The sequence below is a fragment of the Cupressus sempervirens genome, chromosome 3, assembly GCF_028749045.1.
Source record: "Cupressus sempervirens isolate cs-2001-9-10 chromosome 3, ASM2874904v1, whole genome shotgun sequence".
Classification (NCBI taxonomy): domain Eukaryota; kingdom Viridiplantae; phylum Streptophyta; class Pinopsida; order Cupressales; family Cupressaceae; genus Cupressus; species Cupressus sempervirens.
This window is the reverse complement of record NC_143120.1, coordinates 683,535,570-683,679,748: the sequence shown is the minus strand read 5'-3', so window position 1 is coordinate 683,679,748 and position 144,179 is coordinate 683,535,570. Positions and strand designations below refer to the sequence as shown.

At 36.3% G+C, this 144,179-nt stretch overlaps 1 protein-coding gene across 1 annotated transcript; it reads left to right on the top strand.

Moving 5' to 3' along the window:
- The first annotated feature begins 43,471 nt into the window (after positions 1 to 43,471).
- Positions 43,472 to 109,644, top strand: LOC149568574 (Leucine-rich repeat (LRR) family protein). Its single transcript, XM_089821471.1, has 6 exons — positions 43,472 to 44,033; positions 107,672 to 107,902; positions 108,314 to 108,460; positions 108,641 to 108,783; positions 108,876 to 108,990; positions 109,269 to 109,644. The coding sequence occupies exons 1-6, from the start codon at positions 43,719 to 43,721 to the stop codon at positions 109,344 to 109,346; spliced, it is 1,029 nt and encodes a 342-aa protein (XP_089677597.1). The 5' UTR covers positions 43,472 to 43,718; the 3' UTR covers positions 109,347 to 109,644.
- The last annotated feature ends 34,535 nt before the right edge of the window (positions 109,645 to 144,179 follow it).

Sequence of the window (144,179 nt, the reverse complement as noted above, 5' to 3'; positions counted from 1 at the left end):
AATGACAAATCACAATACTAGATCAAGAACAAAAGTGTGGTGACCAATGGTGCTATTGACATGAAGCATGTCCACATAGTGGGCATTGCACAAAATCCACTAATTGCTTGTTAACAACAATTATCCCAACAACCATCATCATATCAACAAAAAAAATCCTATAAAAAACAATAGGCACATCAACATTTCCTCAACATGAACCCTTAAATCAAACGAATTCCATATCTGTCATAGCTAGACAAAAGCCACACATCTAGAATGACCCAAAATGAGTTTGCACTCCCCTTAGTGAGCCTTTAGATTTTATCTTTGACAATATAGTAAAAAAAACACATGGTCTTCCCACAAACACAATCACTTGATAAAATTCAACCTAGATGCATGTGGTACAAAGATAATGAGTTACATGCCTATCATTGAATCAAGGCACATGCCACAATCAAGTGTCTAAAGCTATGTGGAGGCTCTTATAGATCATAAGGAAATTATAGTGGGGGAAGAAATACACAAATTTATCCAAATATATGATTACTAATCTATCAAAATGCATTCCCGCCGAATAAGAACAACTCAAGCAAGCCACTCACCCAAAATACTAATAACTCTAACAACAAAAATAGTATGATCGATAGAAATAACAATAATAAATATAGGAAAGGTAACTTCCATGAAAAAATGATTACATTGCATCCTACATCAACTATGATAATTTAATCGGATGTATATACCAATATGAGTCCTTTGTCAATGTTATACATGTCAAGGGTGTTAAGCATCAATGTGTTGGTACAACATGAAAAACCTAGATATATGATATATGTCATAGTTCCACCTGTGACTACTTCCTCAGAGCACAATACAACATTTTGGATTACCTTGGAAATACACCAGCTCACATCTCCATCTTAGTTCTCCTCCACACTAGCCCACTCCATCAAGAGATCCTGAAAAAACTTCTCATGAATCTCATGTCCCCACATATATCAATGCAACTAAATTTACAAACATTGTAGGACACATATCTACATCATGTACGCTATCATTAAAACCCTATGGCATCCCTAAAGTTAAATTGGATCACAGTTTTCCCCTATACATTGCTATCATGGTCACTAACTTTGTTGTCAAATGTGTCATGATAAATAATAGGTTAGCCATGGAATTATGTACATTGAGGTAAATATCATGGATGAAGTTATCATAATAAAGGAATATGATAACCTAGAAATAATATCAAAAGGAACTATCTTGTTGCCTATCAAAGTCGGTCCAACCTCTTAAGGGACAATATCCCATGTGATTGATCTTAACCTCCCATGCAAAATTCTCCTCCTCTTACCTTGGATTCACTTGATGAAGTTCATTCCATCCACATATCATCAATACATTTAATTTTTGCTCCTAAACCCTTCACATACTACCATTTTTTGGAAGCATGATACCTCTACAATAATCATTGCCTTGGGATTGAGATTGACAGTTTCATCACCAACTCTTCTGGCAAGTGTCATGATCCACATACCATTCTTACCTCCACATTGTCCACTATTAAGATCAACCACCAAGGTTGTGGTAAGTATAGCCTATCAGACACATTTGCAATTGTTTTCTTGCCCCTTGACCCACATACACAAGGACAACCATCACATGAAGGCCAAAAGAAAGACACCACACCATAGCTTAAGTAGATCAAACCATATGTATTTGTCTCCAAAGGAATCTTGAATTGAAAAGAGAATGCCCCAAACATTTGCACCTGGTTGTACAAATATCCACCTCCCAAGGATGAAGCATTTCTTGAATATTTCAAAGAAAAATATCCTAACTCACACTAACTTGCTACAGAACAATGGGATTATCAAAGAGGCATATTAGGTTGAGAAGAATAGGAACCATAAACCCTATAGAGGCATATATTAAAAGCTAACACAAAGGCCTTGGTTTTGGACTCCCTACAACTTGGGGCACTAATGAGAATCAGCACAGCTTCCCAAACATCCAAAAAAAACTCGTAGAGATGAAAGATATCCCTAAAGAACTTGAAAAGAGAGCCTACGATGATGTTTCCAATTATTATATCTTCCTTGGAACCTCTATGTTATTTTATCTGTCCATAAACCTCTTTGATCTCCCCCTTGTCCATCCTAAACTCATTGATTGGGGCCAACCAAGCATACTTCACATTGACAAGTTTCCTAGCGAGGATGCACTGCTAAGATATATGGGAGCTGAAGTACAACACAAGAAAGAAAAACTACCTTCTACCTATATCTAAAAGTTGGACCTGAAGGGTTATTTCAAGGAGGAATAAGTCTTTAGCTGTAAAATTAAAAGTAAAAATAAAAATAAATATCAAAAAAAAAACGCAAAAAGGTGTCCTGGTGAAAACCCCTCTAGGGCACCATCATACCAAATCAAAAAATAAAATAAAATAAAGGATGTATGTGATAGAAAAAACCACTTTGAGGCACCTGAGGATGGATATTTATTCCTTCTACTAAAGGATCATATACCATAGGTATCATCCGTATTGATTAAAGAAACAAAGTTGGTCAACATTTGCATAGTAGAGATTCCCAGAATCAATTACATCCCCACATCCTTACCAAAGCCACAAGAGGATGCTCTTATTGAGGTCCTCTAAGAGAACATTGGTATATTTGCATGGTCGTATCATGACACACCAAGACTAGACCTATAACTGGTTGTACATCATATGGTAGTGGATCCAAATGAAAAACTAGTCAAACAAATATCGAGAAAGATGCACCCCAAGGTAGCCTTACTAGTCAAAGAAAAATTGTATAAAATTCTCCAAGTAAAAGTCATCAAACTCATTGACTATTCAGAGTGGATCTTGAACATGGTACTAGTCATCAAGCTATCTGGTGATATCATGATTTGTACAGATTTTAGATACCTCAAAAAAGATTTTCGTAAGGACAACTTTCCATTACCGAATATAGATGTGATTGTGGACCTCAAAATCAAACATGAGATGTTACCTCTCATGGTAGGATTTTTAAGGATAATAAAATCTGTATAGAAGAAGGTCAACATAAGACAACATTCACAACCCCATAGGGGACCTTCTGCTACAACATGATGCCCTTTATAATAAGGAATGTTAGGGCAACATACCATAGAACCATGAATGCTATCTTCCATGACCTAATCGAAAAAACTCTTAAGCATTATGTAGATGATATCTTGGCAAAGTTAGTTGATAGTTTGGATTATCTATGAGACTTGAAGGAGATCTTCAACCATCTTGAAAAATACCACCTCATGTACTTAAACCCAAAGATGGTGTCACATCATGTAAGCTTCTAGGATTCATCATATCATGACGAGGTATAGAGATCAATCCCAAAAAGGTCAAAGCTATCATGGACATGCCTCCTTCAAGAATATCAAGATATAAGTTTTGTAGTATCTAGGGAAACAATTAGACAAGATTCATTTCACAACTTACAAACAAGTTTCAACCATTCACACATATATTAAAGAAGGTTTAGAGCTTTAAATGGGATTCTATATGTCAGTGCAGCTTCAAAAAGATCAACAAGTACCTAGAAAATCTACCTATTCTAGTGCCACCAGATGTAGGAAGACCCTTAATTTCATACACATCAACTACTTCAATGATACTAGGGATGCTTTTAGCTCAACTAGACGATGATAAGAAAGAAAGAGCAATATACTACACAAGTCATGCCCTTATCGGCTGTGAGATCAACTATACCCCAATGGGAAAAGTATGCTTGGTAGTAGTTTTTCCACTCAAAAAAATTTCCATTAAATGCTTAGTCACATTGTAAAGATCCTCTAAAAAATTTACCCATTGAAATACATGCTCTCGTGAACAACTCTCACATACTTCCTAGAAAAATGGGTCATGTTTCTCAGCAAGTTTGATATCTAGTATGTATATCGAAAAGAAGTTAAAGGGCTATTCATTGCATATCAACTAGTTGATGCACCTTTAGAGAATTCCTACTGATTGGTCATGAAATTACTTGATGAATATCATGATATAAAATCAACCTCCATGGAAACTTTAGTTTGATGGACCCTACACATCTCATGGATCTAAAACATCGATATTATTGGTTACCCCTCAAGGTGATTATATCCCTAAATCATTCAAGTTAAGATTGCAGTACACCAACAATATATTAGAGTGCAAAGCTCTCATCACAAGACTCAAAACAATAATAGAATGGAATATCACATAGCTACAAGTCTTCAATGATTCACAACTAATCATCAAGCGGGTCCTCAATGAGTATCAAACAAAAGATGACAAGCTGCTACCATATATGGATATGGTGGATAAAATAAAGGTGCACTTCATCAAGATTTAATTCACATAAGTTCTACGACTTCAAAACAAAGTCATAGATGGAATGGTTGCTATTGGATCACTCCTATAAATTCCTTGGGAAGCCCCACAATTTAGTTGAGCAATTACATATGCCTACATAAAAAAATAATGAATCAATGATGGTGTATTTTTTGGTTGGCCTCCAATCTCCATGGTGCTATGAGATTCATACTTATCTAAAAGATGGTATCATATCCCCTCACCTTACCTAAAACCAATGCTAGAACCTTATTTGATGCTCTTCCTACTAACTATTGTAGCCAACACCCTATATTGTCAAGGTTATCATGATGCCTTTTCTAGATTTTTAGACTTAAATGAGGCCACAACGACTCTAAGGGAGGTACACATCAGACTTTGTGGTTCCCGCACAAGTGGTATGGTCTTAATTAGGCATATCTTAAAAGTTGGGTATTATTGGCCCACATTAGAGTGTGATGCCTATGATTTTGTGAAGAGATGTTTACTATGTCAACAACATGCAAATAATTTGATACATTCTCTAGCACAAGATCTACATCTCATTGCACCACTATGGCCATTTGTATGCTATGGTTTTGACCTTGTTGGGGTGATCACATCCTCATCTTTTGATGGACACAAATGTATCATCATAGTGACAAATGATTTTACCTAGTGGATTGAAGTAGTTATGCTTATCAATGCCATGAGAGTTCAAGTTTCCAAACTTATCCTCTACCTCATTATTTATCACTTCAGTATCCCTACCACCATCTTCACAGATCACAAAGGAAATTTGAAGAACCTTAATATGGAAGAATTGTGCTCCTACATTCACATCCACTGTCACTTTTCCAAACCATACCTCACACAAGATAATGACCAAGATGATGCAACCAAAAAAGCCCTCCCCAAAATCCTCAAAAAGGTTGTTAATGATTTCATTCACAATTTCCATTTATAAATCAATCCCTCCCTTTGGGAAATTTCACCTCATTTTGCACATCCACAGGCACAACCCCACACTCACTAGTTTATGGTGTTGAAGTTGTCCTACCAATAGAGATTGAATTCCCTTCTTTGTGTATCTCTTTGTAAGGTGAAATATATGATTATGATTACCAAGTTGTGAAACTCATCCATCTTGACTTACTTGATAAAAGAAGGAAATATGAATATGACTACGTAGTGGTATATCACAATCGACTCAAGCAAAATTTCAACAAGGTTCATCCCCACCACTTTTAGGTGGGAGACATGGTACTACAAGAGAACATGAAGGTTTGACCAGATTGAGAAAAAATAGGGTAAATTTGAGCCTACCTGGCTAGGCCCCTATATTTTCACAATGTCCTTTAGCTTAAGAGTGTATCCATTATCCTCTTGAAAAGGAAAACTTCTAAATGATCCTGCCAATATTTTCACCTCAAGAAGTTCTATACCCGAGTCACTCATTGTCCTTGCTAGTCCCAAAAAAAGTACAAAACATCACAAAATTTTCTAAAAAGAATCGTTATAATGGTGAAAACCTAAAAATTCAAGCACTTGGTGATACTGAAAAAATTAAATAATGAAAAAAGAAAAGATAAAAATAGAATAGAGAAAAGAAAAAAAAATAAGCATCCAATGGTGAAACTTGCTAATTCAAGCACCTTCAATAGGTATCTTGGTGAAAACCTAGCAATAGGTGCCAGGTGTACTAGGACCTACCCATTATCTACTAAATCTTATCCCCAATCCCCACAACATTCAATCATCCACTTACCCATATTCCCATGGTATTCCAACATCACACAATAGAAACACTTGTACTAATAACTGAGTTTGAAAAGAAAATCCAAACAGTGTCTATATTGTGGAAAATTTTCACCATGTACCATAAACAGTTTCAGATATACTATATTTAGTGTATTATACCAATTATTTCACTATCACCCTATCTTGAGCTTTTTTGTTGCACTATAACAATCAATCCCACTATCTTTTCATTCTAAACTTTTGTATGATCACCCCTATAAATATCTTAGTCTATCCATTATACATATCCCCTTCCAAGTTAGTCTTCAATTTGGTCCCATTATAATTATCCTACCTTTCGTGTCAGTGTGTGTGTGATCAAAATATTTTGTTCTCTCAATTGTGCATTTGAGAAAGTCCTTATGAGATATAATTTTTCCTCAAAAGTGTTGTCCTAAAGGTTTCAGTTTGTTATTCAATCAAATTTCTAGATGACACTAAAAAGTCCTTGCACAATGCATCCTTCCTCATGTCAGACCTTGGTCCATTAGTATAAGCTTATTTTTCATAGACTTACTCTTTCTTTCAATATTGGATTTTAATTTGGTTTTTGATTGTCTCATTCTTTCCTTAAGGTTGCTAAGATATTTCATGTTATTGTGTGTTTTGAATGAGGTCATCTGAGAGAAAGTTTTGGATTAGTCTTGCATTGTTTCTTTTTCTACTTGAATCAGTCGAATGTAACCCTTGCATATCCACACATGTGATCACTTGGGTTATCCAACATTAGTTCCATTCTAAATCCTTTCTAGATTCATGTGTGATCTTGGGACAATCCTTGCGTATTTGTTTTGAGATGATCCTATGCAATGATGTTGACAAGGCCTTGATGTTCTTGGTAACCTTGGAAGGTCCCTAAAATTTATATATATTAAATTAAGTGCTCAACTACATGGTGGTACTCCTTCCCAAAGTACCCTATGCTCAAACTTCAAAAGGATTCTATTTCATCCCCCATTCAAAAAGAAACACACAAAAAAGAGCAATTATTTTGCCTGAATTCCAAAAGATCCCAAAGAATCTATTGATCCCAATCATCCTATCAAAGCATCCTATTAGCATCAGTCCTACAACTGTGATCCTACTGAATCCTACAGTCCTAGAAAATCCAAAGTTTCTAATTCCCATTCACCCTACACTCACTACTAATGGTTCAATTTAAAATACACTCTTGATTTCTTAATCTATGTTTAAAGGTTGTGCAAGTGATTCCTCCCACACCCTTGAGGCACAGTCAGTCAATGATATATTGCATTTTTTCATTTTTCCAATCATTACATTCGGCGTTCACTTTACATAACTCACCTTGATATGCATTTAGTCACAATTTTTTGCATGTTACTTACATTACATCATTTAGTTGGTTGCATCTTAATTACATTCCTCATTCTTTTAGTAGCATCTTAATAGCATTTAGTCACATTTTGCTTCATCTTCATTTCATTAAATCATCTGTTTAATTTTATCTTTAATTAATTCATCATTCATTTCATTGCATCATCCATTTACTTGAATCTTAAATTCATTCATCATTCATTTTAGTTACATAATTCATTTATTTGCCTCTTAATTTTGTTGCATCATTCATTTACTTGCCTCTTAATTTCACTACATTATTCATTTAGTTGCATCTTAATTTCATTTCATCATTCATTTTGTTGCAGCTTAATTTCATTATATCATTCATTTAGTTTCATCTTAATTTCAATACATCATTCCTTTAGTTGCATCTTAATTTCAATCATCATTCATTTAGTTACATTTAATTGCATTACAACAAACATTTTAGTTACACCTCATTACATTCATCCTTCATTTTAGTTTCACATTTTCTTACATTACTTATTTACCTTAAGGTACATTTCATTTTTAAATGTCCATTTCATCTTCACATCGATAAAGTTGCATCGGGTTTTCCCACTTAATTGTACTTAGGTTTAATTACATTATTCCCATGCAAGTTCATTATATTTACCTTGCATACATTAATTTCATTTGATAAATGTTTAGTTGCATCACTACTATTAGTCCAAATCATTTTCATTGGTTTTCATTAATTATATCTCATTATCATCATTACACACTACATTTTGAGCTCATTAGATTCATTTTTGAACTTATCATTTGAAATACGTTAAAATATATCTTACAACTTACATCAGCATCATCATCATAAGCATACAAGATCTCATAATCCTATAGAATAAAACATGTGCATACAATCTCATATCAATTAACATCATCATAAACATTGTATTTGCATCATGTAAAGTACATCATAAATAGGATCACATAATACACATCACATATATGTGTATATGCACCACACACACAACTACATAAATCACATAGGTCATCAATGCATTGCATCCTACAAGAACATGGTAGACACATAATATATCTCATAAAACTATTGGTTAACAATTTGTCTTCCTTGATATTTTGGTTTATACCATGACTCTTTGGCTACCCTATGGCTTATGGAAAACAAATAAATTAACAAAAAAATGGTTCAGTATAGTAATCTATCAAAGACCACTAAATTCGAAGGTATAACTCCCTTATGAATGCAAGATATGCAATGAATTTTTTCTTTCTAGTTTTGGGGGTATGCTCTTAACCAGAGAGCAGAAGAGGCAAAAACCAAGTTGCTCAACACTTTAAACAACCTAGGAAAATGAAGGGGGATTAATTCACATAATGCAATCTATTCAGACTTATAATACAATGAATGGAAAAATACATAACCAGCTACAACAATAGGAAGAAAGGAAGAGATGGTGAAATAAGTAATTCTCAGATCACATAGTTAGCTAATGTTTGGACAATACCTAGATTGTCTATCTCTCAGCTACTCCACACACCATTTTTTGACTTCCTTATGCAACTAACTACTCTAAACACACAAACTATGACAAATAGCAGAGTGGAAAAAAGACATGCTTATGCTGAAGAGAGTAAGACATACAATCTATTGAATGAAGGAAAAAAAAAAAACCAAGTTTAGTCACCTTAATTCAACTTTCAACATTAACACATTCATTCCATTTACTCAATTTTAAAATAAATGAACAAAAAAACTTAAAATGAACTCAAAGTCACACACAGTAGTCCCAGCTATAAGGGTTTTCCCAAAGTAAGTTTTCCTGTTCTTATTAACTTCATCAAATATTACATTTATAGGCCTTCTCAAAATGGCCTATTACATGGATGATTTCTTTGTAGAGAATCTCTAAACAAAAAGACTAAGAATAGGATAAGCTTGAATCATTGTCCATTATAGAGACTGACAAAATTCAAAGAATGACTAAAATTAGGAAATAGAAGAAGGAGAATGGAAGATGTCTAGAAAAGCATCAGAATCATCATGTCTTTTTAGAAGTAACTAATTTAGCTCTATAAGCTTTCATGGCTTTAGTTACTTTATCTGACTATCTAACATTTAGAATGATGATATTGTCGGCTCAAACCATCTAGTAATCATGCATCTCTGTCAGCTCATCTATTTTGGCCACTCTCGATTGTAATTTCTCCATTTTTCTCCTTATGATTACATCCACTACTGAGAGTTCCCAGATCTTGGACACTTGGAAGTTGAGTGGGTCAACGACATCATTGACAAATGCCAAGAATTTTGATTTCATTCTCTCAATATCCACAAGCTTGCAATTAGTGGACACGAAGGACTCTGTATACAAGATCTTCAAATATTGGAACAACTTTTCAATGACCTTTTGCACTAGGTCACGTACATCATTGAGTTCATTTGCATATCTCATGGAGCTTTCTATAAAAAACTCCAAGGATTGCTTCCAATGAAATAGTGACTCCTTGCCAATCTTCAAAATCCTGTGAGTAATGGCCACATTTGTCTTCATGTCTATCACTTCTTGTAGAAGGGCTAATTGCTCTGTCAACTTATCTGTTGCCTTCTGTATGGTTTTTTGATGATTTGAAGCTACTTCCCTAAGCTTGTGAGCACCCAATACTAGGCTTCCCAAATTTTCAACCAATAGGGGACCTTGAGCCTTCATCTGATCCACCCATGCTCGACCCACCTACCCAAATTGCCTTTCTTGTTGTAGTTTTAGGAGTAAGTTCTTATTCTCCTTTGCATTTGGGTCAAATTGACTCAAAGACGTGCTTCCAATTGCAGACCTTATGTATTCCACTAGCTCTTTGTTCAAGGCCTTCAATATCTCTTTCTTTACTCTAAGCTCTTCTAGCTTATCCTCGATTTTTTCATTAGTTGACTTCCAGATATTTAACATGGAGTCATGAACTAGGATGAAAAGATCAACTATCTTGATCTAGAAATCATCCTTTGAGAGCTCATGAAAACTTCCTTCTTTCTATGGCTTAGTGGTCTCAAATAGCATATGGTCAGTTATTGAATCTATTGCCAGTGTAGCAATTGTCTTTTGTTTCTTTGTCTTCTTGGATGGCTGAGAGGGCATGACTTGTGTGATCAAGTCCTTTGATGGGGTTGCATCCTCATATATCCTCTTCTTTCTATCAATGGTCTATTCAAGCCATGACTCTATAGAGAGCACATTGATAATGGATTGTAGTGTAGTGAGGTCAAACAACTTCCTTAGGATTTGGGAAGCAATAGGGAAGGCAACTACCTTAGTTACCGAAAGGGATAAAGTATCCCCTTGCTGAGATGCTTCCTATTCCTAGCCATCTATGGGGTTAGTATCACCATCCAAATTGATGACTTAAATAGGGGAAGATGACGTGCCACTAATTTTTCTTGTTGCTTCCCCTTATGCTTGTCATCCTCCTTCTCCCCAACTTTTTTGGTGTTCGAAAGAGAGCCATCTTCATAGGTAGGAAATTAAGTGGCACATTATTTTCTGGAGGTTGGTCTCCACCTTGGCCAATGGAATGTAATGGCCCCACATATGTTGATGGAGTGGTTGTCATTGCAGTTGACTGGGCAGCTCCAGTTGATACTCCACTTGTAGAACTAGTACTTTCAGTCCACTTTTTCCTTTCTCATGTTCACTCCAACCATTTGTTTGTTCTCTTGATTATCCCCTACATGAGAACCTCCATTGTGTCAATCACTTGATCAGGTGGGATGGACAAAATTGGAGAGCCTTTGATCTTCTCGTAAGATGTGGGCTGCATATAGGCTCCATCATCTGCAAGGTCAGAAACATCAACATAATCGTTATACAATTTTATCTCATCAATGGTTAGCTGCGACCAAAATCTCTCTTGAGTTTGGTACTCATTAAGACACCTAAACCATAAATCTTCAATGTCCAAGACATACCCGTAGGAATATCCTAGCTTCAAATGATCCCTTACAAAATTAACTGAGTCATATTGAGGCCTGAGCACCTCATAGTCTAACAACTTAATTTTGCTATCAAATTCTTTACCAAATTTTGAGAATCTAATCTAGAGGCACATGAATACAGGCCAACCACTATAGCAAATGGAATCATGACAATCTTCTTCACATTAGAACATAGGTTGTTCACTTCAAGGATCTATTGACATAGCTCGACTAGAACCACCTTGTCATCTGAATATCTAGGTAACCTGTTAGGAAATCTATCATAAGCTCCAATTCACAAGTAGGAGAAGCTTGAAAACTAGATGAATGAGCATTTGAATTGGCTTATGGCCAAAATTGCCTCTGGTGAGAATCTCCTTTTAGGGCATCCTTCCAATTCTCGACATAGCCTCATTGTGAAGGCATCATTTATAGCTATGTACTCCTCATAGCTTCTTTGCAGCTACAGATGTGGATAAAATTCATAGACTTTGGTTTTCTCATCCTAATTTGGGATGCTAGGGAGGCCAGACCACAAGTGGTGTGTTGCCAAAGCATACATCAAATAAGAGGACATGTAAAATTGCTTAAATCTTTTGGCTGAATTCAACCATGAGGTGAGCTCATCAGAGCTGATTTTTTCCCAATTGATCTGCATATCCTCAACACATATTTCTTGTACTAGGAAGAAATGGTGCTTGATGAACTCCAAAATCTCCTCTTTTCCTTTCAGTTTGAGGAGGAGTGTGAGGATATCCACAATCTCTTGCTTTAGATTTATGCCAAAAAGGGTCTTTGGCATTTTTCTCTTCTTTGAGTGAGTAGTCTAGAACCATGTCCTTGTTAGATTGTGGTGACTGATTAGGAAAGTACTGTACATACTTCATAATTAGTGGGGTTCGAGGCATCGCTCTAATTTTTTTTTTGGGCCGTGGCTGATGTTGTAGCCAACATATTATGGCTGACATAGGGCTGACATGTTGTAACCCTAAAATGGATAAAATACTTGTATAAAAGGGTTTAGGGTTAGGTATTTTTATTATGTTGTGATGAAAAATTGCTTCTTGCGGCGGTATTAAGCTATAAGGGATTACATATTGTAATCAGTTTGTAGTCACTGGATTGTAATAAGATTGGACTTGCTATTTGGTGGACGTAGCCCAGGGATTGGGTGAACCACATTAAATCTTGGTGCCTTGTGTTCATTTATGTGATCTATTATTTTCTATTATTGGTTATATTTGCATGTAGTTTTTATTTTTGTCTGTGGTTTATCCTAACAAGTGGTATCAGACCAAGGTTGTCTTTTAGTTATCCTTTGCAGGAAAGTCTCATGGTTAAGTGGGAGTCTCACGGTTGAGTGGGAGCGATGGCAGATGAGGGTAAGCTGAGGGTTGACAGGTTTAATGGGCAGAACTTCTAGTTATGGAAGATGCAAATGGAAGACTATCTGTATCAGAAGGATTTATGGAAGCCATTGGAAGGCAAAGCCAAGAATCAAGGAACTATGTCAGATGTTGAATGGGATCTTTTGGACAGAAAGGCACTTGGAAGCATTCGATTATGCTTGGCACCATCGGTGTCATTTAATATTACAAAAGCAAAGATGACAGAAGATTTGATGAAAACCCTAGCGACACTGTATGAAAAGCCCTCCGCTTCAAACAAGGTATTTCTCATGAAGCATTTATTTAATATGAAAATGGCAGAAGGTGGATCTATTGTAGATCATTTTAATGAGTTTAATACTATTACTAGTCATTTATCTTTTGTGGGTATCAATTTTGATGAAGAAATTAGGGCTCTCTTGATTTTGTGTTCTTTGCCTAAAAGTTGGAATGGCTTGGTAATGGCGGTGAGTAATTATGTTCCTGGATCTAGTACCCTAAAATATGATGATGTGATTGGTGTTGTTTTGAGTGAGGAAACTCGTAGGAAATCCTCAGGTGGATCTAAATTAGGAAGTGCTTTGAATGCACAAAGCAGGGGCAGAACGACTGAGAGAGGAAGTAACTCTGGAAATTGTGGGAAATCAAGAGGAAAGTCAAAGGGGAGGAGGTCTCAATCGAGAGGACCAAACGACTACTGGTACTGTGGGAAACCAGGGCACAAAAAGAAAGATTGTTGGAATCGAAAGAAAAATGAAGGAGATAAATTAGATGGAGACAAGTAGGCAAATGTGGTAAGTAACAAATCCAAAGAGGATGCTTTGCTTCTATCTTTAGAAAGTGTTGATGATTCATGGGTTTTAGATTCTGGTGCTTCATTTCATGCTACACCTCATAGAGGTTATTTCATTGATTATGTCCAAGGGGATTTTGGGCTTGTTTATTTGGGGGATAATGAACCCTGTCAAATTGTTGGAAAGGGAAAAATTAAGATTAAGTTGCATAATGGGAATCATTGGCTACTACATGAGGTAAGACATGTTCCAAGGCTGAGTAGGAATTTAATTTCAGCGGGGCAACTCTGTGATGAGGGTTGTGTAGTTACTTTTAATGATAAAAATTGGAAGGTTTCAAAAGGTTCTCTTGTAGTAGCAAAAGGTGTGAAAGTAGGCACCTTATATCTTTGTAAAGGTCATATTGTTCCTTCTACTTTGATTGTTTCAGAGAAAAATGAATGTTCAGGAACAATTGTTGCAGTTGAGTAGGGAGAACAAATAGCTACTATAGATTCTGATACAGCGTTATGGCACAACAAACTTGGGCACATGAGTGAGAAAGGTATGAAAGTACTTCATTCAAAGAAAGTTTTACCAGGTCTAAAATGTGTTAATATGGATTTCTGTGAAAGTTGTGTGTATGGAAAACAAAAGAGAGTGAGTTTTGTAAAGACTGGGAAGGCAAACAAAAAGGAGAAATTAGAGCTTGGGCATATAGATGTATGGGGACCAGCTCAGGTATCTTCCCTTGGTGGCTCTCATTATTATGTTACATTTATTGATGACGTAACTAGAAAAGTATGGGTTTATTTTCTTAGACAGAAATCTGATGTATTTCAGACTTTTAAGAAATGGAAATGCTTGGTTGAAAATGAGACTGGTAAGAAATTAAAATGTCTCAGATCTGATAATGGTGGTGAGTATTGTAGTCATGAATTTGAAGATTATTGCTCCACTAATGGTATTCGTAGATAGAAAACTGTTCCAAGGACTCCACAGGAAAATGGAGTGGTTGAACGCATGAACAGGATTATAATGGAGTGCGCAAGGAGCATGAGGTTGCATGTTGGGTGTCCCTTACACATGTGGGCAGAGGTTGTCAATACTATAGTATATTTGATTAATAGAGGTCCCTCTACTCCTTTGTGTTGTGGTATTCAAGAGGAGGCATGGACTGGTAAGAAGGTGAGTTATTCTTTTCTCAAGACCTTCGGTTGTGAAGCTTTTGCTAATATAGACTCTGAAAATAGAACCAAGCTAGAAGCTAAATCAAAGAAATGTGTCTTTGTTGGATATGGCATTAATGAATTTGGTTATAGGCTTTGGGATTTAGAAAATCATAAAATTGTAAGAAGTCGGGATGTCATATTCAATGAGAAAGTGTTGTACAAAGATCTGTTGCAGCAACATGAGAAGAAAGAAGATGATTATGTAGTGTTGGATGATACTCCAAAAGCTGATGTTCCAGCCATTCCTCATGATGTGCAACAACCGTAACAACAAATACCACACATACTAGTGAATGTTAGATGATCAACAAGGAAAATTAGACCTCCACAAAGATTTTCTCCCTCTTTGTATTCTATTTTACTTACTGATGCTGGTGAAAGTTATGATGAAGTTGTGCAAGTGGATACTAAGATTCAGTGGGAGTCTGCAATGAAAGATGAAATGGACTCTTTGCTGAAGAATAAGACATGGGATCTATGCAAGTTGCCTGCAGGTAAAAATGCTTTATAGAATAAGTGGGTTTACAGGTTGAAAGAAGAGGAAGGAGGTAAGAAAAGATTTAAGGCCAGGTTAGTTGTAAAAGGATTTGCACAGAAAAAGGGAATTGATTTTGATGAGATATTTTCTCCTATTATTAAAATGACTTCTATCCGTACTATTTTAAGTCTTGTGGCTACTGAAGATTTGCATTTAGAGTAGTTGGATGTTAAAACAACCTTTCTTCATGGTGATTTGGATGAAGAAATATATATGGCTCAGCCACGGGGATTTGAGGTCAAAGGTAAGGAGAACTTAGTGTGCAAATTGAAGAAAAGTTTATATGGCTTGAAGCAAGCACCTCGACAATGGTATATGAAATTTGATAGGTTTATGCATGAACATGGCTATAACAGGTTTCATTCAGATTATTGTGTTTATTTTAAGAGGTTGGATGATGATAGCTACATTATTTTATGTTTATATGTTGATGATATGCTTGTAGCTGGCTCTAACATGGATCATATTAAGGGGCTAAAATGCCAGTTAGCACATGCATTTGCTATGAAGGATTTGGGGGCAGCAAAACAAATCCTTGGTATGAAGATTTGTAGAGATAGGAAGAATAGAACATTAACGCTATCTCAGGCTGATTATGTTGAGAAGGTGTTGCAACGATTCTCTATGGAGAATGCTAAAGTTGTCAGCACACCTTTACCTGGTCATTTGAAGTTGACTAAGGAGATGTGTCCTAAGACACAGGAAGAGGATGATAAGATGTCCAAGGTACCCTATGCTTCAGCTATAGGAAGCTTGATGTATGCTATGGTATGCACTAGGCCAAATATTGCCCATGCAGTGGGAGTCGTTAGCAGGTGTATGAGTCATCTAGGATTTGAGCATTGGAATGCTGTCAAGTGGATTCTCAGATATTTGAGAGGAACATCCAATAAGTGTTTACACTTTGGGGGTTTTACTGCTAATTTGCAGGGCTATGTTGACTCAGATTTGGCAGGGGATATTGATACCAGGCAGAGTACTACAGGTTATGTCTTTACTATTGGTGGGGCAGCCGTGAGATGGGTTTCTAGGTTACAAAAGATTAATGCTCTATCCACTACAAAGGTAGAGTATGTTGCTACTACAGAGGCAGCCAAAGAGATGATATGGCTTTAGTTCTTCTTGGAAGAATTGGGACATCCTTACAAGGATAATTATTTGTTCACAGATAGTCAGAGTGCCATTCATCTTGCCAAGAATTCAGCTCTGCATTCTAAGACCAAACACATACAGTTGCGATACCATTTCATTCGGTCAGTTTTGGAGGATGGACAATTAAAGCTAGAGAAGATCCATACAAATGACAATCCAGCAGATATGTTGACAAAGGTTGTAACAAGGGAGAAGTTGAACTCCTCTTCTGCTTCAGTTGGTATTTTAGACTGAACATAAATAAAAGAATAGCAGAGTCCAAGTTGGTTTAATCTAGTGGGAGCCCCATGTGGTAGTAGTAGTATTACTACAGGATCAGTCTCCAAGTGGGAGATTGTTGTTTAGTGTGAAGCCTAATCAATCCCCAAGTGGGAGATTGTTAGATTGTGGTGACTGATCAAGAAAGTAATGTACATACTTCATAATTAGTGGGGTTCGGGGCATCACCCGAATTTTTTTTTTGGGTTGTGGTTGACGTTGTAGCCGACATATGGCCAACATGTTGTCACCCTAAAATAGATAAAATACTTGTATAAAAGGGTGTTGGGTTAGGTATTTTCATTATGTTGTGATGCGAAATTGCTTCTTGTGGCGGTATTGAGCTGTAAGGGATTACAGATTGTAATCAGGTTGTAGTCACTGGATTGTAATAAGATTGGACTTGTTGTTTGGTGGACATAGCCCAAGGATTGGGTGAACCACGTAAAATCTTGGTGCCTTGTGTTCATTTATGTATGATCTATTATTTTCTGTTATTGGTTAGATTTGCATGTAGTTTTTATTTCTGTCTGTGGTTTATCCTAATAGTCCTTTGTATGTCTTCCCACATAAGGGTCTTCTTCTCGTCGAACATGGACATAGAAGACCTAAAATTGACATCACAATATTGCTCCTTCATGGGGATGCCAAATGCGAACTAAAGCAATGCCTTGTTAATTGACATGAGAATGGACTGGTCAGGAAACAAAATATGCTTTGTTTCCAAGTTGTATCTCTCTATGCATTCCTTAACTAACTCAGGTGCATGAACTATCATTGGTAAATTGGTTTCTTTTACCAGTTTGCTCTCTTTAAGTTTCTGAGTGATTGGGTGAATGGGTTGAGAATTAAGTCTTCTGTGAAGATCACCCAGATCATAGAATTTTAAGGATGTATCTATAAGATCTTCTAACTCACTTCAAAGCCAATTAACTTATTGTAAGCAATAACTTTTATTGCCATTCACTCTGATTGTACAGGATGCAGTTCTTGATAAATAGTCATTTAAATATACTTGAAGAAACCAATTGCATGCAATTCCAATGAAATAGCTTTAGGAATTAGAAAGTTGGCACCACATGAATGAAATTAAGTTTGGCCAATGATTATAATGGAAGGATTTGTATTTAATTCCATGAGTAATGGTTATTTAAACTTATCATTCATTTGTACATAAAATACTAAGTTCCCGAAAGCACTCTTACTTTACTTAAAGTGAAGTGATATGACTAAGAATCAATGAATGACACAAATGCTTTAGCTTTACAAGAAGTGCCTTACTTTGCTTCAAAATTTGGAATATAGATATACTTAATAATAGTAACACATGTGAGAGAAAGAGGCACACACTTAGCTTTTCTGCAAACCCATTTTCCTTTTATTCAGAATTGCGGCACGGGGAGTTATCTTCAAATGGCTTGTGCACCTCATTTTTTCACTTTCCACTTAAGGCTCGTCTCCAAAGGATATTTTTACTTTAGGGTAACTTGACTTTCTATTCTCAAAGCCCTTAGAGAAGTAGCCCTTTTCATTGCCTTGGAGCAGAAAACTCCTTCCTCAGCAACATTTCCCAAACTAAAGTATTGCAAACAACACTTCATTCCTTCATCTCAATCTGATAACCTTGAAGCTAGATCTTGAACATGCCTTACTGATTATAAGCCCAAAAATGGTTCATTCAACCTCATGCTCACACTACTTGATCATTGTGATTGAGATTTGGCTCTAGTTTATATAGCATCAGAGGTAGAGTAAAACTGCTTTGCTTCCATGAATATGCAACAGATACTCCATAGAATCGTGTTTACTTGATCTTACCTCCATGAATCTAAATGAGATTCATCCTGGCTTCAATTCATAGCTTCATAGGCCTTTGGGGATGAGATAATAATTTTTACATCCTATTAATCATTGTCATGGCTTCAAGCTTCGGATACACACTTGATAGAGTTCACTCAAAAGAAAAAACAACTTAGAAATTGTGGGATATGGAATGTAGGGAAAGATAGTAGAGAATGAAATGTGGAACACTTCTCATCATGAGGATGCTAGAACACACCCCAACCATGCCTAGATCACCTAAATCCCATGCACATTGGAAAAATAGAAAACTCGCTTAGAAAGATCACGTAAAGTTAATGCAAGGGGAGACCTAGAAAATAAAGAAAGAGGATCACTTAGGAAAGATGAGAAGTAAGTGACCTAAAACATACTTAGACACATCTCTCTTCAAAACACTCTCACCTCCAAATGGATTAGTGTAGATGGAGGAGGCACATAGATGAGGGATTGGTGGTGGAGGAGAAGATGATTCACATGGAGGAGGGGATGTGGCTGGAGGATCCAGGGGATACAATGTGTAGATGATGATGCAACAACCTCCAGGTCCACCATAGGTTGCCTTGATAGTGGACTTGTTCATAGATCTAGAAAACCATTCTATAGGAGAGGAGACAGATGAATAGTGATATACTACATTTTGTGGACTTTTTACTATATATACAATGCACTTTACATGATGTATTTTTATATTTTTGATGGCATAGAAAATGATGTATTATATAATTGACATAATGGACAGTTTATGGACTTTATATTCTTTCAGCAGTGGGATATACTCTTTGATTCATTGCAAGATGAGATGTATATAATGTGATATTATTGGGAGGGATATATGTGTGTTTTTGGGTCATGTGCTCTTTTGTTATTTTTATGAGATGTGCATGATGCTCTATGTGATGCATATATGATGCTTTATGTAATTCTTATATGTTGGGGTACTGACTTGTGTGACTGTAGGATATGAGGATTTTGATATGTTTTTGTTGCCAAGTTTTAATCTTACCCTTTAAAAGATTGATGTCATTGGTAGCTCTAGCATGCCCTTTGTGCACCCCTAACCCCAAAATTGCTAGTACTCGTAGCCTATATCCTTGCCATTGTGTTGATTGTACCAAATCGAGTGGATCAACAATAATGCTCTATTTGACCCACTATCTCTAGAAGATCCAGTACATCCCACTACAACTCCTAGATCTCATCAATATCCTCCTATGTGCTCCCTCCTCCCATGGTTTTCTGAGCTCTCAATATAGCCACCTCAACTAGTAGCCTATCTCTCTCCACTTGTAGCTTGTCCCTAACCAACTACAATTGATCTAGTGCCCCCTATAACCTATCCTTCTTAGTACATAACTAATCTCAATCTACCTAAGTATCTTGTAGAAGATGACTAGTATCATCATGTTTTTCTATAAGAAGGCTATTCGTGTCACCCAATTGTAAACCACAGGTTGATCTTCTTATCTATCTAGTCAACTAACTAGCCTAAGCACTATAATGTGCTCCCAAGCCCACACTTGTAACAATGATTCAAAGCCTATGTTCTATCCTTGCGCATCATGATCATGGTATATGATTTGATACAGATTGTAATACAAATATGCTAACATCAATGATCCCCACAATGATGGAACTCTGATGTCCATGATTTGCACAATCATTGGGATCAAATCGAATGCAACACTCATCCCTTTTGTATTTGGGGAAAGGTACCCAAATACCAACCCATACACATAAAAATATACACACCTTTGTGGCCCCACATCCATATGTTGATCAAGAGAAAACTGACCCTGCTAGATCCTGAATGGTACACATGGCCCCACTAGTTGTTGCACCGCTTTCTCTACCATAACATATCTAGTCACCAATACCTCTATACCTCATGCAGATAATTTGATTATCTTGTGCACATCCTCTAATGTCACTATCATCTCCCCTGTTGGGAGATAAAATGTCAATATCTCAGAGTGCCATCACTCGCAAATTGATGTCACTATCACCATATAAGTGTTCCTATGAGGCATCCTTGCTAGGTAACTTAACCTAATGACATCAATTCATTCCCATTTTGTTGCTCTAAAATGCTCCACAACTCTCAATATAGTTGAATATCTCTCCTATGACATAAATGTATCAATAGACCACTGTATCCACAAAATTAACAATTTCTAGTCCTTTTTTACAACAAAATATCACCTTACTGACTCTCTTGAACCCTTCAATTTACCAATTTTTCCACTCCCCATACCAACCCTATTTGTTTGGAACCCTTTCCTAACTTATAACTTTGACACTTTACCCTACTCTTGTGTTCCTACCAACTAAGCACTGCGATCCTGCAAGCCCCAAAATTCCTCACATTCCCACCTTCACGGGAATACACCCCTTTACACCCATGAGGCCTAGTCAAACCCACTTTGTTTTCATGTTGCCTCGATCCCTAACGTAGTCTATATTGTGAGATTACATTCTCGCAAGTTAGATTACACTTCTACTATAAATCCATGTCTAAACTATGACCTCACATAAACATTATGTAGGATTGTATTCCCGCCAAGTATTCCACATACCCCCATTTTACCCCTATTCCTTAAAGTTTTTGTGGGACCGCGATCCTATTGATCCCCCCAGACCCAAGTCTGCAAGAATGCACTTTTGCAAACTCAAGAATGTGAAAATATACAATTAAAAAAAATTTTAAAAAGAGTTTGAAGCCTACTAATCAATCTACTGTCCCACTCACTCGCACACATGCCACCACATCAACATGATGCTCTGGTCATCCCTAACCATCCATCTCCCAATTGTAATCTAGAGCTTAAAAAAGAAAAAACCTTACATAGGACACCTTATGCACCCTTTTTCTATGTTCTCCCTCCCAAGTGCCCACTTTCACCCCTCACTACTTTATTTTACATCATGATCATAAACCTAACCCTTTATCAACCTTTCTGTGTCCTACTTCTTGCCCATGATTTTTGTACTTTTTGAGATGTTGTCAAACCTCATATTATGTCCCTGCCACCTTCTTGATGGGGCATCACACAATAAATTCTCTCTCCTTTCTTTTTGAAACTAAGACAACTTTATTGCTTCATACAAAAACTTCCTCGAGTTGTCTATCTTCAAAACTTCTTCAAAATAGTCTTGTCCCAACATTATGTTAAAGATGGACAAAATGTAGACACCTAAATCTGATCACATAATTAAGTAATCTTATTTAGTCATCACCTAAGGCATTTTTAGAGTAATAAAGTATTTCATTATTAATTAAATCATGTTGATTTAATTATTAAGTCACTTGTTATCTCTAGTTTACTTGACCTAGACCTTGGACATATAACAATTAATTCTTTTATTAATTATTATCATGCAACCTAGGTTAGATTCCTTTTAGGATTTTTATCTCCTTTTATAAGGATTGGTCTCTCTTTGTAAGATTGATTCACTTTTGATAATAACAATTTCTCTTTTTGCTCATTAAGAATGTTTCATCTATGGATTTCAAAATTTTAGTCTCCATAGCTTTTGCTTCTCCCTTTCTGTGACATGTGTTTACATGCAGGCGATTCTTTAGAGCTCTAGGGTTGAGCTTTCATCAACTTCAACATGGTATGAGAGCTCTAATTCTTTATGCCCTTGTTCTATTTGTCAGATATTTGGCATCAATTTTTAGATCTGTGGCTTTAGAGGATTTTGTATTAGGTCTAGGGGACCTATTTTTTGGTCCACTTTGAGCCCAAATGGACATCACTGTTGAGCTCAGAGTGCTTGAAAACCCTTATTTCCATATAAAATATGTCTAGTTTGGACGTTGTTGAAATGTGAGGCAGATTTTTTTTGCACCTAGGTTGTACAACCTGGGCATGCAAATTGAGAGCGATGATATTTTATTTATTTATTTTTAATCAAAATTTTTTTGTGAAAATTCTAAGTGATGAGCGCTTGGGCATGTTTCTTTTATTTAAAAAAGACAATTTTATGTAGAACATTGAAGGTACCAGCCACAAGTGACCCACTCCATTCCCCGAGCCCACCTTGATCAATGTGTTATAGGCTCACCTCAGGCCTACTTGGCCCAATAAGTAGGTTATAGGTTTAACGCACGGTGTCAACGCACACAAATTTTGGGGTTTTGTTAATGCATTTTTTTGGCCTACACTATGCCCACGTCAGCAATGGAGGTGAACCATTTTCTAGTTTTTTACCACGCCTTTGTGATAGAGTTCTCACCATTTTCTACATGAGAAAATGTCAACTTTTATGTCCCTTGCACAAGTCATGGCACCAGGCCCATGCCACGCAGCTTCCTTGGCCTGCGGATGGTGGCCCTCTTTTTTCGGACCCTGCTATTCCTTCAAACGACCGATCTTGTGATGGGATAGATTTGAATTTTGTTGCAAAATTTTTAGAGAATTCTATTGGGACTATTAGCCCCTTCCTATGTTATTGACTATGTTTTCTATGACATATGTGCAACTTTTCATGCAGATTTGTGGGGATTTTTCACTAAGGGTGGTTTACCATCTTTTTGCTTGGTGACCATTTTTTTTGCTTTCAATAGTGGTTTGGAAATATTTTTGGTAATTTCCCATCAATGTTGGTGGTTTCAAACTTTATGGGGTTGACATACTTTCCAAGGCATTTTTTCCCACATATTTATTGGCTACCAAAATTTTTTGGCACCAACCCTTTATTTTTCGACATATTGTTTCTAGTAACTAGAATTTTTTTCTGGTAGAGGTCATTTTCAGGCTTTTTTTTGCCTCTATGACCATTTGACCATCAAATTTATGCCTGTGACTTACTAACATCAATATTGCATCATCAACATGTTTTCCCTCTTTGATTCTATTTGGACCAACCTTTAGTTTTTCACTCATATCTTGGGCATATTGACTCTCTTTTCTGCAAACAAGATATTGTCAAAAAGCTAGTTCTGATCCTATTAGAGTGGTACACATAATTTTTTGTTGTGATGCTTCTTTGATGGCCTATTTTTGCTGTCAAAGTCAAGATTTCTATTTTGCACTCTAGGAGACATATCTTGAGAATTCGATCTCTGATTTGGGAATTCTTTATATCATTGGAAAGGTCTTTTGGAGCTCTTTCCAGTGATGCTAGTTGTTTTTCCAAATTCCTCTCCATGCACACTTTATTCAGTATTTTGTATTTTTGCATTTAGGTGGATATCTTGGTTGTTTCAGGTCTAGGGATCAATTTTTTTCCCTTTAAATGGAGTTGTACTATCTATTGTATTAGCTTTATATCTCTTTTGGTCTTTGTAGACATCATTTGTATGCATTTTGCAAACATATTGATATAAAATGCCATATTGCATCTGTATTTTTTGTTTTAGTTGTTTTACCTTCTGATTCGAGTAGTGTCATCTGAGGGTACTCATACAAATTATTGTATTATTGGCATTCAACATATCTTGTGCCTTATTGTACATGCACTACTCTGATTCAAGTGCCATGGGGTTGATGTTTTGTCTTTGTTTGTCATCTTCCTTTATCCAATGAGTTTCCCTTCTGTGACATTAGCTTCATGACATGTCTAAGATTGATCACCTCACTACAAACATATTTATTCTTTTGTGCATCTTGATTGTGGTTCATTTTCATGCAGTTCTATTGGCCCACTTTTCTGGTTTCTTGTCACCTCACTCTTGTTTACATTTGGGGGGTTCTTCTATTGTTTCTCACGCTTCCTTGATTTGATGGAGTGAGCTATGTATTCAGTATTTGTTCCTATGTACTAGGCAGATGTAGTGGATCAGCACCTATGCATTTCAGTGAGATGGACCATTTACCATATAGACACTTTTATTTTTGTTCCTACTTGCAACCTTCCATGTTCAATTGATCAAATCTTCAAGCTTTGGTTTTTCATGTCATTTGTATCTTTGAGTTCATTTGTTTTCTTTTGTGTGCCTCCTGATTTGAGTAGTGCCTTTTAAGAGCACTCACTTGATTAGATTCTATTTCAGTGGAGGTTCTTAATATCAATAGTTACTTTTGACAGAGATTTGCAACTTCTACATGCTTTAGTGATGTTCTTCATTATCATCTTTTGTTCCTACCTTCTGGGATATTCTCTAGTGAGGCTTCTTCAATCCTTCAGTAGTTCTTTCAACATTCTTTCCATCTCTTTTTGGAGTTGGTTTTTTCCTGTGTGGTTTTCTTTATTTCATCTCTTTTTGGAGATTTGGTTGTGCTTGGGTACCTCATCAAGCCTTTGTCATTGGGACCCAAATCTTCTTTTAGCAGTAGTTTCTAGGTTTTTAGCTACTCCCTAAGTTTATCTTGAGGGGGTGTTATAGTATATAAAGTATTTCCTTATTAATTAAATCATGTTGACTTAATTATTAAGTCACTTATTATCTCTAGTTTACTAAGCTAAATTTTGGGCATATAATAATTAATTTTTCTATTAATTATTATCATGCAACCTAGGTTAGATTCCTTTTAGGGTTTTGATCTCCTTTTATAAGGATTGATCTCTCTTTGTAAGATTGATTCACTTTTGATAATAACAATTTCTCTTTTTTCTCATCAAGAATGTCTCGTCTATATTGGTTCTCAGAATTCCAACCTCCATATCTTTTGCTTCTCTCTTTCTATGATATGTGTTTGCATGTGGGTGATTTTTAAGAGTTGTGGGGTTGAGCTTTCATCAACTTCAACATCATTATTAATTAAATGATTAATATGTGACTAATTTATGTTATCCCCTAGATAATTAGTTTTATTAATAAAGTATAGTCCAATTAATAATCAAATGACAACCAATAGTCTCATTTATTAATGAAATCCCTATTCATCTATTAAATTAAATAATTACACAATCTATTTAAGTCCAAATCCCCCTCATCTAATTAATTAATACCTCAAACCTTAACTAACCCTCAACCCATTGGTTTAGAATATATCCAACCCATGCACCACTAATAAGCCTATTTAATTAAATAATTGAATTTATTTAATTAATCCCTCCACTTGTAGTCTTCTAACATATCCACTTTTCAGCCACATCACCCCCTTATCTAAGCCACATTACCCTCTTTTCTTAACCACATCACCCCATTCATCTAAGACTAATCACCTCCCCTAAACCACTTATACAATTGTAGGTACAAATTAAGACTTTTTGACTCAAGCCTAAGTCCACTCTCATGCTTCTATTGGAAATGTAATGACAAGCAAGTAATTTGGGGGTGGGGGGGGAGGGTGGCGTGAATCAGGAACCACTTTAACTTTTCACACTTAGAGTACTTCTACTTCATTTAGATTATCTAATATTCTTTCATGCATGAACATAAAGCAATAAAGAAATGAACACCATTACACTTTGACACAAGATTTGGTAACCCAGAAACCCTCCAAGGAGAAGGTAAAATTGAGGTGGGGATGAAACCCATAATGCTTCGCTACCTATAGTAATAAAGTTGGCCTGTTAAGGCTTACAATTGATCACTTATGATGATCTACTCTATTAGGAGAAGGAAGGACCATTAGGTCCACCTTGTGAAAGGATTTCATAATACAATGAAGTATGTACTTTGTTAAGAGATTCAACAAAGGACTGTTAGGTCCACCTAGTTAGAGGATTTGACTAATGCACCTATTAGGATGAATCAACAAGTTCATCTTTTCTTTGCAACTCTATTTTTTGATGTAGATCCTTTAAACAATATGATCACCTGACTATAATAGATAGTCTCTGCTTTTCCTTTTATATTACTTTGTAGCCTATTTACTCGATATGCTCCATATTCACTGCTTGACTTCAAATATTCATATATATCACATATTATTTCTTATTACACCTTAGACAAATGAATTTTCCTTCCTTATATACCCATAAATCAATAACTTCATACCAAGTCATCTCACAAATATATATCTTAACAATAATCAAATTATACCTTCAAGTTGACCAAATGTTGATGCTCAAGAAACACTATGCATTTTGATGTTCCATTGATGCTCAGGAAAAATAGTGAGCTTAGGTGATACTATGGCACTCGGGTAGCATTGGTGCTCGGGCAACACTTTAGAACTCAAGAGATATTAGAGAATTCTAACTTGAACTACTTAGCTCGGTTCATACTGAGAACTCGAATAAGACTATGAACTTGGTTTCCAATGATAACTCAGATAACTAATTTACACTGTGAGCTCGGTTAACTCAATATACCTTCATATGCTCGAGCCACACTGAAATTTGCTTACTGATGGAAATCTCAATTGTAGTATTAACCGACCTTGTTGGATACCTTAAGTGGTTTGTCACTAATTAAAAATATGTCTTACTATAGGGTCAATAATCTCCCCCTTTGACATTAGTGACAAAAACACTTACCTTGAGTAGTTCTATTAGCAATCAAAATCTATAATTTTATTTTTTTATCAAAGCTCCCCCTTTCCATAAGCTTGGTTTGCAACTCTGTTTGAACTGAAAACTCCTTGGCTCAGTCACAACTGATCTAAATTTGGGTTTTTCAAAATTATTTTTGTTTATCTAAATATATGCTTCATATACATATTTTCCTCTATACATTTCCTCTACACTATACAATTATCCTTGTACATATTTTCCCCTTGTTTACATATTATATTTTCACCTTTGTATATTTTCTACTATATTTTACCCTTTGTTTTTGTTACAAATGCCATAAACACATATTTACAAGGTAATACCAAAACGTGTGAGGAAATCATTATACACTTTTAAAATTAAAGGCATAGTTTTATCCCAATTTTCTTGTAGTAACTTCAAGATGTGTAGTTCAATTTGAAGTTCACTTGATAACTCCATCATGAGATCTACAACTGAGAAGTTTGTGCCATGAACTAATATCTCTCATGTACTAGATGTTTTTGCATCACATCCATGTGAGGATGTATCATACTATGTATGTTTGATACCATTGCCCTTATTCTAGCTTCCTTCGTCAATAATTCTACTTGCAAATCTTGTCAAAATTCTAACCTTTACAAAATAATTGGAGCTGGAACTCGGGTCAAATGCTAACTGACTAGCACTTTTCTTCAATTCTTCATCGATCTTGGTCAATTTAACCTTTATTTCCTTTGTGAAAATTGAAGTATCACATAATTTTTTAAATAAGGAAACTACATTATTTACAACTCCTTCTAGAGTTCCAATGAGAGTGGATAGCTCCACTTGATCAATAGCAATTTTCTTTGCTACATTCTTGAAAACTTTATTTTCAAATTTTCTTAACACTATTTGTAAAAAAATTTCCTAGTCATCTATATCCTTATTGAAATTATATACAATATCAACTAATTTCTCAATAATAGGAGCCTTATTATTTACCTCAATTTGTATGACATCCAAGAATATGTCCTTGATATCTTCAAGAACCTTACTTCTGTCACTTTCTGCTCTCAATTTTCTTTGTTGTGCTCTTTTCCTCCATAGATCACTTATAATTTCTATTTGATCAATAGTGAGATTTGATTGATCCCAATTTGGAATCACAATCTCAGTATCAAGGTCAATCTCATTAGAGATCTTTTCCTTCTCTTTTCCTTTTGCACTTGGAGAAACTATGATTTCTTTGCCTTTATCTTCATCCATCTTTTCTTCTTTATGTAGGGCCCATTTGCCGTTGCACCAAAAGCCATGACTGTTAGTGAACATGGAACACCACATAATTAACCACCTGTGGGCAGGGGAGCGCGTCGCATCACCCAACAATCTCCCCCTAGACGTGCATACTAGGTGCTTACGCGGGTCGGGAAGGCACCGGGGAGATTTGAACCCATGACCAGGCCAAAACCAGGCTATGATACCAATTGTAAGGAAACTTGGCAATAAAGAATATAACCGTTTCCACATAACCCATAATAGATCTGAAATAAACACGGAATTAAAAAATCCACATGCAAGAGAATAGACAACATACCCAGAAAAAATTGTGACACAAGATATACCTTGGGAAACCCTCATTGAGGGAAAAACCCAGCCTCCAAAAGCATCCATCATCATGTATTATTCAGCAAAAAATACCATTGCCATACAACCATGGAAGCCTTCATGGCCATAGCCACAACCGAGCAAACTATGTGAACAAGCATGAATCCACACATCCCATGCCATGCTTCCAACCTTCACAAATGCTCCCTTGGCTAACCTGTCAAGCCTTGTCCCGCTCGACTCTTGCCTTTTGTCTTCTCCTTGTCACTCTCTCTTACTCTACAACAACTACCCTTGTGGCTGCTTATATAGTAGCAAGTCCCACAAAACCACTAAGTGCTATTACATAAACCATGTGCTAAAACCATGTGCTACCTAACCCACTGACCCCACATTTAATATTGGGCATTTAATTCTTTTCCCCAATATTAAATAATTACATGAAATATTATCACAATGTTACAATACAACTCATCAAGAATATTCCATGGGAATCTTTACATGTTGCACGTCCATCTAGGTACAACATTACATAATAAAAATAAAATAATAAAATAACAATATTATGCAATGTGTGCAACACCCATTGGGGCCCATTTGTCGTTGCACCAAAAGCCATGACTGTTAGTGAACATGGAACACCGCATAATTAACCACCTGTGGGTAGGGGAGCACGTCGCATCACCCAACAATCTCCCCCTCGACGTGCATACCAGGTGCTTATGCGGGTCGGGAAGGCACCGGGGAGATTTGAACCCATGACCAGGCCAAAACTAGGCTCTGATACCAATTGTAGGGCCCATTTGCCGTTGCACCAAAAGCTGTGACTATTAGTGAACATGGAACACCACATAATTAGCCACCTGTGGGCAGGGGAGCGCATCGCATCACCCAACACTTTACTCAGTTGACTCTTGGATTCAACCTTATCCTCACCCTTATCCAACTTTAGGTCAGTTAAGCCTATCCCAGAGGTAGATAGAGTCCATTGCTTGGTTACTACTTGGGTGGATGCAGGACTATGTGTCTCCTTCTCTGTTTTCTCTAAACTTGATGTGGCAATGGCTTGGCTAGAACTGGAGGGCAGAGATGCAATCACAACAGCTACCATAATTTTTTTATTAGACTCTTCTATGGTTTGTACATCTTTCTCTTCATTTTTTCTATTTTTCCTTCTTCCTCAAAAATAGTTTTCCACAACTTTTTTGTGGACCAAACAACCTCTTCAATGTTATTAGACAAAATTTTAAATGTCTTGAATCTAGGAGTCCGCCTGTTTTCATATTTTTCCATGGCCTCCTTGCTTTCATGATTTGTGAAATTAGGCATGATGCTCTTCAAGGTTTTATCTCTAATTCCCCTCTCTATCTTTTAAGCATTTGTCCATCTTTGTGTAACTGCCTTTAGTAAGACATCAGGAGCTTGTCTTTTTAGCTCACTAGGGTCATATTTCCACTTAGTCATCTTTTCCACCAGAGCATCTTCTATTTTCTATTGTTCTTCTTTTCCTACAGATTCATATTTGATGAATTTGAATCCTACCATAGCACTACCTTCCCTTAACATCTACAATTTCTTCTCAAAGGTTAGTGGGGGCTTCTTCACTTGAATGATAGGAGTGTTTTCCTCTTCTCCATCATCATCCTAAAGTTTCAATTTCCTTTTGGAATTTCTTGTTGTAGTGATCATACGGGTAGCTACTTTCTTAGGTATATCTTTCTTAGGTGTTATTATGACCACTTTCCTCTTTTTCTTTAGAGGTTCTTCTTCCTCTTTGAGAGGGTCATCTTTCTTTTCTGATTTCATCTTTATGGTTTCCATCCTCTTCTTTCCTCTTTTTAGAACTCGAGGAATCTTTATCTCTAGAGTTATTCTATTTTTGGCTTCTCCATAAGTTCCAAAATATGTTGCCTTAGGGTCAATAGGATCATTCAGAAGAGCCTCTATGATATCTTTAATATCATCTATGTTTACCTCATACCCTAAGGGTTTTACCCATGTAGTCCTAAGTATGTCTGCTTGAATGTAAGTATTGTCACAATCAACTAGGAAACAAATACCTTGAGCATCCTACTCAACCAATTGTTGAGGTATTCTATACCTATCCTACATCTTTTCCTTGAAATTTTTTAAGTATGCATCCATGATACTAGCAAAATTTTCTTCCAATTCATGTATGAAATAATTAATCTGATAGATGAATAGTCTATCCTTACTCCAAACCACATTTCCCTTGGATGGAAAGAACTTTTGCACATAGAAAAATAAACAAACAAGGAGAGATCCAAACTTACACACATTCTTCTATGATGCCCGAATGCTTTCCATGCTTTTGCCTAGTTGGCTCAGTTGTAACTCGACAAGGTCCAAGGATAGATTTTTCTTCACCACTTTATAAGCCAAATAAATTGCTTCACTAGGAACACTATTTAGCCTGCTTGAATTATAGATCTTGTGTGCAATTACATGAATTCCAAATTTAATCTCCACGTCAATGACATTACTCAATTTTGTTCCCCTACCATCCCATTCTACTAGGGTCTTCTTGGCAAGTTCACCATGCACTGGGGTTTTGGTTGTCTTGGGTCTATCCAACATTGGGTAGCCCATAACTTGGTGAATCATCTTCTTGGTGATCTTCATGGGTTGTTCTAGCTAGAAGGACATGTCATGAACTTTGTTGAGGAGATACCTTATCCACTTCACATGGAAATTACACGATATGTATGGGGGATGTGTCAAACCCTTGACTTCAAGATGTTTATGCTCATCCTTCAGTATCTCATTCTCACATATTGCTTTGTACGCTTCATTAAGCTCAAATGGTTCTAATTCTTGGATTGTATACTAATGGAATGATCTTATATCATTGATTAACAATACCTTAGGAGGAATAGTTAAGTGTGCTCCCAATGGATATTTATGTTCTGTAATCGATGGGTAGATCTTGAATGTAGGTGCCTTGCATATTATGTTCTTCAAGAACATTTCAAAGCCCTTCTTCACCTTTGAACTAGAGTTGGATTCCATATTTCTCGATGAAAGAAGAATTCACAACAACTGATAACTTTTCATGCAACTTTTCTCTTTAGTATTTTGCTCTTAATCACTCGAGGGCTCAAAATCGCTTTGAATTATGAATTCAAGGTAATAAATAAACCCTCAATTTCACTTTTTATGAAAAATTTCAAAATATTATGGCCTCTTAAATGCACCATACAATAGTAGGTGGAAAAACTCGATAATGTCCTTGAATCATAAGCTCAACATGAATTGATCATCACACAACTAAGTTAGAATTGAATTCTAACTTGTCTTTTCTCAGAGATAATAGGTAGCTCAGTTTCAACTGGGTTATAACTCGATTGAAACTTATCTCCCTTGCTTAACCTAGTGCATCTAAATATGTTGATTTGGGTTTCTCTTTCTTGCATATCTAGAACTGATATATGATTTTCTTGAATTCTCAGTTGTGGCCATCTCCTTAACTGCTTAGTTGGATGTGGATGCTTCACCCAACTCATTGAATTGGATGATGATAGCTTCATTATATTGCCTGGGGTTTTCCTTTGAATTACTTACCCATTTTTTATTCATTTGAGTCTTGATCTATTAAACCTTGGATTTTCCTTTGTTTTCTTCACCAAAATTTGTTGTATCTCTATTCATACAATTTCTTGCCAAATGACCTATCTTTTTGCATACATAACACCTCACATTAGTATTTCTTTTTCTAAAGTGAGTTCTTACACAATTCACTCTAATATGCCTATATTCTCCACAATGATGACATCTTCCCCATGTTTTGTAGTCCCAACCAATAAATGCTCTTTGTTATTTGGATTATTTGGATTTGACTGCATTCTAAATATTTGTGACCATGTTTGTGACATGTTAAACAATTTCCTCCAAACTTTGATTTGGTTATGCATTCATTAGCCTTACGTCCATACTTGTTGCAATTGTAGAAATGACCTTTGAACTTGGATTGCAAAGTATTGCTCCAACAAACATTTGATTTATGACCTATCTTTCCACAATTGTTGCACATAGGCCTTTTGTTCTTCTGTGCTCCTTGCTGTGATGATTCTCCTTGATTAGTATACCCTAAGACAATAGTGCCTTTAGGTCTATTTAGAGTTTTTTCATGCAATTGATTCACACTTTCTTGTGATATCAATATTCTTTCATTTGGTTCTTTTTAACTCTTAGCTCATTATGGAGTCTATCATATTATGCTCTTAGATTGGTGATCCCTTGATTTGCATCATCTAGCTGATTTGCCATGTTTGCCTGATGTTGTGTTAGCTGTTGAACTTTATTGGTCTTTTCTTCTAATCTTGTAGCAAGTAGTCTTTTATCTTCATTTGTCATTTATATGTCATTTACAACTTTGTTCTTTTGTTCCGTGATTTCACATAGCCTGACCTAGTGAATTTCCTGTTATCTTTTCAATTTTCTCACTTCTTATTGTAGAGTAATGTTCCTTACTAGTAGATCTTCTATGGCTACATCTGCTTCTTCTAAACTTCTTTCTATGCATAGGTCTTCTATTCTTTCTTCAATGTATAGATTTTCATTCATCTATATAGCCAATTATTTTCTTCTTTTTAGAGAGTGAGTGAGTTGCTCCTTGAGTTTCTTGACTTGCTCCATAGCCATGTGTAGATCTAGTTTTTCATTCTCAATAGCTTTCTCTAACTTGTATACTTCCATTTCTTCAAATCTATACTCTCAAGTTGTTAAGCCTCTCATAGGAGAACCTTGCCTTGCTACCAATTATTGGAAATGTAATGACAAGCAAGTGACCAGGGGGGGTGAATATGGAGCCACTTAAACTTTTCACACTTAGAATACTTATTCTTTAACTTCATTTAGATTATCTAATCTACTTTCATGCATGAACATAAAGCAATAAAGAAATTAACACCATTACACTTTGACACAAGATTTGATAACCAAAAAACTCTCCAAGGAGAAGGTAAAACTAAGGTGGGGATGACACCCACAATGCTTCACTAGTGTAGTAATAAAGCAATAAACACACTTTCATGCATAAACATAAAGCAATAAAGAAATTAACACCATTACACTTTGGCATAAGATTTTATAACCAAAAAACCCTCCAAGGAGAAGGTAAAATTGAGGTGGGGATGACACTCACAATGCTTCACTACTATAGCAATAAAGTTGGCCTATTAGGGCTTACAATTGATCACTTTTGGTGATCTACTATGTTAGCAGTATGAAGGACTATTAGGTCAACCTTGTGAAAGGATTTTACAATACAATGAAGTATGTACTTCGTTAAGAGATTCGACAAAGGACTGTTAGATCCACTTGGTTAGAGGATTTGACTAATCCACCTGTTAGGATGAATCAACAGGTTGGTCTCTTCTTTTCAACTCTGTTTTCTAATGTAGATCATTTGAATAATATGGTCACTTGACTGTGATATATAAGTCTCTACTTTTCCCTTTACACTACTTTGTAGTATGTTTACTCAATTTGCTCCATATTCACTTCTTGACTTCAAATATTCATATATATCACATATTATTTCTCATTATTTCTTATCACACCTTATACAAATAAATCTGCCTTCGTTATATACCCATCAATCAATAACTTCATACCAAGTTAGCTCACACAATATATATATCTTAACAATAATCAAATTATACCTTCAAGTCAATCAAATGCTAATGCTCGGGCAATACTTTAGAACTTGGGAGATACTGGAGCATTCTAACTTGAACTGGTTGGCTCAGTTCATACTGAGAACTCAACTAACATAGTGAAATTGGTTCACATTGGGACCTTGGTTTCCATTGATAACTCAAATAAGTTGGTTTATATTGTGAGCTTGGTTAACACAATATACCTTCATCTGCTCAGGCTACACTGAGATTTGCTTACTGATGGAAAGCTTGATTGTAGTATTAACCAACCCTCCTAGATACCTTAAGTGGTTTTTCACTAATTGAAAATATGTCTTACCATAGGGTCAACAACTTCATCCCATACTCATATCTAAATGCACTAAAGTCCATCTCCCACCCCTCTTAATTAACTATTTGTCTAGAGTTCCTACCCCATTACACTCATTTTCCTTATGACACTTGTTGCAAGGCTATGGATTTGAGAAAGCACAATCCACGTGCTCACCTTTCCTTGCATCCTACCCCTCCTTTGCAACTCTTTAATTTTCATCTAGGTCATCCATTTCCCTTATCACTAGCTTATAAATTGAACCCTGCATCTGTAAGGAAACTCAGGTGCGGAAATAGCTTCCTACACTAATATCTTAAGAGAAGTATGGTGCAAATCCTATTAAAATCTTTTCTACTTATAGATTCAATATCATGTAAACAACAATATTTCAGCCAAGCAAGCATAAAGAAAATAGACAGAGAAAGAAACACATAACACAGATATTTGCCAGTGGGGAAAAACCTTTCGATAAAACAACCCCACCCCTCCAGAACCTGCACAATTTGTTATCTTCAATACAAGGTTACAATACACTTGCAATGCAAGTTCAACAACAAAAACAAAAGACTCCAATAGCAACTCACAGTACCAACAATACACTTTCTCGCATAGGAATTCGTCATAACCGTTTTAGCTATGATCTCCTTATACACAATTCAAGATGCCGACACATCAACATTATTTGCAAGAAATACATTTTATAAAAAAAATAATAAGAATAGGAATTATCCAAGGTTGAGACACCTTATTCCTAACAACATCCTTCATAATTCATCCAAAATTTTGGAGTAAAGTTATTATGCTATTTTGAGAGCCAACATCTACCAAAGTACCAATATTATACTCAATTTTCTCCTCACCGTCCATTGATTGAATCCATCCTTAAAGCTTGAAGCTTGAAGCAACATTATTACGCACACATCCATCTCGAGCAAATCATCTACACATTGGAAGCTTTTTAGAGGACAAGGTTTGCATGTTCTTCAGTTTTGTCTCTTTTCAGTTTGTAGTTCTTTTCATATATGTTGTTATCAAATTAGCTTGTTGGGTGTTTAGAATTGGTTTCATATCCTTTGCATTATGATTTCATAGCATATGATAAGTACCATGGAGAAAGAAACAAAATCTTTCGAATTCTATTAAAAGGAACACAACTATTCTCATACCTGATATAGTATGAAATTTTCCATTTAGATATAATAATATTAGTATTAGTATATGTAGTTTCAAATCTATGAATCATTAAAAATGAAAAGCTAATGATTAACCCACACCAAAGAAAGTGGACAAACAAAAGGCCACTTTTCTACAGCTTGGAAAATGTGCATGGTACTTTTGGAAGACAATTTCATAATGACATCCTCGTACATACATCACCCATCAAAGAAGGCACTAAAATTTTGTAATTTCTTCTTTAACAAATCTTTAAAACTACTAAGAAAATGTGAAAGGACCAAATAGAAAAAAAAAGTTGAATATTAAAAAATTTAACTTTAACAAGAATACTAGCAAGTACTTGAGTTTAAACTATGTATACTGTAGTGCCTCTCCCATTTGATTTTTGTAAATCATCCTGATGGATGCAACCTTGTTGATCTCTCCTTGAGAATGGATCATGATTGGGACCATGAGTGGTCTACACCCTTGAGGTGATTGGATTATGTTTCTATATCAGTTGCTTCAATTATGCTTATGGCTGATTTATGAGATTATGATGTGCTATATGGTTCACTAAGGTTTGTGCCAATGGTTACCAGGATTGATGTGGTATCATGTGTTGTTCCGTGATTACCTAGAGATGTGTACAAAGATTACATTGTGTACTATTATCTTGATACATTGGACTAGGTTCCTATAGCAGTGGTTAGTCATGTATATGACTATGTTCACTTATGTGTTTTAAGTGCATTTTCATGTTGTTTAAAGAACCATTATTAAATACTTAAATAATTAAAAATGGATTGTCCATGTTGGATTCTTTGGTTATGTGATGCGGATATTTAAATTGTTATATTTTGATTCGAGAGATATTTGTTACTCATGTTATGTTTTACATTTGAGATGACTTGAGGATCAGGTATTATACTTTGATTTCAGTATCATAGATATTAGACTACTATGTTTTTCAGTTGATCATATTTACATGATGATGCCATTTTCAGATGACAATATGTTTTATGATGATATCTGGCTATCTAGTATTTGGACATATCTTTGATTATGTCATGTCATGGATTTGATGCTATGGTTATTTACTTCATTCTTGCTTCATTATGCTATATGCGAGTGTGAGTGATGTAAATAGGTTATTTCAGTATAATTGAATAAATGGTTAAATTAGGTGATTTAATGTATTTATTGCTTTGACTATGTTATTATATGCAATTGCACTTGATCATTTGTTTTAGTGTACAAGATTTATATCCTTGGCAATGGCACATGGAGTTAGTGAATCAGTTGTTCATATTTACCAATGTCATCCCTGTATGGTCGACATATCTTATTTAAATATTTAAATCAAACCATCCAGTGATTTGATAAATTTGGACTCATTTGCATTATGTGATTAGATTAGTAAACGTGTCTATGCATTTAGAGGTTTGCATTATTGCGAAGGTTGTTAAGGAAATTTTGTGATTTTTGGGGGTTTTCGGGCTTTATTTTATTTTATAGAAGCTTTTGTTAGAAATTTGTTCAACACTCCCATTGTGATTCATAACAAGGACTTAACTACCTCTTTTATACTATAAGTTGAGTGGTTGTATCAGGCATTGCCAAATTGGTCTTTTGGTGCAATGATAACTCCACTCTAACAAGTGGTATCAAAGCTTGGTCACAAGTTCAAATCCTTAGACCCTTGAGTAACGTTGAGGAAGAGATTGTTAGAAATTTGTTCAGCACTCCCCTCGGGATTCATAACAAGGGCTTAACCACCTCTTGTGTACTATAAGTTGAGTGGTTGTATCGAGCATTGATATATTGGTATTTTGGTGCAACGACAACCCCACTCTAACAACTTTGTCATAGATGAATTCCAATTACTTGGAATAACCTATTTTTGTTTGGGTTGATTTGGGATTTAACTAGTTCTCTTGTTTATTTGCCCTAATCCATTATTCACTTGAACAAGTGAATAAGTATCCAAAAAGGAATTTAATTCCTCACTTCTCACTTTTGAATTAGAAAGCTTGAGAGTAAAACCCAAAATCTTCTTCATGATGATTTATTATTTTATTTGTTGTGGGAGCTACGGGCGTGGGATTGTCACGAGATCGGTCTCATTGGATCCAGCTTGGGGAGACCTTGGATTGTCGCAATTTTTGGCTACTACTGCGGAGTTTTGTATTTTATGGTTCAAATTCTTGTTTTGCCTCTTTTGGCTGAGGTAGGGCTCTCCCATTTTATTGTTTCAGCTTTGTTTCTACTACTATTTTTGGTAGCCATTTGTTAAGAGGCCGAGAACTAGTGTTTCCCTCCATTTTTGTATGCTAGCTCTACCCAGTTGGGTGGGTATGAGCATTTCCTTGTTTTTCAAGTTGAGTTTTTGGGGTTTTGCACCATTATGCTGGTTGTTTTTGCATACAGACTCCAAACCCATATTTTATTAGATTTTCATGGCTTTTGTGTCCTAAGACCAAATGGGTTTGAATTTCAAAGTTTTTGAGTTTTGGGGTTTTTGCCTCGTTTTGCATGTCATCCTATTTTCTTGAGTTTTCTTGGCATGATGTTGGTTGTGGACTTGGATCATCCATTGGGATGCCAGTTAGATCATTGTTGCATTGGGATGCATGCCACATCTGTACTCTCGACTTTGTGTTTGGTTGAGTGATTTTATACCTGGTGTTATTGTTTCTTTTTTTTCCCTCGTTATTATTTTATAGACACTACGATTTGTGTAGAATCTGTACTCCTAGATTGAGGCTAGTTTAGCGAGTCCATGATGTTTGGTTTTGTTGCATCATTGGGATTCGTGTACCATCCTCTCGAATTGAGGCTGGTTAAGTGAGTTCATGATGTATGGTTTTATTGTTCTTGGAATTCATGTAGAATATGTCCTCATGAGTTGTTTTCAGTTGAGTGATATTTTGTTTGTGTTCTTATCCAATTCTTGTGATATGATCTTCGTGATGGTGGTTCACCACACATGAGCATGTACATTTGTTGGGTGACTTGTGAGGCCTGATGTTTCATGGTACTTTTGGGAGTTATGATCATTTGGGGTTGGGTTGGGAATATGCATGCCTACGGGCACTCATTATTGATGAGCATGGGTAGGGTAAGGTAGCATATGTAGGGTGCTTCTATCTCATAGCCTGGTGATCATTGTGCCAAGAGGGTTGGCAGAGGAAAGTGTTAATCAAGTGATAACTAAATAAAATGTGTGAGTGGTAATAAAACTTAAGATAATAAAATGTGTGTACAAAAGCCTTCCGTTGAGGAGTTGAACCATACGATCCTAGCTTGGGATTTTGGATGCGAAATGACTCCATGATGTCAACCCCTATATAGTAGCCCATTGAGTGTTTGACCAGAACCTGTAGTACTTGCATTGTCTCATGATCTTGGTTGCAGTCATATTTACTGTCTGGTGTGAGTGTTAGCCATGGACATTTTCTTTATATGTATTTGTGGTTGGATCATTATCTCCATTAGCATGACAGGAGTGGACGTATGGATTCCACGTGGTTGGGAGGTGTAGCTACCTTCACTTAGGGACCAATGTACAAAGATAGTCTATTGTCCTAGTGTAACTATTGTTGGATGTCTTCACTTGGTACTTTGGGTTCTAGAGTATGCTTTCTTGTGATTTATGGTTTCATTGGAATGCTTGTATATCATGTTTAGATGATGTTAGTTTATTGATGCATTCCCTTATTATGATGTTTAGCATATGATTAGATGATATAACCTACTTAGTTAGATATCTATTGCTTTTGGTTTAGCATGTTAGATTTCCTGTTCTTATGATGTTATTATGCTTTAGTAGTGACATCCTTATAAGACAGTTCAAACTATCTAGTTGGTAGTTGGGATGTTACGCGTGTAGGATGGCTAGGACCTTCAAGGTTTCATGATGCTATTATGGTTGGGAGGAACCACATACAAGTTTTAGTGGTGTTGGTGCTTTATTGTTTATGTATTCCTTCATATGATGTTTGGTTTATGAACCATGTATGTACATTGCGATGTTGCTTTTCGCATGTTCCTTCATATGCTATTAGGGATTAGATGAATAGCTGTATTTTGTTTCCTATTGCATGGCATTTTGTATTTCATGCGTTCGAGTGTCCAAGCCTCAATTATAGTGGATTTGATACTCCTTGGTGTGGAGGTTCTAACTCTTTTTCTCCTCTGATTATTCGTCGTGTTGTTTCTTGTCAATCTTGGGTGACAATGGTTTAGTGTTGGGCGATACTAGAAGAGTATTGCATGCCTTAAGCGAAAAGCTCATACAATACTAAAAAGTATCGCACCATAGTAGTACGAAATATCATACGATACTGGTGAAGTATCGCATGACCATACTGAGAAGTATCATCTATCTATAGGGAAAAGTATTGCCGTGGCAAAAAGTATCACCTGGATATAGTGCGAAATGTTGCTTGACTATATTAAAGTTTCACCTAGTTTTCTTGCAAAAACTTGCTTGGGCAAACAACAGGTTTCTCTGGACTTCTTGGTTGAGAGTTGATTGGTGTTTGGAGTACCCTTTTGGGTTGCACTCCTTCATAGTTCAACAAATGTTTCTATGGGGTTTAAAGTATATTGTTTAAGTATAAGTTGACAACTTATACTCAAGATATATTTTAATATATGCGATGATTCATTTGAGATAGGTTTTAGACCTCTCCAAGATAAGATGTAAATTCTAAGAAATTTAAGGGCTTCTAAAATTCAGACTTAGCCAATTTTCAGGGCTTCAAGATTTCAGACTTAGCCAAATTTCATAAATCAACATTTATCTTTCAGCATGGTGTTTAGTAGATGAGTGGTGGTAACTTTGAGCCCTCGTCTTCTGCTTGACCATTGTTGGTCTCTACTTGCGAATCATGATTATGATTTGTTTTGTGGATATGGACTTGAATGTCTAAGCATGCTAGGAGTTTTTACCTTGGGATTGAACGAGAATATCCCCTTGGTGTATTCTCATGATTCGTGTGGTTTTGGTTTGTGTGTTGTAGTTTTGAGCTTAGAGATCTTTGGAAGTAGTTGTAAGACTTTTGTTGGTGCAGGTGAACATCTAAGTCTTGCCCTCTTCTCATCACCTTATCTTGGTGTTTCTTTATTGCACTTGGTTACTTTTACTGTTGTTAAGTAACTTATCTAAAGAAAATAAAATTATTCAGTGCATGTTTTATCCTTGTGTTCCAAGGATCTCTGGGCAGGGCATTACATATACACATTTTCCAAGAAAAGATTAATAGACATAATAGAAATGAAAACATAAATCTCTTGCTTGTAAATTCACATTTAAATTTGTACACGATGAACTCTTTAAGGGCCTGTTTGGCAACAGGAATTAGACTGGAATAGGCATTTCTAAATTCCAAAAATCTCAAATTTTCCACTTGGGTGCACCAAATCAGAATTGAGAATAGGAATACGTATTCTAATTTTGGCTAAAAAATGAGCATTTGTTATTCCACCTAAATAGGTGGAATTGGAATACCTATTCCTATTCCTATTCCAATTTTGATATTTTATATTTGACGAAAATTTCAAGTCCACTTTGGTAGGAGAAGGGATTTGAAATATTCGAATTCCATCTGATTGAAATGGATATGATTTTTTTAAGGCTTGTGTCTTTAATTGCAGATGGAAATGAAAATAGTTTTCGTTGGACTCAATAATATTTTGACCTATATTTTAGAATTTCATCTCTGCAGAAGGAAATTTTGAGCTCCTTCAAATCTCTGTCCCCAAACACTAAACTTGCACAACTAAAGAATAATACAATAGGAAAATATGACATTGTGAAGGGAATTTGATTACAACCTCCTTTGGAAAGGAACCAAAGATACTTGATTAAAGCCCAAACTTCAACACCTCAATATGTATCATCACATGCCCAATTGATTGATTGAACGTTGTACAAAAGAAAGAGTTTTACAAAAGAATCGTGTATTTCAACAATCATAAGAAAGTCAAATCTCAAATCCATGACAAGCAGAGAGATTCAAAACCATCAAATTACAACCTTCATTGATATATTTGCATTGATCGTTTCATCACTACATTTCGCTCCATATATTTGCTAGGTCATTGTCATGCCTAGTGGAGGAAAACCATTTTGTATGCCCGAGAGAAGGGAAATTATTTACATCAATCTCTTGAGACTCGCAAAAAGTCGTTTCTCTCACTTTCTTGCCTGAGAAAAAAAATTTCAACTCGAAAAATTTGGCACCTCCACGAGATGGAAGGGGTCTTGTTTGTGACGATAGTAGGGGTTGATCCTAAGACCTCCTTAGTCTTTGATCCTCTTCTTTTTTCTTCTTCACTTGCCCGATACATGAGATCTTGAGAGAAGTGGGATCTAGAGGTTTGAACCTGCGATCATTCTTCTTTTCCATGGCTTCCTTGCAAATCAAAGGAATATGACATCTAATTCCACTTGCTCTGTTAGCTCTAAGGTCCGTTTGGATCATGGATTTGAGCAGGAATTAGAATTAGAAATTCTTAAAAAAAATTAATCCATTGTTTGGGTCACAAAATGAGAATTGGAATTCGAGAAAATGTGGATTTGGTATCCCCATTTGACCCCCAAAACAAGAATTTCGTATTCCTCCAAAATACTTATTATTTGGGATTCCCATTTAAATCCCAATTTTTTTAAAAAATGATGATTGCACCATGTGTGTTTGAAAAATTACCCCATCAGAAATCAATGAATCTTCTTCACTGTCAAGATGTGAATGCTTTAGATTTATTAATGTCTTCAAATTGCTGAGAAATCGTGTATATCAATGTCTTCAAATCGCTGAGAAATCATGTATCATATGAGAGTGAGTAGACATCAAAGGGAAGCAAGAAAACCCCTCTGCTTGCTATGTTACTTCTCTCGCAACCCTTTACATGGGAATTCCTGAGGCCATTTATTGTTGGAGAAAATAGTATTAAACTCATGAAATATTGCTTGTTGAATGGAATTTCACCTTTACGTGAAGGAGTGGGAAGCTTAAATGGTGAAGATAGGTCTCTAATCTATGCTCTATTTCCATGGAGGAGCTCATATATACTCACATTACGTATAGGTGATTCCATAATGCAGGTAGTTGAAAGTGAGGAATACAACATACACAATACAGATGCAAAATTGTGTTTCTCCTCTTGACCATATTTATTCTATGGAAATGTCAAAGATTGTAGAAGAAAAGCATAGAAGGGGGCATGCTGATCGTGCTCAAGCGTTCATATAATTTTTCTATACCAGTTTGCTCTCCAGTCGTCACAGAATATACAGTAAGGAAAACAAATTAATTCTTGTTTTGAACCAAACAATGCCAAAATAAATCTGGAAATCGTAATTTAGATTTCAAGTTCTAGAATCCCAAATCAAGAATTTCAGATCCCCATTCTTAAATCGTATTCCAGCCGCCAAACGGGCCAAAGCTATAGTCTCTTCGTAGATTACTCATACTTTTGTCATGAGCGTTTCAGCCTCACTGACTTTAATGATCATTTTTGGAGGCATATTTTCAAATTCAAATTTCAAGTGCAATTCCAATTTTAGTTTTGTTGAGAATAATGGCTATTCACGATTCCTATACTCGTAGCCACGCGGGCCCTAATCATTGACTTTTCTAAAATTTTAAATTTATACTAATTTTGAATCGATTTTTATGTGCAACATGTCAAATCCACACTCGGTTGTACCGTTAAATAGCAAGATGATAAAATTGTAAAAATTAATAAAAAGTGGACGTATCCCAATCCGAAAAACCTTTAAAAAGAAGAAAACTTTGTCACCGATCGAATGGAACCGAATGCGCTGGGATAAAATGAAAATTCACCCAAAATTCTGTCTACTTTTCTAGGTTCTTCCTGCTTTTTCTTTTCTCTCTGAGGGATTTTGTCTTCTTGAAATCGCGGCCTTTCCCAATCCGATCAACTTTTTTTGTGAGGCATTACGAATTGAGCTGAAGTGAAAAAATATGGGGGAGCCGAAGCCGGAAGGCGAGGTGTTCCTTTCCCAATCTGATACACCGACCCATGGAGAGAAAGATGATGAAGGAAACAAAGAAGAAGAGACGATACTTGATCTCACAAGCTGTCAACTCCACGACTTAGAGGAAGTTGAACTTCCGGTGCAGTTGATAGAGATAGATTTCAGTGCAAACCGGCTCAAGTTCTTGGATGACAGAATAGCCCACCTTACTCGCCTGAAAAAACTTAGTCTGAGGCAGAACCTATTTACCGATGATGCCCTTCAACCTCTGTCTCAATGGCCAGCTATCTCTGCCCTTCAGGTCTGCAATTCACAACTCTTCTGTTTATCTGCTCGAAGTGTGCAACTCCTAATGAGCACAAAATTACCAAATTAAAAACAGAAAAATAACGACACACTTTCTTATTCTCTCACTTTTCTTTTTGTCCCCTTGGAAAAGTTAATGCTTACTGTTTATTTTGATTTTCTTTGATAAATTTCATTTACGGGGAGTTTCCGTAATAGACATGGGTATCTCTTCGCGCAAATTCATTGGAGACTCGTATCCGGCCTTGCTGAATGTGATTTCTTACATCTGGGGCATTTCTCGTGTTAATTTCATCCAGGTTTCGCATTTGACTTAGTTGTGTTATGCTAGACTAGGTAGTTTTATCTTTTCGAAGATTCATCGTATGCCCATATTAGCATACGATGTTTTCAGGGGGGTTTTAATATGGGTGTTCAAAATACGAGCTCTGAGAATTTATCACTTATGCTCAACGCTTTGAGCAAATGCTCTACACTTCTTTCGTCACGTTGAAAGGACTGAGAAATTTACAATGGACAGCTTTGATGAATTGCTGGATTGAAAGTACTTACAATTAATGATGATTTGTACAATCCATAATTGTTGCATTGTTTGATATCTGGATAAATTGTGTATTAGCTTTTTGAATCAATGTTTTGGATCACGCTCCTTCATCTATCATCCAACACATTAGAAAAAGGAATTTATGCTGCTGATTTCATTTTTACTAAACCTATTCCCAAAGAGAGCAATTTTTGGTATCTTTTCAATCCCGAAAATCCCTATGTATAATAAGTGGCTTTTCCATCAATATGCCTAGCACATTCATGCTCTATATGTTGAACAAAAATTCCTCCTAGTTTTGTTTACGACAACTTTCTATTTTTCCATAGTACGAAGTGAAGGGAAAATTTGGCATCTTAGAAAAGTAACCTGACATTAGCATTTGCATCCTGTGCCTATTGTTTCTGATCCAATATATTGATACAAACACATACTATTATGCCATAAGGAAGAATGAAAGACAATTATTTCCCATGATTAAAACCTTAGGGGAAAGTACTTGCTATTTTAGATCTTGCCAAATCAAACAATATCGGTCGCATGGATTATGATTCAACAATATTGAATCATTAAACAAAAAGAACGAGACAAAAGATAGAACAGTAAATTTACGCAGGGAAAACCCTTTCGGGTAAAAAACCCCACACTCCAAAACAAAAGATCCATTGTATTATTCAACAACAAAATACAATTACAATTCAATCTTCATGCTCTAAGCCTTTACAGAGAGGTTTACATCCAGCTCCATCTTGGAGAAAATCTGGCAGCACAACCCTTGTGAAAAACAACTCTCTCATATAGTTCCTTCAACTATAATTGTGTTTATAGAGCATAGAACACATATTTCATGCTTTACAAGCTATACACCAAAGAAATCAATCTTAATCTTCAATAAAGCAAGAAAGGTGAAGAACGCACTTCATTAATGACTCCAACTTCATCTCAATAAAAATATATCTTCTTTCTTTTGCATAAATCTCCAAAGAAAGCAAATCCTTCCTTTAGCTTAGCCTTCAAGAAAAATCAACCAATAAATTGCTTTATTCTGTTTGTTCAGAAATCTTGACTCCTAAGTCTTCATAGAAAGTTGTCGAATTGGTTTAAATCTTTTGATATCAACCCCCTAAAAGTAGGACAAATCAATATGCATCAAATAATTGATAAAATTAATTATTGAGGTGAGGACTCAAAGGTTGAGCATCTTAATCTCAGCACCCTCCCACTTATTGAAGATCTACCAAGAGTCACTTGAAGTGCGAACATTTACATTGCCAAGGGCCATCTGATTAAATAAACACATCATCACCATCATCCATCAAATCACATAGATCCCAAAACATGCTCTCTTGTTCCATCAAGACCAACAACACCCAAGATGTAGAAATATACCAGACTGGGATATTGTTTAAAATCTGATTTGGGTTTTCATTTTTGCCATGGTTTGCTTCATTTCATTTTAAAATAACAACATGCAAACATGCAAAGGAAACAGTTTAGATTTCCAAGGAAATAAGCAATTACAAATACAAATCTATTAATAATGATACTGATATTAGACATGCATTGCTGTTGCATCAAATATATTGTTGTTATAATGCTGGAACATGCATAAATATTCCTCCAAAACCTGTTTAAAATGATGCAAATCTACTCAATAATGAATCCTGTGTGAGTCCATCTCTCAAGCAGTGTTGGGTTTTCTTCCAACCTACGAATATCCAAGGGCTTCCGTCCTCAAAACTGGCTGCTATTGTCAAGCCAGTAACAATGAAGAAATGATCAAGTATCAAATCAATATATCATTGTAGAATGAGACTCAAAACCCCAATCAGACCTTTTATAAAAATTCCGAATCAAGAAGCTATTGACTTCCTTCTTATTCTTTTATTTAGCAACTTGGACAAATAATAATTTTGCCTCACATTTAATAATTTACCCCCATGGAGGGGAAAGACTTATGTCATAACTTAAGTTGACCCCTTTTTAATAATTGCCAATGAATAATTAAATACATATTAGCAATAACCACAACTTTTTAATTAAACAATTAACCACTTTATTAACTTAATTCTTTAGCTATGGGGATAATGAATAATGGTGTTGCATAAGTCTTTTACTTATTTTTTGACGTGCTAAGCAAAAAGTGGACATTATAGTCTTACCTTCCCAAAGATTGCTTGACCTCAAGCAATATACACTTGCACGCTGAAACCAAACACTTAGAAGCCATAGCAACTTTAGGAATCAAATGAGGTCAAAAATAACCATGAAGATTGTGCAAGAACCAAATGAGGTAAAAAATAACCTCAAGCTTGAAAGGACATGCCCTAAATGGCACAAGAATAATACCATAAGGCATAGGCTATTTGCATCTGATAAATCCTCGAAGGAGGATTTGAACCTGCTCTATGTGATGGGACCCTAAATTTTTGCAGAATTCAGAGTACTAGATACCATTCCAAGAGGAGAATTCTTATGTGCAACTGTATGTACTGCCCATGTTCTAACATATTCTCACATTTTCAATTCCCATAAGCCAGTTTGGATGCATATGTCAGGTAATCGATTTTCACAATTTATTTATAAAATAATCAACAATCAGATGATTGGATGCATTTGCCAAATGAAACAAAAGAAGAGCAAAGGAGCATTATATTAACAAAATATATGACCTTTGAAAATGGTGATGATGACATAAAACTTTGGGATTAACATTTTAAAATGTTTAAATTTGCATTGTAAATTTTGGCGAACCAATTGCATTAGTTTTTAGTTAGTTATAGTTATGAAAATGTTTGAAGCTTTGTTGCACCCTTTCACTTTCTATAAGAAAGGGTACCAAGACCTTATAATAGACAAATACGATATAGACAGTAGACATAGAAATACAGGATATAATCTGTAACTTGTTTATAGAACAAATTTTGATATGCTTTACATAGGTTTATGCAATTGGTTCACAAAACAATTGTACTTCCTCTTTTGAAATCAATAGAAAAAGCCATATTTTCTTGTTCCAATTTCGGGATAGTTGATCAAGATATTTTCTTCAGGACTTTCCTCAAAGGATTTTTTGATCAAGCATCAATTACTGTTATGTGGAAGATCTGAGTTTGGTGTAGAACCAAGATGATCAAAGTTATATTGCCTATGCCTAATGTAAGCCTCTGTCTAATTTGGCCTTCGTTGTTGAAGTTAATTTCAATTAGAATAGGTTTTATACTCAAAGTTCGCTTCCATCTAAATATACAAGTGGATGGTACATTGTGCTATCTTCTGAGACCTGTACATGAGCACCTGGGAAAGCTCGACTCTATTTGGCCTAGAATTGGACAAGGGACTGGTCTCTGGTAGTAGTTATTTCATAATTGTTGATATACTTTTGAACACTGTGAAAGTTCATTGCCTACATCATACGTTATCAATACAACATTATCCTGATTCACATTCAGTCTTTATACAAAGCATTCTCACAAATTCATAGTTTACCATCTAATTCTTAAAGCATTTCAGTCCAGTTTACAAAGCAATCAGAGTTACTATTTCATTTTTCTTGAGAATTCCTTGCCAACTCAAGAGGAACCACCAAGTTCTCTTAAAATTATTTGCTATAAAAAGCCTCCAACCATGTTTTGTGTTGAGGAATAGGTGTACCCAACTAGCTCCTGCAGAGCCTAAAGAGTAGGGGAGTTGGATTATAATTGATCACTCTTGTTCGTTGGTCAAGTTTAATTGGAGATCTCAGAATTGAGAGGTAAAGCTCATAGGATTTCCAATCTATTGATTTGTGCACCAACAGATTGATGACTCTGTTGGGGAAGAGTTGTTCAAAAGGATATTTTGAATTCTACAAAGAATTTTCAGTTTTTGTTTACCAGAGATTGAGATAGTTTTGTTTGGCCCATTTGAGTCGCTCAACCAACATATTGGTGACTCTGCTGGGGAGTTGTTTATAGAATATTATTTCCAGATTCTCTATTTAAGAGTATTCTTCTAGAAGGAAGAATTCAGAAGACATTGACAATAACAGATTCTTCGAAAGAGGTGACGACTCTATTAAAAAATAGTCAGTGACTCTATTGAGGGAGAAGACTTAGAAAGAGATGACAATTTTCCTCTTTGAAAAGAGAGAATTTTATTTTAGTATGTGTCAACAATTTAAAATAAATCTTTTTATTCCAGATGGCATCAGGCCATTGCATCTCAGATATTTAATTGTAATCATAATATTTTGTTCCCAAAGCTTTCAAAGCTTGTACCTAAGTTTTTTGGTTAATATGGTGAATCAATAGTTGAGTATTTAGATGCATTTTATACATTCATAAATGATTATGAAATATGTGTGGAGGACCAGGTAATGAAGCTATTTATTAGAACACTATGGGATAATGCAAGACAAGAATATGAAACATTGCCTACAAGGAGCATCTCATCTTGGAAGCAATTTGAGCAATGGTTTCTTCATGTTTTTCATAATGATGGTAAAGATGAAGAGGATATGTGCTGTGAACAGGAAGAGGACCAATGTTATGTCATGGAAGAAGAATCACACAAATTTCCCTTGGATGCATTTTTCAATTTGGAAAGATATGAAGATGAATCTGCAACTCACTTGTTCAAAAGTGTTAATGTTTTGGTAGCTTTAGGAGGATAAACCTGTGAGATCAAAGAGAAATTAATATAATTGAATACACACAAACATATATATATATATATACACACACACACACACAACTATAATTAAGTTTATCATTATATTAATTATATTGATGAATAGACATGTCTCATGAAGGGACATGTCTTTTCTCTTAGTTTATTTCTCATATAAATACAAGAGGACATTGCCATTTGGAAAACACGTACTAGACATTATGGTAGTGTTTAGTACATTTGCAGTGTTCCCAGAAATTGACATGTTATCAGAGCCAACTGCAAATGTAACAAAGAAAAATACAGTTTTTCTTAGCAGATGGGTAAAGGCATTGTATAATAGACATAGCAATCAATTACCTTAATTGTTTGACAGAGAGTATGAGAAGTGAATGACTATTAAGTTTGTGGATTCACATGTATTTTGAACAGTAAGTTAATATTCGAAAGCCTCTTTCGAGTTTCCAATTTCGGTTAGGACAACGTCTTCGATCAATTGTGGTGTCACGATTGATTTGATAGTTGAGAATAACCTTTCGGTGTATTGAATGATCTCATTCTGTGAAAGAGAACATATTGACCTATGAGGCTTCGGTGTTGATCAAAACCCAACCAATAGGTAATTACTGAAGAATATATTAAAACAAAAATCCGAATTACTTCAAACTTGGAGTCCATGCGGATGCCACCGTGAAAGGGGGACTGATACATTGGGTCTGTTGGTGTTTTAAACTACCAAGTAGCAAAATACCTGATACCAAGATAGTGAAGAGCAATTTAGTCTAAGGATTAGCTATTTCCTATGCTCAACTAAGAAGTCTTTAGATCTGGACCCAACTTCAACAAAATCATAAGGATTTTTTACTCTTTAGGCTCTGCGAAACCAAGGTGGGTGTACATGAGGGATAAAAAGATTCGAAACTTGATACTATCTTCACACTTCATTCATTCAACAATATCCTATTACAATACTCATCCCCTATAGCAGATGTTTGGTCATAATTCTTCTCAGATTTATAGGCAATTCTGGGTAACAACAACTAACTAAAACACAAAAATTAAATGCAAACAAGTATTGACCAGCTATGATACTCTTCATACATTTAAAGTAAAATTGATTTTGATTTTAAGATTTTGCTTGATGCTTATCCATGATCTTTTTATGTGCAAACTGAAATAATTGATCAGTGCCTCATCCATTGGGGTTCAGAGTCTACCCAACTACTATGACCTAATTGATTGCATTACAATCAATATTATCAACAATTTTCCCTAAAACTCATTCTTATGCAAATCCCTCTTACTGCTTGGAAATCCTATCATATCACTGGAGCATTTACTTAATTCATTGAACTAAAAGCAATAATGAATTGATATATAACCTATCTTAGTTGCATTAAATTGAACAAGCTTTGCTGATACAACCTCAAGATAACCAGTCAATAACAATGGAGACAAGACTCAGAGAAAACAGATATGATGGTGATTCATCTTTGTATTAATTCACTTTGAAAATTATGTAACATTGGAATAGTACTCAAAACAACTCAAGACCAGACAATCTAATCCTTCAAAACTAAATCTTTTAATTTGTAGAGAAAATACATCACAAAATTTTTGAAATAAGAAAAACTGGACCGAATGAAACTAGCAAAATCTAAAATTTGCACAATAGTTTGGACCCCTTCTCTAGCCTTGGAATCTCATTTATATAGTATGAGATGCAACAAGCTTAAGGCCTAGATAGTATTGACAGCTGTCCTTAAGACAAAAAGATATTTTACAACAGTTACTGTCATTAAAGACAAAAATTGGTGCAACAGAATGATTTACATCATGAATATTCTTTTGTGGGACCACTTCTGTTGCAGCGTCTTTGTCGCTAAGGAATTTTCTGATTGGGACTGATTATGGTGCTTGTGATGGACCTGTTTTTGATACTTGAAAACTGAGCTTAACTTGTGGTTCTCCATCCAAGTTATCATGTACTGACAAACTGACAATTACAATCGATTTTCCTGCTGCCATGTCATCATTTTGGACCTTTGTGCTTGTTATTGCAGTTGATTGTTCATTTTTGTCTTCTTTTGCTTTAATTGATGCATCAATTGTTTGCAACTCATCTTGATCCATCTCATCTTCATCGGTTTCACCAATCACTAACTGTTTTGAATGCACAAAATCTTCCATCCATTTGTTAAAAATTGTGTCATCCGGCCAATCAAAGCTCAATACCTTACGTTGTTTTTTCAAGACAAAATCTCCAAACTTATTTATTTCAACAAATTCTTCTCTAATAGAATCATAGAATATTTGAATTCTGACAACTTCATCAGTTGTTTTTGCCCACAATGCATGCCCTTTTTCACTTATAACCCTATATATTCTAAGGCATAATAAATCATCCAATTCTTTGGCCCATTCCACATTTTCTTTTAATTTATCTATTTTTCTAAGTGCACGAGGGAAAAGTTCAAAATTTTCAGCAATATACTTTGAGAAACAAATTATCATTCTCTTCTGCACTGCAACCCTCTTATCATCAAAATTAGATAGATCATTAGTCACGTCAAAGGTTTTTTCTATCCACTTACAAGACAAACTAATGACTGAAACACATAAAAGGGTGACATCCTTATCCGTGCTACCCCATTTACTCATAATGGGCTTCAAAGCATCCTCACCACCTTATATTTCATTCCACATGTCCAGTATTTTTACCAATTGTTCATAAAATGTTGGCCAATCAATCTTATCTACCAGATATAAGATTGTTTTTTTGATTTTGTCCTCATATAAGTCATTTAACTCCACATGTAATGCCTAGAGTTTGCTCTTCTCTTCTTCAAACTCCTCAGCTATATAAAATTTTGGTCTTTGTGGAGTATCCGGTAGCTCTACAAGGGGAGTTGATTTAAAGGGCTCAAGTGGAGGACAAGGATAAGCTATCCTAGGCTGGCTGGATTCTCCCACTTTTCTCTTTCAAGTTGCTTATCCATTTGGGCCACCTGAGTCTCCAACTGATGTATCCTATTTCCTCTTTCCTCATATGCTTTCAACATCTCTTCAAATTTAGCATTGAGCTCCATGAATTTGTTTTTGTCTTTAGCAGCAACAACAACTCCAAAGTCCACCATCTCTTTGGTCATTTTGGATACTTTTTCACTATCCACTTCATCTGCTTTGTAGACCATGAGGCTGCCTATATGCTCAGCATTTGAAACTTCTTGCATCTTGGTCTTATCCCTTTTCTCACTAGACCATATCACCAATGCTTGATGATCATGACTATATTTCAATCCTATATGTGCCTGCAAGACCTGCTCCTCAGTTTTAAATTGAGTATCCTTTGCTTTCCTCACAGCATCAAAAATCATAGCATTGGCAATATCCCATTCAGGTAAAATCAAAATTCCTAAATCCTTAAACAATTGTCTTCCCCCTTTAGGGGTTATTTGTGCAAACTATTTCATAAAACTAGCTTTGACTTTCTCTTCAATTTCAGAGTCCTTTTTGGTAGGTTTCTCTACTTTGATTAATTTGCACTTGGCCTCAAAATTATTAATATTTCTTCTCCATAAGAATCGAGCAAATGCTCTAGACTTAACAAAACTCTCATCATCAATAAATTTTTTAGAAGCCTGTGTTATTACAGGATCTATCTCCTTACCTCTATAATCTTCCATAGTGAGAGCTAGTGTAGGCATAGGAGGTTCTTCAGGTACTCCTTCAATATCTGTAGTTGTAACCACAATATCCCTTTCTCCTCCTATCTGTCTCAACTATTCTCTTAAGGATACTTCATCATCTATCTTGAGTGGAGACTGGGTAGGTGAATACTCTTCAACCCTAGAAGATGATCCCTGCTCCAATTTTCGTTTCTTCAGTGTGTGTGTAGCAGGTGGGCTTTCAGACCTTGGTCTTTTATATGGAGGAACAGGCTGTACACTCCTAGCCACTATGTACCCAGCTCTTTTCTGCAATGTATGCTGCCCTGGGTTCAAAATCATTTTATTTGCCTACCTCCTTTCCACCTCAGTGGCCTTGTCTAGGTATGCTTGTGTCATAATTTCTTTCTTTTCATTCAAAGTTTGCACAATCCCAACAAAATTATCCATCAGCATATCTACTTTCATACCCCAATATTTTCTATCAGCTAGGGGATCATAATCTGGCTCAAAAGCATTTATGAAATCTAGGACTTTGCTGTATACTTTCCATTTTTCCTTCCTAAGCTCCTGCTCTTGTAATGAAAATTTATTTCTATGTTCTCTGGAAAGTATACCATTTTCTTATGAGCTTTAGCCTTAGTTCTTTCTCTGAAGAGGTCATAAAATCCCTCTGAATCTATTGAACGGATTTATTTCTTTCTCTGAAGAGGTCATAAAATTCCTTTGAATCTATAAAATGGGCATGGTACTGAGCCATTTGATATTTTTGTAAAAATTTCTCCAAGTTCCTCCATCCCTTCTTGATAAAAACAAAGTTGTGAACAATAGTAAGTTGGGGAAAGAAAGTACTTTTAGATTTACCCAATAATTCTCTCTCTTCAACTGGTCCTATCTACCATAGAAGCTAAGCAATCCCTACTTTCAGAGGCACTTGATAGGGTAGCACATTTGGTTTTCATAGGAAACCATAAACTCTAAAAACAGTAGATACTGCATATGGGATGATATCTCCCCAATTATGACTCACCATCAACCCTTTAGCATGATCTTTTGGTTTGATCAACTCTAATAAATGCTGTGGTATTCTAGGGCTATCCCCTATTAACAACATTCTGAGCCTAGAAGCAAAATATCTGTCAAACCTGACCAAACTGGCATCAATAACCTCCCATGTCATATCTGCACTCCATAGTTGGATAGGGAGCTTTTCTCCATCTTTTTCCAATTCCAACTTCATTTCTTTAGAGAAAAATGTAACTCCCTTGTATAAGCATATATACATCGGCATGGAGTACCAGCAAAAGGGCTTATCAACTTTAGCCTTTGCAATTCCTGTTAATCGAGTGTGAATTTTTTTTGCCAAGAGAGTAGCAAAGTCAAAAATAGAACTCATACCATATTGAAAGGTTTGAGCAATGATGAAGACAATAGAGCCTAGGATATGGTCTTGCTCATCCATGCAAAAGATTTTGCAGAGAGAAAAATACAATGCCTATGCTCTAGGGTTGAAGTATTTTTTTTAACAGAGGCTCTGGAGCATTTAGTGTAACTAGGGGCAATGGTCCTATTTTGACGAAGTGATCCTGTAATGTACTCCTCTCAGATATACACTTTGTGCATCATACCTAGCCTGGAGGTCTTCCATGTCTATCTTTTCATGGACTGCATGGTTTAACTTAAAAACCTCTCTGATTAGTTTTGGTGAAATCCTAAAAAGATTATCACTCGCATGATTTTTCACAATCCTGATAATTGGATCATATTTCTTCGACATTATTGCCAACAAATCATCGTCAAAGAAAACTCTTGGGATGATTAATTTACCTATATCAAATTCCCATACATTGTTCAAAGGAGTGTTTAATCTTCTTTCTGCAAACCATTTTCGGAAAAGCTCTAACCCTCCAACAGATACTTGGGCATCCCTCAACCAATTTCCTCTATCATAAAAACCCTCATTGACCATGTAATATCCCTTTCTGGATTCCTCTACTAAAAACCCTTGATATAGACGTGCAGATTTAAAAACCGAACAGAAAACCAATATTTGATATAAATTCCAGAACTTTAATCGATTTGTAATCAGCATATAAGAAAATTCAGAAAAGTTTTTTTATTCCTTCAATATTTAGAAGTACATATATAAACTAGGAGTTAACACAAATAACCGCCAAATACGTTACTGTATTATATAACAACAATACAATAACATACAACAATCCAAATAATCCAATCTTATAAACAGAAATAATAGTCAGATTGGCAAATGCAGATTAAACTTGTAAGAAGGGTAGGTTTGTGTCCAACCTCCAAAAGCTTCTTCAAGGGTTTGCGTCCTCGAAGAGATAACCAGTCACCTTTTCTAGCTCCTAGATTAATATTTGTTTATAAATATTATCCTCGTCATTCCTCCCTATGTGGAGCCTGTTGTACTTTTATCACTTTTCTCAATGTGATGCACGCCCTTTTAGGCAATGTGGGATAAAACACCTTTTTGTCCTTTAGTCACTTAAGTGAACATAACACCTTTTTAAAATAAAGTGGCAAGTTAAATGAACTTTTAGAGTCACTTAGTAAATCATATAATCATCAGGCATCAAAATTACTGACCAAATGAACTCGGATAAGCACGTGCAGTAGCTTGTTGGAAAGCTTTCGATGAGACGCTTCGAAGCCAACACTAAGATACCAAGAATTCTGAGCTTTGTTTACTTACTAAAAATAGTAAGCATCTAGACAATTTGCCAAAACTGCTCTCATGGGTTTGAAACTAGAAATGTCTAGGCCAAATCTCGAACTGAACCCTGTAAAGAACTTTTCTGCTCATGAAACCTAGGTGAAGTGAGCTGGCAACACGGAATTATAATGTCCCAAAAAAAGGGGACATTACAAAGCCTCCCTTCTCAAAGATTGCTTGCTCTCAAGCAATCCACTCATACCTGCAGAAACCAAATGCTAGGATCCCATACTCGTCTCGAGAAAGAGGTTCTACTCCTTAGCCGATGTACCTCAACATGCATCTTCCCAAACTTGGAATGATGAAATAGTACAATAGGGATCAATGTGCCAAATAACTGAATGCTAGGATCCCAAGTCTCACCAAAAAGGGACACCAACTGCCATGTGCTGCTGCCCTGTGTGCCAATTCCCTTAGTTAGAATGACCCTGCGAGTCTCTATTGTCAAGTGAAGATGGGAGCTCAACAATGTACCAATATCCACCCCAAGATGGTAGCAACCAAACTCTCCACCTAGCTCCCTAATAAAAGACAATACATAGGAATGCTCCACCTGGATCCCAAGTGAAAACTCGTGCGCTATTTGAGATACCACTGACCAGCTCCTCTAATAACTGTACCATTGTACCACTGTACCACTCCTGCAATATCTGTACAGGTGACAATGACAGATTCGACCAATCTGACTCCACCACCATATCACTCTAGTGAAAACAGAGTAATCCTAATCTCTGGAACTCCGATGTGTCAGAAAGTTGAAACACACCAATCATAATCCTATGATTGTATAACAGCACATCATAATCCACCAGATGTAAGATATTATTAACACTTGGATCCCCGATCACCCAATCAACATGATCCTGGTTAAAGGAAAGAGTAGTTGGTGGATCACCAACATCATGAATGCTAACATTGTCTTCAATATATTGCTGAATAAAAAATGTAGACATCTCATATGGAACATAAGGTAATGTATGTTCTTCCCATTCATCAACAAATAATTCATTGATCCCTGAAGGCCAAATAGAATCAGCAAATATGCTACTAACATACACAGGCAAATCACTGATAGCTGGAATATACCAACAAGAAAAATCACCAATCAACAAGTAGGCCGTGGCCATCTCATAAGAGTTGGGTGATAAATCTCTGGATAAGCTGAAAGATCCCTCAGAGCATGCTAAGGATAAATCTGAACTTCCTACTCCACTATTAGTACCCTCGCTTATGTCAAGGTCTTCATAAAAGGAAGGTTCACCATTAATTGAAATCTTTGAATTATCCTCACTTGTTGTATCACTAACCATGTGCTCATGTGAAAATGTACAACTGCTGTCATAAAAATTTGAATTTCCAGACTCGTCAACTTGCTGATTCATAGAATTTTTCTCATCATAGAAAGTCTCAGACGGGGAACACGTGATTGAATTACATTGTTTTCCTTCACATCTACCCATTTTATGAATTTTTTCAATGATTTGTGTGATTTCTTGTGCCCTTGATCTGCAATTAGCTTCTACATGAGTGGCTGCCCCACTCGTTTGATTTTCAACTTTGTGGATGGAGTAATGTGTTAAGCTTAATTGAAGGTATAGCTCATCTACTTCACTCTCCTTGTCCTTCCCAAATTTAATCGCTAGATCTCTATCCATTAATAGTTGCAAGTAATCATATTTTATCATTTTCAAAGTTTCAAAAATAGTATGCAAAAGAGGACTTGTGACACCACATACATTCCCATGTCTCTCTTCTATCACAATCTTCCGCATGAGAGCCTCAATCAATTTGAAAGAATCATCCATCCTTGTCAATACTTGAACAAGCTTGTCCTCTTTGACCAAAAACATATCCAATAAGTCAAGGAGTGATAATTTTTTACCATCTCCTTCGAACACAAGTAGGCTGTTCTCCATAGAATTTTCTGATTTGTCATCACCTAGGGGGACAACATTTTCAAATATGTCCTCTAACTCAATGTGTGCTAGATCATCTATCCTGCCAACATTTCGGTCCATTTGCTCCACCTCAATATGTGACATAATTTCCAGCTTAGTATCACCATAAAATTCATCCAAGTTAATTTCCATGTCACCAAATTAGATGTTGTTGCTTTCCATGTTTAAATAAGATGGGGAATTGCCAATGTTGGTGGTTGGTCAACTCTTCTATATGAGCCATCAACATGCTCATCAGAGAGACTAGTGTAAACAACTCCATAAGATACTTTTGTCTCCCAATTATCTATTAGTATACTTGTGCCATTATTAGTATTTTGCACATTATCATGCGAAGGTTTCTCTTTTTTTTTTATACTATTATCAAGTTGATTAATGTCTTCCTCATGCAAATGTCTATAACTGTGCTCTGTAAGGAGATCTTGAGCCAAATCATAGCATTTGTTTCTTATCATATCCATCTTGTTTTGTAGCTCTAGTTGAAAGTTAACATAATCAATGAAAGAAAATTCTTTTTGAAGTTTTGATGGGAATTTGTTGTAATCATCGTACAGTCTCCTTACTTCAGTTTTAATATCGAGTTGGAAGTCTCAGGCTAGCTGGTGCTGCTTGTTTGTGTCTCTCAAGACATATTTTGGTTTCTCTAGAACTGCATCTTTGGGTGCTTCGTCAACATTCTCTGGACAATCCTTTGCAATATGTCCCTCTTTTCCACATTTACAACAGCCAAGGCCTTTACGACGATATTGATTCCAGATTTTAGATACACTCTGACTGAAATCTACAGTCTCTTCTCTCTGTAGGAAGTCCATTTGATTTAGCGCTCACATTGTTTTGGTTTTCGCTGCCACAGAAAAGCCCTTTTGATACAACTGCTGCTTTGAAAGGTAATGCATCTGAAAATATTAGGATAACACCCATTGAAAAAGAGTCTAGTTGTAGTTCTCTCCAAGATTTGTTACTTAGTTCACTTAGTGAGCTTAGTACCACTGATTACAGAGATGGCAATAGTTTGAAGTATTCCACATTTGGGAAGACGATAGGGCTTATTGTTCATATCCATCCACATAAATCTTTGAAGTAGTTGTTTGAAGAACAACATTATTCATATTCAGGTTGTTACAAGCACCTGGATATAGCAACACGTTTGATGGAAGAATTTGTGCAAACTTTGGGTTGGGGAAAACTACGTTTTTGTGAGTATACTAGACAACTACTCTGCACTTCATGCCACTTAAATGAAACTTCAGTACTGCCAGCTCGAGTTCTACAACACTAGGACTTCACTCCACGTCCTGTTTGTCAGTTATCAAAATCATATGTAGATTCCATTTATGACTTGCCCATGCTTTGTGATAATGCAGTTAATCCCTTTATATTTTTGAAGGTACCTGTACTGGTTCGTGTTATGGAGATGCGATAGAAACTGAGCAGAATGCTTGCATGTATGCGATGCCCATCTTGAACAACAATACAACGCAGCCTTCTACCAAATAGGATCAGACATACTTAAACTCAATATTCATATCACAAAATCTATAATAATAAGATGATATTACTCTAAACCGTACTCATAATACAAAATGATAACCTGACAGTATTGGAAACGTTTAAATAGTGCAGAAGGAACATAAGGTAATAGACCCGTGTTGTTGTGGGTAAGTTGGGCGAGGTTTACTATTGATATAACCTTCAAACTACCATCAATACCTGTATTGCTTTGCTACGTCCTTCAACAGCTGTTTCGGCTGAATGAAGCCTTCTCAACCTGTGAAGGGGGAAATGATCAATGTCGTGACCAACTGTATATGCCGTGAGTGTCTTGTGCACAATCTCCCGTGTACCACTCCAGACGCAACCTATGTTATTCCGCCCAACTATGAGAATGTTACCCAACAACTTCCAAGTTCGTGATTTCCTATTAGACGTGACTTGCATTCATTCCGGCCCTGTGTTCTTAACTGATAAACAATGCTTGATACAGCAAGAAGTAAACTTAGTACCTTTCCTTCCTTCGACCACTGTCAATCGAAACCCGGAAGTATAAGATAGTGCTATCGATTCAGATTGAGAGGGATGTCCAATACCCTACGGTAGGAAATACTCCTAAATTTCTGGAATGATTTACGTATGATATTTTCTTTGAAACTCAAATCTGGAACTGCCTTGTTTAGTCGATCAAAATACTGCTCCTCCACTCTACACATTTTAAACTTACCACTAAATAACAAGAAACTGTCATGAATCTTTCCCTCAAGCCTTTCTGAAAGGAAATTTATATCTCGATTATTTTCTGGATCTACTTCATTAGCTAAGATTTCATTTGCAGCAATTTGAGAAGCATCAGGTAATTTATTAGTTGGTGAAGAGGGAGCACTATAGCTTTTGCATATGGGTTTGTCTTTAGATGCTTGGTTCAATTTTTTACGGATAAGAGCTTCCCATCTAGATATAGGACTATTATCTTTTGCACCAAATGCATTACCAACATTCAAAGGCACCACTTCTTGAAACCTCCTTTCTATCTGGATAATGTATTAGTTCCAAGGATGAGATTGGGGTGACGTCCAACTTCCTTGTATAACTCGAGGGGTTTCGTCCTTAGAGTTTCTGACCAATCACATTAAAGCAACCAGAACATGTCAATGTATTCAATTTATAAATTCTTGTGTCCATTCCTTTTGCAATTTAATTGCTGATATAATTTCACAGGTTGGCAGGATGCATGGCTTTGATACCACTGTAATATCCCTTTCTAGATATTTCTACTAAAAACCCTTGATATAAACGTGCGGATTTGAAAACCAAACACCAAGCCAATATTTCATATAAATTCCATAACTTTAATTGATTTGTAACTAGCAGATTTGCATATAAGAAAACTCAGAAAAGTTTGTTTTATTCCTCCAATATTCAGAAGTATATATATAAACCAGGAGTTAACACAAATAATTGCCAAATACGTTACTGTATTATATAACAGCAATACAATAACATGCAACAATCCAAATAATCCAATCTTATAAATAGAAATAACAGTCAGATTGGCAAATGCAGATTAAACCTGTAAGAAGGCTAGGTTTGTGTCCAACCTCCAAAAGCTTCTTTAAGGGTTTGCGTCCTCGAAGAGATAACCAGTCACTGTTTCCAGCTCTTAGATAAATATTTGTTTATAAATATTATCCTCTTCATTCCTCCCTATGCAGAGCTCGTTGTACCTTTATCACTTTTCCCAATGTGATGCACACCCTTTTTTTGGCAATGTGGGATAAAACACCTTTTTTTTCCTTTAGTCACTTAAGTGAACATAATACCTTTTTAATATAAAGTGACAAGTTAAATGAACTTTTAAAGTCACTTAGTCAATAAACCATATAATCATCAGGCATCAAAATAACTGACCAAATGAACTCGGATAAGCATGTGCAATAGCTTGTTGGAAAGCTCTCAGTGAGACGCTTTAAAACCAACACTGAGATACCAAGAATTCTAAGCTCTGTTTACTTACTAAAAATAGTAAGCATTCGAACAACCTACCAAAACTGCTCTGATGGGTTTGAAACTAGAAATGTCTAAGCCAAATCTCGAACTAAATCCCGTAAAGAACTTTTTCGCCCTCGAAACATAGGTGAAGTGAGCCGGCAACACAGAATCATAATGTCCCAGAAAAATGGGACATTACAGACCAATAACCTAGGGCTCTTCGAAACAAATTCTTTTCCCCTAGCTAGCTCATTCATGAACTGTGTCATTTGTTCTAGGAAATCATCAAGCACAACTCTTTTCAAATAATCTACTTTCCCTGAAAAATACCTTTGTGGAGGCATGTTTGAAAATTATCTTGCTGAAAATATAACTTTTCATGAAGTCCAAAAGGGCTCCTCTGATTTTCTTGCTTTTTCTCCTCTGAAAATCGCTATGCAATAAATCTAAACCCATGGATAATTTCACCCTTAGCTCTGAAAATCTTTGCCCTGTGAGAATTCTGCAACCTTACTGCTCAATAATGGAAAATTGGAATTTTTACTACAACATTAAGCTTGCACGAAATAGCATTGATCAAAATTAATGTTTCAACAATCATATTTAGTGTTGCGTTGTGAAATTTGAAATTCCACCGTCGATCTTCAAGAATCAGACGACTTAGCTTGAAACCCAAAAGACTGAGTTAACCCTTTTTTGGAACTGGCCACGTGTCAACAAGGTTCTTCCCCACATTTGTTAAAGTTCGAGTACTTTCATATTGGGGGAAAGTGCCGATTGTCGAATTTACAAGATCGACGATCATGAAAACCCTTAGAATTTTATAGGTCCCCTTTTAATATTTTGGTCCCACTGATATAGTCACCCTCTAGCTCAATAAAAATGTAGACCGCTCAACCAATCAGTATGAACCATTTTAGCATGTGTTCCAACTTAGCATGACTAGGCAACCCTTTGAGTGACTGACCCCACTTGTCCACATGGCAATCAGGCGCTTCCCTGCTTTTGTTAAACATCAGACACTTTCATAAAGCGGTAAAGTGCTCTCCGTTGATCTTCAAACTATTGACGGTCCCATAAAATTCGCCTTTTTCACAATCTAGTCAGCAGGAGCAACCAATGAAATGGCTCAAATTTTCTAACGTGTGCTGACAATCATCTGACAATTCTGAACCTCTTCTAACACATCCAACTTTTGCGGCGCATTAAGGAATTAATGTCACCAAGGGCCACGTGGCAATCAGGCACTTCCCCGCATTTGCTAAAGGTCGAGCAAGTTCGTAATGCGGGAAAATGCTCATTGTTAGATCAACGATTAGCAAATGTAAACCCTATAGTGGTTAAAACACTTCGAAGAACACTAAGGAATTAACAGAGGGTTAAAACCATGGTTAAGACAAAAGTTTATGGCAAAAGATATATTTTTTTGGGAAAGTAATTTTAAAATAAATACGGAAAGGGTAAAGAGAAAACCTTAAAGCGAAAAGCTTCCCGCGGAATTTTCAAATAAAACACTACTCTCCGAATTTTTTGAAGACTAGGGAAAAACAACAAAGGTTTCATGAAATTTTAACAATTTCATTTAGGGTTTTAACACACCTTACCTTTAAAACATAAATCCATTGGTTTTTCACTATGAAATGTAACAAAACTATGCAATGTGAAAAACCAAGTCAACAGGGTCCACTAACTAACTTAGCATAGAATAAAATTGATTGAGATTTAATATAAGCATGGAAACCCATATCGCAACCGTTGCAAAGTCAAAGAATGCAAGGAAAATATATTGAGAACTATAGCCACCGCTAATACGATTGGAGGACAAGACAGTTAACCGCGAGGTGAGAATTTGCAGGGACAACGAATATTAAAGGGCTCACTCAAAGCATCAACCCACAACATCTCTTAAGGATCAGGTGATAAGGCAAAATCTTATAGCCGTGTTTAAATATATTGGATACCACCAACCAAGGAGTATAAAAGGTAACTAACATATGTTTTGTTATATGTAATTTATATTCTAGAATATTAGTATTTAAACTCATTAATATACATTATGGAGAACTGCGATTATATATACATATACACCTTACCTTGTACAAATAAAATATGTAATGTATATGACAAATATATTTATTAACCTTATATATATACATAGGAATGTTATGAATCTCATCAAATAGATATAGAAATGATATAATAATCTTGGAACTAGAGGTACTTTCTATATTAAGGAATTGATTCGATATTATTAGGCATATATGTTTAAAGCATAATTAGTCTCTCTCTTATTTGTTTTTTAATACATACTATAAAGAGTTATGTGCCTTGATTTTTTCCTCCGAGAAAGTTATTGCAGGAAAAGGGAGATTTATATCAGATTCAGAGGGAGTTTGACATTTCATTAGAGGCAACCTTGGAAAGAGAGTGAACAAATAGAGGACTGTGATTCATGAGTTTTATTTTATGACTATTTGGGCCTACCCCTTGTGTATATCATGACGAAGTGATGACTTTTAAATGACTATCACTTGTATTGGTAGAAGTTATTGAAAGGTGACGATCTTACAATAACTTAATTTTCTATTATGATGGATATCTTACGATGTCTATGCAGATCATGATAGATTATAATTTGCATGGTCGATGTTTATATGGTACACATTATGAGAATGCGTGTACACATACCTTATAAACATTTTTGAGTACATGGTGAATGTAATGCAAATTGATGTTTTGGAGGCCATTACACAAAGTACTTGGTGAATATCATGCAACTTAATGTTCAGGAGACCATTACTCTCAGTACTTGGTGAATACCTTGCATCTTAACATTTTGAAGGCCATTACTCAAAGAGTATTTGGTGAATATCATCTATTGTTATTCTGGAGACTGATACTCAAATGTGATATCAAAATTGGTGAATATCATATGTTGATATTCCAGGAGACCATTGCCTTATTGAGTACATGGTGAATATCGAGTATTGATATTCTGGAGACCATTACTTAGAGTTTTGGCGAATATCATATGTTGATATTCTGAAGGCCAATACTCTTGATATCAAAATGGTGGATATCTTCTCATCAAAGATTTCTTTGAAATTTGCCACCTAATATTACCAATGGTGTAATACGTGTCATGTGTTTATCCTCCCTAGCTAAGAGGGAGTGTTGATGTTTTGGTAGCTTTAGGAGGATAATAATGTGAGATCAAAGAGAAATATATATATATATATATATATATATATATATATATATGTTTGCCATTATATAAATTATAGTGATGAATAGACATGTCTCTTCTCTTGGTTTATTCCTTAGACAAATACAAGAGGACTTTGCCATTTGGAAAGCACATACTAGACATTATGGCAATGCTTAGTACATTTGCAGCGATACCGAAAACTAACAATAAGGCTATTTAAAATTTATCACGAAATGTCTTTAGACGTGAGGCCCACACATGAGGAATACTTGAATAGAATTCATAAATTGAAAATCTCTAAAGACTTTGATTTAATAATTTTTATTGATCATTTACAAAATGCAATAATTCAGGAAGAGAATGAATGCATACAAAACCCTAATGCAATTCCATATGAAGAAGTAAGTTTGGATCAGATTGATGAAGGACCTATCCATAATGAGACTTTTACTGGAAATGGACTACACAGAATGTAAAAGTGAGCAAGAGGATTCTCTCAGTGTGGAAGAAATTTCATATTTATTATTTATTAGATATAGAATATTAAAATTTTTAGAGAAAAAATGACCCAAATTTTTTCCACAAGGAAAAACAAATTCCCAAGTTATCTGATGAATTGGAAAACAAATTTCAGGAAAATGAAACATTTGATCACAGAAATATTCTTGCAAATGGTTTTGAAAATCTTGATGAATTAAATTTTAATCCATTTTGTGAAATAAGAGTGGTGCATGCAGAGTGTAGAAATTTATAGGAGGAGATTTCAGCACATAGTATTGATATTGGTTCTATTGATGAAGCACATTATAACTCTCATGAGGAGCCCTTAAATAAAGGCATGCGCTATAGTACACCTGGTGATCTCTTATATGATGAACTAGAAGAAAACATCATGGAGTTATGCATGGGTTTTCTATGTTCTTGAATCCATTGTTTGAAGAGGAAGCAAAAGAAGATATATTTGAAAATGTCCTAAATATTCCAAAAATATTATATGTTGAGACCATAGGAAAAAATGAAAAAACATATGAGGAGGTGGATAAAATATATTGTCCGATTACTTTAGAAGTTAGCCTTTTGATGCATTTTGACATATTGTTTGGAGAAAGTAAAATATTCACAAAGCATAAGAAGATTATAAAAAGGAAAAGAAGGAAATGTTTTACTGTAATTATTTTAGTATAAAGAAGTGCCAAGTTAAAAGGGAGGTATTTTCAAAAGGAAATAAATGGCATAGGACTTTGGGGTTAATAAAAGATGAAAGAAATATTAAGAAATGCGATAGTAGAAATAAACATCAGTGTAAGATCCCTTTTGAAGTGAAACCTACACGCAATACATTTTATACCAAGTATTCTAAAAAATCTAAGAGGTGTAGTAAAAGGTTGGAGTTTCTAGACGAATATACAAATGAACACAACATCTCTAGTCTATCATAAAGGTTGATTCAAAATTTTCAAGCTAAGTGTAAAGAAGAATACAAACATAATAATTCATATGTTCGAAGGGAAATCAATAAACCAGGAGATGAGAGATAAAAAATAATAGATGGTGATTTCTACAAATGGTGCATATTATTTCATGATTAGAAGAAAGTCTTTGATAGAGGGAATAAATAGTTCTTATTTTTGGGGTGCTGGGGCTACTCGATTACATTGTCACATTATATTGAGGCAATATGGTCTGCTTCTCCAGAGATAGCTGGAATCTCGTTAGGCTCACATCCGGCCCTAGAAAGAGCCACTGATGCGACCCTAAATTTTTGCAAAATTTGGAGTCCCAAATACCATTCCAAGAGGAGGATTCTTATGCACAACGATATGCACTACCCATGCTTAAACATATTATCACATTTTCAATTCCCATAAGCCAATTTGGATGCACTCGTTAGGTAATTGATTTCTAGGATTTATTTATCAAATAATTAACAATTAGATACTTTGATGCATTCATCAAATGAAACAAAAGAAGAGCAAAGGAACATCATATTAACAAAGTATGTGACCTTTGAAAATGGCAATGATGACATAAAACTTTGGGATTAATAGTTTAAAATGTTTAAATTTGCATTGTAAATTTTGGTGTGTTATCCGACATTTTGTCACAACAAAATGTAGGTAACAGTACGAAACTTCTTCAACTTAGTTGCATTCTTCCTTATTTAATTGGCCGACATTGATCAACCAATTGACCCCAATTGATATAATGAATCATTTTATTGAAGGCTTTCGTCAAGTCATTTTAGTTTTTACGTTTGTTGAGCCTATGCTTGATTTTTGAAGCCTTCAATGTCCTTTTTTGCCTTTTTGAGTGTGTTTGTTTTCTTTTGGTCTTTTGGTTTTGCTCAAATCATTGCTTTCAGTTTTCCCTTCAGTTCGGTTTATCTTAGGACTTAATTGGAGTTGGCAGTCAAAAGATATGACCATTTTAGTGCCCAAAAAGTGGACTCTCCAGGTGCAATTACACAATTAAAAAATCATATTATGTTTTAATGTTGGCATTCACTTTTGAAAAATATAACATAAATTCACTTTATGATATGTTTTTTACTTTATCACTTAAATTTATCACTTGACTATAGTGCACTTTATGTTATATTTTCATGTGAGTTTCGTTTTAAATTATTCACTTAAGTGACTTTATTAGCTATATAGTTTGATTTATTTTTAGTTGCTTTATGTTTTATTTAAAACATCCAAGTTAAATATTGCTTCTTGAAATGATATTTTCACATAATATATCAAATGTATAATATAAATATTATTTTTGACCCAATTAAGTGATATTTTCTCAAAAATCAATTAGACATGTGCATATTTGATCACTTAAGTTGTGCATATACGTAGTTTTTCACATGTAAATGGCTCCAAAGAATGCAATTTTGCACTAGAGATGTAATTTTGGAAACTTAAACATGTAAATGCATGTAATTTAAAACATGCAATGGGTTTCCTAGAATGTGACTTGCATCTTAGAGCCTCTTTAAAAACATGCTGAGACCCTTGGAGAGTGCGATTTTGTACTATATGAGTGCATTGGCAAGTTTTTAAAACATGTAATGCCCTTCCCAGAATGCGATTTACATCTAGACATTAAATGCATGTTTTTAAAAATATGCAAAGGCACTCCAAGAGTGCGATTTGCATAAGAGACCAAGTTTGATGCATTTTAAAACATGCAATCTCCTTCCTAGAATGCGATTTACATTTCCTTCACATGCATTTGCAAGTTAAGAACCTAATTTTGGCTTCCAAGGGCAAAACGTCCATGCATTTTCTCCTAAAGGACACATTTTTGTTAGGAAATCTCCAGATCTTCCAATACCAAGGCTTGGAATTCCTCTAACTAGGGTCATTTTGGCATTTGAATGCATTTCCATGCACTTGGCGTCCAAATCCATGCAAGAAATAATGTGTTTCATGACATCTTGAGGGCACGTTTTGATTAAAAACGCCCAGATTTGGGCCTTTTTGACCATGTTTTTGCTCAAAAGGAAATCGTTTTTCTGTTTTGTTTCTTGTGTTTGCTTCCAATGAACACGTTTTGCTTCTCAATAGCAAAAACTTGTGACATAGCAGCAAGAGACCACATTTTTGATAAAAACGGCTTCAAACTTGGTTTTTTGCAAGAAACAATGTGTATGAGAGATCTTTGACCACATTTTTGGCATATCCATGCCAAAACGAACATTCAACGCTCATGAATATCCGTTACTGGCAAAGTTGAAGGAGTCAATATAGTTGTTTGTGGATTCGAATTTGGAGAACTTTTCTTCAAACCTATCAATCCTCCTCTTTTGGTTTTTTGAATAACTAGTTGAAGTTTTCAGTTTCTTACTATTTCATTGCATCTTTTTATTCATCCTTGTACATTTTTCTCAAGATGTGCCATGAAAAGTACAATCTCTCTATAAATAAGAGGAGAACTTCCATTTTTGAGTGTTTAGAATTTCCTCAAATTCTAAATTTGAATTTGCATAAGAGAGCAACTTTGTTGTTGTCATGTTTGAGTCAAAGATCAAAGGTATGTTTTCGTTTTATGTGTATTTTGTTGGTTATTTGCTTGCTGATTTGTTTTTTTTTTGAATTTTCATGGATCTGCTGCAAATGTATTAAGCACTGTGTTATTAGACACAAGTCTTCCAAATGCAAGAATCACTTACATTTATATTGAGTGTAAGCCATGAATAGACATGTCCCTTCATCGGACATGTCTATTCATTAATCAAATAATTAATATAATAATATGTTTAATCATATATATATTTCTCTCATATATTTATATCTCAATTATATCTCATATAAATATATATATGTTTATCCAACGGAAGCTATCAAATGTTAACACTCCTTCTTAGCTGTGGAGGATAAACACATGTATTACCTCAAGTAATATCAAGTTAGTAAGATTAAGGATATCTTTGATCAAAAAACATTTTGATATCAAGAGTATTATTCTCCCAGAATATCGATGATATTCACCAAGTACTCAAAATAAGGTTTGATATCACCTCTGATATCAAGAGTATTGGCCTCCTTGAATATCAGTGATATTCATCAAATGCTCAAAATAAGGTTTGATATCACATCTGATATCAAGAGTATTGGCCTACGCTTTGAGTAATGGCTATCTAGAATGTTGAGATGCAAGACATTCACCATATGCTCAATTTGTTTGATCTCATAATACAAGTTATTGTAAGATTGTAACCTTATAGTAACTTCAGCAAATACAAGTGACATCATTTAGAAGTTGCCACCTCCTCATGATGTACATGGGGGTAGGCCCATTAAAATCACATAGTCATGAGGTATATTCATGAATGACAATCCTCTTGACTGCTACAATTTATTGATCACAGGAGAATCCATCTCACATGGTGTACTCCGAGATCACTGAAGGTTGACCCTCTCTTTCAAGGTTTCCTGAAATGCCAATCTCCCCCTAAATCTCAATCTCCCTCTTTTTCCTGCAAGAACATTCTCGGAGGAAAAGATTAAGGCAAATCATGTTTATAGTACATATAAAACCAAAAATAATGAGTAGACATATGAAAACTTTAAGAATAATAAATACTTATTTGTGTATCCTTCATACTTCAGTAATGTCCCCTCTTATTGGACTTCCTTGGCTGCACTTCTAAATACCAATATCTCCTTTTTAGATTTCGCTTCTAAGCATACTCACAATGTTTCTCCTAAATATTCTCTAATGGTATTTGACAACTTATTGTGTGAGAATACCATATAGTGCACTGTAACTTTGCAAATGGGAACCTCAGGCATAAGAGGAAATTATTGTGGTTGACATATTCCAACCATCAACTCCAAATTTCAACTATTGCTCTAACCTATATACTCTTGATAATATATGTAAAACAATTTAGTAACCAATAAATGGTTATTAACTTTGGTACTATTTAAATCTTTGTCAACCCGTACATAGACCGTGCAACTACTGAAAATTGCAGACCTCTAATGACTTTCGATATCTTCAGCATGAGTCTTAGCAAAAACTTGTGAAATATTAGATCCCCTTGTGCATTCTAGTTTGATAGCTCCTCAATAGTATTCACTTAATGTCATTGTTAATGATAAAATATTATGTCTTAATTTTACTGGAAGGATCCATATCCCACCGAGAATGATTTCCAAATATCCCAAGAAAATGCTTGTTGCCCATATGCAATAGCTGGACTTTCTTGTGCCCATATGTGATATCGGGTGCTTCCTATCATGTCACTAGTCTCTATACTGTTGCTATTGGTCATAACGAATTCCACTCGTGACTCGTTTTAACGTGATACTTCTTAATCGGATAATAATTCACAATACACGAATGACATAGTTGTGCATTGCCATAGGGTGTCTCTTAGATCAAATGGAATAAGTAAAGCAGTCGCTGCAAGTTTCAAGTATCTCTCTACAACCTTCATTATCTGTCAGTCCTCTTCTAGATTAATGGTTCTCACAAAGACTCTATATTTCGTTTCGTCATTTCCTATTTGTTTTATATCTTCTGCCATGTGTTTGTTGTGGATATATATTATCATTCCCTATTCAATTGGATAAGCAACCAGGGCATGTTTTGAATCTTGAATCTAAATTCTTCTCATAATGCACTTGAATGATCTCCATACACTCCCGTAAAACACTGTCAAGGGTAATTTACCATCTTTAAGTGATTATTTCTGAATTATCAATAGTTCTATACGCAAGCTTAGTAGTTCAAAGTTGGACCAAGAAATACATAGCCACATCGTCCACAGTGTTAGCTTGGTCAACATTAAAATATGTTCACAGTGATATTACTCCTAAGAAGTATTTTTCGTATTTCTACGTCATAGATCTCTTCGCAGAAATCTGTAGGCTCTCCCAGCGATATTAAACATGGGAAGATCTGCACTTTCATGTGGGTTTATTCAAAATATTTCTGATCAATTTTATTTCTGAATCCTCCAATGAACTTGGCTCTAATACTGTGTTGAATTTTCATGAATCTGCTGCAAATGTATTAATCACTGCCTTATTTGGCACGTGTCTTCCAAGTGCAACAATCACTTACATTTATATTGAGTATAAGCCATCACTAGACATGTCCCTTTATGGGACATGTCTATTTATTAATTAGATAATTAATATAATAATATGTTTAATCATATATATATATATATATATATTTCTCTCATATATTTATATCTCAATTATATTTCATTTAATTATATATATGTTTATACGACATAAGCTATCAAACATTAACAATTTTCGAAGAAGTTGCAAGTTCTTTCCCAAGAACGCAAGATCATTTCACTTCATTTCACTTTTTACCTTTTCATACAAGTACATCATTTCATTCCACGTCCATCATTACATGTCATAACACATTGGCATTTGCATGTAATCTCATCCCTCATCCACACTTACATGCAATCTCATTTTTCATTCTCATTTCCATGAATTTCCATCCTCCGAACCTAATTGCATGTTTGCATAAAAACAATGATTACATGTAAATCAATTTACATGTAATTGTATCCAGAGAACTTGATTTTGGCTAAAGGCCACTCTTTAAAAGCCAAAATTCTTATTTGCATGTTTTCCCATGTGCTCAACCTTCATTTCTCAAAGCATTTACATAAAAACCCATTATTGCCAACGTGCAATCCATCCTTATATGTTCAACTGTGGCCCTTTCCATCCAAATACATATGCTTTCCGGTTCATTTCCAGCCATTGTATGTGTTCCATAAGTGTCTAATCGTCGAACACTCATCCCTCATGAATTCGTCATTGTAGCTCAAATCCAAAAGTTTTCATGGATCCAATCTCATTGGAAGATGTTTTCATCTCCATGTTGCGACACTCTTCAAAATATGTTAGAACTTCTTCAAAGAACAGAGACATCCCGTCAAAAAGACATGCTTTGATTTTCAGGAAGCAATTCATTTGGTCTCCATTTCCCCAATGATTGTTTGAGAACTTGAGTTCGTGTGGGAATGTGCCAAGCACTTTGCTTCAAGAAGAAAAAAAAAGTTAAAGGTGTTGATGGAAAGTTATTCTGAGTTTACATCTGGACACCATCGAGAAGGTTTTCGAAGTGTTAGAGACTCCAAAATGTGCCAATCTACAAAGGAGAACTCACAACAACTCGAATGAAAAAAAGCTTGATCACATCAAGTTTTCAAATAACAATGAGCAATTCATCAAAGAGAGTCAGAGGCTATCAAAAGACGCAACATCATAATTATAAAGGAGAATGCAGTGACACAAAATACAAGAACCCCTGATCTTGTGGTCATCTGGGTTTGCATCATCAAGTACAAAGCTTTTGCCAACAATCTACAAGATTGATTCATTCAGAATCAACAACCTCAACATTTTCTTCAAGTGCTTTTCATGTTTGTAGATTGGAGAGGATGTATTGCTTGAAATTGTGTAATTACATGTTATTCAATTTACATGACCTTATGACATGTAATCCAACAGTTCCTCTCACCTAGTTTGATCGAGTCAAAGTTGGTTGAGTTGCTCCCATGTTTTCCTCCCCTTTTTCCTCAACTCCTTTCCTATAAAGGAGTACCCCCTCATTGTAAAAGTCATCTTTTATTGTATGCAAGAAAGCTTTGGAAAAATTGTGCAAGCATAACTTTGATTGTATAGTACTATTTTGAAAGAAAATTGAATACAAAGAGACATTTGGAGCTGAACTTTGATTGAGTGCAATTGTGACTAGTGCAAGTTGGAAGCTTTGACTGTGATTTGCATTTGTTATCTTTGATTCATGTATTTGTTGTGTTCTTGATAATTGAGTATAAAGAGTTAAGAGGCAATCAGAGTTGAAGCTTTGACTAGAAGCGGTTGTGGTGATACATAGACTAGGAGCTTTGACGGTAGCTTGTATCTCCTTAATTCACAAAAATAGTTAGAATTCTATACTTCTGGAAGTCTTTGTGCCCAATAGTAAAGGTTATTCTTATAGCATAGATTAAGACCGGACTTAGAGCCAGAGCCATACACTTTCAACCAGCCTTTGAGTTAGTGTTGGTTTGTTGGTATCACTGTTTACAACATTAGATAGAAGTGTAGTTAGAGGCTTAATCTTGCTCATTACTTGCTCTACAGGTAAGTGGATTCTTTTTTGAAAGTTAAAGAGGAAAGAATATTGGTAATACCCTTTCAAAATCTCTTAACTTCTTGCTTACCTTGAGTTGATCCAAGAAATGGTGAGAAGGGGGAGCCTTCTTTTTAAGGTAGGAGAGACTCTGTTTCACACACTGTGACTGATCTACCTATTTTGTGATTGAATTTTACCCAAACTGTCAGTTACAAAATATCCACCCAATATGGTGAACCGATTGCATTAGTTTTTAGTTAGTTGTAGTTATGAAAAGGTCTGAAACTTTGTTGTACCCTTTCACTTTCTAGAAGAGAGGGTACCAAGATCTTATAATAGACAAATAAGATTTAGACAATTGAAATAGAAAGACAGGATATAATCTGTAACCTGTTTATAGAACAAATTTTGATATGTTTTACATAGGTTTATGCAACTGGTTCACAGATTAATTGTACTTTCTCTTTTGAAATCAATACAAAAGGCCATATTTTCTTGTTCCAATTTGGAGAATAGTTGATGTAGTTATTTCATAATTGTTGATATACTTTTGAACATTGTGAAAGTTCATTCCCTAAATCATCCTATTTCACATTTATTCTTTATACAAGGCATTCTCACAAATTCATAGTTTACTATTTAATTCATAAAGCATTTCAGTCCAATTTACAAAGCAATCAGAGTTACGATTTGTTTTTCTTGAGAATTTCTTGCCAACTCAAGATGAATCACCAAGTTCTCTTAAAGTTATCTGCTATAGAAAGCATCCAACCAAGTTTTGGGTTGAGGAATAGGTGTACCTGCCTAGGTCCTGCAGAGCCTAAAATGTAGGGGAGTTGGATCATAATTGATCACTCTTGTTTGTTGGTCAAGTCTAATTAGAGATCCCAGAATTGAGAGGGAAAGCTCATAGGATTTCCAATCTATTGTTTTGGGCACCAGCACTATGGAAGCCCAATTAGAATCCAAAAGGGAAGGTCCCCAAACCACAGAGCCATAAAGAATAGTGGGGCGAATAATAGTACCAAGAAGAGTCATCTTGGACGAGACATGCTGGAAGTGATGTTGGAAGCACTCTGTCTCAAGGAGGGCAAGGAAACCAAACCCCTTGTTGATACACGACTAGATGGCAAGCCTCAAACTGTAACGAGGACTTGAAAACCTAACCCCTAGGTAGGTATAAGAGGAAACAATCTCAATCTTAGAGCCCGTGAAAGTGAAGTGAAGGTTAGAGGTCTTGAGGTAGTTGAAGACCATAACCTAGTCTTGACTAAATTCATAGTCAACCTACTTAGATCACAAAAACAAGCCAAACAATCTAACTATATTTGCAGGCCCTCAAGGGAAGAGGCCAAAAGAGCATCATTAGAAAAGTAGGACACAAATCAAAGCCTAGTGAAGAAGGCCACTATTAGACATGGGAAGGTGTTGTAATATCCCTAGCAGGATATTTGCCTAAATTTCTCAACAAAATCTCAAAAATTTTAAAACAATATTTTCTTGTAGCAAATGCCACATTAACCAGTAAAAATACTCGGAAATATCAGAACTGAATATTACATTAATCTCTATCAGAACAATATCAAAATCCAATCTTAAATACAAAAATACAACAATAAAAAAGGAATTTAAGTGCAAGTGAGATACCCATGTGTTATTTGTAATAGAAAATGGGTTTCCATCCACTGCCTCCAAGGTTGAGGTTTCTATCCCTAAAGCTGGTGAAATTTGAAGCTTTTGAAACTCTCTAAGAGCAAAGAAATCCATTAACATAAACCAAGTATGCTGCTAATGAGCCCTCTTTCTTATTTTAATCCCAATCTAGCGACTCTTCACATTCTTTTCTTTGTTTCTTCATTTCCTTTTGAAATATCCTTTTTCCCCCTTCATAAAATAAAGTGGTCATATAATAATAAAGTGACATTTGATAATATGAACTTATGTTATTAAAGTCACTTTTTTAATAAACTATTTAAATATTTAGGCATTAAAATTACTGATTAGATGGACTCAACATGTGTGATAGCTCGCTATAAAGGTCTAGAAGAGATGCTCCTAGTCCAACACTGAAATACCAAGAATGCTAAATGTGTTGACTTAGCAAAAATAGTAAGTATTTGGAAGCCCCGTTGAAACAATCCCAATTGGTTGACAGTTGGAACTGAATAGGCCAAAACTCGATCTGATCCTTGAGAAATCTTAGTTAGCCCACAGGACCAAGGTAAAATAGGCTAACGATGGATCAAGTTCATTGGCCTAGAAAATGGGACATGTTAGTCCACCTTTTCCAGAAATTGCTAACCCTCAAGAAATCTGCATTGTCTATTGAAACCATATGCCAAGATCCCAAATCACCCCATGTGCATACTTAGTTAGGATAACTTGCTATGTGTTGCTATCATAAGAGAAATTTTCTCTATCCAACTACTACCTCACTCCAACTATAACTACTTAAAACACTAATATCAAGTGGTGGTGGAAGTTCAACAATATAACAACCTCTATCAAGAAATGAATGCAACAAACCTCTCTACCCAACTCCTTGATACATAACCACCCAAAGGAATGCTCCACTTGGATCCTAAGTGAGCACATGTGTGGTATCCTTGATATTGACAACCTACTCCTATAATACCCACGTTGATGAAGAGGATAATACCCACTAAACTGACACAATCACCATGCCACCATGATGGAAATGGAGGACTAAATCCAATAGTAGGTGTTACAGGAGTGAACATCTCAAAAGGGAACAACTCAGAAAGCCAACATCATGCCAACTATCAGTTCTCGCGCTAAAGAATAATTCGTTAAAATCAAAACATGTCTGAGAAGGCCAAGGATGAACCAATATCATCTCAATGTATTGAACATGTTATAATGCTCAACAATGAGCTCCAACTATAATCTAGATACATTCGAGGAACCTTGATCTTGGAATAGAAGCATGCCATGAAGATCTTCAGACTCTTGTCGCTCAACTCTAATCTCATCTTCACTATGCCTGAAGTGGTGAAGCCAATTAGTGGAACCCGTTGGTTCCCCAATCAAGAGCTTGGAAAGTTCTAAGATTATGCCCATTTCTATGTTCAAACTCTCCACTTGACCTGGCTGACGAACAAGAGTAACTAACTTGCAGTCGACTTCCTTTGCACTTCCGGCTCTACCAAACCAAGGTGGATATACATGATATTTTGATGTTTCTTCTCTCTTTCTGATTGACAATATATTGCTAGATTTATTGTATATTATCTCTTACTTGACCAATTCAATTTGGCATATGAATTGAATATAGTCTTAAGCCCCTTTCAATTTTACTCCTAGTTATTTGCACTTCTTGGTCTACAATTATCTTTTGATCTGATATCTTCCTACGAAGATCTGACTTAATTTTAATTGCTTTATATATAGTAGATCAACACCTTATCCTTCGTTGGGCAATAGAGTCGTTCACTTCCAAACCCCATCAATAACTCTGAAGGACAAACTTTTAAGTCCTCTCATTGAATGGGCCTGTTAAATACCCAACCTCTAATGCTATGAAACTATATAATATCCTCACTGCTAGTCTAATTGAATATAACTCTCACTGCGAAAGACCAATTTGACAAGACACAACAGGCTTAACGAATCTCAGATGTATCTTGATGTTCAAACTGTTTAACATCACACAATTCATTCACATAGTGACTTAGAGTAGCAATTATCAACTTTAAGATAATTACAACATAGAACTGATCTGAAAATGAAAATACTCCACAACACAATTGAGACGAAGAAATCTGAAAATTTTATTGAATCATATTTTATTTATAATCTGCAAATCAATACTTCTTTTATTTTTTGTTCTCAAATCCGAATTCTTGTTCTCTTTATAATATATATGTGATTGAGTAGCTTTCACTCCTCTTCAGGGTGAAAAGACATCACCTTATTACAAACCTTTTAGAAAAAACTAAACAACTAATTAAAAATAACTACTTAAATTTTAGATTTGGGTCTGGTCAAAAAACCAAAACACCTTGTGGAAAGCTAAGATTTGGACTCGAGCTAGGAAATTTGAGTTCCCAAACTGGGTCATTTTTCAATTTTTAAATCTTGATCATCTTTAGCCTTTGTCAGTGTCATCTATGTAGCAGATTGAAATTCCAGCATTTCTGAAGGCTTCATTTAATTAGTTCTGTTTATGTTTGTCACAAGGCTTCCTTCCGTTGATCTTGTTACTCATCCTATCCTTCCATTACCCTTGATCCCCTTCTCATTGAATTGCCTCATTTTCACTGTTTCACAAACACCTCATAGATCATGTTTAAAATAGCAAAAAAATGTCATTTCAGAACCTCATTTAATCATTGCATCATTCTGTCAAATTGCATTGGCATAAGTCATCTTGCTAGCTTCATCGTTCATCAAGATATCCATTGTCATACCGATCACTTCACCTACTCTGATGTGATCATATTATCAACATACACAATCCTGAAGCCTCCATTGGATATCAAAGTATCTTAAAGTCTGTTTGCTCACTACCATCTGTTACCCTAATATTATCATTGGTATGGAATAACCCGATCTTCCTATTGGGTGTCGGGGAAACTCAAATCATTCTTTACTGATTGCCATTGTTACTCTGATGCTTTTCATCACCCAAGGTTTTACTGATGCTCGTATTGGGAATCAACATAACATGTTAGCCATCTCCCTGATGCTACACATTACACCTATGTTCCCCCGAGTTTCTGAGACAGGGATGGCAAGGGGCAGCGGGATGGGTGTCCTAGAGATGTGGGGGGACAGCTATATAACAATAGGGAAAATTAAAATATCTAGAGAAATTTAAAATATTTATATGCAAATAGATAATAGAACTTTAAAATATAAGAATCAACAGGATGCATATGCCAAATTTGTGTTACTTTGAGAGTCAAAGTCTAATTTGTTCTAGAAGTCAAAATCAAAGTCCCCTAGGTGTCCCCAAGTCTCTGAGACGTTTCCGGTATGGGGACGGCTGAAAATATACTGGGGACGCGTCCCCCAGTAACACTGCATTACGCCAATGGATTCTTGTCGACAACAGGTACAATGATAACTTCATCGGGCAATAGGAAAATACAAAATTGCTCATATTGAACTCCATTCTTGTGCCAATAACCTTTTCGGTATGACTTTCTTTAATGATCCTTCTTAGCATTGCTTACTATTTTCATCGGGCAATGTTTTCCCTGATAATGCTAATCTGCTAGATATGGTGCATATGCTCACTCTTATAATGTAACTATTTCCTTCATCCTGATCCTGAAAGTACGGAGAAATTTGCTTCGTGGTGATGGATTGGGACTTCTGAATTTGCAAAAATTTAGGGTTCCATTAGAACCCACTACAGTGCTAACTCTGTCAACACTTGGGTCCCAAAACCATTGTTGGAAAACTCGCCAAAGCCAAAAACTCGCCAAGGTCTGAAAAATAAATTTGGGGAAAACTTGGCCAGTTTTCAGCAAAAACTCGAGAACTTAAAAAATTGCTTAAATTTAATTAGAAATGCATTTTTTTGCAAAATTCAATGAGAAGATACATCCAATGAGTCAATAAATGAGTCAACAAAACAAACAAAGCTTAGTCTACATATATTAAACACAAAATGGGCACAAAATCGCATTTCTTCAATGAAATAGTAAATAGTTTATGTAAAACTAAAAGTAAATACATCATTCCAATTACATCTTCGTTTTCTTAGTTCTAATAAAAACTAAGGGAGAGGTAGAACTAGAGGGTCACTGGCCATGATTTCCTTCTTGCTCGGTATATCTAACTCAGTTTGTGGCTTATCCTCAATCCTAGATATAGCTCTGCCTCTAACTTCTCTTGGCACTAGCAGTGACTACTCATTCAACTCAATATCATCCAGCACAAAACCAATCCACACCTTCCTCCATAGCCTGCCTCTCCAAATCATTGATGCCATCCTCTTCAAAATCTCTGCTCCAAACTTGCTGCAAACGTGCTTCAAACTCGCCTCAAGTCCGCTTCAAATCGATCAAAATCAGTTTAAAAGTGTTTGGAAGACTTTTCCCCTCTCAGCAAAATAACAGTGAAGAAATGAGAAATGAAACTGATTTGGGCCGTTTTTTGCCTTTAACTGCTGTTATAAAACTACGACCAAGTTGTTAACAAAAACCCAGCAAGTACTTGACAAGTTCTTGCCAAAGATTCTACAAGTTTTTGGCGCCAGTAAAAGTCTTAAAAACTCGCAAGCCAGAAAACTTGGCCAGTTTTTGCAACTCGGAGAGTGCTCTGCCAGTAGTCCACATGCTTTCGCGTCCATTGGCTATGAGGAGATACAAAGCAACCCCACATTCATAATAGATTTATTGTCATATAACCAATGACTCTTTTAGCTTCATTAATGATGCTCAAGTCTCAATTAACATTTTTATATGTGACAGCTTAGAGTACTTCCATTTCCATGCAGATGGTGTAAATTTTGCTAGAAATTTTTTATGAATCCAAATCTGATTTTCAACAATGTGTTTAAGAATTAAAATTGAAGTACATGAAATAAATATCTGAAAGTGTACTATGATGTTTGGAAAACTTAATTCCTGAATTTGTTGCCTCTCCAGTTATGTTTTTAAATTAGAATCTAATGTTTAACTGGAAATTGCTGCTAGTAATTTCTGTATAGCTGAATTTTTTTTTTTTAATGGGTAAGAGTGGAATTTAATTTCTTTGGTTTATACAATTAGAAAGAAATAACAATTCAGAAGCGAACTCATTCTAAACATTTGAAACTTGGATCTGAAGAGTGCATTTAAATATGGAATCTAAATTTCTATTTTGAATAGAATATAGATTTCAAAAAATGAATCTGAATTGCCTGGAATATGAGAATATTGGACTACACAATTGACTTACACTTTCTTCAAAAGAACAATAAAGATAGCACTTAAGGAAATGATTTTTACCTGAGAAGTTATCAATGTTCTAGGCTAGTTTGGTCATGCACTTGGTAAAATAAAGTCTTTACAGACCACATGTATAAACACACCAAAATTATAAAAACAATTTTAAGGCCGAAGGGACTATGTGAAGTTACAGATATCAATCATAGCAATATTATTTCAATGTCATACCTTGGCCACTGCAGTAGGATAGGATCTTGTCTCAAAAGAATCTCTAGTTATTCTGCCACATTCTGCACCTCCTGGACAATCTCTGACATTGACAACACCTTAAAAGTTGAACTTAAGCTAACTTTGATCTAGGATGTTCTAGACTTCCTTGATCATCACATTCTATATTGTGTCTGCCACAGTGTGTATTTCTTGGTGGTACAATTGAGGAAATACTGTGATCCACTGTTACAGTTGGTGATAATGGAGTACGTTCATATTACCTGGTTGGTGAAAGCTGGAGAACTTCTCTTCCTATTTATACGAACAAGTAACATGTATAGAAAATATTGGAAGCCTTCAAATATCTATGCAACAGGTGTTCCCATCATTACATTTTTAATAACAAATTTAACAGATTGTGTTGTCAGTCGTTTGGCTTAGGAGACAATGTTGTCACAATTTTGAGAATTTGGCATAGATATCCAAGGATGGGACATTGTTGTGATTTTCTTCTATCACATTGTTTGAATCATAGTTTGCAAACTCTTCAAGTACTCTCGGAGCTACCTAGTGCTCTGTTCTATTTGCTTCATTTGCAAGTTTAACTTGCGAGTTTTTATAGACATGGGAAAGGTGCAAAAATAATTGTCAATACAGGTAAAACACACTTTTAACATTTTTTTGGCTATAAAACCATGATTTAATACATTTTTTAATTGAATAGTGCAAAAAATATATGATTTTTTAAGAAACTTATTTTTTGGTACTCTCTAAGTTTCTGAGTTTTTCTCAAATCAAAGATTTAGGGTTTGCCAAGTACTCTCCGAATCCAAGTTTGTAAACTATGGTTTGAATGTTAAGAGCCATTACTTTCCGTACATGACACAAAATCATTATTTTAGGACAAGAATGATTCTAGAAGTTGGCGCTTACCAACATTTTTAAGTGAACATACTATTGGAAGAAATGTCAACTCATTGGACATGCTAACATTTGCCTCTAGTAATGTAGATTGTAATGCCTTGCCAGGGAACCCTTGGAACCCAAAGGTAAAACATGCACTTAATAATTTTTTTTGAAACTTACATAAATATAATGTAACATTATGTATCCAAGTGCATCATATAATGATATCAAAGGCAATAAATCACATCTCAAAGGTAGCATGACACACACCACGTATTTGCACACAAGTGGCATTTTACAAACACGTACAAAAGTTCCTAAGCAACCTACAACATGGGCGTGAACAAAATAGGCAAGTTCAGTCCGTCACATGAGAGTTCGGATTATGGATTGTTTTGACTATGATGTCCCATTGTGTATAAAGGGTATCCAAAAATGTAAGTATCTTTCCGACATGACCTCATGAAGTATCCACTATTTTAAAATCGCTAATTCACATGCATTGGAATATTGATTGGATGTGCTGAAAGACTGATCAAAGGTGCTATTCTGAGAATTCAAAAGTGCTAATTTTACGGTCAAAAGTGCTAATCTATAGTAGAATGAAATCAAACCTTTCAAAGGCCGTAACTTTTGCATATGATGTCCGTTTAACCCCATTCAAGATGCGTTGAAAAGCTTATGATGAGCTCTACAATATAATCAACATTTGTATCATATTTGTCACCATCACTTTAGATCGATTGGAGGATCCTCCTCGATCACTTGATGGCTTAGATAGCAGGAAAGCTGTTATGGCCTAAAAACATGAAATGGATAGGGTTTCTTAGTTTGACAAGCAGGTAGGCTTGCTGACACTAATGTATGACACAAGATGCGGGTTTACTCCACACTGGGGAGTACTAAATACACTCATATTGAGGCATTACCCACTCGATTGCAATTAATAGCGAAGGCAGTAAATTACCTAAGAATCAAATGAATACATGTGCATATAATATCAAGTATAGATACATCAAGTGCGATAATTGAAAGCATATAAATACATACAACTCGAGTCAAGTGAAGCACTTAATGGAGCTTTCATTGCTTGATCACTTTGAATTTGGGGGAAGCGCACCACCTATTGTGGTAAAGAAATGCAACACCACCCTACCATGTAGAACCCTTAGGTCCACCCCACTATGCTTACGGAGATAGTAACTTGACCACAAGCATGCAAGCAAGGAATGACTAACACACACGCCAAACAGATGCATAAACTCAAGGGATGAAAAATACACATGGAAAATGACCATGGGCCAATATCCAAGTACATCCATGAAACCACACAGACATAATACACCCAGGGTACTACTCAAAGTTAACAAGGTTACACTCAATGTGGAGTGTCATTACTTGGCTCATAATAGCCCAAGTAGCATCGAGTTTTCGATCAACGTCCGTAGACAACTAGGCTCGGTATGAATCTTCGATCAACAACCTTAGGTGGCCAAATACTGTGTCTTCAATCAACGCCCTCAAATGACCAAACACTGACTCACCTTCAATCAACACTCAACATACCTCAAATCAACACCTTTAGTGGCTAGGTAGTTAATTACTAATTTTTACTTTATTAATGTACCATCGTAAGCAATGTACACTCACTTTGTAAGACATTTTAGCCCTCCTCAGTGTGCTTTGGTATGTTAGGGCCTCCTTTTGCATTTAATAACTTAAATCCAGGTCCATTTTCCTCCTCCAGTCTTGCTCAAAACACTAAGTTGATATCAATTTCAATGCATGGCTTTTCGTTTATTCCACCAACCACATAAATCATGTTTTAAATGCATTTCAAATCATTTTTCTTGCACACGTCATCTTTTTGCCTCGACCTCCCAACATTTCTCGAATTAGGAACCCATTTTTGGGACCTTTGTCCTGGTCAGGAATGAGATTGTCCCCTACCTGGAGTAAGGGACGAGCTCGTTCCTTACAAGGGAGGCAAGGGATGACCTAGGTGTTTTCCCCCATGAAATCTCGAGCCCAATGTTAAATAATGTTGTTTCCTACCTTGTATAGTTTTCCTTTTTGATTTTGATTCTGAAATTGCTATAAAAGGAGGCTTTGTCTCTTAATTTGGCCATCCATTATTCATATGCATACAATCTTTCTATGCTATCAAGTTTAAGAGCGAGATCCATTGAAGTCATCAGCCATTCAAGAAAGTTCATAAGGTGCATTCAAGGAGTTCTCAAGCAAGCAAGCAAGAGATTCTTCTTCATTCATCCAAGCATACAAGATCTTCATCCATCATGCATTTCCTCTCCTAGATCTAGCTTGTTTCTTCATTGGAGATAGTGGAGTATAGCATATCAAAGAGGAGATCAATTTTCATGCATTCAAGTTCTTCAATCCATCATTGAGGCATATTGCAAGTACATACATACATGAGGTTTTGTCTTATATGATTTCCTTTTTGTTTTGTATTGAATCAAAGCTATTATATTAACGTACTTGATCACATATCAAACATAATTGCATCAACATTATTTTTGATATAAAAGCAGCCAAAACAAGGGGGCTGGCCCTATACAAAAATGGTGAAACTAACAGCAAAAAACCAGCAGAAAACCAACAAAAAACCAAATGTTCAGCCTATAGGTGAATAGGAAAGAAACATATAATCAATGCAAAATACTATTCATGTATCAAATGTTTTCAGTACACAACAATGATATTTCATACAATGATAATGATGCCAAAATACATAAGTGTTCACGACATTTATAATGTCCGAAACGGTGCCAATGAAATGACATAACGGTGTCTGCACCGGTAACTGTCTAACTACCCTTTTTGCCGGATGATAACAAACCCCTTAACAAATTACATCAAAAACATAAGTAAAATAAAGGTACTAGAGTTCATGTTCTTAAAATTAACAAAGTTTAACAGATTAACAAAAGGCATGTAGGTGGTCAGCGCATCGTACCACCCACAACCCAAACCCAAGTTCCAAAGAAAAAACATAACCATCTAAACTAAACGGAAAGAAACAACCTACGGACAACCAAAAAACACTAGGCATTGGGAAGGCCACTAACTGGCATCTTTCTTCTTGCTTTTCCCAGCAAGAAGAACCTTAGCCCAGTCCTCCACAAGGAAATTGTAGAGCAGTTTGTATCATCTGTACCAAGGCCTTCCTCCTCCTCGTAAGCGAGCAGTTGGAGGGTGGTCGTTGCCACATGGGTCACCTTCGAAGTGAATTTGGAGAAGAGGGTGAATCCTTCCTTCAGTACTTGACATTGATCCTTTAGTTCCTAGAGGTTTTTGTGAGTAACAACCACCTCCTCTGCAGTACCTATCTTTAGTTCTTTGCTGGAATTCACAGGAAACTTCCTCTTATCCTGCACATCCAGAGTGTTAGTGGGAGCCCTTAAGATTTCCAAACCATTAGGCCTTACAGGGGAATAAATAGTGTCAGGGGAGGCTTTATCAGACTCGGGGTTTGTTTGGTTAGCAGCAGATAACAGAGTGAAAGTGGCAGAAATATGAGTGGGGTCTTGGGAAGGGTCCTTGGTAGGGTTTTCCACCTCAAAATCCCAGGTGCCATCAATAGTGTCATCCCACTTCACCTCCTCTTTGTTATTAGTATCCTCCTTTAACTTCTCCTTATCATTCCCCAAGGTCTTAGCACTCTCCTTCGAATTAGTCTCTTCCTCCTTTGCCTCCTCCTAAGAGTGTCCGACCATTTCTTTAAATCTACCCTTGGTCTTAGCAAGCCTACCCGATCTTCTTCTGTTCCCACGACACATCCTCTGAGTCCCCAATCTCCACCTCCACCCTCTTTTCAGTTTTAACTTTTTTATTTGCAGCTGGGTCCAAAACTAGGGTTGTTTTTCCTACTCTTGATTGGGGTTGGCATGGTAAGGGTTGTGGAGTAGGGGCATAGCTACCACCCGCAAACTCAAGACGAAGGGGGGCACCGGTGGGGAGGAAATTATCAATGGCTACGACTCTAGGAGGGCAAAGGGCTAGGTGGAATTGAAATAAACGAAACATGAGCCCTTGATACAAAATGGTGAAATCAGCCCCTTTCTTTTTTTTCTCCCTGACATCCATAGGTGTCTCTTCTAGGGCATGCATAAGAAAAAGGGGAATGCAGACTAACTCCCTATTACGAAAGTGATTAAGCAAAGGGAAATGGTAAAAATAATACACACCATATCTGCCTTCCAGGGTGAGATACTTCTTTATGATCAAGCACACGTCTTCCCAGGGCTCTGGTAACTTATGCCTCCGAAAACCGCCACGATACTTGTCTGGGGATTCGTCACCTCTAAAAAAACTAGACAGACTAGCTCCATCTGTCACCTTTGTGATCTTTTGCCACTTCTTGCCAGTTATGTCAAGGCCCATCGCCATAGCTATGGTCTCCTCGTTCACCTGGAAGGTGATGCCATTGATTGTGACCCTCCTATCCTTCCAACTGCTGACGGATTGTTGAGAACAATTCTCGTCAGAGCTAGCTATGGCTTGCATGTATGGGACAAACCCCCCTTCCTTCAACATTATCCAGGTTGCCTGCCATTTGGAGAAATCCTCCATCTTCGTGGGCTCCAGTCCGCCAAGGTCCTCACCTGTGAAAACTTGCTCCTCAACAATATCACTTTCCATGAGCTCAATAATTTTCATTTGCAAGAAAAACACCACCCAGGAAATCACAGAAGCAGGGCTAAAAATGGTGTGTCCAGTGGTCAAAATGGCTTCTGCCTTACACTTCACGGGGATGTAATATCCAGAATGTTCAAGCCATCTTAAAACATCATTACGGGGAGTGTAAATGATCCAAGCATAATACCTTAATGATCTGACAGTAATTATAATGACGACTTTTTTCGTAATCACCCCATACTGCAAAAAAATGATGACTTTTTTTAAAGCCAGGGTTATTAATTTCTTCCCTTTTTCTGTGCCCTTGCGTGATGAAATCCACATAATTGATCCTTGCTAAATGTCTTGTTATATTTAGGATGATCTTAACCATCATATTAATAGGAAAGCCGCCAAAAATGCAAGTTCTCCAAATTTGGGTAGTCATCAAACATAGTTTAGAGGGGTCCTTTCCCTACTTATGAGGGAATTTATGTAATTTGGTAGCATTTCAGTACTCCTCCAGCTTTTTAGGCTATCCAATTCAAATCCCAAGCCTGCCATAGCATTTGCCACTGCATTGACTTCCCTAAAAATGTGCTGTAACTCATATTGATCAAGGGCCGTTAGGAATTGCCAAATGTCCTCCATTATGCAATGTAAAGCCCAACCCGGTTGAGCACGCCCTTGGACAGAGTTAATGATAAGTTTAGAATCACCTTCTATGGTTTAATTTCCTAACCTTCATCTCCACGACAAATTTAAGACCCTAAAGTAAGGCAGTGGCCTCCGCCATGTTATTATTTCCCTGTCCCAAATTCCCCGAGTAGGCTGACAACACTTCTCCCCTAGCGTTTTGCAACACACCTCCAACGGCTGCCAAACCTTCTCTCGCCGCCCATCAAAGTTGAGCTTGATAGTAGACATTGTTGGAGGGATCCAACGGGTACTTATTCTTGCTAAAATTTTTGAGTTGTCAACGTGCTAGAAGCTGGGGAGAATGTTCCAATTTCTAGCAATCTCCCATCCTTCATGGTCGGGGGTTCTTGTGGAGCTTTGTACTTGGCATCAACATTGTTATTGTATTCTTCATTTTACATTTATTTCTACTAGATGTTAGCATTCCTTTATCAATATTTATTTCAATTTACGGTTGATTCCTCAACTGTAGCTTGACCGAGGCAAGCTCCTCCCCACCAACGAAAATTCCCTCTCCATTCTGCGAGGGTTCATATTTATAGCTGCATGGATCGAATTTGTAGATCTAGGGTTTTAGCTTCTGACAGAGTTTTCAGGCTTTGGATTTTCTGTGCAGAGCAGTTGAAGGTTGACCTTGTCCTTGACCGAAGTCATCCCTGACCTTAGGTCATCTTTGACTTGAGAAGTCATCCTTGTCTAGAGGCTTCCAAATTTTCTGGATTTGCAGATCCGGGCCAGTACAGTGAGATTCTCTGATGGTTTCAGTTTCCACTTCAGTTTGACAGTCTATTTTTCAGGTTTATATCTTGATAAGCACTTTTCTCTCTTTGCTATTTCAAACCTCTTTTCTCTCATAAATCAGGTTGCATAATTAGTTTCATAGCAGTTAGTTTCATCATAGGATTATGATTCCTTTTCTCAGATGAAGGAACAAAAACCAAGTTATTCCTTACACCTAGGGAGATTACAGAGATCACAAATTGGTACTTCCTCTTTTGGACCAATTGGGTTCCCTTGTGGAGGGATCTTGGTATTCCTCCTACCTTTGTAATGGTGGATCCCATTTTCACCATTACAATTAAGAACTCCCTGATGTGGTCTGTTTCAACCACTTATGGGTTGGGATCCACGTAAGAAGCCACTCCACTCCACTACCTAAGTACTCAAACAAGATCATCTCGTTACAACAAGGCACACACATAACGAAAAGAACAAATAATGCAATAAGGAAAAAGACAAAAAAGACTCTTAAAGTCATAAACCACAAAACATGGTAACCCTATTGGTCTCAATACAAAGAGCATGGATCATTCAGACATCAGCTAGGCGCATAGCTCAGCTACATGCCTGGATGCATTCTCAAACACCCTACATCTTGGAATACACCCAACCAATTCTAACTTCAATTCTAGTGGTTTGACATTTTATCAAACACTTTGCATGAAACCTTTATCTCGCTGTTTTTAATTTTCAGGTTGTATTTGCTTGCTTGAAATGATTTTAAATGAAGTTTAAATGCTTGCAAATGATTACTAGGAAATTCAGGTAAAGAATTGGAATACAAATGCAATCCTTTTTAACCACTTGAATGCATAAATATGATTTTTGCATGTTAAATGTGCATCTATAGCCAATAGACATTTTTACTAACAATTGACATGCAATCTAACTTATTAAATAGAGAAGCTGTAAATGTTGTTGGCATCTGATATATAGTAGCAAGAACTAATAAGTCACTGCACCAAACTCCAATATCTGTAGCTCTGGTAGGAATGTTGCCAGAAAATGCAAACACTCATATTAAAATTTCAAATGCCACCTCCTAAATCCTGTTCATACTAGTACAATTCCAAACACTGGATCCAATGCAGAGGTTGCAACCCTTGTAACACATTCCAAAATTAATAGAAGAGGCGGAATGATGCAGGAGCATCCAGAGGTATAAGGGCAATCTTGTGTCACCCAAAAAAAAAAAATGTACTTAGACTTAGTTTCTGTTTCATGTGTTTTCATTTTTGGACACCCATTTGGGTCAAATAAAGGTTCCAACTCTCACAGTCCCACTATTAGTGTGCTAGAAAATCCTGGAAAAATAGGAGCATGTAATTTGGCCATCATTTTGGTAAACTAGAAGGTGTGAATTGGCCAGATGAATGTAATTGTGATTTAGAACATTCCAAAAAAAGAATTAGGTCAAAAGGCCCCACGGTTTGAAAGTTATTGCAGTTTTTCGGGTTTTGGAGACCTCCTAAGAATGCTTCAAAGTCAAGATAGGGGCATTAAATGACCTCGAAAAGGGCCGAAAAATGGGGAACAAGTGAAGCTTGTCCATAGGGCTATAGAGCGCTTCGAGAGCTTTCCAGAAATGTAAACGGTTTGTCAATCGGAGCTACGGTTCAAAAGTTATGCCTCCCGGAAGTTCGGTTACCGTTTTTGGATTCTTCTAGATTTGCATCGACTTCTAACGCAGCTTCTGGAACCTTCTATTTGGTCGGTGGATGCCTACTAGCACTTTCTAGAATGTACTCCTAGTCCTTAACCCTCCGAGATCTATTTAAGGAGATTTCTGGCATTGTAAAAGGCAGTTCGGAGTGGAGTTTGAGAGGAGGTACTGAAAGGAGAAATTATCTCCACATTATGCTATTGTAAGCCCTTAGGGCATGTTTTGAAGTTTATTTTCTCTGTACTGAATGTACTAGCTTATTTTTCAATTAATACAATTTCCCTTTTCTGTTGTGTCCATTTTGTTCTTGGGTTGTGTCCCCATCATGGAATTTGTAGAAGTAGATTTCTAGCCTTATAATTCTCTAAACGTAGCTCTAGATATGAAGACGCTGCTACAACAATTCCTTACGCCACCTTCCTAGAATTGGCTGCCCAATGAGATATTCAATTGCAGATTAAAAGCGCCTAATAACAGCTTCTTAAAACGACTTCAAGCGACAAACTTGTAATAGAAATGAAGGCTAGAAATTGGTGTCCAAGCCAGTAGCAAATCACAGGAAATAATGTGATCAATCTGGTATACTTAAACACCTAATTGTCAAACCCCAAATGCAGAAATAATTCTCAAATTTAGAACACAATTCACTGTTCACTGTGTATTTCAACAGCTCAAAGTGCCAACAAAATGGAGGAATCAGTCCTTTTCTTCAGCCAACGTTGAAACCCTGATGAAATTCACACACTCATAAAAATGAAAAATGATAAGAGATTAATAAATCAAAGCTCTGCTTGCTTTTATAACAATTAAAGCCAAAATCTTCTTCAACACACCAACGACCAATAGCTTCCATACACTTTTCACTTAAATGCAATCTCTGCTTTTGCTTGCATATTTGAATTTGTAATATTATAAAATGATAATCATTTGCTCCAAAATTTAAGTTAATTCCTTGGCATAGGCTTCCATGAATCAGTTAAATAAATGACCCCTTCCAATGATGACTCAAGCCTCAAGTGAAAGTACAGCTTTCGAGTAAACCATTTTAACGATTTAGTAATAATTTGGCCACTAAAATAATAACTCCCAAAATACTTATCCTTTAAATTTGTCGTTTGAAACAGAAGTCACACCTATTATTTCCACGTGTGACCAAACCCACTTTCTTGAAATAGAAAGGGTCCCTTTCAACCATCACCAGACTTGCCATAAATAGTAGGTTCATGAAACTAAGCCCAAACGGAGTCCAATCTAAGTCAAACGAAGACCAAACTAGAACATACCAAATTGTGAAGAAGACAAGACACTCCCATAACCCAGCCTCTACCTTAGAAAACTCTCTATCCACAATAATTAGCTTACAAGGATCACAACAATAGGCTAGTCCCTCAAAATTTTGATGGTAGCAAAAAATGGGGACATTACAATCCGCCCTTCCTAAGATTGCTTGTCCCCAAGCGATCCTAGAGCAAAAATAAACAACATAGTCCATGCTTTGCACAACCAACTCTTGTACCATTAGTACTCGAATAACTAACATCAATAAAAGAATCATCTAGAAACTAACTATAGGCACTGACGGAGTAAACAAATCATCAGATCTCAACCCAACTGTAGTACCAACTCTGTCAGTGCCTGAGTCCCAATATAACCAATACTCACATCTAGCTGCAGTACAGAGAGAGTATTTGCATCACTCCCCTCATGACACATATAAGGGGTTGTCAATTCAGAAGATGAAACTCTAAGAGTATGGGCCTATGTAGTAAAGTTGGGTGTACGCAGGTGTGGTGTAGGTGAGGCCTTGTGCCGATCCGAGGAGTATCCAATGGGGCTATGTCGTGTGCTGGGCACGCATAGTTGTGGCATAGGATCTTGTCTCAAGATGGATCTGGGGTGTGTCCAATGGGGCTATGCTACGTGATGTTCCTAATAACATGGTTGTGGTGTAGGCAAGGCATGGAGCTGAGCTGAGGTGCAAACTTGGGGCTGTGTTATGTGTTGTTTCCACTAGCATGGTTGTGGTGTAGGCGAGGCATGGTGCTAAGTTGAGGTGTAACCGCGAAGGGTAGTGTCGATGTGCATCAAGGGCGGCTTAGGTAGTTAACCTCTCTCAAGAGGGACGAAGCAGAGTGGACTTTCAGTTGGGTCTCCGGATGAGATAAAGTTGATGCATAGTTTTAGGAGTGAAGAAGAGTAACTCCACCTTATCATGTTGTGGTGAGGTTTGGTGGCAATGCAAGGGTCCCTATCTCAGTGAAGTGGAGTAGTTGAGCCAATGTCAGTGATGACTCAATGGGAGTTGTCTAAGGTCTGAAAGATGGGGAAGTATAGTACCTAGTTCTGTGGTAAGAGGCAAATGGTTTGTTTGAGTAAGAGCATTGGGGCTTATGGTGAGCTATGTGGGGAAGTGTTGTGGAGCTAGTTATCTATGCTTGGCGGTATCAAAGGGGTGTTGCAAAAGGGTGCTCATCTAGGTTACTTGGTGGATTTTGGGATAAGGCATCTTAAGGGCCATGGTGGTCCAATATGGCAATCAGGATATGGTGTTATAAGGGAGTGCTCAAGATGAGCCGAGCCATGAGGCAACTCCGTGTTAAGTAACTAAAGAGGTAGTTGGATGGCAAGAAGGGGTGGCTTGTGGTGCATGACTGAAATGGGTGAAATGATTCATGGGTGAAGCTAGGGTGGCGCAATTGAGTTGGAAATGGAGTACAATGTCCAAAGGATTGGGTGGATAATGAAACACAAGTATGGTACTCAAGTAGGTATGCATTGAAAAGGAATCCAGGATGAGTAAGATTGCGTGTATGCATGGGGTTGGTTTGGGTGCAGTGGATGCATGAGTAACAAGGTGTTCACCAACGAGGCATGTAGACATAGACATGGTGTCGAGGCATTTGGAGCTCAGTGTGTGGATTTAGAGTTTGGCTAAGGCAGGCATAGTTTCGTGGGAAATAGGGTTGGACTTCAAGGTTCATGGCGAGCTTGGGGAGACTAACAAGAGATGGTATGTTGTGGAGATAGGGGCGTGCTATGGTAGCATGTAAGGTTGGATTTGAGGACTGAAGGATGTTCCGAGGTGCTTTAGTAGTGCCAAGTATGCTTTGGTAGTATGCGTAACGAGCAAGGTAGGGCTTAGTGGTCTAAATTACTCAGGGTGGATGCATTGTTTAGCGAGGGAGTTATGGTGATTCTTGATGTAGAGGTGTAGCGCATTGCTTAGGTAGCATGCATAGTTGAGCAAGGGGAGCTATGGGAGTTCTGGGCATTCAAGGAGTGTCCCAATGGTGATCAAGGGTGATCAAGAGACTCTGGGAGTTGAGATCCCATATGACCAGTGTTGGAGTTAGGTTGTCTTATGGGGACACTGGGGCAAAAACATAGAAGGGCTAAGTTAAGGGGTTCAACATGGGTTGAACAGGAGTAGAGCTTGGAGCTCGAGGATGCTTGTATGATGCAACAAAGAAAGTAGAACCATGGTGGTTCGGCATGCACTTCTATTCCGAAAGGGTGTATGTTCAGGTAGTTGAGTGTGTGGGCAGTTGAGGAAGATTGGGGGTAAGGCATAGTTTGGGTGAATGATAATGGCTGGACTAGAAGTATCGATTGCCAGTGTCGCACGTGGTTGGAGATTCTAAGGGAGAAGGCTCATCTTGGGCGTGAGCTAAATCCAGCCCCGTGACAACACATAACATCATGCGTGCTATCATCCTTGCTCACATCAACAACCGAGGTACTGCTACTAGGTACCTTGCCGAATGTCTCATCTGAATAAGTAGAAGCTGCTGCCATATCAATCTCCTTGCATGCTTCCACTTGCCATGTAACTACAAGTCCTTGTGAGTCATTATCTTGGGACCTATATCATCAACCAACGAGTCCTCTAAAGTATTTGCTAAAGTCTGATACAACTAATCAAACTCACTACAACATGAGTCATCCTCATAGATAACATCAGTAGTACCCAAATCACAAGTACCGACATCATCCACCTGTAAAACCTCTACTCTTTCATTCTGCTGCAAACATGGCTTATTGCTGTCATAAACAGACATAATCTTAAAGGCACAAATCAGCATCATATGACTCACTTTTAACACCTAAATTTTGAGTGTCAACACAAGGGAACTCTATGCAATCATCAACTACATAAGAAAAAGTTGCTATCTCCTGCATAGGCTCACCATTATGACCACTGTCATAAAAATAAGAGCCATTGGAGCTCGTATTTTCCATGCAATCCTCAAAACTAACACTCTCATCATGTGAGTCAAAACTCATAGTGATACCAACAACATTCTCCACACTCGCCCTATCATCAACATCATCAAGAGCCTAAAAAATAGGACTGCTATAATAAAAATTAGACCCTGTATGACTAAAATTTTCATTACTACCGAACATGGCTCATTGCTGTCATAAAAAGACATAATCTTAAAGGCACAAATCAGCATCATATGACTCACTTTTAACACCTAAATTTTGAGTGTCAACACAAGGGAACTCTATGCAATCATCAACTACATAAGAAAAAGTTGCTATCTCCTGCATAGGCTCACCATTAGGACCACTGTCATAAAAATAAGAGCCATTGGAGCTCGTATTTTCCATGCAATCCTCAAAACTAACACTCTCGTCATGTGAGTCAAAACTCATAGTGATACCAACAACATTCTCCACACTCGCCCTATCATCAACATCATCAAGAGCCTAAAAAATAGGACTGCTATAATAAAAATTAGACCCTGTATGACTAAAATTTTCATTACTACCGAGGTAAGGCTTCCATCAATGGTGGCTATCATGTCATCAACATCTTTGTGGTCACTAGCTCCTATCTCATGTAAATGCTGGGACTTGATGCAAATGTCCTCAGGCAAGTCTGTCATAACCACATGCTCCCGAGAAGAGCCTCCAACATCAGGCATATGAGGAGGACCAGTAGCTGTCCCATTGAGTAAAGGTCTCGCCACCTGATGGTTGCTGGCTATTGAATCTACACCTCTATAATCTTCTTGATTCTCTTACTGTTTTCTTTGTGAGGAAAACTTTGTAAAAATGGAAACCTTATATTTAGTTGCCTTGTCAACTGTCACTGGATTTGAAAGCCATGCATGCATCCATCCTTTTCTGATTTTGTCTAAGTTTTTCCATACTTTCCATTAGAGCATTTGTTTATTTCCCAAGATTACCCTTGCTATTGAACTAGTTTTCATATTTATCAGATTTCCATTTTTTGTCCATAATTGTAAATAACAACAAGAGTTTTGGTCACTCAGATAACAGCTACATGACCAAAATAATAAATTTATTTCCACTTCACAAGATGGTAGGAAACCTCTTGTTACCACTGTAATAGACCCAACCACTTCTAACTTCAATTCTAGTGGTTTGACATTTTATCAAACACTTTGCTTGAAACCTTTATCTTGTTGTCATTTGTTTTCAGATTGTATTTGCTTGCTTGAAATTATTTAAAATGAAGTTTAAATACTTGCAATTGATTACTAGGAAATCTAGGTAAAGAATTGGAACACAAATGCAATACTATCTAACCATTTGAGTGCATAAATATGATTTTTACATGTTAAATGTGCATCTACGACCAATAGACATTTTTACAAAGAGTTGGCATGTATTCTAACCAACTTATTAAATAGAGAACCTGCAAATGTTGTTGGCATCTGATATATAGCAGTAGGAACAGGTAAGTCTCCACGTCAAACTCCAATATTTGCAGCTCTAGCAGGAACGCTGCCAACAAATGTGAACATTAGTACTAAAATTCCAAATGCCACCTCCTAAATCCTGTTCATAACAACACAATTCCAAACACTGGATCCAATGCACAGGTCACAACCCTTGTAACACCTTCCCAAATCAATAGCAGAGGTGGAATTTGCAGAAGTAGACACCCAGCCTTATAGTTCTCTAATCGTAGCTCTAGATATGAAGATGTTGCTACAGTAATTCGTCATGTCACCTTCCCAGAATCGTCTACCCATTGAGATATTCAATGGCAGATTGAAAATGCCTAATAGAAACTCCTTAAAATGCCTTCAAGCAACAGACTTGTAACATAAATGAAGGCTATAAATTGGTGTCCAAACCATTAGGAAATCGCAGCAAATAATGTGATCAATTTGGTACTTAAGCACCAAATTTTTAACCCCAAATGCATAAATAATTCTCAGATTCAGAACAGAAATCATTGAGTATTTCAACAGTTCAGAGTGCCAACAAAATAGAGGAATCAGTCCTCTTCTTCAGCCAATGTTGAAACCCTTGTAAAGTTCACGAAGCCATAAAAATGCAAATGATAAGATATGAATCAATCAAAGCTAGAGGCTTGGTTTTATAACAATTAAAGCCAACATCTTCTTCAACACACCAACGATCAATTGCTTCTTCCATATTCTTCTCACTTAAATGCAAACTTTACTTTTGGTTGCATATTTGAATTTGAAATAATATAAAATCTTAGTTGCTTGGGTTCACTATTTTGGCACAAGAACCTTGCCTGGGTTCGAACCAATTCAAAATACTGGTCCGGTTCAACCCAGGTTCGATTAGGGTTCAAATTTCCTTGGCTGGTTCGAACCCATAGTCCAAAATGCGAATTTTGGCTGCCTAGATCGGATTTGGGACTAGTTCGGACAAATTTTATATATTTTTAATTCCGGGTGCCCTAAAAAGTGAATGTAAGTAGGTTATTTTGGCTTCTAACATCATTTGTGGTGTGCAAATAGCCTAATAGGTGATTTTGTGAACAAATAGGTGATTGAGCAAAAGAAGTTTGTGCAAGGTGGAGTTTATATCATATGATTTTATGATACTCTATGCTTCTAGGCTTCATAAATATGTATATATAATTTTTTATAATTTTTACACGTTTTTGTATGAACGAACCCAAATGAACTCAAAACCCTTTCCAAAATTTTGCCATACCGGCGAACCGGTTCTTCGAACCTGTATTTCGTACCAAACTCAAACCTGTAACTAAGTATAAAATGATAATCATTTACTCCAAACTTTTATTGATTCCTTGGCGTAGGCTTCCATGAATTAATTAAATAATTGACCCCTTCCAATGATGACTCAACCTTCAACTTAAGTGAAATTATAACTTTATAATAAGCCATTTTAATGATTTAATAATAATTTGGTGACTAAAATAATAATAACTCTTCTAATACTTATCCTTTAAATATGTCATGTGAAACATGAGTCACACCTACTATTTCCTCACGTGCCCAAATGCACTTTCTTAAAATAGAAAGGGTCCCTCTCAACCATCACCATACTTGCCATTAATAGTAGGTGCATGAAGCAAGCGCAAATTAAGTCTAATGTGATTCAAATGGAGACCAAATTGGAACATATTGAATTGTGAAGAAGACAAGACCCTCGCATAGCCGAGCCTTTGCCTCATAAGACCCTCTATGCACAGTAATTAGCGTACCAAGATCACAATAATAGGCTAGTGCCTCAAATTGTGATGCTAGCGAAAATGGGGACATTACACATCCACATATCATATGGGAGCTCAACCTCAAGCATGAATTGTGCCAACACAAGGCCAAAAGAAATAACAATAACCAAGGGAACACCAAAGGCTCAAGATCATACTTCCATCAAAGTATGAGGACTTATTCAGTCACAAGCCAAGAGTACGAGTCTCTCAAGATCCTGTCAAGTAGATATAGCTCAACTATGCTCAAGGAAGTGGTCTCAATTACACACATCAACAAACCAAAGGCAAATTTAAAGCAAGCATAAAAATCCAAGAACCCAAGGCAAGAAGGTTAGGCACAAGTACACTCTATTGGCCACATTGCCAAGAGCACGGATCCCAAGATGTTCCAACACATATACATGGGATACCAACATCCCTAAATGTTCTAGACATCTCACATCCCAAAATCAAGTGAAGAGGTCAAAAGCATAAACATACCAAATTTTGACAAAATCTAGCAAGGAGTGAAAATCAACAAATTAGCATCAAATGGGTATGTTCAGATTGTGATAAAAGATGACTGGAATGTCCTATAACAACAAACATGAGAGACTACCAAAAATGCACGCCTGTTCATGCCCAACAAGATTCTAAACATATCATGAGTGGCATACAAAACGAGGAAAACCCAAAAACACCCACAAATCCAACTTTTTTGGAAATCAACAAAATTAAAACCCTTTTCCTATTTAGCACCCAACTTTCCAAAAATCAATAAAATTCCACTTCCGTGCATTTATGGAAAACTTGGTAGCATAACATTATAAGAACCCCAAATATCACATGGGAAAGCTTAAAAATGCGCACACTTGTCCAACTGAAGGCAGTATTCAAACACAAACGTGGGGGAATACTAACTCTCAGCCCACTCAATTATTGCAATTGATTTCATACAAAGCAACAAAATAATTTTAGAATGGTGAGATGCCCTACCACGCTCAAATGGTAAAAACCAAGAAAGATGAGAAATTAAAGAAGACTCCATCAAATTGGATGAATCCTGTAGTCAAGCGGAGCATTTCCGGTACGATTCCAACAAGCTGCTCTACACAAAAATTTGACAACCGGATTTCACCCAACAGGCAAATAGTCAACTTCTCCAATGCAAATTTGGGCAAATCCAAATTTCTCACCAAGAGCCAAGCAAGAAGTGAGTGAAAAGAACTCACTTTAAAAACATAAAGAACTATTCCAAAGTGAATTTCAAAACAAAATAATTAAATAATTTAAATATCTATTTGACCTTTTCCTAAATGAAAATAAATGGATTCTAATTAATTGGAATCCAACTACAATAAATTAGCTGGTAATTAAAATAAATTATACCCCTAACTAAATTAAATCAGCATTTAGATGAAATCCTTTCACGATAATTGCGAGAACTCAAAGGCACATATAGTCACTGGGCTTATCACAAATGCAATACGAATCTAGATATACCAAACACGTATCAGAGGGATAACGTAATAATATCGGATATGTCATCCATACAGGGATGACATTGGCTTGTATGCAAGGTCAAAGCTTCTATCTTCTGTGCCATTGCCTAGGATATAGACACTCAAATCTTGCAGCTCAGGCATAATATTGTCTAGTACATGTTCACAGAAACAAACAAACATCAAGTGCAAATGCTCATGATATAAATAGCCGATCGTAATGTGCTCTGGTAAGGTTGGACATAATTATTACATATTTTATTCAAACTTAACATTATATGTCCTAAGAGCAAAGAAATATTCATAAACTTGAAGTAACAGTAACTCCCATATATCCAAATCATATTACTATTTAAGGATGGAAGGTGCAAGTGTTATTGAAGTTGCCCAAATACCAACATTGCAATGAATTCTCTCAAAGTTTACAAGCCCAAGTCCGTATTCATCAAGGCTTACGAAGCATTGACCCCTACCCTATCTTGGGACAAATATTCAGTACTTGGATTTATACAGGTCTCTCCTTGCTAACTACACACCTTGCTGCTATAAGTTAAATTATAATAGCATTGGAAATTAATTTCCACTATTATTAGTAATATACATTTTGGATATATGTGTATGCATGTACATTAATTATACCTATTCCTTCATCAACAGAGTTTTCAGATATCTATGCATACCTGATAAGGAATAATATATTTATAATTACAATCTCTGCCTTGTCTTATATGCTGACAAGGGACTATATATATATATATATATATATAGATATAGATAGATAGTAGTACTTTCAGAAATGATAATTACTGCTTTGTTACTTACGAATCCTTTCTTAACTTCTCTTTTTCCTTCTTATATTCCTTTCCCTATTCCCTTTCTCATCAAATTAGTCAAATTAAATAATCCCAAATATATATCCTTAATCTATATAGTTTAGATTATCAATAATAACATATACACACACACACACACACACATTTTCACTATATATATATATATATAAAAATATATATATATTCTAATTTACCTTAATAATATTTATTATACAACATAATTTGATCGTATTATTATTGCTACATATATCCATGTATATAAATATATGTCCATTTCCATGATTATAAACTGATACCAATGCTGTATATATACACACACACACACACACACATAGGTCCACATATTGAACCCTTATTCTTGATAGTTTTCAAATATAACATTCTGCAAAACAGTATCGAATCATTGAGAAGTCACAGCATACCCCTTGCTGTACACAATGTTTTCCAGTAAACAGGCATGAACTGATTCTTTTCTGAATATTACTCTCTTCTTTTTATGAGCTCTGCTTTATAATCTATACTGAATATATATTTTATATGCTATGCTATATCCCCCCATAGTAATGAAATGAAATAACTATTTATATTCTGTGAAAGGGTGGGATGTCTCCAAGGAACATGAGCAGTGCCTTCTTTTAACAAACGATCTGTTATATTTGTTAGTCACCCGTAAGACATAGTTTTCAACCGAGTAATAATTTGTTACGTGCCTCCCAATTCATTTGGGAATATTATCAGCTACATCTCCTTGTAATTGATGATATGATTATTGGTCAATGTTATTTAAAAATTATTTACATGTGCCTAGGGAATGGTGATCTAGTTCCAGTTTGCACTGCTAAAGTATGATTAACTGTTGTTATTGATTTCATTGTGAAGTCCTCATTGGACATAGATATATATTTGGAGTTCTTATGCATCTCATTGTTCTAAATTATTGATTCTGAGTAAATATGTGACAAAGCCATTGTTATTTGGTGACAATAAGACACTTGCCATCACCTGCTCTTCTTATTTTGCTTAACCACTAATATCCATATGTCACTACTAATTTGGAAGGATGACTAATTATAACATAATTTCTTCAATTTGATAGCTCTTGGCAATATCGATGAAGTCCTTTGTTGTCGATGAAATAACACTGTTTTATTATTATGAAAATGTGATTATGTGAGACAATCTTCCATGAACTTTTGATACCGTATATTATATTTAACTAGTAATAGATTATATATTTTATTATCGTTAAATGTAAATTATGAAAAGAGACATAATACAAGGGACGTGACACTAAAGCACATATAATACATGGATAACAACAGTAAAGGAGAGCGGTACATTGTGTAGATCTGCCAAATGAGTGACTACGACTCTGTCTCACTTCGTACCTGCCCAAAGGTCAACATGCATAGCAACTGTGTGGTATAGAAGTAGCATCATATAATTACATTAACATTGCATTAAAATAAATTACTTTATGACTATTCTGACATGAATCACTGAAAGAAAATAATTGATATCCGCATAAAAGGCACAATAGTCAAGGAGTACAGTAACATCATCCTGATACATAATCAATAATCTTGAATGCAAAATACACTAGATATCATCAAAAGGCATTATGTGGTTATGATAAAAATACTAAAAACAAGATAATCTAACATAAAAATCAGCAGTACTGCAGTAACCAAAATAAAGTGCAGTAATCAAATGCATCACACAGGGTAACCACCAGATCACATCTCCTGGGTACTCACAGAATATCATTGTGGTACAATCAAATCCAGGTAACCACTGACACATGCCTCAGTGAAACCATCACTCATGTCATAAGCCACATTGTCACAATGTCTCACATTCCAAATACCAACATGACCAAAACAACAATCTTGGAATGAGCACAAGAACAAACTGAATAGGGTGCATCTCAAAAAACCAGCATAAAACCATGACATGGGGATGGCCATCGAATCACCAGATCACTCAATCAATCACTTAGGAGAAGCAACAAGAAACATCCAAAGCCAAAGCAAGGCATCACCAATCTGGCATTCAACCAGGCAAAGCACACTGTTTCTCACAACTAAGCATAAAACATAAACAATTTACCGATGCAATTACATAAATCAGATAACCCCTCCCATAGGTCCAACATTATCACACACTAGAAGTATAAAAGATCAAAATCACATTCATTAGGATGTCATGCAAAATGCAAATGGGAGAGGATTATATAGACGACTAGACATGCCCAATGTTTTGTGTCAGAAAGGGTCATTGGGTACAAAATTAATTTAAGTCAAAGATTATCTAGGAACTAATTTTTTTAAAAACAAGTAGTGAATGATGGGGATGTGTTCTCTCCAAAATCCATACATTTTTAGATGGAGACGTTCCCAAATTATAGAGACATGGAAAATGTTTCCCTACTGTACCACAACCTCTGCTAGGATGCTGTTGAGACATCCTTGGGACTCCCACAAGCCCACTGGCTCTCTTGGGATGCTTGAGAGTCTCTTATGGCAAACATTTAGGGACTTGATTTGAAAACAAAAAAAGGATGATAAAATTTTGAAAATAACATATGTAATGAAGGTTTGTGAGGCTTTGGAGGCTTTATTTGTGTGCGCTAGTGGGGGATCTACTCCTTGTCTTTGCTTTAAATTGTAATGGGGAGAACTTCCCCCAACTTCATGAGTGGCATTGCTGCTCAACCTTGTTGGGGGCTCTGTGCACTAAACTTTCTAAGAGTTTCTACCCCTGGACCCCATTGGGGGCTTTGCCTCAAACCCCTACAAGGGTCACTTCCCCTTCACTCCAAACCAACAACCACCATTGTCATTGTTAATGCGGCCATTGCTCCCAAAGTTCCAAAACTTTAACCATCATTGTTTATGTTCAATTTCAATTTTAATCGTTGTCAGGGTTTTAATGTTTTTGAGTTTAAACTTTACATGATATGCGAAAGTGTCATCTACAATTCTTATTTGTTCACATCTTTTATGACTAATTCTTCAAGTACTACATGTTTCTCAAGTTGTTGTAGGGAGCCACTTGTTTTTGGCCACCTTTGAAGAGCTTATTACAAATAAGAGAACAAGAGGCCATCAATAAAAGGCATTTCAAATTAAAGCTCCAAAGATTGTTTATACATTGCAAGAGATTTTTGTAATTCGTTCGACTTTTCAATTTTGTTTGGTCGACATATTGGCAAGAATAGTGATACAAATTACTGAGGTTGAAAAGGGTAAAAGGACTTAGGTTTTGGGAAGGTTTGCAAATAAAAGAGATGAAAACAAAAACAAATGATTGTGGCGCATGAAGGATTTGTGTAAAGAAAGAAAGGTGTCCATTTTTCGATGTAAGGATGCCTAAGATTGGCTTGTGATAAATGTGCTTGTACGGTCCTGTAATGGAAGCAATGGATTGTGAGGGGTGTATGTGCTAAATTTGTCACTACACACCAAAGAACCAAAACTCAGAATTGGCAAGGCTGACTCGAATCGTGAATCGGATCGGAATTGGCTACTAATTGGCTATGAATCGGCAAAGTGATAAAACCCTTGAAATTTTGAGATTTTAACAATTTTAATTGCCGCGATTTTTGGTTCTTTGCTACACACACTTCAACATGGTCATTCTATGTCAGAATTTCATCCAAGAATGAACATTAGATTGTTCATCTTAAATTATTTGAACATAGCGACTTGTTGCCTTCTATCTGATTGGGGTTTGAAGGACTGCTCTCAGAATCAAGAGCTTGGTGACCAAAGACCACTTGTAGAACGAATGATTTATGAGCATATACGTGAATGCATATGCTTAATCTATATTTTTGTAGTTTTTCAAATGCAGTTAAGAAATGAGATTAATCTAGATGAAGCATAAGGAAATTGATCTAAATGAGTATTGAAGCTATTCTAGGAAGTAAACAACAATGCAATTTAATCTAGAAATGAGAATGCAAATAGCAATAAACAATGTATATCTAGCACAAACCTTGCAGCATGTCAATACTCATAAACTTGTGTCTTTGAAATGAGAGATGAGCTCCCAATTTTAGAAGAAATCCAGACAAATCAATGGTTAAGACCAAATTGGATGAACGGTTGAGATTTAATGAGAGTTGAGTTGAATAGGAAGTTTCCATTGAGAAAGGAGCTTTTGAGTGCTTTTAGGAATTAAATATTCAGTTGAGATTTAGTTGACAGATTTGTTTCCCTTTATGTTTTAAGTTAGCTCAATATTTCTATTTTCGAACTCAAGAGAAGATTTGAGGAATACTATTTGAATAAATGTCTCATATTTGAATATTTAAATTCAAATAATGAATATTTAGAGACATTCATTTCAAATGATTTAATAAATCCCTTGTCATGTATTTTTGGCAAAGAGGTAATTAATTTAATCAAAGTACTAGGACTTTTGAATTAAATCAATTAAATAAGTGGGTTTAATATCCAATATGTCGATAATTAGGAATTTATCAATGTTGAGTGATTATTGCAAATTGATGGTTTCATGCATGTGATACTTAGATCGATTAGAGACAATTAGGACTAGAAATGCCTAGTGATTTAGGACTTTGTTGATCGTTTGATTGATGTTTAAGGTGTTAGGAGAAAATTGGGTTAGGAGACCAATTTTGGGGTATTACAAGGGGTAGCTGAAGGATGAACAAATTATTCCTAACATCCTTATAGGTCCATTAAAACAGTGGCATCAAGAAGCGGTTGGTTTGGAGTTTAAGGCATATCCACACATCTTTTGTTGTCTGCTTGCCAATTTAATGCTCCAAAATATTGGCAATAAATCAATTGTCAAATAGTTATATGATAAGGCTAAAGAGATCCATGTATTTGTCACTATTCACCATGTGTTGTAAGTTATATTGAGTGAATCTCAAATTTGGAAGCATTGTAGGTAGTGAAATGTTGCATTTTTTTTGTTTGCCTCAAGTAAACTCATTAAAAAAAATTTATGTTTTTATTTGGTTTTGAAGTTTTAAATTTTTAATCTTCAAATAGGTTGTTGAGTGTTCAAGACTCAATTTTCCTTTGGTACAATGCTCTTTAGCGTCTTTAGATGACTTGTGAAGGTGTGGGAGGTAGCCTCTAGCATGTCATCAACTAACTTGAGCAAAAAGGAGGCAATCAAACACTAAGTGGGCAACAAATATTGAGCAGAGTCCTAAATTATGCTTGAGGTGATTATGTGGAATATGTACTTAATTTCACCAATCCCATCATGATTATTGCTATTATTCATTTTATTGTCATAGATAAGCCATGCTTGAGAGAGATGTATGAGAGCATTGATTCAATGATAGAAAAGATAAATACAATTTTAAAAGAAAATGAGCAAGCTCTTGAAAAGAAATTTTTAGATAAGGGGAATAATTCTTGTCAAACTACTAGGACGAAATGACCACCGCATCTTCTTTCTTTTGTATTAGTTCCAAGATATCATAGTAGTAAGATCCTTTTATTGCCTAGGATGGTTGTGTTGGACTAATCACCAATGACTCCCTTTAGATTTAGGACATGGACCAACTACCTCCTGTGGATCTGTTTATCTCTAGTATTTGTATGAATCATTAAAAGGTCGATCTTTTGCCACAATGGAAAATGTGTTCCAACAATTGGTATTAGAGCTTGTTCACAAGTTTGAATCTCCTCATGTGACATTGAGGGGGGTTGGGAGGAGTGTGGTTGGACTAATTATCAACATCTCTTTTCAGATTTGGGACATGGTCTAATCATTTCTTGTGGATCAGTTTATCTGTAGCATTTGTATTGGGCATTAAATGGTCAATCTTTTGGCACAATGGCAGACACGTTCCAACAAGTTGCACTACACAAAGATATGTAATTTAGCAAAAGGTGTAAGCTAGTGCTTGCTAGACTCTTCCTAAAACTTGATTTTGAAGATGTGTTTTGAACTAGTATGTTGATTTTGCACATTCCATCAATCAAAATATTTCATTTCACTTTTTAATTTTATTTTTTCAAGTGTGAAGTATCATTTAAATTTGATAACTTCATCTGTTTAAATTTTCCTTAATAGGCTGCTAATTCTTCATTTGAGGGAAATTGGAATACATACTCCATACATTCAGTAGAGTGCAGTTGATTGATATAGAAGTGGTGGAGTTAATTTGTGTGCACTTTAACTTGCACCTGCTTTCACACAATCAAAATATACAAAGGAGAGCGACTCCTATAAGACTTAAAAGTTAACGTCCTTAAGAGGACAATCCATAACACCCGCCCAGATGAGGGGACATTGGGAGAAAAAGGAGTATGTTGGACCTTAGGTAGGTTTTGGACCATCTTCTGACAATTGTGGCGCATGACAAGGGGACCCCTTGTAATCTATTTGCTAAACCAAATCTCTAAGCATAGAAGAAAGAGTAATCAAAGAAAGGAGCAACTTGTGAACAACAGTGTTTTGATGCAAAATCTAGCAAAGAGGAAATGCTTTCTAGATCTGGTAGCCTCATCAAACATGATTGAATCACCCAAAGAGCAGGAAGTGGCAGTCCAAGCTTCTTTATCTAAAAATCACAGTGGAAGGCCAAGAAGTCTCACCCACATAGGGACTTTATCAATGTCAACTTTGCTAAGATCCAACCTAGGGTCCTACTTTGTAAGGAAGAGGTTCGATTTTCCAAAAAACCAAGGGCCTCCATGCAATGTATGAAGGCATCACAGAAAGAGATATTATTCAACCATATGTAAGAACAACAATCTCCCAACTACCTTTGGTATTTCACTTCCTCCTTGTGCATTATCTGAAACTATCCACATCAGGCCTAATACCCAAAAAGTTTCCTACAAGAGTACTCACCCACTTGGAGACCAAACAGTCAATAATCTCATTTAAAATTTTAAGATAACCTTCCTGAACAAGGACAGGAGAAGGGATAGCGATGGAGGGAAACAGGTTCCTTGGAGATAGGGGCAAAGTATCAACCATTATAGGCAAAAGAAGGTGCCTCTGAACTTAGCTTTAGACACTTCATGGGCAGCCAAATCCAACTCCCTAGAACAGGGGACGTCAGATTAGGAAATGGATCACCCTCGAAAGTCCCTAAAGACTCTAAATAGCAAACGTCTCTGGGAAGCTTGGAATAAGCAGTAAACACATGTACCTGCACACTTTCCCCCACATATCAAAGAGTCTAATATCCTCATCAATAACAACAAAAGCAGCAACAACTCAAAGAGGAACATACATTGCAACATTAGGCAATGGATCCTATTCAGCATGGAAAACCATCAGTTGTAGGTTCGAAAGAGGGGACCTTAGACAATAGATCAGACCAAACCTTGACAGCACCATCTAGAATTGGCTACAAACTAGAAGGGGAGCTAGGGGATTCATCAGGAGGGGGCACCACTATAGAGGCAAAATCCACACCCTCACATTAAGCATCCTCATAAAGTGACCCAACAAATACAGGGTCACTAGCAAAAACACTATCTGCATTAATGGACCCAAATCGACCAAACTTTTCTGGAGGAAACAGCAGCTGGGAAAGAACAATTCTTTCACGAGTCAAGCTTGAAACCAATTGAAGGCACCCCACGAATAGGTGATGCATGAACGATAAGAAGCTTCATCAGTCTGGCCTCTGTCAAGATGTTAACAAGAAGCTCTTCATCATCTGAGTTGATGTCTCAAAACTCCTAGTATTTGCCAACTTTATCTGAATCATCCTCTGAGCAGTTCTTGCTTGCAGACTTGTCTCGCTTGCTTGCCCACTCTGCTCTCACCCATTCAATAAATAGAGATCAGGATTAGATTATGACACATCTTCCCTTGCAAACTAGTTTCCTTGTTTCAATTGCCAAAATCAAGTAATATAGGGTCTGGCCTGTACTCCCTTCAAGAGGTTCTCTAGTTTTTGTTTGGTGATGCTTGCTTAGCAATTTCAAATTTTCAAGTTATCCTCTACATGTAATGCGGAGAACAAAGCCATTCTTTCTGCCTAATGATGCCAATAATTGTTTTGGTACCACTTAAAAGGCCATGACAAGGAAGTAGTCACTGTAATAACAAAAGAAATTGCATTTTGAAATACAATTGTCAAAAAGAAAGCTAGCTAGTGCGGACTGCATTTTTGAGAAGTCCATAATACCTGGGAACATAACAGCAAATTAAATATCCGAGAAGTTACCTTTCATGAAGAATTATAGGAGCAATTCTCCCCAAAAAACTGGTAAGTTTGTAAAATTAATTGTAACAGGTTTCCACAATCCATGATATTATATTCATTCTTCTGTGTAAGATTGGAAAATTCGACCTGCCTAAAATGAATCTAATACAAACTTATTTTTCATAAAAAAAGCTATTATTTGGACAATCAAGGACAGGAACAAAATTTCTGAACTGCTAGAATGAGACTAAAGCTGAAGTAATGAAGTGCATTTCTCCAGAAAAAAACAGAAAAACAAACATATCTGGAGTACTTTCAAAATGAAACCTTCTTTAATCAAATAATAAAATGATAAAATAGATATCTGTACAGTACATATGAAAGAATATGAGTAAATGCAAATCCAAATTAATGTTATTCCACTGTTTATGTCCACTGCACATTTCTAATGTTTTCACAGGCTACCTGTGCGAACATCTCTAAGTTTATCATGGATTACCTGTGCAAATATTTTAATATACATATCTACTTCGAGGCTGTTGGGCCTAGTGGAAGTTCCTTTATCCTGATTTTTAACATCTTACTAATGTGGATGAATAATCTTGCGTTGTGAACTTTATCCCATTGCATTTTTACCTTAATACTGAGTACTCTCATAATTTGAGGTTTTAATGCCTCGTTAAAAAATGGTTGTCTTTCTTTGAACCAATTTTTCAACGATTTAACACATAAACATGTCTTATCCAGTTATCCTTAACAGACGATCAGGTGTTAGAGATAGTAATAGTCTGACTCTTTACAAACAGGCGCTATCCCTGAATTAACATCCATGATCTCAGGGTGGCCTAAGGTTGTACCAAAATACGTACAATATAGTAACACTTTTAAGTAGCTACAGAAGTTTCTTCTGTATTCGAAATTTGCCTCTAGTAAAGTATTTCATTTATGTTAACATTTGTTATTGATGGAAGTTGTATGCTTTTATTTGTCTAATGTGGGACTCCATTTTGCATTTTTAGGAATTGGTGCTCAGGGACAACAGACTCACAATGATACCTGATATTAGTAATTTTAAGGATCTTGTTATCTTTGATGTATCATTCAATGAGATTTCTTCACTCAAGGGAATGTCAGAGGCTTCCCCACTGCTTAAGGAACTGTATCTTTCTAAGAACGAGTTAACGAAGATTGAAGAACTTGATCACCTGCATCAACTACAAATACTTGAACTGGGCTCAAACAGATTGCGTGTAAGTTTCGCACCATATAATATACTGTGTTTGACATAGGCAGCATGTTAACTAGTTTTTGCTTTATAATATGAAATATTTTCAATCAAAATTGTGGTTATATTGTGAGATTCTAATGAAATATTTAAACATATGAGTTTTGGAAAGGTTATTTTAATGAATTAAGTACAATCCATTTAGTTGGAGTTCCCAACTATTTTAGCAATACACAAATTTTGAGGTAATCCATCTTATTTTTTTAAGCTTGTAGAAGATATTTTAGCTTTTTATTCAATGAGATTAGGTGGTTGATTGGAAGCGTTGTATTTGTATGGTTTTACTTGTGGGAGCTCTGAAACAGGGCACCATATTTTATATTCTTTTTCACTTCACTACAGAACAACTGACAAAATAGGCTTGTTTGAACGTTAGGTGATGGAGGGTTTGGAAAAAATGGCTTTACTGCAAGAACTCTGGCTAGGTCGCAACCGTATTCGTACTGTAGACCTATGTGGTTTGAAATCTCTTATTAAAATAAGCTTGCAAAGCAACCGCCTGACATCGATGCTTGGTTTCCATGTATGCTTTCATTTTGTTGTCTTGTAAAATGGTGATGAGAATCCATTACTTAATTAATTTCAACATAAAAGAATTTGATAGGGTTCCCATGTCTTCTTAGATATACAAGAAGTAATCAGATATCATCTGTAATTTGGCTTTGAGAACTAGAACTAATAAAGCCGATGGCATGCTTCACAGGATTGCATCAGTCTAGAGGAGCTTTATTTGAGTCATAATGGCATCTCAAAGATGGAAGGACTTTCCACTCTAATCAATCTGAGAGTGTTAGATGTGTCATCAAATAAATTGACTGCTATAATGGGTATTGAAAATTTACCAAGGTATGAGTTTATTTTGGCTACAACTATGAGATTCTTCCATATTTATCGTCACCAGTTTGTGTCATGGAACCTATGCGGTTTGCATCCCACAGGTTGGAGGACTTGTGGCTAAATGATAATCAAATAGCATCATTAGATGGCATTGATTCTGCACTTGCTGGTTCAAGGGAGAAGCTTACAACAATTTACCTTGAGCACAATCCATGTGTATGTCTTTCTGTCCAATCAAAGCAGTATAAGTATAGATTCCTCAAATTGAAGCTCTCTTCATGCTCTTAGCTTGTTTATCCGAGAAATTAGTAGTTCCTTTTTAAAGGAATTTAGTACTTTTTTGCACAGGCACTGAGACTTGTAATGTTTATATAGACTCTTTAACATATTTGTCCGATTCTTCTGGTTATATGGTTTTGTTAATCTGTTGGTTTCTAAAATTTGAGGAGATATTTTTATGTTCTTCTAACATAGGTGAAAATGACTGTTTGCAGGCAAAGGACCCATCTTACATAAGCACATTGCGACTCAACTTTCCAAATATTCAGCAGATTGACTCCAATACTTATTGAGGTTGAATACACTTTTTGCTATCATTATAGGGCATGATAGCATTGACCCTTTTCTTCATGATCTGCATATTCATTTTTTTCTCATGTAATGCACAAAAATTTAGAAGATTTTCATGCTTTTAACATTTATTTTGAAAAGCATGCAATCAATTTTATTTTTGATAAAATATGAAATACGAATTCTCCTGTAAATTTTTAAGGAAAATGCCTATCCTGGGTTACATTCAGGAAGCTAACTCGAGTCTTGCATGATGAGTTGTTTAATGTAATAAAAACGCAGAGGAATCATGAATTCTAATGATGCATCTGACATATATTCTTTGAGAGTACAATATAGGGATAATGAGTGCCAGAAATTGGAGAGGAGAATGTATGCCCTTGTTAGAAAATAAAGTCCATCAAGAACTGTGGGGGTGTGGGGGGGCATGAATTAGTATTCCAACCTTTTAAAACATTTATCAACCTTATTAATCCTTAACCATGTGAGCAATATAATCAGCAACCATAAGAAGATATACATACACAATAACATTGGATATGTTAAGTAGGGAAACCCTTGATTAGAGGGAAAACCCAAGTAGGGATGGTATCCACAAAATGATGTACTAATATAAAAGTTTCTTGTAAGAGGAAGGACTTTGTTAGGAGCCAATGAAATTCATTCAGTACATATCAGTCCTTGTTAGTAGACTTTGAATCCCTGTTAGGAGATTCCAACCTTGTTAAGAGTTGTAGAAGGCAGATGGACCCATTGTCCAAACAGAGCTTCAAGGGCAAGCCCACCAAACTCATTGTCCAACTGATCTTTGTATTATTCCTTACAGAATAATAGAAATGAAATAACTCGAACTCCTCTGTCCTCTTGATCAGACCAAACTTCTTGCAGATCTCAGTACCAGATCACCAACTTTGCATCCAATAATCCCTTGGATCGCTTACTCGCATTTACCAAGTACTTCGCATATCACTCAATTGCTACTCCTAATCCACTTATCATCACAAGGAAAATAACCTTCCTTTATATCACATCCTCAAAATAATTCCTTGAGTCGACCTTGAGACTTTCTCAATTAATTATAATAGGATCTCATTAAGATATTACAATCATTTTACGGTTACACAATACTGTCAGCTCATAGTCTTTACAACTTCTCACACATGCGACCTCGGACCATGCGCACTAGCTAATTCTATCCCTATTAAGAGATACAATCGAAACATCAGAAATCGCTCATTAGGTACTTTGTCTGCATTTTGACCTCTATAATTCTTGAATAGCTTTTGCATGTCTTTGATTCTCTGTTTGCGCACTTGTCCACGTCATGAAGACACAATGAAGAACATATTCATAACTGTGCTTGACCTTATCATCAATGCATAGTCCGCACGACCTTGTTCTCAGTATGCTACTCTACTAGTCTTGAAAGAAACAATACTATGATGACATCAATGACAAACACAATCATGAATGCAACATGTCAATCATGCTAACCATCTCTCCAATGCTTAGGATGCTCCCTAAAAGGAATACCATCAGCATTCATGCTAACAGCCTTGTAGTTAGTCGAGTGCCTAAATGTCCTTGTTTTGCCTGAAATGTTTCTATGGGTTATTACTTTTGTAAGGGGTGCCCCTCGTTGATTATATACCAAACTTGTTCCATGAAGTGGAATCACGAGCACAATTTTATTTTTTTGAATTTCTTGTTGGGAAATAATTTGTATTTTCTGGGTCCATTAAAGTCACTGGAGAGTTGGGAAATAATTTGTATTTTCTGGGACCATTGAATTCACTGGAGGATATAACTTTTGAATTTTGAAATGCCGCCTTTCCATTTTCATAAAAAAATCAGCATGCTACATTTGCTTTCATATTTTCTAATACTGTAGACATGGTTGGCAAGTGTTTTACTAGTTTGGCAGGTATTTTTATCATCTATGCCTAGACATTATGTTTTGAGTAGTCTTTTAGATTTTCTTTACAATAACTCTGCTCCAGTTTGTCCATTATTGCTATGTTTCTTTTAAGGGCATGCAGTGCCAGGTGGCTATGAGCCCTTTAATTAGCCTATAGGCTATTATACAGCAGACTTTAGCCGGGAAGTGTGATGTCTCACAAGGAAAGAAAATTCCAAGCTTCAATTTCATTTAACCATATCCATCCAAAATTCATAAGAAAAATCGAAGATAAAATGTTATCAACAGTGCCAATAATCCCGAGGAAATGTACCATACATGTGGGCGCATTGCCACAGGGAGTATTAAATCCGACCCATCAATCCCCAAAATAGAAAGCAGTGGAACTCGTAGCTATAAGCACGTGGAGGAAATGTACCATACGGGTGTATAACAGGTCAGTTTCAATTTGTTTTAACCATATCCACCCAAAATTCATAAGAAAAATCGAAGATAAAATGTTATCACCAGTGCCAATAATCCCGAGGAAATGTACCATACATGTGGGCGCATTGCCACAGGGAGTATTAAATCCGACCCATCAATCCCCAAAATAGAAAGCAGTGGAACTCGTAGCTATAAGCACGTGGAGGTGTTGGATGATGTCTGGAAACTCTGTATTGACATTGTTGACAGGAAGCAGCAAGGTACTACTTGTACATAATCTTACCAGTAAGTCACTTGGCAAGTTCTGTAATAATTTTTCCCTTGTATTTTGGAACATTAACACCACAATGCTACTATTATTCAGTATAAGAGTAAACAAAATCTTAATCAAGCAAATTCTATGGCAAAATTAAAGTTGATTGAACTCCTTTAATGGTTGTGTTATCTCTCAGTAGTAGCAGTTAGCCACTATCCATCAGACTGTAGTTACAATGTTTTGTTGCACAGAGTGGTGGTAGTTCGCCAATGAAAATGATTAATTTTATTATTTGTTTAAGAATTCTATGCATTGAATTTGTACATTCAGCAGTGCTTCGAAAATGCTCACAACTAATAGCAGTGGAATTCAGATTTGTATCAGTTGAGATTGATTTTAAAGAGAAAATTATCAAAAAATGAAAAACTTCAAATTTACTTTTTAATATTTTGTTTTTAATGTTTCAATATATGAAAAGTGGCAACTACGAAAATTCCAGTCTAAACCATGACAAATTACCTTATTTCACTTAGTACTTCAAATCATTTAATTTAATTGTGAAGACTGCTCCACAGTACCTTCCTCCAAAAAGGACTTAAAAAAATTGTCATCAACCACTTGTTATGTTGCGGCAAGCTTACCTATCCCTCTTCCAACCCTCGACCTGCTAAAAATCCTCACTCTACCCTAAAAGTCCCTAAGAAAACATTTACAACATAGATTTATCTAAAAATCTACGTAAAGGGAAAATATTAATATTAAAAGAGCAATAGGAATATTTTTTTAATAAAATAATATAATGATATATAATATACATTGTTATTTAATAACATGATAATGATATAATAATATAGTACTAGTGTACAAGTTAAACTACAATAGTGAAACCTAGATTATTTATGATTTATTATTATTTGTTGAGATTAGTTATGATTATGTATAAGTTTGAGTAGATCTGAACCTACTTCTGAGATGAGAGGCTTACAATTTATCGTTGTGTTGTAAAATCATCTTATTAATAAAAAAAATATTATTCTATTATGTTTAATAATAAATAATGAAATTGCCAAGGCTCCAATTTTTATGTATGACATCAAAAGCCAAAGTTGCTACATATAAGTCTTATGTGATAGGGTGGACACAAAATGCCCCTACATGGATCTCTAATAAGGGTTGAATTCAGGTAGTTCTAACACCATTATCACATAGGTGAGGATCCTTTTTGCAATTGATCCATCACTAAAAGATGTGGGACTAGATATAAAATAAAATTGATAAGAAATATACTAAATGGAAAACACAATCTTTCTTTGGTTGGTAGAGTTTGGGTGGTACAAAAGGTATTAGCATCTCATGCTATATAATATTCTTGTTGGTTAGCAAACAAGTTGATAATTTTGAGAGACTTTCTTTGGTCTAATGGTATGGGTTGTAAAAACGAGGCATTGTGTTAACTCTGAGTGTTGTTGCAAACCCAAGAATATGGGTGGTTTGGCAATCAGGGATTTAAAAGCTTATGGAATTGTACTTGCTTTTAAATAGATCTTCAAAGCCATTTAGAGAAATGAGTCGTGGAAGGTGTTGGTGAGAAATAGTATTTGTGTAGTGCCTACCCTAGGGATACTATTTACTAGCACATCGAGAGTAGGTCCAAGGGTATGCTAATAGTTGCATGAGGTGAACCATTTAGAAAAATATTTATACTAAATATCATATGTGTGTATAGCTCTTGTGTAATATATCTATGATCAATAACATAGACACTTAAAGATGTGGTTTGCGACATTGACATTTCAATAGATTGCCAAGTAGACAATTTTACAAAAATACAAGTTATCACTATCATCTTGTGCATAGAATCTTTTAGAAAATTTGGATGGGAATGGAGTGATCTACAAAACTATTGAAAATAACCATACTATGATGAAATTATTTCAACTTGGGAGTTTCAAACTGATCTCTGGTAGCAGACTGAGTAAAGGTAGACCTGAAAGGAAAACTTGAGAACGTCTTGAGACTTAAGTACATATGGCCATAAAGAAGAGTTGCATGGAGACGAGCCAACCCATACTCAAAATAGTCCAATTGAACCAATATCTACATGTAGAAATGTGACTACATGAACTCTCTAAAAACTACCACTACCTTAATTTTTACCGCTGACAATTATAGATTCTATTTTGTAGGGATTTGTTTAGCATGAAACCATGTAAATGAACTAAGTATGGATTAGAGTTGCGAGCCTTTTAATGGATTTGAATTTTGGAGATGACCTTTCGTATAAACCATAAACACATTTTTATACAAATCATACTCCCATTGTTTTGTTTTGAGTCAATCATTTGTTTATACAATATCAAATGTTCTAAACAAAAAACCATGCCATAAATCCTTCTCATTCTCCCATCCCTATCATTCTCTTATTACTATCATTCTTAGAATCAAGTGCACCAACTATAAAAATAAAAATATAGGAACATAATTTTAGATATAATAGATCATATTTGCATTGTTATTATAAAAATATATAATATTAAATAAATAATTATAGAAATCATACTAAGTATACGAAGTTCTTCTTAAAGAAAGGAGAACGAGTCTTTGGTCACCTCTATTTTAAATCCTTTGTGCTGGTACTAAATGCTAAAGGCTTTAAAGAGTCCAAGATGTTATATGTTGATTCATTTTGCAAAAGACTAGAGAATGGTTATTAATTGAATTATCTCAATAGAAGCATGGAATAAAGAGACACTTCAATATATTTGTTATAATATAATGACAGTGGTTCCCTTGGAGACTATAGTTCAATGATGGGTATCCATAGTGTAAGTATAGGATTGATTACTTGGGGGAGGGGAAGTGAAATCACTAAACCATTTAAACTACAAAACCAATAAGGTTTATCAAACAAATTAGTCTTTTAACCTCATCAATACTATCGGTAAAGTAAATTTTAAAGTAACATGGAACACATGAAAAATATCCACACAATTGTAACACCATATATATCTTGTGGAAACTCGAGAAATATCAACACAATTGTAACACTAGAATGATGCTCACAAATACTTGTACTATATTGGAATACACTCTGATAGGAGCTTGCTAGGTCAAGGGTTACAACAACACTATTAGGTGCTACTCGATTAAGGGATTTCTGTGAAGACTTGTTAGGAGTACCCTTGTTAGAAGATGTTGAACACTCTTTTGGGAAAGTCACCTAGTTAGAGGATTTTACAAAGACTTGTTAAGATCACCCAATTAAGAGAATTTTCTACTACATGTAGACACCTAAAAACCTTTAGAAAATAAAGTATTATTATTTTCTGAAAAATTTCTGATGACATCATCATTTATTAATTAATTAATTTATTTTTATGCCATTAAATCCCTTTATCTTAATTAAAAATATTTAATTAAAGAATCCCTCCCAAAAATGTTTAAATCTTATTTGAACATTATTTCCTTATTTATTAATTATTTAATTAATAAATTGACCAAAAAACTCAAAATAAATAAAAAATTTATTTTTTGCCCAAAACTTGGCCAATTTCCTTAAGACCACTAACCTCTTCCAAAATCTTCTAATCCTTTTTAAATTTTGATTAAAGGCTAATCCCATCATTTCCTACCCCTAATCTCAACTCAAAATATTTAATTAAGATTAAATATTAATCCTCATGTTTATTAAAAAAGTTTTAATAAATATCTTCTCAACCCAAACCTTTGAAATAAATAAAACTTTATTTATTTCCTAAAAATCTAATTTATCCTCATCCTAAGAAGTTCTAGACTCTTTTAGAAAGTCTTCATCCTCATCCTAGGAAATTCTAGACTATTCTAGAAAATCTTTATCCTCATCCAAAGTCTAGACTCTTCTAGAAGATGTCTTTAAACCTAATCTTAATCCCTTCCTAACCTTGTCACATTCCCTAAAAATGGGTTAAGACTTACTAACCCAAGCCAAAGTTAACAAATATCTCCTCCTTCACCCACCTTCATTAAATGTCATCCACTTGCCTATCCCTAAGCTAATCCTAAACCATCCTAATCCATCTTCTAATCATTTGCACAATCCTAAGCAAGCTTAGAACTTTCCTAATCAAGCCCAAGTCGAAATTTCTCTCATCTCCTTCAAAATATCTCAACTATAAAACTTTATGAAGCCCACTAGGCCATAAATGACTCTTCCAAGCCCTTTTATTGCTCTTACAAGCCATTATGAGGGTCTTTATGAAGATTTTATCCCTTGAGCCTCCTTTGTTGACTCATCCTTCCCCTTTCCTCCATCCTCTCACCCTGTGACATGTCACTCCCTGATTGGCTATAAGGAAGCACAATCCATGTGCTCTCCTCTCATGCAATCTGAGCCCTCCATGAGCTTTTTCCCATCTTTGCATCTTAGCCCTCAATCCCTCAAGCCTCTTGCCTATAAATTGGATCTTCCCCTTTGCAAAACAACACAATCTATGAAGTAAAGTCATAATGCCATTTTACATCAAAACCATACACTCACACCCAAATTCCAACTCCATTTGAAACCCTTTTTGAAGCATAAGCTTGAGCATACATCCCATCTATTTAGACAAAGCCACTTAACAAGAGAGCTTTTTATTGAGAGAGCCCATTAATGGCTCATATTCTTAATTGAGAGCTCATCTTAGTCTATCTTGAAGTTTATGAATTTTGTTTAGTTTGTAAAAGCTTTATTTAAATTTGGTTTCTATTAGCATACTAACATTGCTCATATACATTTTGGCACGCCCGGTGGGACCCGCATGGGTCATCTTCATTAGCTTTTTTAGTCAAGTTTTGTATGTGATTTGCTAATTTTGGCTAATTTTGCTTGTTTTTGTGATTGGTAGGATTGTATAAATTGGTTTTGTAGGTCCACATGAGCATGAAGAAGACAAAGGAACTCATAGTCTATCTCATAGTGTTTGCAGATTTTTCAAGCTTATAGGTGGACAAAGCACTTGAAATTCTTCTTCCTCTTCTTGTCTATATTCTTCTTATTCCATCTTCTACTTCTTCTTCTTCTTGTGGGAGATCTTGGCCCTTTTTTTTTCAAGGAAGCAAAATCATATACACTTCTTTTTAGTGCTTAAAATGAACCCCTAAATCATACTTAAATCTATTAAAAACTAAAAATTTGCAAAAAAAAAAAAAAAGCCTTTTAACAAGTGAAACTAAACCAATCCAATCATTTGCATCCTTGCAACATCAAGGTTTTAGATGCATTCATGCAAAGTTAAGAACACTTCATTTTTGGAAATTTAAAAAGAACTTCAAGTTTCCATTCCAAAAGGTTCAAAATCAACACTAAGTGCACACTAAAATCTAAATCAAAGTCAAAGCATCAACCAAGGATAAAATGAACCTCATTTGCAAATATTTTAAAGTTCTTTTAAAAATCTCATGAAAACTAAGAGTCCTAAATGGTTGCCAAAATTGTCCTAAAAGCTTTGTTATTTGTTTCAAACAAATGTCTTGTTGCAAAATCTTGAATGTTTCTTAGGTTTTTCATGCATCAAAACAATCTAGGAATATCATTTTTGGGCTTAAAACATGCAAACTAGAACACAAAATCTTGAATGAAAAGAAAAGTCCAAATAGTCATTTTCACTTTTGAGTCCAAAAACAATCTTGAATGATCTAAGGTTAAAAAAAAGCACTTCAAAGTTCTTAAAACAATCTTGAATGATCTAAGGTTAAAACAAAGCACTTCAAAGTTCTTAAAACAACACACAAAATCTCAATCTTGAATGCTCAAAGAAAAAAAAACTTGAATGTTTAATCACTTGTCTTTGAATGCATGTTGCTAAAATCACTCTTGAGTGCCATGGATTAAAATCAAAATTTTTTTTTTTATGAATGCATGATTAAAACAACAAATCCAATCTTGAATGCAAAAGGTCAATTAACCATTGCAATATCAAACACTTCATTTGGAGCTTTTAAAATTGAACAAAACAAATCTCTTTTCCACATGCAATTTAGACAAAGTTTGATTTTTGGACATTTAAGAAACCTCGTTAAGTTAAATACAAATTTGCAAAAATCAATTTGAGTAGTTCCTTGGACTCACCTCTTTTCTAATCACCCATCAATTTAACCATTGGTTGCAATCTCAACGCCATTTATGGGAATGGGTCTACTTGAAAAAGGTGTTATATGTTTCACAATCTAACTCACTCACTTGGTCTTTGAACGTTTGCTTTAACTTTATCAAAATTCTTAAATGACCAAAACTCTAGATTAAATCGATCACACTTCAAGTTTGGGCACTAAAATTGAACAACTATTGACGTGGAGGGCCTTCGGGCGCGCGCTTGACAATCGAGTTTCACACATCTTTGTTTTGGGCTTAAAACAAAATCACACCAACTCTTGAATGCTTTAATGGAAATTAATCGATACTTGACGTGGAGGGCCTCTGGGCGCGCGGGTTTACTTTTTTGTTGACCCTAACTCTTCTTCTTGTATTCATTCTTCGATCGATTTTGCTTTGTTGGCACATTTCAAAGTTGGAATTGAACACTGTCTCTTAAACATGAGTGCTTGCAAAGTCTAGATCAACACACATAAGAGTCAGTTGGAAAAGAAACAAGCGTGTTTTTTAGCCCAAGGTCATCCAAGTCTTCTCTCCCCTTGTCATCTTTCGAGGCCATCTTGGGTGCATAAGATTAGGATCCAAAACCTTGTTTCTTTTTTTAGAAGGTCTGCTTGGGGATTTCATCACCCCTTGGGACGACCTCAACTCCAGCGTTCTGGCGGAGTATAAAGATCGAGAGGTGAATCGAAAGACACCTCTCTTGCGATCAAGATTTTGTCACTCGGGCTAAGCCTCAAGGAACTTTATACCCTTGAGAAGTGAAAGAGGAGAAGTGGGTTACTGCTCCTCTCGGCTGTGTGACATCTTTTTGGTTTCATCTACGGATTTGAGCCTCAAGTACCTTGGGTATATCGAGGACTCCCTAGCTAAACCAACTGTCAGCCTTGTAGACAACCATCTAGGGTGTTAATGTGTTTGAAGTGATTAATCGAAACATTTGTAAAACATACACACTCCTCGGCGCAAGTATCACATTTTGAGAATCAAAAACTTCTATCTGGTTGTTCTTATCTATTGCTTGATTTTTTATTTGTTGAATGAATGTTTGCCAAACTTGGTCAATCCTAGCGTAGGGCACACTTAGCATAGTCACTGCCTATTCCAGAAGTTGAACAAGTTAAAGCAAAATAACCGAGGTCTCTCAAAGCCAAGTAGATTCAAGAATTCATGTCAGAACAACCCAAACCCAAACAAAAGTTTCACAAAGTTAAACTCAAACCATCTCAGGCATACCAAGAACTTTCAGCCAAGAGAAAGGAACTAACACCAAGTCCTCGAATTTTCAAACTCCACAAAGCAGAGGACAAAGCTGCTGACGAAGCCCTTCAAGGCGCCTGGTTAGATCGCACCATCCAATTTAACCAACATCTAGGAGTTAACAATGCTTATGCCTTACCAACTAGGCATGATTTCTATGATTAGACCCCCTTGTTTCTCCACATCTTCTTGCATAAGCTTCACTTTTGCATTAGAGTCATCTTTGTAGGAAAGCCAACCATCTTTAATCTTCCCCTTAAGCATTTTAGCTCATCCATCTCATTTAGAATCAAACCATCTAGCCAGCAATCAAAATCTTCACATCCAAGTTTTCAAAAATTGTTGTCACCTTGCTAAAAGTTTGCCATTTCTAAAATCTTTCAAAACCACCAATCTCACAAAGGTTATCCCTTTGACAAAGCTTTGTCTAGGGTAATCTAGCTTTGCCACTTGTTATCCCTCATTACCTTGAGCTAAAGGTTGGGATCCACAAGTGGTCAATCTCGTGTTCTTCCTAAAGGATCATCAGTCTATCCTTAAGTTGACACGATCACCACCAAGCTTGCACATAGGAAAGCAGACCTTTTGTGTTTTGGCAACATATCTTTAAAGTTAGAATCTTCAATCCAATCCTCCTTAGGTTTTGTCATACAGCTTTGCCTCAACCTAGAAAATCATCTGCATAGAAAAGCCTTCCTCTTTTGCCTCCATTAGCATTGTTGCATCTCATCCCTAGGAAACATTCTGCATTTTCATGCCACCCGTCACTTGCTTAAGCAAGAAGAAGAAGGAAACAATGGAGCCCTATCATTTGGATCCAACAGCATCGCTCCCCTTGAGCACTCAACCATCCTTCAGCCCAGAGAACGCTATACCATCACCTACTGACATTGAAGCTTTCATGAACCAACCAGGAAATACAGTATTGGTGAACGCCATTATAGACAAAAATAAGGAAACAATCATGGCTAACTTTTGAAGGGACAACATTGGAGCCTTCGACTTTGGAAGACCTCCCCCTTTATCAGATCCATCTCACCCCTTGTTTGAGCAACTCCCAACACCCATAGGCTCTTATGATTCAAATTATCCTCAATATGTGCCAAAAGAAGAGCCTCAACCCACCCCATATGATCCAACAGACCCAAACATACCAGCCTCCACTCAAGTTGAAATCTCCCTTCCACAAGCCAATCCAGCCACCACCACTCCAGCATTGGTCCATACCACTCCATCCCAAACCCCCTTTGCCCAAAACACCTCACCATTCACTCCCTTCACTATTGTTGCTGCTGCTCTCCAACCCAACCTTCCAAATCCACCCATCTCCCAAATTAGTGCTAGCATCTTTGGCCAACCTCAACAATATACAACAGGGATGCCACCCATGGGGCCAAGTAATCAACCCTTCATCACCCCCAACTTGTTTACCTCAGCTTAGAACACAATATCATCATTTCCACTAGGTCCTTGGAGCTCAGTGCCATCAACCACAAATCCACAAGCTACTACCCTCACTCCACAAAGCTATCAAACCCCACCAGCTACTACCAATGTTCTGCCTAGCTCTCAAGTGACTCAAGCTCCTGCCACCACTCTACCAAGCTTTCAAATCCAGCCACCAAGCTATCAAACCCCATCAGTTCCATTTCCAAGCTTTCAATTCCCACCACCTCCACCACCAACTAATCCATTACCTCCTATTACCAACTATTTTTCTCTGCCACTTCTAGGAGGAAATCCACCACGACCAACTACCAATTACTTGGCCTCTTTTGTCATGCAGACACCTTCCCAAATGGGGGCGCAACCCACATATATTGGTCAAACTCATCAAATCCAAAGTCAAGTTCCACAAGCTCCCTGATCCTTTCCCCAAGCTTCACACCCATCTTATACCTTACCTCCACAAAGCAATCCATTTATCCCACAAACAGCTTATGTTCCTCAATCCCAACCTCAAATCCAATATCAGCAGCAAGCCTCACAACATATGCAGCAATATGTGCCACCTCCACCTCAGCAACCCATCATCCACCATTCAATTTTCCAAGCCATGTACAATCCCTACCAACCCATGCCTCAAAGCCATCCATATTCCATTGCCCCATTTAGCACATACCTACCTCAGGGCACTCCTACATTGGGGGCACCCCAGATGTCACCCATTAATTTAGAATGGGAAGCCATGAAAATAGCTTTGAAGAACATCCAAGAGGGAAATGATCCAAAAACCTTCAAGTTTGAGAATGTGTGTCCTTACCCATTTGATAGAGCCATTACCATGACACCATTTCCCAAGCATTTTGAGACACCCAAGTTTGACAAATTCAGAGGAAAAGGAGACCCTATCACACATATCAAAGAATTTTACATGCACTGCCAAGAAGTGGCATATGATGACGTCTTCCTCTTGCGTCTCTTTCCCAAAAGCTTGGCCAGACCAGCTCTTGAATGGTTTTATAGAATCCCCTATGGCACAATCAAATTTTTTGCTAAATTGTCTAAGGCATTTGTAGCCCGATATGCCCATCTTGTTGAAACAGAGCTATCAGTAGTTGATCTTGTCCACACTAAGCAAAATGGTGGAGAAAGCCTTCCTGAATATCTACAAAGATGGAAAACCCTTACCACCCGCATATCTTGCACCTTGCCAAAGCGCCATTTGGTGAAAATGTTTATTGATAATGCCCATCCTAGCTTGGCTCACCACATGACCATGAACTGTTTGCAGACCTACAAAGATATCAAAGAGAAAGGAATGATCCTTTAGCAAGGACTCATTAAAGATGGTGTGGTCAAGATTTACAAGGAAGCCAACCAAAATCAATCACATTCCAATGAAAAGTCTAGATATTGGAACAAAAACAAGCATGTTGCAACAGATGGCATCACTGACACCAGGCATGTGAATATTGTTGGTCCTTCTCACAACCAGTCCAACCCACCATATCAACCAAACAATCAACAAGCTATCAACTACCAACAACAGAATAACCAAAGCTATCAAAACCACAATCCAAGACCCAACTTTCAAGGGTCTAGCAATCAAGATAATGCCATCAATGTAGTTGCAGGACAAAAGCCCAGATTCCAACCTGCACCTAAAAATTATACACCCCTTGGTGAACCTTTGGATGTCATTTTTGAGAAATTAGTCCAAGAAAACCTCATCAAATTTCCTCCTACCCAGCAAATCAACCCAAGCCAATCCAAAGCTGAATGGTACAAAGACAATGAGTACTGCAAATTTCATAAGGTAAAAGGTCACACCACCCTCAGATGCATGAAACTGAAAGACTATGTGCAGGACCTCATTGATTGGAAGGAAATCATTGTTGGTGCCCAAACCTCTCCCAATGTAGGCTTACAGATCTATCAAAATGCTTTTCCTCCTCAAAACAATCAAAATCTTGGAAAAGCACCTATCCAAACCAACAACAACACCAACAACCGTCAGCCAAACCAACAGCATGGGAAGAACAATGACCACACTTCATCCTATATAGACTATGGTAGCCTTATAGGTTGTATATTCGAGAAAGAGCTTTCTGTCAATGCTATCAATATCCAAGGACCAAACAATGAGTGTGCAGTCACCACTCGAAGAGCTTGATTTAACATTGCAGGCCCACCCGTTTCACCAGCACCATCAGCTCCATCAAAAAGCCAGTACAATATCTTGGAACACCTTGGGAACATACTAGCTCAAATCTCCATTTTAGACCTTCTTCGCACTAGTCCTGTGTACAAGAACATCCTTGATAGTGCTCTCATAGAATCCTGTGTCCCTTCTGATATCAATGCTACTGATTTTCGTAATCTTGTTGGACACCTTTCATCCTCATGTGCCCTATTGTTGAAACCCACCAACATACCCGTGGTCGAGCCAGATCACACCCTTCTGCTTCGCATAGCCATCATGGTATCCAATTTTTTCGTGAAAAGAGTAATGATAGATAATGGATCAGCCTTGAATATTTGCACCCTAAAATTTATAAAACAAGCTGGGTATACTGAGGCAGATATCATCAGTGAGGTTATCACCATCAAAGCTTATGACAACTTGGAAAGAACCACAGAAGGAACTATTTTGCTGCCAATCAAGGTTGGGCTAGTCATCCAAGAAACACTCTACCATGTTATTGATCTAAACCTACCATTCAACATCCTCCTCGGTCGCCCATGGATTCATGCCATGAAAGTTGTTCCATCCACTTACCATCAGTGCGTCAAATTTCCGCATCAAGGCACTGAGGTAACCATCCATGCCGATCTAGAACCCTTTGCTTACTGCAATGCGGTTGAAGCTTCATATACAAACCATTTCCCTAGAATTGATATCGGCACATCCATCGCCAGCTCATCCCACACTTGTAATGACCCAGAAACCATCCTCGCCTCTACCCTGTCTACCGTGAAGATCAATAACAAGGGCTGTGGAGAGTATAGTCTATCAGATGCATTTGCTGTCAGGTCACTCCCACTTGATCCACATGCCTATGGACGACCGACATATCACAAAGCTAAGGAGATTCCACCTCCTCGATACAAACAGTTTGGCCCAACAACCTTTGTATCCTCGAAAATCCCTCTTCATGAGGAGCTCACTCCAGATATCAACAATTGGTTACATAAGGATGCACCTCAAAGGAATCAGGCACGCCTTGATCACTTCAGCCAGAAGTATCCCCAAGAACATAAGCTCATCACTGACAAATGGAACTATCAAGGTTGTGGTCTAGGACCAGAAGAAAGAGGCATGCAGTGCCCCATCGACGCACACAAGTGGGAATCGAAGTCAGGTCTTGGCTTTGGCATACCCACAACTGAGGGCACCAATATGGATAGTCACACTTTTTTGAACATTCACCGCGACCTTTTCGAAATCGAAGACATTCCTGAGAAAATTGAAAAGAGAGCCTACGACGATATCCTAGACCAAATCTCCCTCGGAGACTCTGTTCTCCAAGAACTATCCATCCACCTCATTGACCTACCACTCGCCCATCCACAACTCATAGATTGAGACCAACCAAGCGTCATACACATTGATGAGTTCACATCAGAGGAAGCGCTTCTGAGATTCATGGGAGCTGAAACACCTCACAACAAAACAAAGCCAGATTCTGCCTATATCTACAAGCTAGATCCCAAGGGGTATTTTGGAGAAAATCTCCAACCTAGTTCCGATACACCCAAAACTGGAACTAAGGTGAATCTGAGACTAGCTAAGGCAGCGAAGAGAACCCCTCAGCAAGAACATATAGAGCCACAAGTAGAACATGAGGATTTAGCATTACCTCCTCAAGATAATCGACCAGAGATATCTTCTATTCTAATTGAGGATACTAGAGAAGTCAACATCGGTTCTTCAGAGATCCCTAGGCTTATTCACATTGCTGCATCCCTATCACAATACCAAGCTGATCTCCTCTTTGAGGTCTTAAGAGAGAACATTGGTCGATTTGCATGGTCATATCAGGACATGCTAGGACTTGATCCAAAGCTTGTAGTTTATCATCTTGCAGTCGATCCAAAGATCAAGCCCATCAGACAAAAGCTTAGAAAAATGCACCCCAAGGTGGCATTACTGGTCAAAGCTGAATTAGAAAGAATGTTAGCTGCTAAGGTTATTTGACCTATCAACTACTCAGAGTGGATCTCCAACATGGTCCCCATCACTAACCCTTCTGGTGACATCAGAATCTGCACTGATTTCAGAGATCTTAACAAAGCTTGTCCAAAAGATGATTTTCCCTTGCCCAACATAGATATGATTGTAGATCTTATAGCTGGACATGAAATTTTGTCCCTCATGGATGGATTTTCTGGGTATAATCAAATCAAGATTGCAGAAGAGGATCAACATAAGACAACATTCACTACCCCTTGGGAAACCTTTTGCTACAACATGATGCCTTTTGGCCTAAAGAATGCTGGGGCTACCTATCAAAGAGCTATGACAACCATTTTTCATGATCTCATCCATAGCATTTTGGAGGATTATGTGGATGATATCTTGGTCAAGTCTCATACCTTCATGGATCATCTTGCTGACCTGGAGAAAGTCTTTGATAGGTTAGCCAAATATCATCTCATGCTGAATCCCAAGAAATGTGTCTTTGGGGTAACATCTAGCAAGCTTCTAGGCTTTATAGTTTCTAAACGAGGTATAGAGATCGACCCCAAGAAGGTCAAAGCTATCTTAGACATGCCTCCTCCCCAAACACTGCGACAACTTCGTTCTGTTTAGGGAAAGCTTCAATCTGTTCAGCGCTTCATCTCCCAGCTTGCAGATAAGTGTACACCATTTTCACATTTACTGAAGAAGGATGAGAACTTCAAGTGGGATCCTTTATGTCAGTGTAGCTTCAACCATCTCAAGCAGTATCTCATCAATCCCCCTATCTTGGTTCCACCAGTTCCTGGTCATCCCCTGATTTTGTACATATCAGCAACACCTACTGCTCTAGGGGCACTTCTAGCACAACTCGATGACTACAGCAGAGAAAGAGCCATCTACTACATCAGTAGAACCCTAGTTGGTTATGAAATCAATTACACTCTATGGAAAAAGCTTGTTTGGCAGTTGTTTTCTCAACTCAAAAGCTTCACCACTACATGCTAAGTCATACCATCCAACTAGTCTCCAAGATTGACCCTCTCAAGTATATGCTCTCCAGAACAACACTTAAAGGCCGTTTGGCCAAATGGGTTATGCTCCTCAGTGAATTTGACATCCAGTATGTGGATAGAAAGGCAATCAAAGGGCAAGCTATAGTGGATCACCTAGCTGATGCACCTCTAATAGATGCTTATCCGTTGATCACAGAATTTTCAGATCAGCATATCTGTCTAATTGAAGAACAACCCCCATGAAAAATTTATTTTGATGGCTCATACACATCTCATGGATCAGGGGCAGGAATATTGTTAGTCACACCTCAAGGAGATTACATTCCAAAAGCCTTCAAGCTACAATTCCCTAGCACCAACAATATAGCTGAATATGAGGCCCTCGTAGCAGGATTAAAGATAGCTGCAGAATGGAACATTGCTGAGCTACAAATCTTTGTCGATTCTCAGCTCATCATCAAGCAAGCCCTAAATGAATATCAAACCAAAGATGAAAAGCTATTACCCTACAAAGAGCTAGTTGATCAGCTAACGCAACATTTTACAAGGCTTCAATTTACACAAGTGCCTCGAATACAGAACAAAGCAGCAGATGCTATGGCTACTATAGGCTCGCTTTTGGAAATTCCCCAAGCAGCTACACAGTATGAGTTTTTAGTGGAGCAGCTCCTCACACCCGCCTATGCGAATGAGGATTCAAACCGTGTTTGTATCTTGGTTGGTCCCCAATCCCCTTGGTACCATGAGATTCACACTTACCTTAACGATGGTATCATATCCCGTCACCTCACACGTACCCAATGCCAGAACCTCATCTAAAAATCATCCCGCTATGTTATCATAGCCAATACCCTATATCGTCGGGGTTATCACAATACTCTCTCTCAATTTTTAGACCAAAACGAGGCCGCGATGGTGTTCAAGGAAGTACACTCTGGATTTTGCGGTGCCCACACGAGTGGTATTTTTCTAGTGCGAAAAATCCTTAGAGTAGGCTGCTATTGGCCTACCATTGAAGAAGACTCCTGTGACTTTGTCAGAAAGTGTCTCCCATGTCAACAGTATGCAAATCTTGTGCACGCTCCAGCACAGGATCTATAGCCTATTGCACCACCTTGGCCTTTCGCTTGTTGGGGCCTTGATCTAGTTGGAACTATCACACCCCTCTCATCTGATGGACATAAATGGATAATAACAGCTACAGACTATTTCACTAAATGGGTGGAAGGAGTTCCCCTAGTCTCAGCTACAGGAGTTCAAGTCTCCAAGTTCATCTTGTGCCACATTGTTTGCCGCTTCGGCATCCCATCCACCATCTTCACCAACCACGGAGGTAACTTTGAAAATCTCAACATGGAAGAATTATGCACTTCCCTCCGCATCCATCACTGCTTTTCGAGCCCATATTTCCCACAAGGTAACGGCCAGGCAGAGGCAACTAACAAAACCCTCCTCAAAATCCTAAAGAAAGTTGTCAATGATTTCAGCCGTGATTGGCACCTACAAATAAATCCAGCCCTATGGGCCTATCAAAATTCCTTTCGTACATCCATAGGCACAACTCTATACTCCCTAGTCTATGGTGTCGAAGTGGTACTACCTATAGAGGTTGAACTTCCCTCCTTGCGCATATCTTTGCAAGGGCAAATATCAGATGAAGAATACAGAGTAGCTTGGCTCACCCAGCTAGATCTCTTAGACGAGAAGCGAAAACAAGCCTATGATCATCTCACAGTCTATCAAACTCATCTCAAAAGGAATTTCAACAAGAAGGTGCTTCCACGACACTTTCAGCCAGGTGACATGGTCCTCAAAGAAAACATGAAAGTCCAAGCAGATCAAGAAAAGAAAGGCAAGTTTGAACCTACATGGCTTGGTCCTTATGTTGTCACTGCTTCCTTTGGCTTCAGAGCCTATCAGCTATCTACATCGGAAGGAGAACTCTTGAATGATCCTACTAACATCATTCATCTCAATAATTTCTATGCTTGAAGATCCTTGGTATACCCAACTTTTGAAAAATACAAAAAAAAATAGTAAAGAGAAATAAGCGTCCAATGGTGAAAACTTGGCAATTCAAGCGCCTTGGATAGGTACCTTGGTGAAAACTTAGTAATTCAGGTGCCTTGTGTACTAAGACTAATCCATTATCTATCACTATCCTATCCCTCATCCATTCGCTCACCATCCCATAAAACACCTGCTTGTTCCCTTGGTGTTCCAACCAAATATCCAAAATCTAATGGAGCTTGTAAATACCTCCTGTACAGCTTGTAAAATCTTGTACCTCAGCTTGTAAAATCTTGTACCCAAGCTTGTATTATACCTTGTAAATCTTGTACCATACCTTGTATATCCGAATCTTGTCCAAAGTTTGTTCCATATTTCAGCCTGTAAATAATCTTGTATCCTAGCTTGTATACTATCACGTGCACACACAAAACCCCATTTTCACTTAAGCTTTCCGCAAACAATCTACCTATCCACTTATCACCTATTATAGACATCCCATCCTTCACAAACATTTCCATCTCACAAAAACCAAAACATGAACAAACTTGTACATTTGTAACATATCTTGGTCCATCAGCTTGTAGATCCTCTTTAGCTTAGTACCATTGTATCTATCTAGTGTTCGTGTCAGTTCGTCCTTGATCAACATCTTGCACCCATCACACATCTTGGTTAGCTATTCTAATGCATCCTTTAGCTAGATTTCCTGTCACCAAAGTGTTATCTTTCTTAGTTCATCTTGCCAGATGCATCACTCATCCAAATCCACCAGCTTAGGTGCTCTCCGATAGGTCCTTGCAGGATATAGCTTTCCTCATGTCTGATCTTGGTCCGTTAGTACCTCATCCTACCCATCTCGTTGGCAAATGGTTCTCTTTTGGATTTTCACTTTCTTTTGGTTTGGACTCTTCCCTGTTGGGTCTTGAAATATATTTTCCAAGCAATCTCCTTGTTCCCTCCTCAAGGTTGCCACGATCTTCCATATCATGGTATACTACGAATGGGGCAATCAGAGCGTAAGGTCTTGATCATGTCTTTTGCTTGTTTTCTTTTTTGCTTGTGGGTTACCTAGTGTCGTTTCCACACTGCTTCCTCTGGGATTCATGTGTGATACTAGGGCAATCCTTGCATGTTTGTTTTGAGTCAGTTCGTCAGTCCTCTGGACAGTTGGTGAAAAGGCCTTGATGTTCTTGGTAACCTTGGCAATTAACCAACAGTCCTATAGAAAATCTAGTGCTCAACTACATGGTGGTACTTCTCTTTGAAGTATCCTCCCGCTCAAAAAGCTTCAATGGTTTTCCTTCATCTCCATTATCCCCCATCCATATCCAACATCTGTCTCTCCTATCCCAGCTTATGCATCAGTATCTCTTTGAATCACTCCTCACCTTTAGCTTTAGGGATCCACAATCCTAGTCTTAGGGATCCACCAATCCAAATCAATCCACCAAGCCTCATCTTTCGAGATCCACAATCCTAGTCCTAGGGATCTTCGAAACCCATCTTCCGCCAATCTGACTCTTTGAAATCCTATTGCATCAACTTTATAATCTCCTCATCCATCTCCCTATCCTGGATTCCTTTTTATAACGCTCCGCTCCTTCATCCTCCACCTTCCCTAAAGTCTTAAGCTTGCTTCCTCTTGTGCATCTGATTCTCCTTTATCATTCTCCCATAGTGAGAGTTTGAGCTAATTCAACCCCTTCTCTTTGCCAATCTGAGTTTCCTTGCTCATCCGAGATTCTTGTACTTTTCAAGAAGCCATCGAGCCTCACTTTCTCTCCCTGCCGCCTTCTTGAGGGGGCATCTCACAGTCCATTCTCTCCTCTTCTGCTCTAGCTTTGGGCATCTTATTTTCTTATCTTTGATGCCATGCCACTTGCGGCATCACATCAAAGAGGGGCAAAATGTAGACACCTAAAAACCTCTAGAAAATAAAGCATTTTTATTTTTAAATTTTTTTTTGATGACATCATCATTAATTAATTAATTAATTAATTTATTTTTATGCCATTAAATACCTTTATCTTAATTAAAAATATTTAATTAAGGAATCCCTCCCAAAAATGTTTAAATCTTATCTAAACATTATTTCCTTATTTATTAATTATTTAATTAATAAATTGACCAAAAAACCCAAAATAAATAAAAAATTTATTTTTTGCCCAAAACTTGGCCAATTTTCTTAAGACCACTAACCTCTTCCAAAATCTTCTAATCCTTCTTTAATTTTGATTAAAGGCTAATCCCATCATTTCCTACCCCTAATCTCAACTCAAAATATTTAATTAAGATTAAATATTAATCCTCATGTTTATTAAAAAAGTTTTAATAAATATCTCCTCAACCCAAACCCTTGAAATAAATAAAACTTTATTTATTTTTTAAAAATCTAATTTATCCTCATCTTAAGAAGTTCTAGACTCTTCTAGAAAGTCTTCATCCTCATCCTAGGAAATTCTAGACTATTTTAGAAAATTTTTATCCTCATCCAAAGTCTAGACTCTTCTAGAAGATGTCTTTAAAACTAATCCTAATCCCCTCCTAACCTTGTCACATTCCCTAAAAATGGGTTAAGACTTACTAACCCAAGCCAAAGTTAACAAATATCTCCTCCTTCACCCACCCTCATTAAATGCCATCCACTTGCCTATCCCTAAGCTAATCCTAAACCATCCTAATCCATCCTCTAATCATTTGCACAATCCTAAGCAAGCTTAGAACTTTCCTAATCAAGCCCAAGTCAAAATTTCTCTCATCTCCTTCAAAATATCCCAACCATAAAACTTTATGAAGCCCACTAGGCCATAAATGACTCTTCCAAGCCCTTTTATTGCTCTTACAAGCCATTATGAGGGTCTTTATGAAGCTTTTATCCCTTGAGCCTCCTTTGTTGACTCATCCTTCCCTTTTCTTCCATCCTCTCACCCTGTGACATGTGTCACTCCCTGATTGGCTGTAAGGAAGCACAATCCATGTGCTCTCCTCTCATGCAATCTGAGCCCTCCATGAGCTTTTTCCCATCTTTGCATCTTAGCCCTCAATCCCTCAAGCCTCTTGCCTATAAATTGGATCCTTCCCCTTTGAAAAACAACACAATCCATGAAGTAAAGTCATAATGCCATTTTAAGAAGCCATTTTACATCAAAACCATACACTCACACCCAAATTCCAACTCCATTTGAAGCCCTTTTTGAAGCATAAGCTTGAGCATACATCCTATCTATTTAGACAAAGCCACTCAACAAGAGAGCTTCTTATTGAGAGAGCCCATTAATGGCTCATATTCTTAATTGAGAGCTCATCTTAGTCTATCTTGAAGTTTATGAATTTTGTTTAGTTTGTAGAAGCTTTATTTAAATTTGGTTTCTATTAGCATACTAACATTGCTCATATACACTACAATGGTTTGAGAATAACATATGAGAACTGATTTGTAGTTCACACTATCTTTTGCTAGATCAAACCAATAAGGCTCCATTTCACATCAACATACCATACTTGATCCTCTGTACTAGATCTCACTCAACTTTGTGTCTTTATCTGTGATCATAACCTTCTCCGCTTGAATATTTTTCCATAGTAACAAACTACTTCATTTTTCCTCCTTAAGTAGAATCACCTCAATAAAAAAACCTAAACCTAAATCCAACAATTCATATTAACTATAAAAAATCTAACCATTCATTTTTTTTTCCCTAACCACGTCAAATTTACATTTGAGCTTTACCTTGATAATTGTTCCAACTCCATTGACCATTTTGACTTTGTACATACTTTTTGGAGAATCTTCTTCAAATGTAGTACCTTGATCTTTGTGTCATCACCCCTTTTCTTAAATTAAGCATTAGCCTTCCGGCCGTCAAATACAAATCATCACTCCTAATATTAACTCAAACTTTACGATCTTGCCATGAATATTCACTAGTCGTTCTTTGTTTAGCGATAAGCTTTTATTGCTTTCTAGTTTACCTCTTATTCCTTTGTTTCAATAAGATTTCTCTTTCCAATTTACCGATAAGACCTTTCATGTCTATATCACTTCCAAGTGATCAAACCATCTTTGTCTGTTGTCATTACATGATGATATCTTAACGATATTTCCTCAACATCTTCATGAATTGTATCCAATAATAAATTCAACGAGTCATTTTATAGATTTGAAGAATAATTAAATTCATTCAATTGTTCTTCATTATCTATCTCAATAGTTACTCAGTTTGATTCCTATCTTCACATATTTCTCAAATCATTACACAAATGAATGCTATTATAGAATTAGCATCTGTACTTATCACTTAACATTTTTGTATGATAACAACACTTGACTCATTATGTAACTTATTCTATCTTCTCATGAATATGTGGTAACGAGTCAAAATACTTGGCCAAATAGTTTGACATCAATAACAATAATATAACTGATTATCCTATCATCAAATCATGTTCCTTTCTATACTATATCATCATCAACATTATACCAACAATATCCTTGATCAAATAACTCTTCCAATCATCATCATTAATCAGTTATGTCAGCAATCTTTCCCTTTGGTATTAATGACAAACACTATTGACACTATAGACAGAAGTGGGAAAAATGTCCGCTATATCTTCCTAAATTAAGTTTCATCTCCAGTCTTCATTTCCATCCAGTGTTTAATGATGTCCTTTCTGTGCTAAAAATTCTTGTGCCAATACACCCCCTATGAGTATTCTTTTTGTTCTAACTCTACATCATCTCTAGTTTTGTTGACTACCTCTTGTTTGCTTCTCCCCATTTGTTATAAATTTAGTTCTTGATTTTTAATTGTTACAATTTTGTACCATTATCATTTTGATATTTCCAGTTTTGTCTATAGGATACTTTCTCCCCCTTTGACAACAATGCCAAAGTTAATCAACCTTATTGCAATCACTTCTATTTTGTGACATGTCCTGCCTTGCCTTCTTTTGACATTATTAGACTTCTACCTATGTGGAGTAGTCCACATGTCCATCAATTCATGCATATGATCTTTTGGTTTGTGCTATGAATTGATGCAACCTACATCTTCCTTCTTAATTGATAGAAGATAGGGGTAGGACCCCTAATCTATCTCTGAGATATTGAAAAATCTCCTTAGGTAGTGGTTTAGTAAATATGTCTACAACTTGTTCCTTTGTAAGGATGTGTTCTAGTCTAACCTCTTTCTTATGTACTTGTTCTCTTAGAAAATGATACTTTATAGCTATATGCTTCATTTTTTAATGCATCAAAATATTCTTTGAAATGTTTATAGCAATAGTATTACCACAATGTATTACAACAGATTCAATCACCTTCTCATGTAGTCCTTCCAAGATTTTCTTGCAAAAACATATTCTAACTTAGCTATATATTGTGAAATACAATTTTGTTTCTTGCTAGCCCATGAAACCAATCTATTTCCAACATATAAATCTCATTCACTTGTACATATTTTGTCATCGAAATTTTTTGTCCAATCAATATCTGTATATACTTTTCAATCAAAATCTCCTTATTTTTCATACCAAAGACAAAAATCTTTAGTTCCTTTTAGATATATGGATATCCTTTTAACTGTTGTCATATGTGAATCCTTTGGATATGATGAAAATCTTATAACTATGCCGACTCCATGAGCTATATCCGATCTTCTATGAACAACATATTGTAACTTACCTGTTATTGATCTATACAATATTTCATTTACCTCCTTAGAGTCATCTTATTTGGATAATTTATAGTGAGTGACCATAGGTGTAACAACAAATTTTAAATTTTCTATTCCAAAAGTTTTCAATATTTCTTTAATATACTTAGACTAGGTTATGCATATACTTGTTTTCATCTGTTGTACTTGAAGTTCAATAAATAATTTGATCTCTCCTATTGTAGACATCTCAAATTCCTTTTTCATTTCATCAGAAAATAACCTTTTCATAGATTCATTTCTTCTAAATATTATACCATCAATAAATATTTTAACAATTAATATTCTATCCTAAATTTTATCTTTCAAATAAACATTGCTATTGCCACTTGTTCTTACAAAATCAATCTTAATTAGATAAGATTATAACCTTTCATATCATGCCCTTGGTGCTTGCTTCAAACCATATAGTTCTTAATGTAATCTATAAACCAAATCCTTGCCCTTTTCAATAAAAATCATTTAGGTTGCTTTATATAGACTTTCTCCTTTAGTATTCTAGTCAGAAAAACAAATTTCACATCCATTTGATAACGTTAAATCCTTTGTAAGAAACATGTACTAGTAGTATTTTGAATCCTCCCAATCTAGAAATAGTTGCAAAATTCTCTTCGTAATTCAATCCTTCCTATTGGATTTTTGGGATCAATGCAAATGTACTAAGCACTACCATAATGTCTGGTATGTGTTTTTCAAATAACAATGATCTCTTAATTATATTGAGAACAAGCCATGAAGAGACATGTCTCATGAATGAGACATGTCTATTCGTTAGTTAGATAATTAATATAATAAAATTTTATCATAGTTATACACACACACACATATATGTATATGTATATATGTGTGTATATATATACACACATATACACACACATATATATACGTACATATACATGTAGATACATACACACACACACACACACACACACATACATATATATGCATACACACATGTATACACACACACGCGTGCGCGCGCGTAGGTTTATTTGACTGAAGCTACTAAACATCAACACTCCTTCTTAGTTAGGGAGGATGAACACATGCATTACCTCAAAGTAATATCAAGTTAGCAAGATTAAAGATATCTTTGATAAGAAGATATCCATCATTTTTCATATCGCATTTGAGATTATGAGTATTGGTCTTTAGAATATATAATATTCACCGAATACTTAGAGTAATGGTCTCCAGAGTATCAACATATGATATTCACCAAATACTCTTTGAGTAATGGTCTCCAGAATGTTGAGATGCACGATATTCACCAAGTACTATGAGTAATGGTCTTACAAAATATCAAGTTGCATAACATTCCCCATGTACTTAAATAATATATATAAGATATGTGCACACACATTCTCATAATGCATACCTTATAAACATTCACCATGCAAAGCATAATCTATCATGATAGGCATAGACATCGTAAGATATCCATCATAATAGAAAATCAAGTTATTGTAAGATCATCATTTTTCAATAAATTCTGCAAATACAAGTGACATCATTTGGAAGTTTTCACTTCCTTATGATGTACATAGGGGGTAGGCCCATTAAAATCACATAATCACGAGGTATATTCATGAAGCACAATCCTCTTGACTGCTACAATTTATTGATCATTACAGAATCCATCTCAACATGGTTTACTCCCTCTGAATCAAAATGATTGAGATCATCAAAGGTTGACTAAATCATATCCTCTATCTTCTCCCTCTCTTTCAAGGTTGTCTCTAGTGAAATGCTAGGCTTCCTCTAAATATTAATCTCCCTCTTCTTGAAATAAAATTCTTAGATGAAAATATAAAGGTACATAGCTCTTATAATATGTATTGAAATGAAAATAAGAGAGAGACTACAATAATACTCAATGATAATAGATAATTCTACGAGGATTTTATGAATAATGACATAGAAGAGACTAAAATACTTAATATTGATATGTCTACATAATCCTTAAGGGTCTCTTCAATTAAGACTCCTAACCCTCTAGGAAGATCTCATGAGTTCAGAAGAATGGTTCTTAATTATTCTGGCATCTTCCTTAACAAACACCCCTTGAAGCCTATGAAATTTGTTTTTCAAATCTCCATGTTTCCCTCAAATAGAATTAATTAATCCCATGCACATTACATGTTCTAAATAAATGATCAATGGTAATATTATCATCTTTCTAATATCAAATACAAATTCTTCTTTTATTTCCATTATTCTTAGACTCAATAAGCATTTAAAAGTAGTAATTAAATAAATGTAAAGTCGAATTCCACTCCTAACTAATTCACCATACCTAAAATGGTTCTCCCTTGTCATTTATTTGTATGCAATCCACCTTGGGTGGTTAATGTATTGGCATTATCCTTGGTACACAAAAGACCCCCTTTGGTTACCTTATTATATCTAGGGTCATATGATCTTCTTGTTCTCTTTTACTCTTTGTCAGGGGCCAAGACTTAAATTGCTCCCACTTGGCAGTAATTAATTTTTTCTTTCAGGTTCCATATGCCTCTATTCTTCTTTTTAAAACAATTATTATTGATGTTCATTTTTCTCACATCCAACTTTTCTCAACATCACATGTCTTTAAGACCAATTAGTTTATCAAATTCCTCCATCATCACTGATTCTATATGGCAATTTCTTTAAACCAATTTATTCTTGATTACATATGTAAGGGGCTGTTGATTCATAAGATGAAACTCAGAGTCTATGGGATTGTGTGACAAAGCTGGGTGGACACAGGTGTGGTGTAGGCAAGGCATGGGTTGAGTTAAGGAGCAAGATGGGGCTATTTCGTTTGCTGGGAAGACATAGCTATGGTGTAGGATCTTTTCATGGACATGATCCAAGGTGTATCCAATGGGGCTGTGTTGCGAGATGTTCCCTCCAACATAGTTTTGGTGTAGGCATGGTGTGGAACCAAGCTGAGGTGCGATCCTGGGGCTATGCTATGTGATGTTCCCACTAGCATAGTTGTGGTGTAGGTGAGGCGTGGAGCTGAGCTGAGGTGTAATCATGGAGGGTAAGTGTTGACATGCATAAAGGGAAGCTTAGGTAGTCAACCTCCCTCAAGAGGGAAGAAGAAGAGTAGTCCTTCCCTCTAGTTTATGGATGGGATAGAGGTGACACATAGTCATTGGAGTGAAGAAGAGTAGCTCGATCTTGTCATGGCATGGTGAGGTTTGGTGACAAGGGTTCCTAACATAGTGAAGTGAAGTAGTTGAGCCAACGTTGTGGATGACACCCTATGGGTTGTCCAAGATCTGAAAGTTGGGGAAATGGAGTACTTAGTGTTGCGGAATGAGGTAAATGGTTTGTCTGAGTAGGAGAATTGGGGGCTTATGGTTAGCTATGTGGGGGATGTATTGTGGACCCAAATATCTATGTAGAGTGGTATCTAAGGGGTGTGACATCAGGTACACATCTAGGGTGCTTGGTTTGTTGGGTTTGCATTGCAATGAGATCTCAAAGGTTGTGGTGGTCCAACATGGTGATCGAGATGTAGTGTTCCGAGATAGTGCTCATGGTGAACCAAGTCATGAGGTAGATCCACATCAAGTATCTAAAGAGGTAGTTGTTGGACATGACTCGAGGAGGCAGGTCATGATGGATGGCTAGAAATAGTGGCTTGTGGTGCATGATTGAAACAAGTGAAGCGATGGGTGAAGTGATTCAGATGTGAAGCTATGGTAGTGTAGCCGAGTTGGAAATGGAGTACAATGCCCAAGGGATTGGGTGGATCATGGAGCTAGGATGTGGAACTCAAGTAGATCTTGTATTGCAAAGGGATCTATGGATTGGGTAAGATTGCATGGATGCATGAAGGGGTTGGTTTGAGTGCATCAGATGCATGAGAACAAGATGTTCACCAATGAGGGCATGTAGACATAGACATGGTGTTGAGGCAGTTGGGGCTCAGTGTTTGGATTCAAAGTTTGGCTAAGGCAATCCACAGTTCCAAAAGGAATGAGATTGGGCTTCAAGGTTTTGGGGGAGCTAAGTGAGACCAACAAGCGAAGGAATTTCATGGAGACAAAGTCATGTTAAGGTAACATGCAAGATTGGACTAGAGGACTCTAGAATATTTTGAGGTGCTGTGGTAGTGCTAAGTATGCTATGGTAGTATGTGAAGTGAGCTAGGGAGGACTCAATGTTCTAAGTCAGCCAGTGTGGATGTGGTATTCAACAAGGGAGTCATAATGGTTCTTAATGTAGTGGTGCAGTGCTTGGTTGTGGTAGCTGATAGAGTTGAACAAGGGGAGTTGTGGTAGTTTTGGGCATTCCAAGAGAAATATTATGGAGATCAAGGGTGATCAAGGGTGATAAAGAGACTCAGGGATTTGAGATCGCATATGGCTGATATTGGAGTAAGGTGGTCTTATGGGGGATGCCAAGGCAAAGATATCATTAGGAATAAGTGGGGTTTTAGGTTGGGGTTGAATAGGGGTAGATCTTGTAGCTTGAGGATGCGTGCATAGAGCAGTGAAGGAATAGAACCAGAGTAAGGAGTGGTTCAATAGGTGCTTCTATTCCGTAGGAGTGTTTATTTGGGCAGTTAGGTGTGTGGGCACATGAAAAAGTTTGGGGGATAGGCATAGTCTGGGTGAACAAAAATGGCTGGACCATAAGGGGAGTTAGAAGTAGGGATCGCGAGTGTCACACATGGTTGGAGATTCTAAGGAAAAAGGCTTAACCTGGGCATAAGCTAAAATCTAGCCCCATGACAACATATATGGTAATCTATATTATGACTGTTTCATGCTATGTTGCTATGAATTCTTCATGCTATGTTTGTTATGAATCGCTCATGCTATGTTGTTACATGGATTCTTTATAACTATTGAAATGAATCATGTCCAAATAGTTTGTGTTTACAAGTCCCTCATTCAACTTGTGCACATCAGGCTACACCAATATTCACATGACATCAACCATTTTTTATTATTCCAATGGTGGACTTGATCTCCTGTGATTGGACTATGATATTCACTTCCTCCCTTGAATCACACAAACTTACCAGGGCGACATTAACGATAATGCAAGAATAAGAAAGTGTGGGTTTAATTGTTTTATTTCCTTCTTTAGCCAATTATGTAGGTTTTTAAATAAATGCCAGGAAACCCTAATTTCATCACCACAAATCATAGGCTATTTAAATGATATAGGGTGTGACTCAACATAATAATGAATCTGGAAGGGTCAAACACTTATTAAATATTGTCCAACAAGATTACTATTGTTAGGGAGGCATTTCAAGCATACATGCTCTTTTCGTCCAAAATATAAAAGGAATAACTAGGATACAAACAAAACATGGTGTTGGATGCTACCATTTTGAAATTAGAATATTCAACCACTTTGTAAATATCTCCACTTCCTTCCATCACCCATATTTTGATATTTCTCTCAGAATCCCTACATTAATTTTATGTGATATTCAAAACAATTTTATTGAGCAAAGTTCTTCAAATTTTAGTTTCCATACAAAGATGATGCATTGGTTGGAATTTTTCATCTATAGCTCCATACATATCCTTCCCTTTTGCAAAATTAATGGTCTTCATTTCTTCTAGTACATTTGCAACCTGGTACCATGTTGGATTTCTAGGATCGTTTCAAATGTACTAAGCACTGCTATAATATCTGGTATGTATATTCCAAATAACATCAATCTCTTAGTTGTATTGAGAATAAGCCATGAAGAGACATGTCTCATGAATGTGACATATCTATACATTAGTTAGATAATTAATATGGTTAATCATAGTTATATATATATATATATATATATATATATATATATATATATATATATATATATATATAGTATTAATTTATCTCATATAACAATAAAATTATATATATGAAAAATATATCTCATATAGAATTATAAATAGGTTTATCCATCCGAAGCTACCAAACATCAACACTTCCTCTTGAGCATAAACTTTGAAAACTAGTCTTGCCTTATTCCTTATCACTTTACCATTTTCATTCAGCTTATTCCTAAAAACCCACTTAGTACCTATTACAATCTTGTCATTAGGACTAGGCACAATGACTACGTCTTTTTCTTCTCAATTTGATCATTTTTACCTCATTGCTGACATCCAGTCATCATCTTTCAAAGCATTTTTACCATCTTAGGTTCATCTTCTGATAGAAAACATGTAGTGTCTCTAGCTCTTAGTTGACTTCTAGTTAATACTCCTTCTCTCCTATCACCAATTATATCAGATAAACTATGATTTATCCTTATATACCTTGGGATTATTGGTTCTACATTTTGAATTTCTTCATTTCCTTCATTAGATTTAGCTTGATTTTCATTTTCCAGTTGAGCATCGCTTGCTCCTGCATTCACTTGTGGTGCTATTTTAGGTTTCATAGGTTCATAATTTATGATTTCATCATATCCTTTTGGTTTCTTCATGTTGTCTTCCTCATTCTTCTTTGAGAACCCATCAACTTTTATGTTTGCACTTTTAATTATCCTATTTTTTATTTTGTTTAAACATATGTAAGCTTTTCTTTAGGTAGAGTAATCGAGAAATATTCCTTCATCTCCTTTAGTATTAGACTTTCCATTCATTTCATCTTTCTTGATATAAAATTTACTATCAAATACTTTGAAGTAACTAACATTAGGTGTATGTCCATACCAGATATCTTATGGAGTCTTCTTTGTCCCTTTTTTGAGTTGTGCTTGGTAGAGTGTGGACGCTGCAGTGCTTTCTACCTCTCTCCAAAATTTTTGTGCCACACCTTTCTTCTTCAGCAATGTTCTTTCCATTCTACAATGGATTTGTTCCTTCTTTTTACAATTCTATTTTGTTGAGGTGTTCTAGGTGCTGGCAATTGTCTCTCAATTCTATGATTATCAAAATTTTCATTAAATTATTGTGAAGAAAACTCACCTCCTCTATAAGATCTAAGTCATTTTAGTATTTTACCTATTTCCTTCTCAACTCTTGCCTTATACATCTTAAACAATGAAAATCATCCGATTTAACTTTTAGAAACATCATAGACGTCATCCTTGTATAGTCATCAATAAATATATAAAGTACTTATCACCATGATAGCTTTTTGCTCCAATAGGCCCACATAAATTTGTATACTAAATCTATAATATTTTTCAGAAGAGTAGATCTTACTGCTATAGCTTGAGTTGGTCATTTTTCCTAACTGTCAATCCTTACATATTGCATTATCTTGTTAACACTTTTCCTCTTTCAGTCTTTAATGAGATTATAAAAAATTAGATGACAAAACCTTTATGCCACGACCAACATTATTCTACTATTTCAATCAATTAATTTCAAAGAGAAGTATTCAGCTTGAAAAGATTACCTTTTGTCTATTCATCCATAACAGTCAATTCACCAAATCTTCTTGATATCTTCTATTTTCCAAAAATGAATTCAAATCTAAATCCTTTATTTTTTAAATTGAGATACACTCAACAAGTTGTAATTTAATCCATCAACCCAATAAACATCTTCCCAGGTAATGTTTTTGGTGAGAGAAATAGAACCTTTACCTTTGATTATACATGGAGAACCATTTCGAAATCTCACTGACCCTCCATCACACTTATCTATTGTAATAAACATGTCCTTATCTCTAGTCATATGATGTGTGCATCCACTATCAATGATCCGTACATTGTTACCATTAATGCTTGAAATTAATGATTTTTCTTTATCGTCTTCAAAATTATTGGTAGAGGGATCTTGTTTTATAGAAACAAACATTATTTCCCCATCATTGTCATTTCCATCATAATTGTAATCATCATCCACATCATCCTCTTCTTCCTCTTCTTTGGGAATAACTTCTAGGACTTATGGGAAAGGAATCACTCTCCTAATGACCTTTTGTCTCCTCTTTACTAGAGTCTTGATCTTTCTTCTCTTAACAGTAGAGGGGGAGGCTTGTACCTCTTTTTGGGGTGGAGACACCTCTTTCACTTCAGTTTCAGCTTCTCCTTGGTCTTTTTCAGCTAGCAAAACTTGAGGATTGTCTTGGGCTTGTGTAGCTTCCACATTCTCTAGCCCTTGTACATTTTCTTCTCTTGGTTGTGGAGGTGCTTGAGTCACTTCCTCTTCTGGCTCTACTTGTTGAGGAGAAGTTCTCTTCCTCTTACCTTTAACCTTCTGAGCCCTGCAATATCTAACTAGTCTATCAAGTTAGTGTACTATCTTTGGCCTCATAGGGGACTGAGCTGTGAATGTAGGTATTGTGACCTTAGCTTTTTGACCTTTAGCTAGGTGGGCTTGAGCATGAAAGATCACCACTTGAGGTATTAGATCAAGTTTGAAAGGTCTCTTGATCCAATCCTTTGTCAATTTGATGACATGCCTCACCCTGTGATTGATGTCTGAGTTTTATTCTTTATCAACCTTAGCATTAATGATAGGTCGATCACCAATCTTGTCCCTATTGAACAATGGATCAAGGATATATCTAGTATCTTCTGGCACTACTTTCAAAGGAATCTTTATCTTCAAAGTACTTTCTGCCAGATAGAGAATCATTCTACAATAATCCCTTATACATATATCATAATCATTTATTATGTTCATCCAATGATCTTCGATTGCATCTTCATACTGAAATGTCTTGCCAACCAGATATTATACTCTTCTGATGTTATCAAAATAGGGCCGAGGAGAACTATATTATTCTAAGGGATACTGATCTCATTTAGACTCAAAAGATGGGATGTCTTGTCTTTGAACCACACTGAGAGGTCCTATAGTAATAGGCCATACCCAATATATTTTGTGTTACTTCTTGACTCTGTCATATGCACACAAGAGTTGTCAAGTGATCTCCAGTAGAATGAGTCTATCATTGGGATACCTAGGGAGCTTCTTAGGGTTGCTAGTTGTACCCATTACCCTCAAATATGTGAATGTTCAAAACTGGATGTAGTAGGCTTCAACTTTTGATATCTTAGCAACTGCCTCTTCTGACATCCTCTTTGCATAATCCCCCTCTATGAACCAGATTCTTGTGAATATAAAAGTATCATTTACAATTCTATATTCCTTGTTGTGCTTTGGAAGCTTCTTCTTCACTAGCTGAGGATATACTATATATGGACATGCATTTGCATCTTGCATATTGACCCTTTGTAGACTCCCAGATAATCCGTTGCTCTTGCAACTAACAAGTATACCAAATATGATGTCATATAAAACTTTCAATTATTCTTCACTGCCACCAATTGCTCACCCAAGTTCTCACTAAGAATGGAAGCCCAATCAATCAACATCTTTTCCATCTTGATAGTATTAATGAAATGTACCATCCATATGTTCAAGTACCTCGATGCTAGCAACCCCATGACTCTACTCAAGAGTATGATGGAATATATGATATCTTCCTTTATATATCCTCTTGTCATGTCAAATTTTCCTTCTTTACGGCCCAAAGGAGTCTTCTTAATGAGGTAGGAGGATTGTATGATTTTGGAAGCTTCATCAATATGTTCCCTGTACCATCTCTCAACTTGGTGATTAGTCAATCTAATAAACTAATTTTCCCCTGGAAGATGGGACACCTTCTCTTTTTTATGTGGTTGAAGATCTAGGATGATCTCTCCGATTATGGTCTTGACAACCTTTTCTTCAGGAACATAATTTTTTGCTAGTGTCATGATCAATTCTGAGGACTGTATTGAAACTAGATGTGATGCTATGTTAACAAGTCCTAAGCAGATCAAGGCAGATATCGTCAAAGATCTTTCTATGGGTTTATTGCATAATGCGAGGAATGCACCCACATCTGTGTGACCTAGTTTGGTGTCATGGATCTCTGGATAGTCATCTTGAAAGCAAGACTTGGTCAGAACACCTTGAAACTTGAACACTATGAACTTTGAGACCATCTTTGCGATAAGGGAGAATGATGAAGAAGCCATTGAATCTATACAAAAACAACGTCTATTAGTCCAATGTCGAAGAAAACATCTATAAATTGAAAACCCTAATAATAATGCGAACAAAGCCCAAAAATCCTAGTTGCTTGAAAACACCTTAAAACCCTAATTTTACCCCTTTTTTGCAAAAAAGGGTGCACTTGGTGCACCTGGTGTAGCTTTTATCATTTTAATATATGGGGTGGAAAACATTGCACCTTAGCTCACCCTATATGAACTTGGGCGCAAAAGGATGTTTTATTTTTAAGGGTGTGTAGTAGTGCAACTAATTAGGTTTGCTACTATGCACCTTAATTTGGAGTTTTTCTTTTGTTTTTAAAGTGTAAGGTTTTTAATGTTTTTCATTTGAAAAGGTGTATAGTTGTGCACGTTTTGAGTGTCTAACTTGTTTTTGCTAGTGTGTAGGTGGAAGAGGCAGGAAGGTGCACCTCAAGAGGTGCCATGCTGTAACTTGGGAGCTGGATGAAGAAAAAAGAAAGTGAGGGAGTGAGGGGGGTCCTCAGGTCATATAGACCTAGGACCCTAGCATACCCCTTGGT

Excerpts from the sequence above, each read along its gene's own strand:
- LOC149568574 (XM_089821471.1), top strand. The coding sequence starts at position 43,719 with ATGGGGGAGCCGAAGCCGGAAGGCGAGGTGTTCCTTTCCCAATCTGAT. Across the intron at positions 108,784-108,875 it reads GGTATTGAAAATTTACCAAG|GTTGGAGGACTTGTGGCTAA; the intron begins GTATGAGTTTAT and ends TGCATCCCACAG. Across the intron at positions 108,991-109,268 it reads ACCTTGAGCACAATCCATGT|GCAAAGGACCCATCTTACAT; the intron begins GTATGTCTTTCT and ends GACTGTTTGCAG.